General features: G+C 41.7%; 1 protein-coding gene and 1 non-coding gene across 4 annotated transcripts; one reads left to right on the forward strand and one right to left on the reverse strand.

The window, feature by feature from the left end:
- Positions 1–36,687: 36,687 nt before the first annotated feature.
- On the reverse strand, positions 36,688–103,682 carry LOC117448970 (synaptic vesicle glycoprotein 2B-like). 3 transcript variants are annotated; one of them, XM_034086263.1, is made up of 15 exons: positions 103,539–103,625; positions 90,243–90,860; positions 88,298–88,524; positions 65,133–65,313; positions 63,436–63,587; positions 62,614–62,747; positions 62,167–62,256; positions 59,223–59,336; positions 57,019–57,107; positions 56,666–56,741; positions 50,337–50,425; positions 47,744–47,877; positions 42,250–42,450; positions 39,470–39,629; positions 36,688–38,311 (listed from the first exon to the last, which is right to left on the reverse strand). In XM_034086263.1, exons 2-15 carry the CDS (start codon positions 90,476–90,478, stop codon positions 38,128–38,130), a joined length of 2,067 nt encoding a protein of 688 aa, XP_033942154.1. In that variant the 5' UTR covers positions 90,479–90,860; positions 103,539–103,625; the 3' UTR covers positions 36,688–38,127. The 3 variants fall into 3 exon arrangements, with proteins under 3 accessions (XP_033942154.1, XP_033942155.1, XP_033942156.1); XM_034086264.1 differs by lacking the exon at positions 59,223–59,336; XM_034086265.1 differs by lacking the exons at positions 88,298–88,524; positions 90,243–90,860 and having other exon boundaries at positions 103,539–103,682.
- On the forward strand, positions 87,577–87,649 carry trnaf-gaa (transfer RNA phenylalanine (anticodon GAA)). Its single transcript has one exon. It is a non-coding gene; the product is annotated as a tRNA-Phe (tRNA).
- Positions 103,683–114,172: the final 10,490 nt, after the last annotated feature.

Genomic DNA, 114,172 nt, shown 5'->3' on the forward strand with positions numbered 1-114,172 from the left:
TTTTGGGCCTAAACCATTCAGTGCTTTATATACCAGCAGCAGTATTTTGAAATCTATTCTTTGACACACAGGAAGCCAGTGTAAAGACTTCAGAACAGGAGTGATGTGATCCACTTTCTTAGTGTTAGTGAGGACTCGAGCAGCAGCGTTCTGAATCAGCTGCAGCGTTCTAATAGATGTTTTAGAGAGACCTGTGAAGACACCATTGCAGTAGTCGAGTCTACTGAAGATAAAAGCATGGACACGTTTTTCCAGATCCTGCTGTGACATTAGTCTTTTAATCCTAGATATGTTCTTTAGGTGATAGTAGGCTGATTTAGTAACTGTTTTAATGTGACTGTTGAAACTCAGGTCAGAGTCCATGACTACACCTAGATTTCTGGCTTTATCTGTTGGTTTGAACATTGCAGACTGAAGCTCAGCGCTAACTTTTATACGTTCTGACTTGGCTCCAAAGACCATTACCTCAGTTTTATTTTTGTTTAATTGGAGAAAGTTCTGACACATCCAGTCATTGATTTGTTCAATGCACTTACTCAGTGTTTGAATTGGAGCATAGTCTCCTGGTGAAATTGTTACTTAAATGTGTGTGTCATCCGCATAGCTATGGTAACTTATTTTGTTGTTTTTCATTATCTGAGCCAGTGGTTAACACACTCTCACTCCCTAAGCGTCCAATAGCGACGTTTGGTCAGTGTCCGTGGCGTCCAATTGTGACGCTCCTAGGCTCCTTCAGCGTCATAAAGGGACGCAAATAGCTTTCAACTGATTGCAATGTATTCCCGTCGGGATTTGACGCTCATGGAAGCACGGCATTCGTTTATGTCGGCTGCCCTTAAAGGTAATGTGAGCGTCCATTCCCAGGAGTAAAGGATGGCAGAAGACACTACACTACCCAGAATCCCCAGCTATCGTTTGGACTACACCATGTGCTCTGTTTGACAAACCCCGTGATAGTCCTCAAGCTCTGTGATTGGAGAGTGTGCTCCGAGGGTTAAGCCGATTCTCGAACAGCACTTGAAATGGGATGGAACCACGGCAGACTGTCCAAAACTGGATTTGAACGGTTCCACCGCGTCCCCCCTCCCCCACCCGGTCCCCAGAACTACACATGCTGGCTATTCTGTTTCGCAACATGTTCTCTATGGCATGTCTCTACTGGGAGTTGCAGTTTTAAAAGACGTTTTCGTATTTCCCATAATAAGAAGTTGCCAGTATTAAACTGTGTACATCCCTGGAGGTTTAGGGGATAGGAAACACTCACATTTAAAACATATAATTAATAAATGGGTGAACATTTCTTGTGCCCATTATGGGAAGTATTAATATATATACCCACATGCCAGCTAAGGTCAGAAGAGCTTTATTTAACAGCTGGTCTTATGTGTGTGACCCCTGTGATAACATTACATTACATTAACTGATAAGCCTGAAACATGCACTTGTCAAGGTTCAGAGGCACATTTTGCAAACATGGCAGTAGCCATCGATCAGCTTAAGATAAGATATACTTTATTGATCCCAAGTTGGAACATTTGCGTTACATCAGCATGTGTAACAGTTAAATATGCAGTTGTGTTTATTTGAAAATCATTTAGTATAATCACATAAATTCTGTGTTTTATATTCAACAATTCTGTGTTCTTTATTTATTGATTGTTCAATACCTGACAAGGCCGGAGATGAAATATCTACATACATCTTATAAGAGTATAATACATTATGTATAATATCAGTTAAAATAAGTGCTTCAACATAGTTAACATTGCTGGAGGTATGCACAAATATTGATAGATGTCTTGTAATGCACTATTGAGGAACCTGCAACCCAAGTTTTTCATTCAGTGCAGAACTACACCACAGTTGTGTAGGCCTATATGATATGTCAATCAACCTTAGAAAATCATGAAATCTTGAAAGGGATGTGCAAAATAGTCATTACATACAGTCTTTAATTAACTATTAGTAGAGAATAACGAGTAATGAATATACTTTATAGGGATCGTATTAATATCTAATAATAAAAATAATTAAATTCAATAACATGCTTTAACCACCAGGTGTCCCTTTATATCAGCTGTGCACCTTTATGGTGTAAATACAGCCTATCTACCAATTGGATCAAATATAAAAGTGAGCCGAATTAGTGTTGATACTGCAAGGAGATGTATTGTGTGAAAAGAAATGTAAGATGTTTAATGGCTGATATATTTATGATCCACGTCACGTTTTCAGTTCCTCATGTTTGTCTTCTCATCAGGGCTCTATAAATACAGAACTACGGCAGATATGTAATATGTAATGCAGCCGAACCGTGTATTACAATGCCGTTATGTGATGACTTTCAAAGAGAAAAGAAAGCACACTCGGAATAAAGTGTTTTCGGTCTGTTTCCGGTATTTGTTAATGACGATGTGCTGTGAGATGTGAGACTGGAATTGCACAGGGGGAAAATAACGTAGGCTATCTTTCGATGCGGATTTTGTTAAACTAATATGTTTGCGCTGTGGACCAACACTATACATTGACGGGGAAGGGGGTAGCAATAAAGATAACACCATTAAACAGTTACACAACATAACAGAAATAATATCGATAGCAGCGTCCCTAGCAACCACCTTGGTAACAATGAAAACGTCGCGATTTCCTGAAGTCATCTTCGTAATAACTAGCAAACTAAAGATCATGTACATCCACTGCACACATAATCTGAAATAACAACTCATATTTCTCGCATCAAATGACATCAAAACGCATTTTAATGGCCAAACTAACTTTAAAATAGGCATTTTCTACCGAGACTAAAACGAAGTTCGGCCATGTTTTCTTTTTCTGCAGGGAGAAATTTGAAGATCATGTGACATAGACGCCAGCCATCGGAATGAATGGTGAAAAAAACGGGGTTTGTCAAACAGAGCATATGGTGTAGTCCAAACGATAGCTGGGGATTCTGGGTAGTGTAGTGTCTTCTGCCATCCTTTACTCAGAAAAAATATTTGTTTCTCCGAATCGAAGGGGAAAAATAGAAAAGCATTGCACACAATTTAAACCAATCAATGTTGTGTAATTAACAAGGATAATCTGGTGTTATTTAGTCGATGAGTAGTGCAGATATCACTGTAAAATCAATCGACAGTAAGAGGAATACTTACTTCCGGGTGTACAATTCGCCGTTATCCAATGGGAATGGACGCTCACATTGCCTTTAAGGGCAGCCGGCATAAACGAATGCCGTGCTTCCATGAGCGTCAAATCCCGACGCAGATGGGAATACATTGCAATCAGTTGAAAGCTATTTGCGTCCCTTTATCACGCTGAAGGAGCCTCGGAGCGTCACAATTGGACGCCACGGACACTGACCAAATGTCGCTATTGGACGCTTAGGGAGTGAGAGTGTGTTGCAGTGGTAGCATGTAGATGTTAATGAGAAGAGGGCCCAAGATGGAGCCTCGAGGTACCCCACATGTCATATTTGTCAACTCAGATGTGTATTTACTAGGGCTTAATAATGCGTTAACGCAAACAAAAATTAACGCCACTAATTATTTTAACGCGATTAACGGAGGTGTATTTTCTTTCCTCGGCCGCCCCGTAGTTTCAGAGGGCATCGAGTTTAAAATACCATCAACAAGCTGATGCTGACAGCCCCGCTGATGCTGACAGCCCCGCTCCTGCCGCCCGCTTGTGACAGACCACACTTCCACGCTCACCGGCAGGCACCGACTGGCCATCGGGAGGACCGGGAGGGTTTGTGTGTGTGTGGCCCGAGCGAGCGAGAGAGAGACCTTACGTGCATTGTTGTTGTTAGCATCTGGTGCTAGCTAGCTGCGCTAACGGATACAAGGAGCTGTTTAAATGAAAACAGAGGAGCGCTCTATCCACACAACTGCACCGAGCACTTGACTTGATGCAGGAAGCCAGACAGTGGGACATTGTAGGAGAAGTCAGCACACTCATGATTGCAGCAACATGATTGCAGCAACATGATTGCAGCGTCCAGGCAGTTCCCGTTCGAGCATATGCCTTGAGTTGCACATAGCTCCAACGATCCAACACACACACACACACACACACACACACACACACACACACACACACACACACACACACACACACACACACACACACACACACACACACACACTTGAAGCTGGAGATATTGACCACACAACACCCTGTAATTGTCTTAATGAAAGGCAGATGACTACAGCTGTTGTGTGTCATAGGCTTTCAAAAACACACACACACACACACACACACACACACACACACACACACATACACACACACACACACACACACACACACACACACACACACACACACACACACACACACACACACACACACACACACACACACACACACACACACACACACACACACTGTATTGTATTATTGTATGAGAGGTTCCAGGTTGAATTGAGGCGAATATTTGTAATGTTCAGAGGTTGTTGTGTTTAATATTCATGAGAATATTTGTCATTGTTCAAATGATAATAAACATTAGCATAAAGCATATTTGTCCACTCATATGTTGATAAGAGTATTAAAAACTTGAAAAATATTCCTCTAAGGTACATTTAGAACAGATCAAAAATGTGAAATTAATTTGCGATTAACTATGGACAATCATGCGATTAATCGCGATTAAATATTTTAATCGACTGACAGCCCTAGTATTTACCTATAGAAACAAAGTTGTTTCTGTCCTTTAAGTAGGATTCAAACCAATTTAGAGCTGTTTCCGAAAGTCCCACCCAGTTTTCCAGTCGGTCTAGTAATATGCTGTGGTCAACAGTGTCAAACGCAGCACTGAGATCTAATAATACTAACACTGAAGTTCTGCCACTGTCTGTGTTTAAGTGGATGTCATTGAAGACCTTTACAAGAGCAGTCTCAGAGCTGTGGTTTGGACGAAAGCCTGACTGGAACACATCGAAACAGTTATTTAAATGCAAGAAATTACTCAACTGTTGAAAAACAACTTTTTCAATGATTTTACCTAGAAATGGCAGGTTTGATATGGGCCTGTAATTTTTCATTACTGAAGCATCTAGATTATTATTTTTTAAGAGCAGTTTAATGACTGCAGTTTTCAGGGCCTGTGGAAAAATACCTGAGTGAAGATATTTGTTTACCATATGAAGTAGATCTGAGGCCATGCAACGAAAAACATCTTTGAAAAATCCTGTTGAAATAATATCAAGGCAGCAGGAGGAGGATTTCAGAAGTTGTATAATGTCCTCTAGGTTTTTATCATTAATCTGATGGAATTGTGTCATGGTGTTTGAATTGATATTAGGTGGACATAGGGACAACACATTTGCTGTACCTGATGCAGAGGCACTGACTGCTCGTCTGATTTTCTGAATTTTGTCAGTGAAGAAGGAGGCAAAATCATTGCACGCCCTGGTGGATAGAAATTCAGAGGCTACTGACACTGGGGGGTTAGTTAGTCTGTCGACGGTAGAAAACAAGGCACGTGCATTGTTTTTGGTAATGATGTCAGAGAAGAAAGACTGTCGTGCGTTTTTCAATTTCAAATTATAAAGGCCAAGTCTCTCTTTATAGATTTCAAAGTGAACCTGGAGATTTGTTTTTCGCCACCTACATTCAGCTTTTCGACACTCTCTTTTTTCTGCTCTCACGGTCATGGCCTTTCTCCATGGAGATATTTTCTTCCCAGTCTATAACATTTTGAATTAAAATGATCTACTAGCTCATTTACTGAGATGTTAGCAGGGGCAAGTGTGGAAGAAACATTCTGAGTAAACATTTCCCTAGTATTTTCTGTTAAATATCGCTTTGTGGTTACCTCTTTTTGAACATTTATGTGAACAGAAATAGAGCTCTCAAAGAACACACAGGAATGGTCAGAGAGCGCAACATCAGTCACCACAACCTTAGAGATATTCAGACCCTTTGAGATACTTAAGTCCAGAGTGTGCTCCTTATTGTGCGTGGGCTCCGTCACATGCTGAGTCAGTCCATCGTTATCAAGAACACAAAACAGTTCTTTAGCCCCTCTGTCATGGGGGTTGTCAACATGGATTTTAAAATCATCAACAATGACTGTACTATCAAAGTCAATAGTACACACTATAGACAGCAGTTCAGTAAAGTCATCAAAAAAGCTTGCACAGTATTTGGGTGGTCTATAGATATTTAGGAACAGAGCTCGAGAGGAGTATTTCAGCTGAAGGGCCACATATTCAAAAGAAGCAAAGTTCCCATAAGATGTCTTCCTGCATTGAAGGGAATCATTGAACAGCATAGCAACTCCACCCCCTTTCTTATGCATTCTTTCTTGACTCATACAACTAAAGTTGGGAGGGGTTGATTCGATAAGAACAGCTGCACTGTTATTTTGTTCAATCCAAGTTTCCGTTAAAAACATAACATCAAGATTGTGCTCAGTGATAACATCATTGATTGAAAATGTTTTTCCTGCCAAAGACCTGACATTTAATAAAGCTAGTTTAAGTTTGTTAGATACACTATCAGTAAGATGTTTTGTGACAAGCTGTGGCTGACATGGAATCACTGCTAAATTAGATAAACTCACACAAACGTTTGAGCGCTTCCTGTTTCTAAGCTGATTCACCGCTCTTAATCTATTACCTATCAACACAGATATCGGCAAAGCTACTGGCAGGCAGGGCCCTGGCATGTCCTGGAAAGAGTTGAGAGTGCCATACGCCCTTGAGCCTGGACCCAGCACATATCAGTAAGAGTTTGTTGCGTTTTGTACACACACATCCTTATCAGGCTTCGGAGACTGCAGAAAGGTGGTGGCGTTGCCATTTATGTTAAGAATAATTTCAGTGTAACCACATTAGTTTCCAAATCTATCAGTAAGCTATTTGAATTTTTAGCCTTAAATATAGAAGTGGCAAAGGGTCAACAGGTCATGGTGGTGAGTTGTTACAGACCCCCCTCAGCTGTCAAAGACTCCTTGTCTTCGCTAGCAAATCTTTTATTGCAACTAGACTACAAGGAAATAGTGCTACTTGGAGATTTTAACTGGGACTGGTTAACTGCAGTGTCAGAGGATTTTAAAAACCTCTGTATCTCTTTAAATGTTACTCAGATTGTTGACAGTCCTACTCGCCCTAATATTAAGTCCCCAAATAAATCCTCCCTAATTGATCTCATTCTAACTAATGTTCCCCATAAATACTCAGCTGTGGGAGTATTTGCGAATGATCTGAGTGACCACTGTGTTGTAGCCACAATTAGGGACACAAAAGTCCAAAAGGTTAAACCACGTATTATCATCAAGAGAGACATAAAACATTTTGTGGAGCAGGGTTTTGTACATGATCTGTTTGGGTTTGATTGGGGTAAAATCGATCTGTGTGCTGATGTAGAAACTGCATGGTCTTATTTTTATCTTGGTTTTATGGAAATTATAGATAGACATGCACCCCTGCGTACATTTAGAGTAAAGGGACGAGACAATCCTTGGTTTTCTGCTGAACTGTCCAGTCTCCTTCATGAGAGAAACAAGGCCTGAGCAAAGGCTAGAAAATCAGGCTCAGAGGTAGAATGGCTGCGTTTTAGGCAGCTAAGAAATAGATTCACTTCACATGTCAAAAGTGCTAAATCTAAGTATTATCTATCAGTAACCACAAAGAACCTGAACAACCCTAGAAAATTCTGGAAAGCCATAAAATCGATATCCACCGGTGATATCTGTAATGAGCTACCTCCGTGCCTTACCACAGCATCTGGCTCTATATATCGGACAGGGCTACTATGCTAAATTGTTTTAATGAGTATTTTGTGTCCTGTGGCTCTCAATTTCATTCTGTTTCTAACTCTGCTTCTGTGAACACCACAGTCGGTGACACAGAACAATGTGGTCTGGAAAACCCTTTCAGTTTTACTCCTTTTACTGTTGATGTTGTTCGTGAAGTCTTAACCAAGCTAGATCCTAAAAAGCCGGCTGGTCCGGACAACGTAGAACCTTTCTTTTTATAGCTGCAGATTTTATTGCTCCACCTCTTACTACTCTTTTTAACCTCTCTCTCAGCACGAACAAAATCCCAAAAGTATGGAAGTCAGCGTATGTCCGGCCTCTACTAAAAGGAGGGGAGGCCACCTTATTAAACAATTATAGACCCATCTCTAAATTGTCAGTTCTGGCTAAGGTTCTTGAACGCCGAGTGAGTGAACAAGTAAAGGAGTTTTTATGTACAAATGACATCCTGTCTAAACATCAGTCAGGCTTCAGAAAGCAACACAGCACCATCACTGCCACAATGAAAGTGTTAAATGATATTACGAGTATTTTAGATAATAAGCAGAGTTGTGCAGCTCTATTTGTTGACCTGTCCAAAGCTTTTGATACCGTCGATCATCGCATTTTGAAGCAGAGGCTGGTCAGTATTGGCATATCCAGCCATGCAGTGGGTGGATTGTGAACTACCTCTCTGAAAGGTCCCAATGTGTTCAGTTTGATGGGCTGTCTTCTGAGTGGTTAAACATCACTAATGGTGTACCACAAGGTTCAGTTTTAGGTCCGCTATTATTCTCTATCTATATTAATAGTTTAGGTGAAAATGTCGAAGGAGCAACCTTACATTTGTATGCGGACGATACCGTTATGTACTGTGCAGGTCCCTCGATTAACGAGGCTGTTGTTAAATTACAGGCTGTTTTTAACATTATTCAGGCTCAGCTCTCTGAGCTTAAGCTTCTTTTAAATGTGGATAAAACCAAGGTAATGCTCTTTTCTAAAGCTAAAGCTAAAAATACACTGGAGACTGCTTTGGATATTGTAACTACGCAAGGAATACAACTTGAAGTGGTTACCTGTTACAAATACTTGAGTATCTGGCTTGATGATTGTCTCACTTTTAAATTTCATGTAAATAACCTGCTTAAAAAGCTGAGGGTTAGGCTAGGTTTCTTTTACAGAAATAAGTCCTGTTTCTCGCTTGAGGCCAGGAAAAGGCTAGTCACTCTGACCTTTTGACCTGTGCTGGACTATGGTGATTTGTTATATATGAATGCACCTGCCAATTACCTGAGCAAGTTAGATGCTGCGTATCACAGTGCACTGAGATTTTTGACAAACTGTAAAGCACTTACGCATCACTGTACCCTGTATACCAAGGCGGTTTTGCCATCACTTACTGTACGGAGGCTCAGTCACTGGTACTTTTTCATTTACAAAGCCATGTTGGATAAACTACCATCTTATATCTGCTCCCTGATCTCTCGGCGAATTGAAAGTACTTATTGCCTGAGATCGCATGCTGTGGTTTTATTAAATGTGCCAAGTGCTAGGACTGTCTTAGGGAAGAAAGCTTTTAGATGTGCAGCTCCACTAACATAACAGTCTGCAAAAATAATGGAAAATTACCAAGCTAGTACCACTACATGTTTTTAAAGCTCGGTTGGATGCTACACAATCAGATGCTGTTGGTACCTGTACATGTGGTTAGATATGTAAATTGTAATCCCTGTACATTTTGCTGTATGATGTCCTTTTGTTGTTCTGTTGTTTATGTTTTTATGTCTTCTTGTGGAACCTACTGCTGCAGGTCTCCCTTGAAAAAGAGATCATTGATCTCAATGGGATTTTACCTGCATAAATAAAGGTTTTGAATTGAATTGAGATGCTTTCTTGAAGGGAGGGGAGGTGGTTGACATAGGCACGGTGATGGAGACGGGGGAGATGGTGCGGGGGTAGAGGATATGCAGCCAGGGGGGGGAGGTGGTTGACGTAGGCACGGTGATGAAGACGGGGTAGATGGTGTGCGTCTCTGCAGTGATTTTGGTGGGCGTTGTTGAGGAGCGGGGGTAAAGGACATGCTGCCAACCCTGCGTATCGCCTTAGTTTGGTCTTTGAACTCCAGGAAGGAATCGGTGCCAACCCTCTGTATCTCCTTTGTGTGTTCAGCGATCTCCAGGAGGGTGGGCGAGGGTGAAAGGGTGAAAGGAGAGTAGAGAGAGCTGTGGGGTGAAGGAAGAGTATCCTCAGAGGTGATAGGGGGGGGTGAAGGGCGGTGGAGACTCCTCCATTTGTCTCCCATAATCAAGACATTCCTCAGGCGGGTGCAGTGATAGATTTTCAAGGTTTTCTGAGCGATGTGTTGTGTCTTTCTTTTGTTTTGATTCCTCTTGTTGACAGAATGGTCAAAACAGACAGTTGAAAGCCAGGTGTTCAGAGCAAACAATCTGCTGAATCTCTCCACTCTTCTTCTGACTGGCGGTAGAGGGCCACTGATGAACACATCCGCATTTAGAGAGCTGACCGTTTCCAACAAACATTTAAAGTCTTTTTTCAGCACTTCTGACTCTTGTTTCACAACATCATGTGTTCCAATGTGCAGTACCACATTCTTCACAGTCGGATGTTCAGCCCCAATATGCAGGATCTTCTCAGCCAAGTCAGAGACCATATCCTTGGGAAAACAGAGTACTTTGGTGTTGTTCTTACTACACAGTAGGGGTGTAACGGTACACGTACCCGTACCGAAATTATTCGGTACGGGCCCTTCGGTTCGGTACACATGTGTACCGAAGTGTACCGAACGAATATAACGTTAAACGTAAAAAATTGAGAACGTGAACAACTTCTTGGAAGTAATCTCAGGTGCTGCGTCGCAGCATTCAGAGTAATTTCCTCACATTGGGCTCATCGCGTCATAGAGCGAGCAAGTCATTCCATTGGATGAGAGGGCATGCTATGAGAGCTGGTCAGAGGGATGCGTTCAAATTTAGTCAGTAATTTGAGGAACTGTCGAAAATTAATGGCGAACGCAGATAAAGTTGAGCTCGAAAATCCTCCAGCATCATTGAAGTCTCCGGTTTGGGAACATTTTGGTTTCGCAGTTACATACAAGGATGACGGACAAACACAGGTGGACCAAACCAAAGCTGTTTGTCGGCATTGTTCAACTAACATTGGTTACGCGGCTGGCAATACATCAAACTTGCACACTCTTGAAAAGGCATCACCCGAACGTGAATATCACCGGTACCAAAAGAAAAAAGACTGAAGTGCAAACCCAACTCCCGCTAGCATTTGAGCCTCCACCACTCGCAAAAACTTCAGACCGAGCCAAAGCTATTACAAACGCCAAATATCCTTATGTTGCCATGTTAGCAAAGCGCTACCTGGCTGTATCTGCTACCTCTGTCCCTAGCGAGAGGGTTTTCTCCACAGCAGGATACATTGCTAGTGCCAGCAGATCTGCCCTTTCGGCAAGCAATGTGGAAAAGTTCATTTTTCTTTAAACAACATGAAAATACAATGACAAGCAAGTCCTAATGTCAAACTGGCTGCTTAGGTACTAGTACAGTACAGTTCAAATACAGATAATTTCAGTTCATCGAAATGCTGCACCTTAATGTTCATTTGATTATATTTTGTATTTATTTGAGTGAATATTCACAGTTTAATAATAATTAAAAACCCAAAACTAATAGTTTATGTTTTGTGAGTACTTGTACAGTAAAGTTCAAATACAGATTATTTCAGTTCATCGAAATGCTGCACCTTAATGTTTATTTTATTATATTTTGTATTTATTTGAGTGAATACATTACTCACAGTTTAATAATAATAAAAAAATATATATATATATGTTTTGTTTTGTGAAAAAAAATTCTGCTGAACCGAAAACGTACCGAACCGTGACCAAAAAACCGAGGTACGTACCGAACCGAAATGTTTGTGAACCGTTACACCCCTACTACACAGACTTTTTACATCTCTTACAGCAGAGTCACCCACAATCAGAGTTTCAGGCCCAGTCGTTAGCTTTCCTTCCATCCTTTTGCTTTTGGAGTAGCTATTGGTCCTTACCCTGCTGTGTAAAGAGGACGGGTTATCCAGGTCATTAGAAAGAGATCTCCGGTTCTCGGTCAGCGGAGCGTATCTGTTCTGGATTGGCACACTCGGTGGTTTAGGAGGATTTTTTGTAGTTCTCCCTTTAGCAGCTGTCCACGGCTGTTTCCTAGTAGGAACAGGGGTTGAAGAGGCACTCTTCCTGGGTGATAACAATGCAGGCCAGCCGGTCGCATCACAGATTTCAGAGCGCTGGGCTCTGCCTGTTGTTCGTCCTCCCATGGAAATGATTTACTCTTAGGCTTTGCACCCAGAGAGTTCGAGGGAGGATTACGACTTGTAGATTTATTACCCGGTACACAGCCCTCCTGTTCCTTGGAATCCTTGTAGCTGCTAACTAGCTTTGAGTTAGCATGCCTTTGTCCATTCTTTTGAAACACTGGTAAAGTGGTGTCATTCCAACCACTTCCACGTTAACTTCCAACCGTTGCATTTTCATTTCCAACACGGCCATCTTCTGTAGAAGTTTGTGGAAGTCATCTGTAGAGAACGGAGGCATTTTGCTGCTAACTAGCTTAAGCTAAATAGCATGCAGTACCAGGCTTTAGCTGTTGCTAGGCCACGCTACTGTAAGACTGAGGTCGTCGTAAAAATATTGAAATATGGCTGAAACTCTCCGTCTATTTACAAAGAATAACTGTCCCAGTGATAGGTTAATGTCCAGGAGCCGCTGCTGGAAGTTTTCAGAAAAGAAAAATAGAAAAAGAGCATAAAAAAGTAAGCAGAGGCAAGAGCAAGCAGAAAAGCGTCTGCACTGTAAGAAGGCAAGGTCACCTTTTTTAACACAATCAATATGTTGTATATCTACATTACACATGATTAAAACACGACTCTTTAGTCTGCATCATATTTTTTTAACTCTTTGTCACGCTCACAGGTACAGATTTGAACCGAGTAGCATGACACAGATACAACCAGTTTTCATAAGGTTTGTTTTTTTCAGGTCAGGGACAGGCAGGGTCAAAACCAGGAAATACAGCAGTCAGGCAAACAAATCCAATAAAGGGTGTTAGCAGATTTAGATGTATAGGTTGTGTCTCTCTGCAGCAGAAAGGTGACTATTCTCAGCAGTTCAAGTTTAGCCATTCATCACGGCGTTATTTATTAGATGCACACAGGTCAAGAGACTTGAGGACAGAGAGAGAAGGGGCGTGACTCCAACGGTCTTATACCCCAGGTAGTGACATCACAATCATGTGGTACAGCCCTAACCAATGAACACAGTTAGTAGTCGCAGCTACTTACATAAACAATATGGTACACAGTAATACATGGAGTCATACACTATACATGTCTGTATGTTAAACCTCAACACTCCCACTTATGAATTATGTGCTTACTGTATACCTGTTCATATTTAATTAACAAAGCAAAACGTGTTTTACTGTAACCCAATGCTCATCTGTCGGTCAGCAAAATATTGTGATAACTTGCTTACCACGAAACATAGGTCTGGACGTGTACAGGTAGTCAAATAAATTAGGCTGCCAACAGCCTCTCTGTATGTCTTCACATCCACCATTTTAGGTGCATCTTCAGTGTAGTAAAGTGCCGTAAATTGACTTCTCTAGCTTACACACTAGCATTCCTCCCTCCTTTACATAACCCACAGGTTGTTCCATGTAAATGTCGTGATCGATGGGTGCATGCAGGTAGGCTGTCTTTACATCCATCTGGTGTAAAATCAAATCCTCTTGGGCTGCCTTCTGCATTAATACAGGTACACTTGTCAGGTTGGCTGTAGGTGAGAACGTCTCCCCGTAATCTATCCCCGCCCTCTGACTGTATCCTTTCGCTACGAACCTAGCTTTGTACTTGTCGTGTCCGTCAACGTCTCCCTTAACTGAATAGACCCATTTACCTCCCACTGTTTTCCTGCCCTCTGGCAATTTTGTCAGGGTAAACGTCTGATTGTCTTCTAGAGACTTAATTTCCTCATCCATCGCTTTTCCCCAGTTTTCTGTCTCAGTCGATGTCATGGCCTCTTTAAAGGTCAGAGGTACACCGCAAACTGCTCTGTAACAATAATCTATACTAGTGAGTGTTTTATCCTCTTCATCACTATCTTCCTGAATATAATCTCTAAAGTACTCTGGGGGTTGGCGCTCCCTACTGGGATATCTCCCACTGTCTGAGGCATGTGACGCCACCCTAGTGTGCTGTTCATCATGACCCTCTGGTGCTGACTGGGGAGCGTTAGTCTGTGCATCTTTGCTCAGTACACTAGGCTGTGGGGCCTTTACTCCCTCTTCACAGTCTTCCTCCGAATCCTGTTCTAGCCTCTGTGTCTGAGTCTCGCTATCACCAGTTGTGCTGGTGATAAACTGTACTAGTCTGTGCTTCTGAACCTTCTCTTTGTCAGGGTAGTAAACTAGATAGGCGGGGCTTCCCTTGTCACGCCCTACAACACGTCCTTTCTCACACCTAGTATCTAATTTTCCCCTGTCCTGCTGGTACGCATAGCACTGTCAGTGCTGAATATGGCGTAGTATATGCTTTATTAAAACACCGGTTTCTAGTATGTGCTGCTTCCTGAATGGCATAGTGCCAAAGGTGTTTAGGCAGATCACTGTCAATAAGCATACATCTGGCCATTTCAAAAAGAGTGCGCCCTTCTCTGTCAGCTGTCCCGTTCTGATGTGGGGAATAAGGACAAGACGTCTCATGTCTGATCTTATTCTTCCTCAATAGTGTCTGAAAGTCCTAGTGAACTCAGTCCCGTTATCTGATCTAATGCATTTCACAGTCCCATAGGGAGCTACATCTGCCAGATACTTCTCAGTGGCTTGAACTACGTCACTCTTCGCTTTCAGGAAATAAACAAACACTGCCCCTGTACACACATCTGTAAATGACTGCAGTGCATATACATGAAGCAACAAGTCCTCCAACTCATACGACCAAATGGGCCGATTGTTCAGGCCCTTATTATGACCAAATATGTCGTTTGTTCAAGCGCTTAATACGTCCTATAATTACGTTTTAAAGTTTTCGCCCTCTAGTGCTCCCGTTGAATGCAAACGTTATAGATGGTCGTTTATTCACAAATAACCCTCTCTGTAAAATCCTAAATTGTAGAATAGTTTGGCCATTAAAACGCTTTTTGATTAGATTTCTAGTGAGAAGTGTATATTGTACTTTTAGAATCCACATCCAGTCGATATGTAGGATCTATAGTTTGATAGATATTACGAAGATGATTTGAGGTATTCTACAGCCTCCATGTAAAGTTACGGGTTGAAAACAATATTTCCGGTCTCGACGTTTTCATAATAAAACCAATGATCAAATGATTTAACAGTGATATCTGAAGTACTCATCAACTAAAAAACATCAGTTTATCCCAAGCGGCAAACTCTGGGGAAGAGCTGGGAGGCCAATACGGAATTGCCACACATTGCAGTGCATCCAGTGGCCAGTAGGAGCAGTCTGCAGAAGGGAGCAATTTCCAGAGACCCCCATGTTAAACATGTTTACATCGTGATTCAAAAAACCATATTCTCTGTATAGTTAGATCCCCCCTTCATGAATATGGATTGGGGGGGTGCATTTTTTCTCAACTCATCTGTTTAATTAATATTAAGCCTTAAAGTTATGCATAAATTAGGGCGTGGTCACATTGAGTGACGGCTCTGTCAAGTGACTGCTGCTGCTAGCTTCTTGTCTCTCTGCTAGCTGCTCCGTGAAGCTACAGGGACTCTGCCTGCTCAGCTCATCCAGGAAACACAACTTGAAGCCGGCCGTTGTTGTTTGTTCTTCATGCTTATATATCGGACTATTGTGACTCGCTCTGCGGTTAAAACAGACGGTGCATGAATGCGGTAAGTGAAATTCGAGTACTTTATTTATGTGTTAATGATTTGAATCAGCTACGTAATGAATGTTAAGGCTTGGGTTAGCGTGTAAGTGAGTGGTAGCTACATCGATGCTAACGTTGCTAATCGTAGCCTCCAAGTTAAAATCATAGACTGTATATATAAAGGTTAAAACGAAATAGACAAGTGTTAAGCGTTAAGTGGGATACTGTAGAACAAACGGCTTCTGTTTGAGGTTGATAAAATAAGGTTACATCCTTGTAACTTAGAGATATTTTATTATGTAGGTAGGAACTGTATGCATCGCTAAGGTTAATTTAAATTGGCTATGCTCAAGTATGTAGACAAGCTAATGTCGAAGTAGTGTATGTGAAATCAACCTCACAATAAGATGTGTGTATATTACAATTATTAATGTCATATTTCAAGATGATTACTTAGATATTACAATATGGTTGGTTGAGCTGGAGTTCATTATCGAGCTTACACGTTAACGTCACAGTCATCTGAAGAACAAACCCAAACCTTATTGTTTTTATTAATTGCATTACCAAATGGGTATCAAATAAACAGTAAGCATTGGTAACACAACTTCCAAAGTTACAGTCAAATAAAAAGGACCCTGACTCGGACAATACACAATCCAACATGTTCAACAGAAGAGAATCAGTTATATTGTTTGTACACATGGTACTTTACATATATATCTGTTTGTTTAAAGTGTCCAGGTGATGCAGACAGGCTGGACCAGAGAGTGAGAGACAGAACTGGACTCCTCACAGCAGTGAACTTCAGCACAGGTACAAAGACTCTTTTTTCATACTGTACAAAGAATCAAGAAAGATATTGGTTTAAAGGAATGAAGTATTGACTTTAATACACTGATATGTATTCCATTAAACAATACTAAATACTAGATCACCTACACATCAGTGAAGTTGAGGGTTTTCTACATGCAAAAAGTTACATTTAGATGTTAACAAGCAATATGACTTTGTCATCTTTCTAATTTAATGTATTGAAGGCAAAGCTATTTAACACATAGTGAGAACTGCTACTATTTATCTCTCAATATTGTCTGAAAAAACGTGGTAAAAGTTATTCTTTCAGTGAGACAACAGAGCAAGCTTCTACAGTTGCACTACGTTTTGATTCAATGTTGATGAGCTTCATACTGTTCATTCATAATCTGATTATTTTTATTTCAACAGTGAGCTACAAAGACAAACATTAAAATTACAAAATACTTATATCTACAGCCCCTAAACACACAAATACACTGCTTTTATAAATAACACACTTGTTCTGCAATAATATGTTTTATGTTTCCTGTCATTTTTGTTAGGAAAGGACATGCCTGAAAGACACAACATATTCTCCTTCTCTGAAGGTCAAGAAGAACATCCAAGAGGAACATTAAAAGCTGATGTTATGATATTTTAAGACCAGTACAGGACATTCACTAAGAAACTACTTTTATTGTAAAAACAGTCAGCTGATCGAATGCACCTATTTCCACATCTACACTCCATCAGCTGATTATTTCTATTTGCCTCACTTTATGAGCTTCACATCACTTGTGCCTTGTACCGCAGAGTTTGCAACATCACAAATAAATGGGGCCAATCTTCAGTCAGATGTGAATGTGTAATCTAACATTTTCAGTAAGAATAATGGACAAAAGGAGTGAAAATAAAAATACAATGTATTGAAATGTGAACCAAAAGTTAATCAAACATGTTTTAAATAAAAAGCACATATGGACAGAAGGTGTAAGCCTATTACCGTAATTTTCGGACTATAAGCTGCGCCTTTTTTCCCATTTTTCGACCCTGCGGCTTATATAACGGTGCGGCTAATCTATAGATTTTTACAGCTAACGGCCACTAGGGGACCTCCTAAATCTATGGATTTTACAGGTTACAGTCCACCACCTTTAACTCTATGGGCTCTATGGCCGGTCCGCGCCCCCCACCTTTAAGCGGCGGGCTCCAGCAGGAAAAGCTGGAGGCCGGAAAAGAGTGAGACAGGTAGCGCGCAAAAGTAAAAGTAGAACCGAGAGTGGTACGAGAGACAGAACGAGAGCAAGACAGACAGACATTACGAGAGCGAGACAGTTTGTGCAAAGAAAGTTTTCATGCACAAACCCTCATTATGGAAAACAAATGTAGAAATGCATATGATGCAGCTTTTAAGTTAAAGGCAGTCAATCTGGCAGTAAAAGAAGGAAATAGAGCTGCTGCACGTACCCTTGGCATCAATGAGTCAATGGTGAGACGTTGGAGACGCCAGCGGGAAGAACTGTCTCAATGCAAAAAGTCAAAAAAGGCTTTCAGAGGTAATAAAAGCAGATGGCCCGAACTTGAAGACTTTCTTGAGGATTGGGTGAACACACAGAGAGCAGACGGCCGAGGTGTTTCCACCGTGCAGATCCGACTGAAGGCCAAAACAGTCGCCACCGAAATGAAAATTGAAAAAAAATTTAGGTGGACCATCCTGGTGTTTCAGATTTATGAGACGAAAGGGACTGTCCATCAGGGCGCGGACGACTGTGTGTCAGCAACTCCCTCCCGACTACCAGGAAAAAATAACAAACTTCGGCGAATTCACACAAAGAAAGATAGAGGAGTATTCCATCGGACCGGACCAGATCCTAAATATGGATGAAGTGCCTTTGATGTTTGACCTGCCTCTCACTAGGACTGTTAACAAGAAAGGTGAATCGTCCATCACGTTGAGAACCACTGGCCACGAGAGAACGAATTTCACTTGTGTTCTTGGCTGCACAGCATCTGGATTAAAGCTTCCGCCAATGGTGATTTTTAAGCAGATTACAATGCTAAAGAAAAGATCCCGAACGGCATCTCCTTTAAAGTCAACAAGAAAGGGTGGATGATGGAAAGCGTAATGAAGGAGTGGCTGAATGAGTCCTACGTCAAGCGCCCTGGAGGATTCTTTCGCCAAAAAAAAGCTTTGCTTGTTTTGGACAGCATGAGGGCCCATATAACAGATTCTGTGAAAGCAGCCATCAAGAGCACAAACTCAATTCCAGCTGTGATTCCTGGGGGCACAACGAAGCATCTGCAGCCACTCGACATCAGTGTCAATCGTGCGTTCAAAGTGGCACTACACGTTCAGTGGGAGGCGTGGATGACTAGCGGCGATAAATCATTCACCAAAACTGGTCGCATGCGAAAAGCAACTTTCGCTCAAGTTTGCGAGTGGATCCTGACAGCGTGGAGGAGTGTCAAAACATCCACGATCACCAACGGGTTCGGAAAGGCTGGACTGCTGCGTGATGAAGAGCAGGACGACGCCACAGCTGAGGCCCTTCAGAGGCTGTTCGATTCCGACAGTTACGAAGAGGAGTTTGTTGGTTTTGAGAGCGACAACGAAGGAGAGAGGAGAGTGGCTGACGAAGCCACCCTGAGCCTGTTCGTTTCCGACACTGAAGATGACGACTTTGGTGGTTTTAGTACGCAGGAAGAAGACGAAGATGAGGATTAATGACTTGACTTTTCTGGTTACAGCCGTGTACTGCACCTTAGCCTAAAAGATGAAGACGAGGATTCATGACTTTTCTGGTAGGCTGATTACCGTATATTTTAAGCAGCCGTGTTACTGCAACTTTAGGCTTACGCGCTTACTGTCGTGTTACAGGCACTTTATTTTGCACTTTTAAAACACACATTTAATTTAGCCATTGATATTGCCTCGTCAAGCGCTGTAAGCTTTGTTTTTTGTTATGGTACTACTGTAGGCTATAATGTAGCAGAGATGTTCACAAGTCTTTTTTTGCAAGTCCAAGTCAAGTCTCAAGTCTTTGTGGGGTGAGACTTGATCAAGTCTCAAGTCTTTGGTCACGAGTCCAAGTCAAGTCTCAAGTCTCTAAAAAAATAAAAGTCTCATGTCTCTTCTGGTTGTAATAAGCCTTCTATTGTCTGCTGCTATCCAGTCTGTTAAGAATACTGCACAGCACCTTTTTTATGTCATGTCAAGAGTTGGATGTCAACGCCACTCAACTCAAACAAGTGTGACGAGCAATTCACTAATCTTTTCAAATATTCAGTTACAAAGCTAGTAGCAAGCTAAGTTAGCATTACATAGCTGATGCTGAGCTAAACATGTTTGCTAACCGTCCATATGCGTTAATGTGACTGACCTCTCCGGGTGAGTTTTCAAGTGCCTGATGAAATTCGACATTGTTGCGCCAGCATCCTTGATTTTGATATTGCAGACGTTGCAGTGTGCGCTCCTTTTGTTGGTGCCGCCGGCGTTTTGTTCGAAGTTTTTGTAGTTGAACCTAATTACAAGCGGTACAGCCGCAGGTGTGCCGCCGGTCGCCATTGTGTTACTACGAGGTAGTAACAGAGGCGCGCACGTCTGCGTAATGAGCCCGGCTAAAGTAACTGGATGGCCTACCTGCCTGTCAGCCTTCCATCTGGGCACAAACTTATCTCGTGCGCTCATTGGTCATGTGCGCATTCGTGTGTGTTGGAGGAGGCGGGCTCTGTAAGGAAGTAGCAGCCTCTAGCACAGGGGTCTTCAACTAAAATTCAACGAGGTCCAGTTAGAGAAAATCTCCCCATGCAAAGGTCCGGAACATCAAAATGTCTAAGTTGCTTCATGAATTAGTGTGATATATATTGAAGTGACCTGTAGCTTTATCAACGTCTGCATGTAATCAACAACTAACTGCCAATCAAATAAAGAAAGTACAATTCAAAAACAACAATATTTATTGTCAATTAAAATTACTTAAATACTGTGGATATGTGTATCAATCAATCAATCAATCAATCAATCAATCAATCAATCAATCAATCAATCAATCAATCAATCAATCAATCAATGTTTATTTATATAGCCCAATATCACAAATGTTACATTTATCTCAGTGGTCTTCACAGTGTGTACAGAATATCAGTATGACAATACGACACCCTCTGTCCTTAGACCCTCACATCGTACAAGGAAAAACTTCCAGAGAAAACCCAGTTTAAAGGGAAAAATGGGAGAAACCTCAGGGAGAGCAACAGAGGAGGGATCCCTCTCCCAGGACGGACAGACGTGCAATAGATGCCGTGTGTAAATTGAAAAGATAATACATTTGCAACATAGGTAGTCCAAATGTTTGGAAATGCATGTGTCTATAATAAGAAGATGAATCCACGAGGATATCCATCAAGGACCTATGATCCAGGACCACAGCCACGACTCAAGATCCAGCGCTCGCGATCCAGGACACAGGACCGCAGGATCATCCATGACTCCGGATCCCAGCGTATATAGACACCAAAAGGAAAGACATTTGGGGAAGCTGGGTTAATCGGAACATGAGTGTACACGGGTATAGACAGAGAGAAGGAAGAAGTAAGATGTCCCCCGACAAACTAAGCCTATATCAGCAAAACTAGGGGCTGAATCTAATCAGCCCTAACTATAAGCTTTATCAAAAAGGAAGGTCTTAAGCGCACTCTTAAAAACGGATAGGGTGTCTGCCGCCCGAACACAAACTGGAAGCTGATTCCACAAATGTGGAGCTTGATAAGAAAAGGCTCTGGCTCCCATTGTACTTTTAGAGATTCTAGGAACAACCAACAACCCTGCATTCTTGGAACGCAATGCCCTAGTAGGACAGTAGGGTATAATGAGTTCTTTAAGGTAAGATGGGCGCCTGCCCATTAAGGGCTTTGTAGGCGAGAAGAAGAATTTTAAATTCTATCCTGTGTTCTATAGGGAGCCAGTGTAAGGCAGCCAGAACAGGAGTAATGTGGTCCCTTTTCCTAACTCTGGTTAGTACACGAGCCGCAGCATTTGAATCAGCTGAAGCGACTTGATTGACTTCTTGGTACTCCCTGATAATAAAGAGTTACAATAATCCAGCCTAGAAGTAACAAATGCATGGACTAGTTTCTCTGCATCGTTTTGAGGCAAGATATGCCTGATTTTTGCAATGTTACGTAGATGGAAGTAGGCGGTCCTTGAAATTGATTTTATGTGGGCGTTAAAGGATAAATCCTGATCAAATATAACACCAAGATTCCTTACAGTCTCACTGGAGGCCAAATTAATGCCATCCATAGTTAGTATGTCTTTAGATAATTTGTTTCGTAGATTCTTCGGGCCAAGTACAATAACTTCAGTTTTGGTCGTGTTTAACATCAAAAAGTTTAAGGTCATCCACGTTTTTAAGTCCTTAAGGCAGTCTTGAATTTTATTTAGATGATTAATTTCATCAGGCTTGATTGATAAATATAGTTGAGTATCATCCGCATAACAATGAAAGTTTACAGAATGATTCCTTATAATATTGCCTAACGGAAGCATATATAATGTGAACAAAATAGGTCCGAGCACTGAGCCCTGTGGCACTCCATGGCTAACTTTGGTTTGCGTGGAAGATTCATCGCTAACACGTACAAACTGAGAGCGTTCAGATAGATAGGACCTAAACCAGCCTAAAGCAGTTCCCTGTATGCCAACTAAGTGCTCTAGTCTTTGCAATAGGATATCATGGTCGATAGTATCAAATGCAGCACTGAGATCGAGCAAAACAAGAATAGAGACAAGTCCCTTGTCTGAGGCTATTAGAATATCATTTGTGACTTTAACCAGAGCTGTCTCTGTGCTATGATGTGTTCTAAAGCCAGACTGAAAATCTTCAAATAAATCATTGTTTTTTAAGTAATCACACAACTGTTTTGCGACCGCTTTCTCAAGAATTTTTGAGAGGAACGGAAGATTAGAAATAGGTCTATAGTTGGCTAAAACCTCTGGATCGAGGTTGTGCTTTTTAAGAAGCGGTTTTATCACTGCTACTTTGAATGATTGTGGAACATAGCCTGATAATAAAGACATATTCATAATATTTAATAAAGAAGTGCTAATTAATGGAAAAACTTCCTTCAACAGCTTAGTTGGAATTGGGTCTAACATGCACGTTGATGGTTTAGAAGAGAGAATCATTGAATGTAATTGTTCAAGGTTAATGGCTGAAAAGCATTCTAGTTTACTATCTAGTGTAATATTAGAACTTACGATTCCGGGAGCTGTTGATAACACTATACTGGTCGAAGGCAAGAGGTCATTAATTTTGTTTCTAAGAGTAACAATTTTATCGTTAAAAAAGTACATAAAATCATTACTACTGAGTGCTATGGGAATAGAAGGCTCAATGGAGCTGTGGCTCTCTGTCAGCCTGGCTACAGTGCTGAAAAGAAATCTTGCATTATTCTTATTCTCATCTATTAATGAAGAGTAGTAGGCTGCTCTCGCTTTACGCAGTGCTTTCTTATATTCATTGAGAGTAATATGCCAAATTAAACGAGATTCTTCAAGTTTAGTGGAACGCCATATCCTTTCAAGTTGTCTAGACTTTTGCTTTATTTTGCGGGTTTCGGCATTATGCCATGGAGCTAATCTATGTTGTTTTATTTTCTTCTTTTTCAAAGGAGCAACAGAGTCTAATTTTATTCGCAGCGCATCTATAGCACTATCAACAACATGATCAATTTGGGGTGGTGTACATTTTGTATAAGTTTCCTCCCCTACATGCAGACATGCTATCGAGTTAAGTATTGGTGGAATCTCTTCCTTAAATGTGGCTATAGCACTAACAGATAGGTTTCTGCTGCAAGAGCTTTTGACTAATGCTTTGTAGTCTAGTAACAGTACTTCAAAAGTTACTAAGAAATGGTCGGATAAAGCAGGATTATGCGGTTCGACTAATAGTTGCTCAATTTCAATACCATAAGTCAGAACAAGGTCGAGAGTGTGATTATAACAGTGGGTTGGTTTATTTACACTCTGACAGAAACCAACAGAATCTAATATAGAGTTAAATGCAACAGTAAGGCTATTTTTATCATCGTCAACATGAATATTAAAGTCACCTACGATAATTACTTTGTCTGTTTTAAGAACCAAAGTTGATAAAAACTCAGAGAATTCTGATAAGAATTCTGAATAAGGACCTGGTGCACGATACACTGTAACAAATAAGATTGGCTGCAAAGTTTTCCAGATCGGATGCGTAAGACTAAAAACGAGGCTTTCAAAAGAGGTATAATTACATTTTGGTTTAGTATTGATAAGTAAACTTGAGTCAAAGATTGCTGCAACTCCACCTCCTCGGCCCGTGCCTCGAGCAATATGAGTGTTGACATGGCTGGGTGGAGTGGCCTCATTTATGCTGACATATTCTTCATGTCTCAACCAAGTTTCAGTGAGACAGCATATATCAATATTATAATCTGATATTAAATCATTTACCAATATTGCTTTAGATGCTAGAGATCTTATGTTTAAGAGACCACATTTAATCTTCCTGTTTTGTTGCACTGTAGTAGTTGTTACATTTACTTTTATTAGGTTATTATATATGACACCTCTATTAGGTTTTACCTTAAATTGTCCTTGGGCAGACACACACACCGCTAATATTGGTGTAATGTTTATATATTGAAGTTAAATGCATCAATGTGGTGCACTTTGAGAGCAACATTAAGAGATCTATGGATACATCTCTCAACACCCATATGAAACAGAACTGTAGCATATTTTCCTTTTTGAATATTTTACAAATCACTCGCCTTTTAAACTCTATTCTTGTTATTTTTAACAACTTTTTTGTTGCTGTCATATAGTATTTTATACCTGTTTTTCATTTAGTCTCATTAATAACTATAATGATCATATCAAGGTGTGCCTTAACCTCACTGAGCTGAGGTTATTTGAGCCTCTCAGGAGATAGCTCTCTTCCACCTGGTTGTAGAAAAGCTCTTTAAATTCGTTAGCATAGCTAGCTAACCAGATGCTAATAACAACAGATCGCCGCTGTGCTTACAACTAAAGACACAGCCACGCAAACACTGCGGCATGTGTACGGCTCCTTATGGGTATTGCAATATTTTAAGGGCTGGAGCGGCGTTCCGGTGCTCAGCACTCCTTTCAGACGAGACATATACCACGCGAATACACGTTAACGCCCGTGTTGTGTTCATGAACCTGTCCTTGGCCAGGAAAAACAGGTACTCGCTTGTTTAATTATTTTTGCGGTCTAGATTTCTTCTTCTTTTTTGAAGTGAGAAGTTGTCTGTCTGTCGGACTGACTCCCTCCCCCCCACCCCCAAAACGAAAACTCTTCGGTTCTCCACGAATAACACAAGTCACCCAAATCTGCGTTAAAAAAGCGGGAGGCGCCGAAAAATCCCCTATTAATGTATTGATTATAGCTCCGGGTCCATATAAGTCGGCGTCTGGGTCCGGATCCGGACCGCGGTCTGCCTGTTGCCGACCCCTGCTCTAGCAGATTATCTCCGGTTGTGTATTTTCAAATTCTGGCGATCTCGAGCCGGTTTCTCTCAAATGTACCTACCCCACATTTAATACGCCAAAAATAGAAAACACAATGATTGTTCACGAGTCCCAACACACGAGTCCAAGTCGAGTCTGAAGTCTTTTGGTCACGAGTCTAAGTCAAGTCTGAAGTCTCTGTGTGTGCGACTTAAGTGCGACTCGAGTCCGAGTCGCAGACTCGAGTCCCCATCTCTGTAATGTAGATCAGTGGTTTTCAACCTTTTTCATGCCAAGGACCCCTACATTTATACACATTTGGCTGTTTGAAAGTTGAAATGTTTGTGTGTCTGAAACGCTATGTGATACAGTATAGTTTACACAGCACAGTACATGTTCTGTAGCTACTATTGCACTAAATGGTAACACTTGAATACGTTCTGCAAATATGCAACTTGTTTGTTGAAATGTTAAGAATTCTTTTTTTTTAAGACATTTTTATTTTAATTTTTTTGGGTGGAATGAATACCTATAGTGATAATTCAATATAATACAATAATTTTTATAGTCTGGTACCTGAAAAAGGTCAAATGGCACTGATGGAACCAAATGTGCCCAAAGCTTATTCCGCCTGGACTTTATTTTCATAAACCTCTCTAAAAAGGTAAAATGTCACTTGTTTTGCCTCAATCTTGATACAGGGTACTTAGTATATATTATACTTTGCATTCCTAAAGCTTTTAGGCTACTAACCCATCATTCAAGGTTGGTCTTCACTATAAGTAATGGGTTTTCTTTAGGCGGAGACATGCATTTACATTTTTTTGCTATGTTCCATCTGAATTTACTCTGACACAGACAACTCTATATTGATTCTGACACTTCTACATCCAACTCACAGATGTAACCTTGCTTTGACAACAACAATTATTCATATAAACCTTTTACTGTAGAAGTGAAGTTATAGTCATTTGTTCTGGGAATGCCATTTTCGAGCCTGAAACCTGAAAAACAGGCTCGGGGTTTAACAGGTTAATGAGTGTTTGTGCAACTATAGAGTGACAGTGTACTGTAGATGAAATTAAGTGCAATTAACATGATCTATACAAATATTTTAAAATGAAATGCTTGAAACTATTGAAAAGCTTGTATTAATTTATATTATTTCCAGTCTGGTGGACCATGGTTTATGTCCATGGTAGACCATGGTGTATTGTGACCATGGTAGACCATGGTTTATATCAGTGCTCTACCATGGTTGACTGTGGTGCCATATCCCAACCATGGTTATACCATGGTTAAATGAACCATGTTCTACCATTGTAGACCATGGTCTACCATAGTTCATTTCGCAGAGGGGATCGGGTAGTGACACCGGTTGCGGTCGGATAGTTTAAAAATCAGCTCCTAAATTCTAACCCTATCTCCTATTCCTTGACCTCTGAGTGAAACGTCACGGGGTTAAGGGATAGTGGATAGGAGAATTCAAAAGGACTTAGGAGAAGAGACTGCGGTACTTTAGAGAATCCGGCGCCAGCGGACGTCATGAATGTGCGTCTGCTGCTGTGTCGAAATTATGGAAACTACAGTTTTCTATACAGCGGACTACAACATGGATGTTTAATAAGAACGAGGGACTACTGTGAACTCATCTAGAGACTCTGCACCGTGCTCTGATGCTGCTGCTTTGCTTTATGAACGTGGACAACAGAGAAACATATTCTTCATGACCAAAGTTGGAATTGAAAGAAAAAAGGAAAGTGAAACTTATGCTCGTCACCCTCTCCCTCCAGTCCACATTAATACCAATGATCCCAATACGTATGATTGTATGAAAATATCTTAAAATCAATACAGATGTATTTATTATAAACGTTAGTCCTTAACATCTATCACTGTGTACATCACCATTCAAACATCTTTTAAAAGTTGAACAAACCCCACACAGCTCAGTGAAGACTGTGAGATGTTGACTTTATTTGATAATTTCAGTAAAAACTAACGTTCATATTTCTCTCTTTGATTATAATACTGATAAACGTTCAGAACAAAGCACTTTGGCAACTTACCACATACGTTTTAAAATGCTTAATAAGCACCGTAACTTTGATATAATTTCTTCGTCATAATTGTTTTTTTCCGTGAACAGCCGACTGTTGTGTGACGCAAATGCTGCGGCTGCAAGGCATTGTGGGGCAGCACTTTCTCCTCTCCTTTCGGTGAGGGAGGTCCAATGGTTCCTAAGCTAAAGGAGGCTATAAAGGAAGTTTGAAACCGCCTTTCCTTTCATCTAGAGAATTGGAACGGCACTTATCATGGCTGCCTCTGAGGGACTTCCGGGTCATTTCACTCCGTTAGGAAGGTTCCTAAGCTAAACGGACTATTGGACTTCAGCCCGGAGTCACGCTGTGTGTCCGTCAGGAAACACGCTGTTTACAAGTAGTTCCAGCAAACATCCACTGATAAATTGCGATGTTAACAACCACATGATAACCTCATATGTTTTTAACTGTGTTTAGTCTAGAAAAAGGTAAATGTGTGCATTTTATTATAAAGTTGTGTATATTTACAGACCGTTGCAAAAACTAAGAAGCTTATAAACATCAGGTTTAAAACTAAAAGAGCTTTGAGAGACAATGAAAGATGTTTGGAGTTTTATTTGAGTTATTCATTATATCATCATGTATTCTTACATCAAAACCGTCTCTCCTGATTGAACTGTGGATGTTCTTTCCCTGCACTAAAGCAGGAGATCATTACAACTTTAGAGGAGAGGTGTTACCAATGCAGAACAAACAGAAAGAGGAGATGTTGGACACACATTTCACTGCCTCTCTATTTGTTTGAGTTCAAATCGCTGGAAACATGGTAACGCAAAAACCTATGATGCGCACCATCTCTCCCGGCTTCATCACCATGCCTACCACAATCATCCAAACCAAAACAATCTGCAAACTGATATCTGCTGGGTCCAGGCTCAAGGGCGTATGGCACTCTCAACTCTTTCCAGGACATGCCCGGGCCCTGCCTGCCAGTAGCTTTGCCGATATCTGTGTTGATAGGTAATAGATTAAGAGCGGTGAATCATCTTAGAAACAGGAAGCGCTCAAACGTTTGTGTGCGTTTATCTAATTTAGCAGTGATTCCATGTCAGCCACAGCTTGTTACAAAAAACATGACTGATAGTGTGTTTAACAAACTTAAACTAGCTTTATTAAATGTCAGGTCTTTGGCAGGAAAAACATTTTTAATCAATGATTTTATCACTGAGCACAATCTTGATTTTATGTTTTTAACAGAAACTTGGATTGAACAAAATAACAGTGCAGCTGTTCTTATCGAATCAACCCCTCCCAACTTTAGTTTTATGAGTCAGGAAAGAATGCATAAGAAAGGGGGTGGAGTTGCTATGCTGTTCAATGATTCCCTTCAATGCAGGAAGACATCTTATGGGAACTTTGCTTCTTTTGAATATGTGGCCCTTCAGCTGAAATGCTCCTCTCGAGCTCTGTTCCTAAATATCTATAGGCCACCCAAATACTGTGCAAGCTTTTTTGATGACTTTACTGAACTGCTGTCTATAGTGTGTATTGACTTTGACCGTCTAGTCATTGTTGGTGATTTTAACATCCATGTTGACAACCCCCAGGACAGAGGGGCTAAAGAACTGTTTTGTGTTCTTGATAGCTATGGACTGACTCAGCATGTGACGGAGCCCACGCACAATAAGGGGCACACTCTGGACTTAATTATCTCAAAGGGTCTGAATATCTCTAAGGTTGTGGTGACTGATGTTGCACTGTCTGACCATTCTTGTGTTTTCTTTGAGAGCTCTATTTCTGTTCACACAAGTGTTCAAAAAGAGGTAACCACAAAGCGATATTTAACTGAAAATACTAGGGAAATGTTTACTCAGAATTTTTCTTCCACACTTGCCCCTGCTAACATCTCAGTAGATGAGCTAGTAGATCATTTTAATTCAAAAATTAAAAATGTTATAGATGCCATTGCTCCAATTAAGGTAAAGGAAGTGACTGGGAAGAAAATATCTCCATGGAGAAAGGCCATGACCGTGAAAACAGAAAAAAGAGAATGTCGAAAAGCTGAACGCAGGTGGCGAAAAACAAATCTCCAGGTTCACTTTGAAATTTATAAAGAGAGACTTGGCCTTTATAATTTGGAATTGAAAAATGCACGACAATCATTCTTCTCTGACATCATTACCAAAAACAAAAACAACGCACGTGCCTTGTTTGCTACCGTCGACAGACTAACTAACCCCCCAGTGTCAGTAGTCTCTGAATTTCTATCCACCAGGGCGTGCAATGATTTTGCCTCCTTTTTCACTGACAACATTCAGAAAATCAGACAAGCAGTCAGTGCCTCTGCATCAGGAACAGCAAATGTGTTGTCTCTGTGTCCAACTAACATCAATTCAGACACCATGACACAATTCCATCAGATTAATGATAAAAACCTAGAGGACATTATACAACTTCTGAAGTCCTCCTCCTGCTGCCTTGATATTATTCCAACAGGATTTTTCAAAGATGTTTTGCCTTGCATGGCCTCAGAACTACTTCATATAGTAAACAAATCTCTTCACTCAGGTATTTTTCCACAGGCCCTGAAAACTGCAGTCATTAAACCGCTCTTAAAAAAGAATAATCTAGATGCTTCAGTAATGAACAATTACAGGCCCATATCAAACCTGCCATTTCAATCAATCAATCAATCAATCAATGTTTATTTATATAGCCCAATATCACAAATGTTACATTTGTCTCAGTGGTCTTCACAGTGTGTACAGAATATCAGTATGACAATACGACACCCTCTGTCCTTAGACCCTCACATCGTACAAGGAAAAACTTCCAAAGAAAACCCAGTTTAAAGGGAAAAATGGGAGAAACCTCAGGGAGAGCAACAGAGGAGGGATCCCTCTCCCAGGACGGACAGACGTGCAATAGATGCCGTGCGTAAATTGAAAAGATAATACATTTGCAACATAGGTAGTCCAAATGTTTGGAAATGCATGTGTGTATAATAGGAAGATGAATCCACGAGGATATCCATCCAGGACCGATGATCCAGGACCACAGCCACGACTCAAGATCCAGCGCTCGCGATCCAGGACACAGGACCGCAGGATCATCCATGACTCCGGATCCCAGCGTATATAGACACCAAAAAGAAAGACATTTGGGGAAGCTGGGTTAATCGGAACATGAGTGTACACGGGTATAGACAGAGAGAAGGAAGAAGTAAGATGTCCCCCGACAAACTAAGCCTATATCAGCAAAACTAGGGGCTGAATCTAATCAGCCCTAACTATAAGCTTTATCAAAAAGGAAGGTCTTAAGCGCACTCTTAAAAACGGATAGGGTGTCTGCCGCCCGAACACAAACTGGAAGCTGATTCCACAAATGTGGAGCTTGATAAGAAAAGGCTCTGGCTCCCATTGTACTTTTAAAGATTCTAGGAACAACCAACAACCCTGCATTCTTGGAACGCAATGCCCTAGTAGGACAGTAGGGTATAATGAGTTCTTTAAGGTAAGATGGCGCCTGCCCATTAAGGGCTTTGTAGGCGAGAAGAATAATTTTAAATTCTATCCTGTGTTCTATAGGGAGCCAGTGTAAGGCAGCCAGAACAGGAGTAATGTGGTCCCTTTTCCTAACTCTGGTTAGTACACGAGCCGCAGCATTTTGAATCAGCTGAAGCGACTTGATTGACTTCTTGGTACTCCCTGATAATAAAGAGTTACAATAATCCAGCCTAGAAGTAACAAATGCATGGACTAGTTTCTCTGCATCGTTTTGAGGCAAGATATGCCTGATTTTTGCAATGTTACGTAGATGGAAGTAGGCGGTCCTTGAAATTGATTTTATGTGGGCGTTAAAGGATAAATCCTGATCAAATATAACACCAAGATTCCTTACAGTCTCACTGGAGGCCAAATTAATGCCATCCATAGTTAGTATGTCTTTAGATAATTTGTTTCGTAGATTCTTCGGGCCAAGTACAATAACTTCAGTTTTGGTCGTGTTTAACATCAAAAAGTTTAAGGTCATCCACGTTTTTAAGTCCTTAAGGCAGTCTTGAATTTTATTTAGATGATTAATTTCATCAGGCTTGATTGATAAATATAGTTGAGTATCATCCGCATAACAATGAAAGTTTACAGAATGATTCCTTATAATATTGCCTAACGGAAGCATATATAATGTGAACAAAATAGGTCCGAGCACTGAGCCCTGTGGCACTCCATGGCTAACTTTGGTTTGCGTGGAAGATTCATCGTTAACACGTACAAACTGAGAGCGTTCAGATAGATAGGACCTAAACCAGCCTAAAGCAGTTCCCTGTATGCCAACTAAGTGCTCTAGTCTTTGCAATAGGATATCATGGTCGATAGCATCAAATGCAGCACTAAGATCGAGCAAAACAAGAATAGAGACAAGTCCCTTGTCTGAGGCTATTAGAATATCATTTGTGACTTTAACCAGAGCTGTCTCTGTGCTATGATGTGTTCTAAAGCCAGACTGAAAATCTTCAAATAAATCATTGTTTTTTAAGTAATCACACAACTGTTTTGCGACCGCTTTCTCAAGAATTTTTGAGAGGAACGGAAGATTAGAAATAGGTCTATAGTTGGCTAAAACCTCTGGATCGAGGTTGTGCTTTTTAAGAAGCGGTTTTATCACTGCTACTTTGAATGATTGTGGAACATAGCCTGATAATAAAGACATATTCATAATATTTAATAAAGAAGTGCTAATTAATGGAAAAACTTCCTTCAACAGCTTAGTTGGAATTGGGTCTAACATGCACGTTGATGGTTTAGAAGAGAGAATCATTGAATGTAATTGTTCAAGGTTAATGGCTGAAAAGCATTCTAGTTTACTATCTAGTGTAATATTAGAACTTACGATTCCGGGAGCTGTTGATAACACTATACTGGTCGAAGGCAAGAGGTCATTAATTTTGTTTCTAAGAGTAACAATTTTATCGTTAAAAAAGCACATAAAATCATTACTACTGAGTGCTAAGGGAATAGAAGGCTCAATCGAGCTGTGGCTCTCTGTCAGCCTGGCTACAGTGCTGAAAAGAAATCTTGCATTATTCTTATTCTCATCTATTAATGAAGAGTAGTAGGCTGCTCTCGCTTTACGCAGTGCTTTCTTATATTCATTGAGAGTAATATGCCAAATGAAACGAGATTCTTCAAGTTTAGTGGAACGCCATATCCTTTCAAGTTGTCTAGACTTTTGCTTTATTTTGCGGGTTTCGGCATTATGCCATGGAGCTAATCTATGTTGTTTTATTTTCTTCTTTTTCAAAGGAGCAACAGAGTCTAATTTTATTCGCAGCGCATCTATAGCACTATCAACAACATGATCAATTTGGGGTGGTGTACATTTTGTATAAGTTTCCTCCCCTACATGCAGACATGCTATCGAGTTAAGTATTGGTTGAATCTCTTCCTTAAATGTGGCTATAGCACTAACAGATAGGTTTCTGCTGCAAGAGCTTTTGACTAATGCTTTGTAGTCTAGTAACAGTACTTCAAAAGTTACTAAGAAATGGTCGGATAAAGCAGGATTATGCGGTTCGACTAATAGTTGCTCAATTTCAATACCATAAGTCAGAACAAGGTCGAGAGTGTGATTATAACAGTGGGTTGGTTTATTTACACTCTGACAGAAACCAACAGAATCTAATATAGAGTTAAATGCAACAGTAAGGCTATTTTTATCATCGTCAACATGAATATTAAAGTCACCTACGATAATTACTTTGTCTGTTTTAAGAACCAAAGTTGATAAAAACTCAGAGAATTCTGATAAGAATTCTGAATAAGGACCTGGTGCACGATACACTGTAACAAATAAGATTGGCTGCAAAGTTTTCCAGGTCGGATGCGTAAGACTAAAAACGAGGCTTTCAAAATAGGTATAATTACATTTTGGTTAGTATTGATAAGTAAACTTGAGTCAAAGATTGCTGCAACTCCACCTCCTCGGCCCGTGCCTCGAGCAATATGAGTGTTGACATGGCTGGGTGGAGTGGCCTCATTTATGCTGACATATTCTTCATGTCTCAACCAAGTTTCAGTGAGACAGCATATATCAATATTATAATCTGATATTAAATCATTTACCAATATTGCTTTAGATGCTAGAGATCTTATGTTTAAGAGACCACATTTAATCTTCCTGTTTTGTTGCACTGTAGTAGTTGTTACATTTACTTTTATTAGGTTATTATGTATGACACCTCTATTAGGTTTTACCTTAAATTGTCCTTGGGCAGACACACACACCGCTAATATTGGGTATTTTATTGGGTTCGGGATTCCTATGGGTGACTGCCTAGGAGAGAGCGCAGAGAAGCGTGTAAGACTGCGACTCTGCCTCCTGGTCTCAACTCCAGTTTGTCATGGATTAAGTCCACAAAGCCCTGAGATGTTTGCCGAAATGAGATCTGCACCTTTCAAAGTAGGATGAATGCCGTCTCTCTTAATCAGACCAGGTTTTCCCCAGAAGGCTGTCCAATTATTTACGAAGCCCACATTGTTTGCTGGGCACCACCAAGACAACCAGCGCTGAAATGATGACATGCGGCTATACATGTCATCATTGATCAGATTGGGGAGGGGACCAGAGAAGATTACGGTGTCCGACATTGTTTTAGCATAACTACACACCGACTCCACATTAAGTTTGGTGCATTCTGATTGGCGTAAACGAACATCATTACCACCGACGTGAATAACAATCCTACTGTATTTACGTTTATCTTTAGCCAGCAGTTTAAGATGCGCCTCAACGTCGCCCGCTCTGGCCCCCGGAATGCATGTGACTGTGGAGGCTTCGGTCTCTAAATTCACGTGTCTCATAATAGAGCTACCAATAACCAGAGTTGGCTTCTCAGCGGGTGTCTCGCTGAGTGGGGAATATCTGTTAGATACGTGAACGGGTTGGTGGGGACCTGCGGGTTTCGCGTTATGCCCCTTCTGAACAGTCACCCAGCCTCCCTGCTGCTCGGGAGTTGCCGGGGGACGGCTAAGAAAAGCTACATTTTGCCGGTCCGCACATGCTAACATGGGCTTTACTTTAGCTGAGTTACTTTCTAAGATGCGGAGCCGGGCTTCTATGGCTATGATTCCCGCCTCCAACCTAACAACTATACTACATTTAACACATGTATCCTTACCAGTAAGGGAGGCCGGGAAGTAACCAAACATGAGACAGGAAGAGCAGGAAATAGCACCAGAAGGTGGGGAAAGAGCCATGGCTAGCTATCAAGCTAAAGTAGCTACCGTTAGCAAACCCGAAAAGAGTGTAGGCAACTGTGGAGTTACAGTCGCTAAGAGAAGGAGAGTTGTGAGTGCTTAAGCTGTAGTAACGTGTGATTACAACGTCAGGCAGTTGCCGTGATCAAGAGTTTTAAAACGATCGATTAAGTTTAAGTTAATAAGCTATCAGCAACAGAACAGGCACACGGGATACCCGGAGATGACAACAACAACAACCGGAAGTTACAACGTGCAACGTGCTCACCGCAATAGGTTCCTCCTTACCATTTCTAGGTAAGATCATTGAAAAAGTTGTTTTTCAACAGTTGAGTAATTTCTTGCATTTAAATAACTGTTTCGATGTGTTCCAGTCAGGCTTTCGTCCAAACCACAGCACTGAGACTGCTCTTGTAAAGGTCTTTAACGACATCCACTTAAACACAGACAGTGGCAGAACTTCAGTGTTAGTATTATTAGATCTCAGTGCTGCGTTTGACACTGTTGACCACAGCATATTACTAGACCGACTGGAAAACTGGGTGGGACTTTCGGAAACAGCTCTAAATTGGTTTGAATCCTACTTAAAGGACAGAAACAACTTTGTTTCTAGAGGTAAATACACATCTGAGTTGACAAATATGACATGTGGGGTTCCTCAAGGCTCCATCTTGGGGCCTCTTTAACATCTACATGCTACCACTGGCTCAGATAATGAAGAACAACAAAATAAGTTACCATAGCTATGCAGATGACACACAAATTTACGTAACAATTTCACCAGGAGACTATGCTCCAATTCAAACACTGAGTAAGTGCATTGAACAAATCAATGACTGGATGTGTCAGAACTTTCTCCAATTAAACAAAGATAAAACTGAGGTAATGGTCTTTGGAGCCAAGGCAGAACGTTTAAAAGTTAGCGCTGAGCTTCAGTCTGCAATGTTCAAACCAACAGATAAAGCCAGAAATCTAGGTGTAGTCATGGACTCTGACCTGAGTTTCAACAGTCACATTAAAACAGTTACTAAATCAGCCTACTATCACCTAAAGAATATATCTAGGATTAAAAGACTAATGTCACAGCAGGATTTGGAAAAACTTGTCCATGCCTTTATCTTCAGTAGACTCGACTACTGCAATGGTGTCTTCACAGGTCTCACTAAAAAATCTATTAGAAAGCTGCAGCTGATTCAGAACGCCGCTGCTCGAGTCCTCACTAACACTAAGAAAGTGGACCACATCACTCCTGTTCTGAAGTCTTTACACTGGCTTCCTGTGTGTCAAAGAATAGATTTCAAAATATTGCTGCTGGTTTATAAAGCACTGAATGGTTTAGGCCCAAAATACATTACTGACCTCCTGCTAAACTATGAACCATCCAGATCTCTCAGGTCTTCAGGGACTGGTCAGCTTTCTGTCCCCAGAGTCAGAACTAAACATGGTAAAGCAGCGTTCAGTTATTATGCTCCAAATATCTGGAACAAACTCCCAGAAACCTGCAGGTCCGCTGCAACTCTTACTACTTTTAAATCCAGGCTGAAGACTTTTCTTTTTGTCGGTGCTTTTAATTGAACTTTTCATATCTTAAACTGCACTGTAACTTTTATCCATGTACTTTTTCTTGTAATGTTTAAACGTAATTAAACTCCATGACATTTATGAGAGGGACTGCTCGAAAGCAGAGATATTTGGAATATCTGGCATCGACGGATGAAAAATAGTGTTTTGGTAACACGGAGTGTTTTGGTAACACTTTAAAGACTTTGTTATGGAAGCAAAGCAGGGGAGGGGGTGTGTACAGCCTCCTGAGGGTCCGATTGTGGATGTCATGCGAGCAAAATATGGTGAAGAAAGTCTGTCTAAATTCATATTTTAGACTGCACTGTAACTTTTATCCATGTATTTTTCCTTAATGTTTATTTTATTAGCACTGTAACTTTTATCCATGTACTTTTTCTTGTAATGTTTAATTGAACTATTCATATTTTAGACTGCACTGTAACTTTTATCCATGTATTTTTCCTTAATGTTTATTTTATTAGCTTTTCTTTTTTAATGCTTAATGTCTTTAATTTCTTTTTTGTAAAGCACTTTGAATTACCCTGCGTCGAAAAGTGCTATATAAATAAACTTGCCTTGCCTTGCCTTGCCTTGCCATGATCCACCATCCAGCAGTAACCATAGGGGTTATGAATGGGAATGTTGGTTAATGCTGAGGTTGCCAGTTGTAGGAATCAATTTAAGATGTTCTTCTTTTTTTGTAATGTAATTTCTGTTTATTTTATTAGTGACTTCCCGAGTATGCGAGGTTGCTGTCGACTGTCATTTGATTGGTGGTTTATATGTATAAATAGAAAAAGAGTTTGTAATATCACTTTTAATTCCAACAGACACACGGATAGTCAACACACTCAGGAAGTAGTGATCTGTTGCACACCCACATTGGAATCATAGACATTGTAGTGAGGTAAGTTTAAGTGTTTAATGTGTACAATAGACAACATGTATGTGAGTATAGGATTAGGCAATACCGAGAAGACATCTGTGACAGAACAAGACATGTGTTGACAGCTTACAGTAGGACAAGCAAAATAAAATCTTGAAATGACACACATTGCAAAACTATCTTTCAAGTGTAAGAAGTGGACAGGAACTTTGACTTCTGAGTTGTCCAACTTCAACAAACATGTTAAAGGGTATCACTCAGGCAGTCATTTGCTAAATTGACGAGGAGCCTTTAAAAAGTGTCACAGAAAACATGTGGCCAGAATCAACATCAGTCCATATCATGCTTGGAACTACTGATAGACAAGTAGCAGAGGACAAGACAACCAATCAGATCATCTGATCTACAGAAAATACATTATTCTTCACTCACATATTCATTGTGTGCTCAGTAAAGCCAGTGTGTCTGAACGCATTCATTGCATTAGTAAATGATTACACTCTTAAACAGAAGTAAACATGTTCTCTTAGTTTCCAGTGTAACGCTGACGGTACACACAGACCCCTCATCTATTATCACACCCTCTTAGCCTAGTTACCAGCTCATAGAGTGCTTTTGTGAACCCGGAAATATTGAGTACTCCAAAGTTTTATGTTAGAAATGTATAGTAAGGTCCCCAGCACATAGAAACTGCCAGAGGCTAACTTGCATTAATTAACATGAATTAGCATATGAAGGCAATAGTTCAAAAATGGCTTGGCCGATTTGGAACATTTTGGAGTTGTTTTGGAGGGTATTTAGGACGCTGAGTACATTTCTGAAATGTTTAGGATACAAATGGCAGTTTTGAGTTGATTAAAACTATAATGTTGATCCAACATTCATCAAAATCAGTCCACACCTACAGAAATAACTGTGGCCACTTTCTGGTTGAATCTGCCATTTTTTATCCTGAGAATGTCAGAAATGGTTTCAATATCCTCAAACAACAATACAACCACACCAAAATTGTACAAATCAGCCAAGCAATTGTGCTGTTGTCTGCATATGCTAATTATTGCAAATTAATAAATTTTATGATAATTGCCCAAAATATGAAAGTTAGCATCCAGCACTGCAGTGTCTATGTGCTGGTGACCCGTACTATACATTTCTGACATAACACTTTGGGGTGCTCAACATTTCCAGTTTCACAAAAGGACTTTATGAGCTGGCAAACAGACTGTCTCTACAGCCTGAACAAAATGAAACTGGTTGATATGAAAAATATAGCATTTTACATTGAATAGGTATAAGCTTTTTCCAGTCGTGTTTTTTCATATGCAGAGGGAAGTCACATCCATTTCAAAAAGCTTCCCAAATTGACTCAGCTTTGACCCAATCCACCAGATCTTCTGTGACCTCACTGCAGGATTTTATCTCGCGTGTCGGGGAGTCTGAGGGCCACCAGGCCCCCGCACACCAGCGCAGCGAAGGACAGCAGGATGGGCACGGCCCTGGTGACACCCACAAAGCTGGGGAAGATGGAGCTGCCGAGCACTGCCGCCAGCTTGCACAGAGCGTTCAGCAACCCGAAGGCGGTGGCCCTGAGAGGGGAGAGATACTGTGAGGTACTCTTCTGTTAAACCTTCCACTGAAACACAACTGTATTACTGCATCTACATCCAGTGGGGGAAAGTACAGTTACTTTACCTTATTCAGAGTATTTCTATTTTATGCTACTTTATACTTCTACTCCTCTACATTTAAAAGGGAAATCATATGATTTTACTGCATTACATTTATTTAAAAGTTTTAGCTATTTTAACAAACTCTAAAAATTAAACTAATGGACTCTTTAAGTCACAAAAGAGAACAAATATTTAAATATTCGACGACAAGTCAATCAGCACTTTGTTTGTCTACAACAGTAAAATGCTACTTGATGCAACCATTTTTATCTAGAAATGTTACATACTGTATCACAATTATATACACACTAACAAGCCATTTTTTTCAGAATGAATACTTTTAATCATTATACTTTAAGTACATTTAGCTGGTAATACTTTTGTACTTTTACTGAAGTAGGATGCAGGACTTTTACTTGTAATGGAATATTTTGCCAATAATGTATTGGTACTTTTACTCAAGTAAAGCATATGAATACCTCTTCCACAAGATTTACTTGAGTATTTCCATTTATTGTTACTTTATACTTCTATTTCAATACATTTCAGAGGCAAATATCATACTTGTTACTCCACCGCATGTATTTTTACATTCTCAGTTACTAGTTACTATGTACATATAAATAAATACACATGCAGATATGGTATAATGCCGTATTGTACTGCTAATCTAGACAGTATTTCAAGTATCTAAATTGCTCCACATTGACAAATTACAATACTAACATTCTCTTATATGTATAATATAGGATAACATAATAAATATAATAATATAAAACTGTGAAAAGATCCTTTCTGCAACAAGTACTTGAAGTACTCTACATGTGGCTGATACAGTAATGCTTCTTTACTTTATATTATTCTGAAATGGGACATTGTGCAGAATGAGTAGTTTTACTTTTTGTAAGGACATTTTAATTGGTACTTTTACAATCACATTTTTGTATTAGGAGTTTCACTTGTAATGGAGTACTTTACCACCATCGTATTTGTACTTTTACCAAAGTAAAGGATCTGAGTACCTTTCCCAACACATCTGACATACACATTGTATACAACAACAGAGTGTGGTACCTCTTGGAAGTGGGGAACAGCTCCACGGTCACCACCTGGATGCCGTTCCATGCCGCGACACTGACGCCGCAGAACAGACACTGCAGGGCGATGATCGCTGATTGGCTGAAGCTCAGGAACAGCAGGAAGGTGCAGCCAGCTGAAATGAGCATGGAGCCACCTGAGGAGAACACACACGCTCTATATGAATCTTGACATAGAGTCTCAATGTGGGTTTTCTATTCTGTTCATTTTTCTGGAGTGATTGAAAAGATAAGAAGAATTAAAGCAGCAACAACTACCAAAACTGAAAGGATAATGAAGCCCAACTCGAGATGACTAGTTATGTCTGTAACCTGACCAAGTCCTCACAGCTGCTCTCTGTAACTCAACTCTTCACCGATGAGGAACACCTACAGAAATAACTCCACCACAAGGCACAATCAGAGCACACTTTAGGGATGATGATAACTAACACTAACTATTTTACATTTACTCATCAATGTTGGAGTTGTGCTGTAAATGCATTCTTTTGATGTGTATGATTAACTTTAGTTCCTACATGTCATCAATAGTTGTTTCCTTGTTGTGGTGATAATGGCTGATACAACGGTTTGTAGTGTGAGGATGTTGCTACTCATTGTTGAGTCAGCAGTCAACGTTTGGCCGACTTCACACTTGAGCCGCAATCCAAAGGTGGGCTGATCTTGTACCGTTGGTTGAAATCTGATTATTTCTTTTTATTTCACTTACCATCTAAATAAGGCCACTTCAAAATATGATACGATGGAGGGTTCGAGTTCCTATGTGGTTGAAATGTGGTCCAGCGTCATTCATTCCATCACTAGAATGAGGCGGAATCATGTCACCAGCTAACAGAATACAAACACATTTAAATAGTTTGAGTTGATAGAAAGATTTTGCTCCAAATGTTTAGCAGAAAGTGGGAATGTATTCCTAACCATCCTAGCTATCCCTGCTTGACCAACTCCAAGGTGGGATTTGGTCACAGCTCATTGAACATCTAAACCCAACTAACCCCAGCATTCAACCTATCACAATCAATGTAGCCGCCATTTCTTTATGTGACCACCTAGCTGCTGTGCAGTTTTAAAAGGTGAGCATTTTTTCAGCGATATAAAACATGTTGAGTCTGCAGCCAATCTTCTGTCGCCTACACACTTGAGCCACAATGCCTTGCCTTTAAATTCGCATAGCAGCTGAAAAACGACACTTCAGAATATGAAAATTGTTGTTTTTTTTGTGACTGCATGGACTTATAGAAAAAGCGTCTTTCAATCAGAAGATTGAGGGTTCGAGTCCCTACGTGGTTGAGAGGTCCAGCATCATTAGAATACAAAAAGCGGAATTCTGTCTCCTGCCAACTCGAGCAGAATACAAACATTTGAAACGTTAGAGTGGATTCTGCTAACTTTCCGTTGTGAAGTCGGCAATCTACCTTTCAAGCTATCCCTGCTTCACCAGCCCCAAGCTGGGATTTGGTCCCACTTTATTAATACTGTGAACATATATAATTCTATTGTCTAAAAAAAACAACATCTAAATACAGCAGAGGAGCCCGGAGAGCACAGACCTCGGCCAAGGCCAACCCCAATATCACAACGTAACAATGATTTGTGTATCTGTCCGTGGTTCTGATGGAGAATAAAACTGGACAGGCAAGCACCCTCATTCCAAGATCAGGTTACCCCTCCCTCTGGACATTATGTGTTCTGTCTTCTCACAAGCGTTGTTTGGTGTTCCAAAATGTACCGTCATATTTATGTGTATCTACACAGAGAGATATATACAGGTTTGGACATGTCACGCATGGATAGTGCTGCGTACCTGGACTCACATTCAGGTTCAAGTCCGGACTCAAGTCCAGAGGTTCAGGTTCAGGTCCGGACTTATAAGTCCGGACCTGAACCCATGGCTTGTGTCAAGTTGTGTGAGTAACTAAAGTGAACTTATTGTGAGCTAATTATCAATTGAAAATTAACTCATAATCAACTCAAATTCAAACTCATCAGGTTTATTGTGCTCCCTTCCAACTTGTGTCTACATTTCTCTACAAAGTACAAATGTAAAAAAAACACTTTTTGCCACTTAGTCTACAAATGACTTATGACAGCAACTACAGTGAACTACTACAAAGTTCAAACATGTATTTCATTTACCAAACTAAAGTAACCAAACAGTCCCTGAGCTGACTGAGCCTATATCCCTAAAGCTTTGCTGAAAGGTAGAGTAGAGTAGACTATACGCATTACACTGTTACACACCTACTATACAGTATATAGGCTACACTGTAGTGACTACAGTCAGAGTGTACTGTACTGTCTGTACACCATGTATTTTCTACAACTCTACATGTGTACATTATACAGTACATACATACAAAATATCCAATATGGCGACCAGCAGCCCACGCTGTCCACTATGTCTAAGCCAATCACATCGCTAGCTTCCCTTGACGTCACACAGATCTCGCGAGCAGTTGCGATATTTTGCGAGAATTCGTGAGTTCAGTAATGGCCGCCATATTAGAAGCCGACATGATGTTTTTCGTCTTTTCTCAGCGCAAATTTGTCGATCTATGGAAGGTTTTAGATGGTTTAGAACAAAAAGGAGAATGTACGTAAGTGCTACTTTTTATGCGAGTCCAAGTACCAGTTCCCAACGTTCCGGTTTTAACCAGACTTGAACCGAAACTTTTTACAAGTCCAGTACCGGTTCGGCGTACCGGTACGCAGCACTACACATGGATAAGTAAAAGGTAAGACATTTCCAAAACTCACCTATGATCTTGACCCTGCCAATCTTCTCCATAAAGAGGGCAGAGATGATGTTGCCCGGCAACACAGCCAGACTTCCCAGGAAGCTGACCAGGTAGATGAGCACGTCGTTCTCCTCCACGGTGTCCAGGTGGCAGCCCTGTTTGTTGTGCTCGAAGGTGGTGTTCTCTATCCTACAGTCAATGAACTTCTCCTCCCACAGGTCTACAAAGAAACAACAGCATGACGAGGAAGATGAAGCTCATGAAAGATTCAGGGAAACGTATGGTGGGGTTTGTTTAATTAAAAATGTAATGCACTTTTTTACTTAGCCTTCACTGTTTTGGATATGTTGTACTCTATGCCTGAATGATCTTGTTATTGAGTTGTATGCTTATATCATTGTATGTAAATTGTTTGTCTAGTTTTGTGTGACTCAAAGATCTATAGGGACAACAATGAAAATGTCATTTCACTACTATCTGTATCCGTGTCCTACACAAATATATTCCGATCTGTACTTGGATTATTTTGGAAGTGAACAACAAATTAACTGTGTAGTGTACTATCATTGTTTGCATTCGATTTTCCCCTTTTTTTCGTGTTGCACAGCACGATTTTAAAAGCAATGTATTTCTACTGGTAATGTGTTTCGTGCCTGCAGCACGTCTTTTTCTCCGGTCGGGTCGTGGAAGACCGGAAGCTGTGTGGTTCATAAAAACATGTTCTTACTCAATATCAAGCCACAATTATTGCTTTTATTTTAAATCGTATAATTTTGGACTTTTGTTGCCATCTGTGAGGAAAATAAATGGGGCTCAGAGCCTCAGGATACTGAAATCTGTATTTTTTAAATCTTTTTTTCCTTCTAATTTGTTATTCTTTTCAAAATAACACACTGTTATTTACTCACCAATAACACACAATTATCCTTGCTTTTATTTATTGGTTTAATTCCATAATCTCGGACTTTTTTGGCGTCCGTCAGGAACTGAATTTCAAAATAAAAATAACCGGAAACAGACGTAGGCCTCTCAGAGTTTAGGATGGCCGAAGACACTACACTACCCATAATCCCCAGCTATCGTTTAGGACTACAGTCCCTGTGATTAATCTTCAAGCTCTGGGATTGAATGTTGGAGTGGCAGTGCGCCAAGGTTACGCAGAGCGTCAAACAGCTGTTTGAAATGGAACGAAACCACGCCAGACTATCCAAAACTGGAATCGAACGCCCCCCCAGAACTACACATGCTGGCTATTGTGTTTCGCAAAATGTTCTATGGGACGTCTCTACTGAACGTTTTCGTTTTTCCCACAATTAGAAGTTGCCAGTATTAAACACATTGGTGTTATCAAATGTAAAACATATAATTAATAAATGGGTGAAAATCGCTTGTGTCCATAATGCGCAGCATTAATATATAGCATTAATATATACCCACATGACAGCTCTTTGTTACTTGGTAATTCTACTCCACTACAATTCAGAGGTTAACCTGGTATTTTTACTCCACTGCATTTATTTGAGTTACTTTGCAGATTCTGATTAATGATGTGAAATATAAACAACCCTTAAATCAGACTTTAGTTACACCTGAGTAAAATTCAGGTAAGGTGATTGTCAAGTGCCAACAATCAGGAGAGATATTTGATAGTTGGTGCTTGAGAAGACTAAACATTTATCTGCAATTGACATGAATGGAAACGAGTAATAAAGTATATTCATTACTCGTTATTCTCTACTAGTAGTTAATTAAAGACTGTATATTATGGCTATTTTGCACATCCCTTTCAAGATTTCAAGATTTTCAAAGGTTTATTGACATATCATATATCATATACACGGTGTATGCAATGAATGAAAATATTGGGTCACAGGTTCCTCAACAGCGCATTACAAGACATCTATCAATATGTGTGTATACCTCCACCATTAAACTGTCATATTCTGCACATTTCTTATACTATCTGCATACATAAGAGTATAATTCATATGTATAATATCAGTTAAAATAAGTGCTTCAACATAGTTAACATTGCAGGAAAGCAATATGTTAGACGTTAAGTACTTTGTCAGGCTTAATATTTATCTGTAGATAGATACCCCCAAAGTTTTTTTCTTATTTAAAAGAAGACCTTAATCTAAAGTATTATTTAATGTTTAAATAAAGGTTAATTAGTTTGTCTGTTTTGCACATCCTCCTATTAATAACTGTGTACATCCTGCACTAAACTGTTTTATTGTAGAGATCACTTATAGTATCTTCTTGATTTTTTATATTCTATATTTATATCACAGACCTTCTACTTTCCCCCTCTGAAAGTATGTACTCTTAATATTTTTTTAATCAAATATAACACATAAAAACAATAATTCAATAACGTGCTTTAACCACTAGGCGGTGCACACAAGGTACACACAGCCATAATAACTTTGTATTATTAGTGTAGGACACTTATGTATAGAGTATGTACAACATCTGAAGATGTGTAGTTTTATTCATGCTTTCACATCATTTTACAGCATATTGCTATACTATTCCAGACTCAGTATTTACATTCTTATATTCAAAGAAAATCAGTAATATCTTTAAAAACTACAGTCCTTTTATATCAGCTGTGCACTGTTATGGTGTAAATATAACCTATGAATGAATGAATCTATGAATTAGATCAAATGTAAAAGTCAGCCGAATTAGTGTTGATACTGCAAGGAGACGTATTGTGTGAAGAGAAATTGAAGATGTTGTTTAATTGTTGATATATTTATGATCCACGTCAAGTATTCAGTTTCGGCTCAGTTACAGCCAATCCGTGTATTACAATGCCGTTATGTGATGACTTTCAAAGAGAAAAGCAAGAGCACTCGGAATTAAGTATTATTTTATTCTTTTAAAATGTTTTCCGGATTTCATATCATATAAACACCAAATCCCAGCATGCATTGCGGCTAAAACATCCAATCAGCGAGCTTAAACCATAGCTGAGGATCTTGGGTAATCGCTCGAAATGCCTACGTCTGTTTCCGGTTATTTTTATTTTGAAATTCAGTTCCTGACGGACGCCAAAAAAGCCCGAGATTATGGAATTAAACCAATAAATAAAAGCAAGGATAATTGAGTGTTATTGGTGAGTAAATAACAGTGTGTTATTTTGAAAAGAATAACAAATTAGAAGGAAAAAAAGATTTAAAAAATACAAATTTCAGTATTCTGACGCTCTGAGCCCCATTTATTTTCCTCACAGATGGCAACAAAAGTCCTAAATTATACGATTTAAAATAAAAGCAATAACTGTGGCTTGATATTGAGTAAGAACATGTTTTTATGAACCACACAACTTCCGGTCTTCCACGACCCGACCGGAGAAAAAGACGTGCTGCAGCCTGCAGGCACGAAACACGTTACCTGTAGAAATCAGTAGAAATACATTGCTTTTAAAATCGTGCTCTGCAACACGAAAAAAAGGGGGAAATCGTGTTGGTGAACACGAAATGCCACGAGACTGGGTTGTATATATAGCTGTTGGGGTCTGGATTAAATTAAATCGAGGAAATAGAATATTAAAGGCAAAAAAAGAGGAAAGACTAAAATTAGTGGGCAATATTGTATGATGTTCCTTTGTACTGGTAGGAGGTTCAGATGGAGCTTGAACCTGCTGTTATGTCTAGAATAGAAAATGAGGCCCTACTGGTACAATGGGTCAGAACCAGGTAAAACTAATTTCAAGTTACTCAACATATACTGTATTTCGCTGTCTAACCACTTCTTAATTTCTAAAGTATAATGATGTATGGTATCTAATACATTTAAATGATCAGTAAGGGAGAGAGGGGTAAGATGACCACAGCAACCTTTACTTCAGGACGTCTTCTGTCAATCACAATTATAATAATGCATCAAAGAAATGTGGTCTTGTGGCTTAACTTGCCACACTAAGGCGTACATTGATCCCAGTCGAGGGGTAAATTGAGCCATCTGGGGGTAAAATGACCAGTTGACTTTTCAAGTTTAAACCTGAGTTGTGTGATACAGGAATACTGTTTCTGTCAGTAATTCAGAGCATTTCTTTGGAGTAAGGCCAAGGAACTGGTCAGCAGTTTTTTTGATCTGGTCTGAAGCCCCTTCTCTCTCCTGTGTGAAGACCCTCTTTCCTCTGCTGTTCCTCTGTACCTCCTGTTTTCACTTCTCTACGCAGGGTTGACCTGTCAATATTTCTATCTTTTGCCACTGCCACAGCCTCTCCACCAGTGGCTGCTTTCTTCATCTCCTCAGTCTTTCTCTTGGGCTTTCTTGGCATGATGGCTTTACTACAATGTTTAAAACATCACAAACACATCAGTTGTGTACAACTATATTGAAAGAGCATTTTACACCACTTAACTCCAGTGCCTCATGGGGGGTTAAGATGAACTTTGCCTCACAGCCACTTTTTGGAAAAAACTTTGTAACTTAGTCCTTCATGCTAATCTTTAGCTAAATGATTCACATGGTGTTACACCTTGCTACATAACTGTAAACTGTAAATAACCAACCTGTGTGATATATATTTTCAGACCTGGATATATTTGCTTTGACAGAACAGTAATATAGCTGACATGTTGAAACCTGGAGAAGACATTTTTGTTAGGAAGTTTCGCAACAGAGTGAAGTGATCTGGAAGTTCTTTAAGAGCAGCCATGAAAAGAGCTGTTCAGAGTCTCTCGATGATGGAAAGGAGCTTCAACATTTCCTTTATAACCTCCTTTACCTGAGGATACACTGGACCATCCTTTACAAAGGGGAGGAGAAAATGTTGTCCCACAATTCATTGCAAACGATTGTGACGGAGAAACGAGCTAATATAAATTACGGTGCTTATTACGCATTTTAAAACTAATGCAATAACTTGCCAAATTGTTTAACCCCACGACGTGAGTCACAGAGGTTAAGCAATGGTGGTTAGGAAAAGACGGCCTGATGTGTGACAACTCTACCACAACCCTGGTCGGTAACAGAGTCTGTGAAATACAAGATTTTATTGTCAGCTTAAAAATTGACATCATAAAGATTCATAGTAAAATGTCATTTATTTAGAGTAATTATTAGGGGACGCAATATAAATAATTGTGCGACACATTTATCAACCACAAAAACACTTGAATTAATGAAACCATGGCCAAAACTCTCAAACTGTACCAGCTTCATTTCTTAAACTACCGTTCTTAATACATGTATTATGGACTAGAACTACATTATTGTTTAGGCAGCCTTTAATCTGTATACGTTTGGGATAACAAGTATTTAGGTTTTGTAATGCAGTGATGACAATTTAAGATGTCAAATAGTGAACCATTGTGTGATTTTTAATATTAAGTGTGAGCACTGCAAATACTTGTTTAAAGTATCTGGTTTTGAGAGGTGCCTGAAAATGATGGAATGCAGCAACGAGTACACATTTAGATGTAACCCTCTGAACCGTAACTGCTGCATCACTCTTGTTTTTTGAAATGGCCCCCTCCTGCTCCAGCTGAACCTACCTGTGTCAGAGAAGCGGGTGGAGCGGATGGTGCAGTTCTCAAACACAGTGTCTGTGGACCTGATGTCTTCAAAGCGACAGCCTTCAAACAGTGAGCCCTCAAACCTCACTGACTTCATCTCTATTTTGATGAACCTACGGGGGTGGGGTGGGACACACACACAAGCCAACAGACAAAAAAAACATGGACTCACTTCTATTGCTATGGCAGCTCAGAATTACACTGAACAAAAATATAAACGCAACACTTTTGTTTTTGCTCCCATTTTTCATGAGATGAACTCACAGATCTAAAACATTTTTTATATACACAAAATAACCATTTCTCTCAAATATTGTTCACAAATCTGGAAAAATCTGTGATAGTGAGCACTTCTCCTTTGCCGAGATAATCCATCCCACCTCACAGGTGTGGCATATCAAGATGCTGATTAGACAGCATGATTATTGCACAGGTGTGCCTTAGGCTGGCCACAATAAAAGGCCACTCTGAAACGTGCATTTTTGCTTTATTGGGGGGGTCTGGGGGGGTCAGAAAACCAGTATCTGGTTTTGAGGGGTAGGGGTAGGGGTAGGGTTAGGGTTAGGGTAATGTTGTGAATCGAGTGGCCCATGGTGGTGGTGGGGTTATGGTATGGGCAGGCATATGTAATGGACGACGAACACAGGCCACTCGATTCACAACATTACCCTAACCCTACCTCTACCCCTACCCCTCACACCAGATAATGCCTGGTTTTCGGACGTTTCAGAGTGGCCTTTTATTGTGGCCAGCCTAAGGCACACCTGTGCAATAATCATGCTGTCTAATCAGCATCTTGATATGCCACACCTGTGAGGTGGGATGGATTATCTCGGCAAAGGAGAAGTGCTCACTATCACAGATTTTTTCAGATTTGTGAACAATATTTGAGAGAAATGGTTATTTTGTGTAAATAGAACATGTTTTAGTTCTTTGAGTTCATCTCATAAAAAATGGGAGCAAAAACAAAAGTGTTGCGTTTATATTTTTGTTCAGTGTAGAAAGGTAAGAATGGGTTTGACTGGTTAATTCAACATGGCCGTCTCTGATATTACTGCCATGGAGTTCAAAGGGTGGAATGATCATCTCCATGGAAACATGATATAGTGTACTCCATTGGCAGCCTTGTTTATTATACCATCAATGCCGTATAATAAGTTAAAGCCCATTCTGTATTTTTCAATTCTGCAAAATGCATAGAAGTTAAATAATATACAATAGTACACCATACTGTATATCTGCAATGAACATGTCCTCGTGCAGAGTGTAACCCTAACCCTTGGGTTCTCTCGCTCATGTTGTTACAAAACCACACAGCAACACCAAGTCCAGCTCATGGTTTTAAAATTAAACTGTGGGAAACTTGGATGATACTTTAGAGGTGGTGCAAAGTTTGTTTAAAAGCTAGACTCAGATTGAAAGGAATAAAGAGATACAAATAGGTGCACATCAATTCAAAGAATATTATAGTGGCAAAATAGAAAAAACAAGTATGAAAGGTATCTTATTTGTTGTGGAATTAAAGATTACACAAAGGTCAAACTGAATTTACTCAGCACAGCGGTGAGACGTGAAGCCTGAGTAGCGTTGATGGGTTCTCTCAACCCTTTTTCGAAGGAAAACAGAACAGCAGACACTCGATATGACTTCATGTTGCTCTAACAAAATCAGGGGCTATATATTTACTGACTTGATAGTGTACCTGGCATATGCATGCATACACAGTGTATACCTTGTAAGGTGCAACGCCTTCATAAACCTGTAAGGATATTTACGGTGCACTTCTGTCATTTCTCTTCTGAACATTAACATATACAGTAAGAGATAATCTGCGCTCTTATTGCCAATGTTTTATGAGTTCCAGGGCATCGCATACATCAAAACACAGCATGCTAAACAGTTTCTGCTAACAACATAACTGAGAATGAAATGAATGATATTGTAGACCTCATCATAATCTTGTTCTTGTTCTTCATAATCTGCACTTTATTCCTTATTCCTAAGTATGTATGCTGCGTGTATTTTGTTGTCTTATGTTGTGATGTTTTGTTTTTGTTTTGATGGCACCCTTGAAAGGGAGAAGCATTTATTATTATCTCATTGTACATGTATAATGACATTAAACGATTATATTCTATTCTGTTATGTTCACGGGGATGAGGTGTTGATGAACCTTTTCTGGACAGTAAATTGAAAGTAGCTGTCTTTGGATAATGCTATTATGGTCTGAGGGTGATCTGATCCATCGGCCACCAATAATTACCGGCTCATTGTAGGTGGTCTCTACAAAGGCCTATCAGAAGAGCCGACGACATTCTAAATTCTAACGTTTTCAATACTCATTTGTACGATATATGGCCTGCTCTTCATTAGGATATCTCAGTGCCCTTAGTCTGTATTGCCTTCACACTCCTGACTACTTCCAAAGACTCATTACTCAGTTGTGAATACGTATTAAAGCTGAGCATCTCTTAGCACACATGTTCCAACTCAACCTCAAGACTCTACCTGCTGTGTGCGGACAATATCACTGCATAGCTTTGTGTTATGAAGATGATGCAGCGGTACATACGAGTCATTGATGTATTCCCCTTCTTTATGGATCTGGTTTTCTAAAGAAAAGTTGAAATGGAAGTTCTCCACTCGTTCTCCATGGAACACCTAAAGGAGGACAAAAAACATAAATACATTTTTTTAAACCAAGCAATGCCCTTTCAAACCATGATGATGTTTATTTATGAAGGTAGATATGGTGCAAAATGCGAGAGCTTGTAAAACCTGATGTGAGCACTTGCAGATGAATGTGTCGCTAAAGTAATTTTCACCTGTAGATGTGGGGGGAGGGAGGGGGGTAAGGGGCGGAGCTATCAGAACGACGAGGCGCAAACTCGGGTCACCAGTTTTTCCTGTTCACGCCGCAGCGTGACACACAAAACATCACACACAGCGAAAAAAAATTCGGTCAAGAAGCAAGAACTGCATACGTCACGCTTACGTCGGAGGGGGGCGAAATTAACCTGAACTAACAGTTTATGGAGAGTACGGCAAATACAAGTTGAAACAAGCAGTAGCGCTGAGCAAAGTGACTAGAACGCAACCACACACTTTATAAAGTCAGGCAACACTAACCAGGCTTCGTGTGATTCTGTTTATTTGTACCTTACTTTGACCATCCGTTCGCTGTCATTGATCATTGTGGAGAGCAGGCAGACGTTTTGTATTGTAGCAGCTATCAGATTAAATCAATACATGGGCTGCACAGGTTGTCATGTCCGACTATCACAAGTAGGGATGGGTACCGAGCCCCGGCATTAAACGGGCCCCAGGGCTGAATTATTAAAGACCGTGGTACCATTAAGCTCCGACATTTTTGGTCTTTTTATCGGTACTGGAGACATGTAAAAAATATATGTCATATGTATTATTGCTACACAAACATTATATTGCAGTTTTAGTGTCGCCAACTCCGTTTCTAACACGCAAAAAGACTGCAAAATGCGTATGATTTATTTGTTGTATTTTTGATCTTTCCAATCCAGACGAGAGATCTCTCTCTTCCCCGTCTGTGTGCGAGGGGGCGGAGCAGTTTACACACACGCAGACAAAGTTTACGTTACATGCATGCAACCAGGGGCGGACTGGCCATCGGGACGTTCGGGACGAATCCCGATGGGCCGGTAGCCCGGTACCGAAGTGGGCCGGTCGGACCACTCGACGCGGCCCACTGCCCCACTCCGATCGGCCCACTTCGGTACAGGTGAAATTGTAATCAGCTTAATGCTTGGCCCATGTATACGAGTGAACGTGGATCGCTTTATTTAGTGATCGGATACGATCGGAAAAGCATTCCATGTAAAGGGAATATTGCTAGGTTGTCAAACTTGTCAATCTTATGTTTTCGAAAGTAGGCTAATAGATGAACTGAAGGGGTTGGGCCGGGAGAGATGAGTCGTCTCTTCCAATTGGAAAGAGGGCGAGGCCCGCGTCAGAGGACAGTAAAAAAAGAAAGGGTGGGGCTGAAAAAGCCAGAATGAAAAAACAAAAATTGCTACATGAAGATGCTGGAACATTTTCGAAAATCACAGAGCTGTTTAGTATGATGAACCACAGACCCGGCATATAATGACAGCAGGTGCAGTGTGCAGGGCTGTGTTAATTTATGTTACTGTTAGCAATAGCATTAGTTGACTGAGAAAACCGTCATGGAAAAAGTTTAGTAATGTTACGACTAGTATAATATGCCCACGGCTGTGATTGACAACCTGGACAGCCAGTCAGAAGCTATAATGCCAATCAGAACCTAGAACGGGCTGCAGGGCTGGCCAGACTATTATATTGTGCATACAGTTAGATGCATTAGGATAGAGTCATATGCTCATGATATTACAAGTTAAATTATATAATATTAATATTATAATATTAAATAATTATATTAAATAATATTAATATTCAATAATATTAATATTGAATAATAAGGACAGAGAGATGTGTGGCCAATTCACTATTGTATTCATTTTAGTGATTGACATTACTGTGCATGATATTGTATTCCTTGAAGTTGGTTATTTAATACTGGACAAGTGCTCTCATAATGACTATTAGAATCATTTGTTGGTTAGACCACATGGCATTGATTAAATATCTGAGCTGCATGTGCATTGGCACTTCTTTTTGTTTACAGCCAGGCACAGGCAACCATTTTTGACTATACCCATTTGCTGTACTTTGTCCTTATTCCCAATTGTACATTCACGTTACTGACTCCTAGAGTCAGCCACTTTGACACACTTCACACATGACACGGACATTTTTAAGAAACATTAACTAAAGGAAGGTTTCATTTTGCACCTTACTCCTGTTGTCCATCTCTTTTATGTTATGGCTTGACTCTGGGGTTTTTTGTTTGCATATTTCTATGCCGTAACTCATACTGGTCCTCTCACGCACATACATTCTCCTTACAGTATACATACATAGGCTATATGAGTCCGTGTATCTACGGACCATTTGTTTTTCTTTATCAATCAATCAATCAATGTTTATTTATATAGCCCAATATCACAAATGTTACATTTGTCTCAGTGGTCTTCACAGTGTGTACAGAATATCAGTATGACAATACGACACCCTCTGTCCTTAGACCCTCACATCGTACAAGGAAAAACTTCCAAAGAAAACCCAGTTTAAAGGGAAAAATGGGAGAAACCTCAGGGAGAGCAACAGAGGAGGGATCCCTCTCCCAGGACGGACAGACGTGCAATAGATGCCGTGTGTAAATTATTAAAAAAGTAAACGGAAGAGCGTCTGAGAGGCGTTTTTGTCCTTTTGCTTTTTACCTTACTAAATGGTCTAATGGTCAGTGGAGCGAGGGGGGGGGGCCGTGAAACGCGCGGAAGTGATTTCAAAACAAAAAGCACTCGTTTGCTTGGAACAAAGAAAACGGCCAAGACACACATTGAGTCCAGAAAATGAATGTTATTAAGGGCTGTAAATATAATAAGCCTGTGTCTAAAATTGACAACAGGCTTATTATATTTACAGCCCTTGAGATACACTTTTGTGTTTAACAGCTGACCACCATGACATACTTTGTTTTAGTAGATTTCGCATGAGAGCAAAATGTATAAATATGAGTATTAAATTATATGAATATGAGAACAAAATGCATGAATGTGTGAGTGACAATATATGAATGTGTGCATTGACATATGATAATATGAGAGCAAAATGTATGAATGTGTGAGTGTAAATATATATGTGTGTGAGAGTGAAAATGTATGTATGTAAAAGGAGAATATATGTGTGTAAGAGTGAAAATGTATGTATGTAAAAGGAGCATATGTGTGTAAGAGTGAAAATATGCTGCATTTTGAATGTCCGATAGTCCACCATTTCCACCGGAAATATCAAACATTTAATAAAAGTGAAAAACAATGAACAAGACTTAACGTATTCATCATAATTAATTATATTTATTTCGTATGGATGTAGGATTTTTGACTTTGTTTAGAGCAGTGATCTTCTACTATATGAACATTTTGGACCCAAAATCACACAAAAAACGTAAAAACAGATTTGTTTCATATAGGTAACACAGACATACACAACGAAACCATTTAAAAGCTGGAAATATATACATGGGATGTCACTATGATAATGTGAAAGTTTGTTTGAGGTAGCATGGGATTTCATTCTGATAAGGCAAAAGTGTTATTATAAATATAATACAAATATATATATATACACATTATGTACAAAAATCAGTTTTTTCTGTCTTTATCTGTGCCACGCTTCAAAGCGGTTTCTGTCAACTACGACACAGAGGGCAACATCACAGGTTCCTCCTCCTCCATGTCAAAAAACAAGCTTAAAGCTTGACTCACGTTCAGAGTTCTCTTCATCATAGTTGAGTCTTCAAAACTCTAAATCTATCTAACTATATCTAAATTCTCAATGTTTGTCTGTCACTTTACTTCAATCGCAGTCTCCTGCAGCCTCTCTTCGTCTCCCGCCGCCTGTCTTCGTATATCTTCGTCTCTCTCCATTTCCCGCCGTCTCTCTTCGGTTCCCGCCGTCCCTCTTCGTCTCTTTTCGTCTCGTTTCGTATCACTCCGTTTACCTAATTACCTCACCCCCTCCCTGGTAAATACATCCTGTTGAGCAGGATCTACAGTTTACAGTATTTTCCGTTTCGTAAAATGATCAAATACGGTGAAGATATTCAAAAATGTGCTTCCATTTTTCATACTTTTGAAATGTATTAACTTTATATCATCGTATCTCCGTGTTTACTGGGTCTTTTTGCATGAAACAAAGACTGGGATATAGTTTCAAGCCAGTACTTTCGACAGAAACACACGGCAATGTTGTCCGGACTGTTGTTTTTATGCATGTGATCTGATCACGCCGGCGTGACGGTTGACTCCAAAGGGTTCATATTAAATACATATAAGTATTTTTACAAATTGTATTTAGAAATACTCTGTTGTAATTATTGATGCATACATGTGTTCATCCATTCAATGTGGCATCTGCTATAATGGGGTAAATGTATGATATTACTTAATAATACAATACATTATAATATATGATATGATAGTTTTATTAATTTCTTATTTCATAGTTTCTCATTATTATTATTTGTATCGCTCATCTTATTTTTGATTGTATTAATCTGTGTGAATCTTTGCTGTCCTGTTTTTCACTCTCACCCTGTTGCTGTTTGAACTACTGAATTTCCCCACGGGATTAATAAAGGTCCATCTTATCTCATCTTAATGTATAAATTGATTTACTTTAATCTACTGTACTGTGTAAAAACACCCCAACAATATTACAAGAAATATACTGCATAAAGCAAAGTATATACTTTATTTGACCTAAAATATTGATGTTTCTACAACACCCAGTTGTCTTTGTGTATTTTGTGAATGAAGCGCCATCTCATGGTTAAATCCTGTAATTGAACAAATGGGGAAATTGGGCAACGCCCTCTAGCAATTTGGCAACACCCCCAGCCACTGGCATCCGCTGGGCTTTTGACTGGGACACACCCATTTGAGTCTGATTTGGAGTGCTACATCTGTATGGGTGTTGAAAGATGTATCCATAGATCTCTTAATGTTTCTCTCAAAGTGCACCAGATTGATGCTTTTAACTTCAACATTTAAAAAGAAAATCTTCCCGGGGGACCATCCCCCCGGACCCCCCTAGAGGAGGTTAGGTCCCCCCCCACTTAAATCATGTCCACATGGATAGGAAACTAAATACATTTGCACACATTTTGTGTCCATATCTTTCTGTTTTGGTGGTCATGCCACAACCCTGCACGTGCATGCATACGCGAGTCATGGTGAGATATCTGGATTAAGAGGTTGCTTTTTCTTTGCACAGCATGGAAAAAAGGCCAAATGAATGGGCTGTGATTTTAGTATTTTTAAGCAGAGGTCAATAATTTGTACGGCTATCGGAGGATGTTGGAAAACTTGAAAAGGCCCTTGAGAGGAAAAAGGTTCCCCACCCCTGGTTTAAGGTTTGTGGCACAAGCAAACGACCAGCTTGTAGAACAGTATGGATAGAATCAAACAGTGGAGGTATGACTTCCAGCATTGACAGTTAAGAAGGGTCTAATTTGTTTAAAATGTTGCAAGTTGAATTTAATAGTATTTGATACTTTCTTAATGTGTTTCTTAAAAGTCAAGTTTGAGTCCAGTATGACTCCAAGATACTTGAAGTGGGAGACTAGTTCTGTTTCTGCTCCGTTTAAAAACACGTTGGATCCTTCGATTTTGACTGGTCGTTTACTGAACATCATGCATACTGTTTTTTTTTGCGCCGTTGGGGAGAAAATCAGCGACAGACAATGGCTGTGACTTGTGTGTGACTGACCCGAGCTTGCGCCTCGTCGTTCTGATAGCTCCGCCCCTTCACTCCCTCCCTCCACATCTACAGGTGAAAATTACTTTCATCACACATTCATCGCAAGAAGTGTAGCAAAAGTCAAGGCTGCAGATTTGTCGGTTTATACTGCCACAGAGCAGATTCGTGAAGTTGTAATGACTAATTTGAGTTGTAGTTGTAATGGAAAATATATTTTAAAAATATAAATGTGTCTGCAAGTTTCATCACTAAGTTGATTTTTTTTCTACAAGCTAGAATTTTTTTCTTCTGTGACTTCAAATTTGGTTCACAGATACGTGGATATGTTATACAAGTGTAAATGTATGCACACAAGCTCAGATTTTTTTTTCTGCAAGTGCTCACATCAGGTTTTACAAACTCTCGCATTTTGCACCATATCTACCTTCATATTTATTAGTGTAGATGTATATATTGCCGTCACAAAAGCAGGACAAAACGATCTGTTTTGTCATGAGTTCCATGAGCTGTTGTTGACCTTACCTTGACCTTGGACTCGTACTCCTCATACTGAAGGTGTTTGATCATGTCAGGGAACCAAACAGACAGGCCATAGTAACTGTGACAAAATGCAGAATGTAAAACACTGAATCAATAACAGGAGCAAACAACAACCAGAATGAAGCTGCACTCTGTATCACATAGTTATAAGACAGATAATCCTCTGCTTAATAAATGTTTTTGAGTTATTATATTAATGATTATTTAAAAATTATAATTTGTCATAGCCTTACTCTTCGAGTTATTCTACCATGTAAGTGTGACTCGTTTTAAATCTGTTAAATCTGTTTCTTATAGACTGGGTGATGATGTAATGCATGACATGGTTAACTTACCTGAAAGCCATACAGAACCAGATGATGGCCATGAAGAGCGTAGCAAACCTCAGCTCTGCAGACAGGAGTGATGCCACGTTCTTCAACACCTGGGACAAACATCCACACACAGCCGTGAACAACGCTACATCACAGTAAGCACACTGCAAAATGATCATCACAATATGATATCAGAGAGCGTTTCTGTTTTAGAGATAGTAGGGGGAAACCCATTTGTATTGGTTTCAGGATAGAACAATGGCCTAAAGCTATTTGAAGTTGTGTTGCATTTTGACCGTTAGAAGTTGCAGAATTACAATACTTAATTGAAATATAAAATGTACCAATAGCATTTTAGACAAAAGTCTAAGGCGGTGTTTACCCGAGAACGAAACGGGTTGTATCTGCTACTTTTCTCTCGCGTATAGCCCGTTCGTTCACACGAGGCCGTAACGGAACCGCAGAAACGGACCCCGCAAACGATAACCGGTCCCCAGGTGGATAGATCTGCGGACGGAACGCTCTGGGGGGCCAAACCATGGATGTATAATAAGAACTGGATACAGCGTGGGAGGCGGGGCCTCATTCATTCCTATGAGAGTTGCTCATTAGCGCATGATGATAAAACGGCCCAACTTTTGAGAGAGTGAAACGTCACCGATTACCCAGCATGCCTGAGAAGTACCCGTATGTGCGCTCATAGCGCATGCGCAACTTTAACCAACATGCTCGTTCACATCAAGCATGTCAATTTGCGTACACTTAACAGCACCGTGCGTTCATGACAGCATGGTAATGGCTTGTTATTATGCAGTTAGCAGCTAGCGGCTAGCTAGTAATTATGCTAATGTACACATTAATCGTTATGTACTTATATTACGCTGTAACAGGATCTAGTGATATCCAACAGAGCTCCATTTAGCATGAAATAATTATTGCACAAGCTTATTGCACTGTGTGTGTATATATATATATATATATATATATACACACAGTGCAATAAGCTTGTTAGTGCAATAAGAAGCTACAGGAACGTTAATCTACGTCGGTAATATTAACTTTATTTAATACAACATTTACGGTACAAGATTTACATCATACAGCCCATGTAGTATAATATTTTACAAATGATGAATTACAGCAAACATGTGCAATATATCCATTATTACAGCTCCGTGGGCTGGCAGTAAGGCGATATGGGTCCGTTGTTATTGTGCATCCATGGGTAAAGAGAAACTCATGTAGTACTGAACACGTAACATGAACGTGCCGGGCAGCGCGGTCCCGTGGGTTAGATGCGCGTTCATAATGCCGAGGGAAATAACTCTCAGAATAACGTTATTAGCACATTTTTACAACTTGAGGAACGAATGTTTTTAATAAGAGCTATACAAACGTTCATACTGGGTGGTTTATTTAGTTTAAAAAAAATTATCCAACGAGTTACAGACCACTCTTTCCCCATGTAAGTCAATGGGAAAAAGTGTTTCCGGGCCTGGCAACCAAGCGGATGTGCAGTACCGCCGTTTGGCCAGCACGAATATTTCCATCTGAGTCCGGCGCATTTCCTGGGGGCTTGGGCCAAACGGCTCAGTGTGTACGCCCAATACGATAATTTCCTGATAAGGATGAAGCCTTAGCCCCGCCTCTCCCCACCTCTGCTGCTCACTGCTGTAGCATGGTCAGTAGCTACTGCTACTGCTACTGACCATGCTACAGATGTTAGTGCACAATCTACAGCTCCTCTAACACAACCATCAGCAACAAGTGGACATGGAGAACTACATGAACTACATGTTGCTAAATCCACAACGGAGAATAAACAGAAGGGCAACCATGGCAACCATGCTCGGGGATCTTCTTCGCTGCTTTTGGTGTATTTTGTGGCAGAAGTCCAGCGCCACTTACAGGCCCGGCATATGTACTACAGCGTTTCCAGTAGTCTTGTGTGAACGGACACGTTAAATGAGCCGAATGCGTGTGAACGGAAGACTTTTTTGATAACAAATTCGGTCCGTTTGCGCTCCCGTGTAAATGGGGTCAAATAGGAAGGAGGCTATCATAGCTTATCTACTGTGGTCAACAGTCTAGAGAGAATGTACATGCATCACAGCTGTCAAGCTACAGCTAGTGGAGGACTGTATGTACTCTGCACATACTTAACCTAACGCTGGACCAACATGTTTCAGATCTTATCTCTACACTATTGTGTGTGCAGTACTTACCAGTTTACAGAGTGTGAGTGAGCGTACAGCCCATCGCTGTAAAGCTGTTCCTGTAGCGCTCTGAATCTCAATAAACTCATCCTCTGCTGTCTTAGGTGCCTTGATATGAGTCACCTGAAAATATATAAATTAATGAGAGTTAAAAAGAACCTATTTGTCAAAGAGGCTTCTCCTGGTGGACCTGCTGCCTTTTTGGGCTTCAATTCAACACAACTCAAGCTCCCTTCATTAACCACGAGACTACAAACATCTCTAGGATGTGGAATGTTTGACTTACCCTTTATCAACCTCAACATTTTGGAAGAAACCATGTACCAGAACACTCATATTGTTATAGACTCATAATGTCAGAAATGTTGATACGCCTAATTGTAGAACAAGCTACTTCCAATCATTAGCTTACTGTCAGCTTGAATCCTACTTAAGGCCCTTTTACGGGTGCACACAATTGGACACTATTGGATTGACCACCTCTCAATTAATCTCAATTTGAAAAAATGATGTGAATAATGACTGGAAATGACCAGATACAGTGCCTATACTGTGTCTGTGGGTAGCAGCAGTGTAACACTATTATCTGTACCTGTTTATATGCATGTTTTAAATGTCACCAGAAGATGAAGAAAGTGTTCTACACTGCTTCATTTGCTGTGCTGAATTTCCATAGCAGACACTTTCACATGAATACCACCAATGCTACCACTAATTTGAACAATGTGTATATTCAGGTGTCCGAGTTAGCCCTGACAGTGCCACATTGAGAAAGTTTGCACACTGCCATGACCTTGAAACTGAAAGAGCTAAATGGAATTCAGCTATCATTTATTCCTTCTAGTCTAACCTCTTAAAAATGTGACTGGCCATCGTGCAGGCAACCACCTCTCTTTTAGAGCCTTTAGTGGGCTCATTCTAAAGCAGGAATACATTTTTGACCTGGGATGATATGAAACTAGAAAACATGAGGAATATAATGCTGCAAAATGTCCTGCTAGCTTATTCGGGGGTAGACTAAATAACGCTTTAAGCTAATGCTTTGGATAAACGCGTCAGCTAACTGTAATGTAAAGTAATGCCATCCAGTTTGAAAAATAATCATGCAGTGTTTTGCAGGCAGAATACATGTGTTATTATCACCTATTTTAAAGGGTTGATATAAATATATCTCCATGCTAGACTCTAAACAGACTTAGAATTGCATAAAAATAACCGGCTGTCAAAAATTACTTGCAGATGTGAGGGGGAGGGGTTAGAGTGTAGTTGTCGAGAGTGAGGTTGAAGTTCTGGGATGTGGGGCCAAAGATGATGATGTCTGATTTGTCGCTGTTCAGTCGAAGGTAGTTTGTTTGCATCCAGGATTTGATTTCTAAGAGACGGTTGGTGAGTCTGGAGTTGGGTTGCGATGTCTTTTTGGAGATGTGAAGTTGGATGTCATCAGCATAGCAGTGGAAGTGAAGGCTTTGTCGACGGATTATTTTTACCAAGGGGGAGCATGTAGAGGAGGAACAGGAGGGGACCAAGCACCAAACCCTGGGGGACGCCTTGGGACAGAGCGGTGGTGGAGGAAGTGCAGATATTGATATGGATGAACTGTGGCCTGTACTACGAAGCAGGATTTGCGATTAGCGAGGTAACTTCAGGGTTAACTCTGAGTTTTCAGTCCTACGACGCTGGTTCACTTCTTACCGGGATAGATCTCCATGGTAACTGATGCTGAACACTTAATCTAACCGGAGCTCAGTGAAAGCACCGCCTGCTGACCAATCAGAGCTCTGTTTGCGGAGTTTAAAGCTATCAAGTCATATTACAGGATAAAGAAAAATACAGTTTAAACTGACGTTGCAGGAAAGACGGCCGGCAAAAATCAACTGACTGTGTGAACGTGAACATTAATAGAATATCACCTTCCATCTTCAGAGCAATCTGACTATTATTACATTAGCGTTAAGAAAGCTTTCTTAAATATCTGCCACAACATAAGTAACCGGATCAAAGTAACATTACGTACAGTCCACGGCACTGTGAGTGCAGACGTGTCCCATTATCATTCATATCACATCATAATATATATAATATATTTCCTTATCTGAGTCAGCTGAGCCGTATCTGGCCGTGCAACACTTACTGTACAGTGTCACATACTGTATGCAGAAGTATTATTTTAAGCAACACATTAAGTTGACGAAACACTCGAGTCAAATGTAATTAAAGTCAGATCCACTCGTTTCTTAGATGGGGCAGTGATATCATAAACCTGTTATTGTGCGAATTCAAACACTTAATTCAGCTGTTCTGTATTCACCTTGCAGGTGCAACTATGTTGCTTTTATCCTGGATAAAGTGTTTAAGTCATGGATGTTTAAAGTTTAACTTCTTCATATTTGTCTAACATGATAGTTTACTTTTCATTAATGAAGTATGACGCTGCCTCAGTACGCTTGTCCCTGTTTGTGATTGGTCAAATGTTGCTAACCCCGCCCCTTTCACGTGAACGTGCTCTCAGCTGGACAGAGAAACCCTGGGTTGAGTGACTGAGTTGATAACCAGCGTCGTAGGGCCGCTTAGCGAGAGCGCGTTTGTTAGGGTTAGTTAAGCCAGGTAACTCAAACATATCCAGGGTCTGTTGAACTGGCTTCGTCGTACATGGCACTGGTGTTTGTTGGTGAGGTAGGATTTCAGCCAGGATAGAGCACTCTCGGTAATTGTCAATTAAGCACGTTTTATTTCAGATGTATTGCCAGGACAAACATAAAGAGTGCAGGGCCGCATCGCAAATGAATCTTCACGTTCCCTCCTTTGAGACGATGTACACTAGCTTGGTAACATATCAATATCAATAGGGAAGAGCAGGAGAAGTATAACTGCAAAGATTTGGAATGCTAAACATTTTCTCATATCAAAATAATATATTAGCAGCTTGTTAAATGCATATTCAATGTGTACTCACAGTAAATACTTTTTCTGGCTGTCCCTTGGCCCTCCAGTTGGTGTCATGGACCTGCTTCAGGATCATCCAAGCCTCATCGTGCTTGGCTGTCTGCTCAACACAAACACAAACACACACACACACACACGCACGCACGCACGCACGCACGCACGCACGCACGCACGCACGCACGCACGCACGCACGCACGCACGCACGCACACACACACACACACACACACACACACACACACACACACACACACACACACACACACACACACACACACACACAGCAATGAGAACACTCGCTGAACCGAGGTTACTGCAAGTATGCCTTGCCACCGTGGTATAACCAAATATCAAGCAATGCACAATCAAGTATAAATGTGTAACACATTGTTTGTTTGACATCATATGGGTGTTGCTGGTCCTGTGTTAGAGTAGAATGAAGATGTGTGCAGTCTCACCTCCAGCAGGAAGCGGGGGCTCTCAGGCATGAAGGTGAGACCGACCAGGGAGGAGATAGCAGGAAGAGCTGCAACCAGGACAAACACCCTCCAGCTGTGGAACTGGAACTCTGTGCCCATACTGAACCCCCAGCCTACACACACACACACACACACACACACACACACACACACACACACACACACACACACACACACACACACACACACACACACACACACACACACACACACACACACACACACACACACACACACACACACACACACACACACACACACACTAGTTGGGGAGCAGTGCATGTCCAACAACATGTTTTCCTGAAGAATGTTGTCCACAGACTTTCCAGACTGGCAGTTTGTCAGGAGGAGAACTCCATGTTTAAATGGCCACACAAACCCCAAAAGGCTGCCCAGTGAGTAGCCATGGCAACGTTCAAGTGGTTATAGCATACAGAAAGGATGTATTGTTTGAGATTAGAGAAATCATCCATTGTCTGTATTCCTTTTTCTTTCCTTTAGGTGTTGAAACGTTAAGTAAATAACTGCATAACTCAGACACTTTAAAGTCACTAGTCTTTGACTAAACTATTTCTCAACCTGTCTGCTTCCTGAGAATATGTTGCAAGAGATACTGAATGTTGTCCATTTTACATTGAGAAAAGAACAGTGAACACCTCCTTCACTCTGTCTATGAAATGACTCATGTTGGGGTGGAACCCAAGTATTAGGAAAGTATCCATGAAGCTGCAACGAGCTGCTTTCCTATCCAGCAGCATTACTATGCTGTCTATTGAGCTGACTAAGCTCTTTAGATCTTACCATATCTGGGGATGATTCCCCAGGCGGTGAAGGAAGCGTAGATGCCTCCGATCATCCAGAACATACACAACCAGGACAGATGCTCGCCTCTCTTATCCATCTGGAGGAACTCGGAGAAGTACGAGTACACGATGGGCACTGTGCCACCAATACTGAGAGAACAGAGGAATAATGACAGAGAAAGAGTAATAATTACAACTAATACCTTAAGATGTATTAGCTGACCACTGAACTATAAACAACATACAAATGTTTCATTGTAAAAGTATTTCCACTTATTCAAATGTTGCAATGACAGAACAGATCCTATTTCAAGCATTACGAGAAGTGCCAAAAGTCATGTTGTAGCAAACAGAAAGTGCTTTAGTCGTCACATTCTGACTCTCTTCGTCTTCAGGCACACTCCCACACCTTGAACCCTATCATTGTCATTCCCTAACTGTCCACCAGAGGCCCTCAGACTTCTCCCCCAGGTCTCCTTCAGCTGCTGCACCATGACCTGGATTGTGTCACCCATAGCCTGCCTTCCTGTACCTGCCTGTAACATCCTGTATGTACATCTTTGCTTCTCTAGGAGGAAATAAGAGATTTCTAGTGTGAACTCAGCTTGAATAACGTGCCAGAATCACTCACTGAAAAGCGTTAATATGATGACATGTGGGTGCAGTTGTGTGGCACACACATGCAGGACACATGACATCTGCTGATAAGGCGAGCTGTTCTGCATCACATCCTCTGCTGAGCTCATGATGTGACCTCATTGCTCAGCCCGAGTGTCCCTGTGGACTACAGTGCGTCTGAGTGAGAACACTCTGCTGTGTAACTGCAATAACACCCTAACACACTCTGCATGCACGGTGTGGAGGTGATGATGTATCTATTAAAAAGCCTTTGAAAGACGTTGCAATAGGACATGTTACACATCTGGGGCTCTGGTTGAGCAAAGGGGAACTCCAACACCAGGACATGCTTAAGGTGAATGCGTTCTGGAGACAAAGGAGAGCCTGTCTACATGTAGGACACCCAGCTGATGTGCTCTGCACCTCTTTATGAAAGGTTTGGGTTGAGGAGAAAACCCACATGCTTTTACGCTGATTATCACATTTTTAGGGATTACAAATATTGAACTTATTTGGGAAAAATTGATTTAAACAAATGTAAACTGTGCTGAAGTATAGATGTTGGTTGCATTGGGGGATGTTAATACTTTGATGGATTTAAAATCCCGCCCACAGCCCTCTCTAAAGATCGAAACTCTGTTTTTTAGGGAACAGTGTTTCAACAACAGGCTTGACATATGTATGTCTCTGGAAGAGAACATACTATTCTTTCACAATGATTTTGTGATTTAGAATGATTACAAATGTTTATGTTCAAATGAAAACCTTACACAATACAGCCTGGTTGTTAAGTTAACAATAAGCATTAGCTTCTACAAACATTACATATTAAGTATGTATTATTAAGACCATCTTAAGACTACGCGGGTCCTGCTTGGAGTGGAAACATAAAACGTTCAACTCAGTAAGAGAAGGAGTGTGTGTGTGTGTGTGTGTGTGTGTGTGTGTGTGTGTGTGTGTGTGTGTGTGTGTGTGTGTGTGTGTGTGTGTGTGTGTGTGTGTGTGTGTGTGTGTGTGTGTGTGTGTGTGTGTGTGTGTGTGTGTGTGTGTGTGTGTGTGTGTGTGTGTGTGTATTACCCAACACCAGACAGCACCCTGAAGAAGAGGAAGAAGCCATATCCCTGGGCGAAGGCGGACAGGAAGGCAAAGACACAGTTTATAGCTAACGCAACGATCAGACAGCGCCGCCGGCCCACTTTGTCTGCTAGACCCCCCCACAGGAACGCTCCCACCATCATGCTCAGGAAGACGGTCAGACCTGCACAGAGAACAAGAAAAGTGGAATTGTATAAAGATATGACAAATCTGAAAAAACTATAGTGTCAGCTGCATGATAACTTTTGTTAGATGGTAATTAGCTTAGCTAGCTTCTGTTGCCCCTTTAATCAGACAGAACTCTGTCTCCAGTTTGGCAACTTTATTCTTCCAGATGGAACATTTATTACATTTGAGCAGACAGCTGCCATCAGGAGACAGCTGTTCAACTCTCATTTTCAACCAGCAGTCCATGTGTTGTTTTTGAAAGCATGGCCATGGTTGCTCTCTAACCTCAACCATATTATATATACTGTAACACATTAATGTGTTAGTGATTCATTTTGTCTTACTCCTAGGAATCTAACCTTTTCTGTGTGGGGACGTTTACGACCAACCCTGAGTCTGTTATCCGTCTTAAGGAATGGGAGGCGTCAGCTATTGTTGATATTATCAGGTCAACTATCGGGCACGGAGGGTTTTTATGACTGTGTGAGTGCTGGTTTCTAAGCACCACAGACAGGTGATCCAGTGTTTCCAGATGTGGGGCTATCTCCAAGTGTTCCCAGAATGTTTACGTCAGCCCCCCAATATGTAAGCTAGTTAAAAGGTCTATCGAGAGAGAGGATTCAGATTTGACATGGCAACCCACCGGTGCAGTCAGAACCTCTGGCTGTTGTGCGGCAGGGCTAAATTTCTCCGGCCGATACTTGTAATAAGCATCAGTGTTTGACATCAAAGCTCCAACTCTCCCGTGTCTCTCTGAGTCCTGACTCTCCATTGCTGCAGAAGTTTCCCTTACAGTATGTTCATGTCCCATTACATGACTTAGTTAATTTAGATGTTCGCTAAACTATCAAAGTACTGAGTTTGCCTTAAATTCGTTTTTTAACCTTAAACCTATCAAAGTTATGTTTGGGTCTGAATGGTCTGAATCCAACCAAATTAACCATAGCAGGAAGATTGAAAAATATGTATTTTTCCAAATTATTTTTAGGCTAATTTCAGGGGGAACAGACAAATGATGTCCTGCTAGTGTTTAAACATGATTAACCTTTCCACCTGCTGAATAATAATAATAATAATAATAATAATGCATTTATTTCATGTGACAGTCTTTACTGAAAGCTTTGTGTTGCCTCATTTAGAAGCTTGAACTGAATAGGGACACATTGCTGACATTTATAACAGGGATGAATAAAGGTGTATCTAATCTTACTGCAAAGTAAACCCCCTCTAGGTACTCAAATAAACACCAGGGTTGTGGTCAAATCATCCATTTTGGTTACGAAGGTCCCTAACAGAGTGAAGTGACTGGAAAGTTGTTCAGTGTCAGCCGTGAAATGAACTGTTAGGATTCTGGAGACGATAGGAAAGGAGCTTCAACGCTTCCCTTATAACTTCCTTTATCTTGGGATACACTGGACCTTCCTTACAAAAGAAAGGAGAAAATGCTGTCCCAGAATACCTTGCATCCGCAATATTTACCGGGACACAACATTCAGGAAAAACAACCGATCGTGACTGAGAAATGCGTATCATGTGAGTTACTGTGCTAATTGAACATTTTCCATCTAATGCCATAACTTCCCAAAGTGTTTATATATTTGAACATTAACAAGATTTTAAAGATAAAGGCAACCTATTAAGGAATACTATTATGGAATACGCTGCAAGTAAAACTTTGTCTAGAGGCACTTCCTACTGTAAATGCTTTTAAAGGTATGCTACGATTAGCCCTTCATGAAACATGTAACTGTTTTACCTGATGCTATTGCTGATGTGATTATGCTTCTTGCCACTGCACAAATGGCCTTCTGTATTTATATTTGAATTGTATGTTTTTTTTGTTTAATGCCTTTGTTTTATGTTGAAACTTGTTGTGTGCCGTGTTGGTCAGGACTCCCTGGAAGAAGAGATCTTGTATCTCAATGGGACATTCCTGGATAAATAAAGGATAAATAAAATAAAATTAACGTTACGCTAATTACTGTAAAATGAATCAAGTCTATATTTCATTTTATTTTACTCAGTTTACTGATTTTTGTGGGGTTTCTTAAACTCTTTCAACATGTTTGAATTGTGATATGCATAGGGATCGATGTGTACACCTAGCAAGTGATGTTTATATTGCAGAACGTTTTATTTAATTGAAATAAATAGATAAAACAAAAGGGTGATCGTGAGTGTGAGCAACCATTTGGTTTCACTTTCATTTTTTACTTCAATATACTTTTCAATGTTGTGAACGTTCATACAGTGCGCATCAAAAATCAAACAAAGCGCATTGGGCAACATATCTAGATGTGCTTTGTATAGGCAACCCTATGGACAACTGTTATTTTCCCATGGCAGACGCACATCAATAAGATCCACTCACGCATCATAATCACGTTGCCTGTAAGTAGTGCAGTCACCTTCTCTTAGCACTGCTTTTGTCTTTTCATAAATCCTGATACATTCTCCTTCACATCTTTCCTTAACCCCATGCAGTTTCTCATCGAGGTTAAGGGACAGTAGTCAGGAAAGATGATCTGATATTTTGTTAATTCAACCGCAACCCTGCCTGTATTTGCCATTTTTTCATCCTCTCATTTTCTTTCCAAAAGTCGGGTTAACTAACATACACGGAGGTCTTAGACTTAGACCATACCGCCGTATGATGTCAGCACTCTTTTTGCCTTAACATTTCAAGTACTTGAGGAGCAGCTTGCTTCTGAATATCCCCCCCACTGCTGCCAGAGACGGCGAGCATGTAACACTACACCTCAGTGTGCAGATGGCCATGCAGCAGGGAACAGCTGACTCTGTGACTCATCATATCGGGTCGGAAATTATAAAAACCATTAACATAAACTTTTTGAAACACATGAAAACCTTCAAAATGCACACCCTTGATACCAGTCCTAGCAGGGACGGCTGTAACCAACAGGCTGATATCTACTGTCGCTGAAACGCTGCACAGCTCTCTCCAAGGTCAGGATCGATCGCTCCGGCTGCATGCTGACTCAAAGTGTTTTTGAAAATACAGCGCTGTATCAAACTGAGGGGGGTGGAGTAGAAGAGTGAGCAGGAGTGATTTTGTTTCTCTGCCCATCTGCTGCTGAGTCTGGTGGTGGTGGGGGGGGGGTTGGATATAATGCTGATGATAGTCACAAAGAAGAAGAACTGCCCAGAGCACTTTCTTCTCTAACGGCCCGTCCACACAGCGGCGTGCGTTGACGCTCCCCCATTCACTTTGAATGGGGTGACGTCACTTTTAGCCGAAATGCATCGTGGGAAGCGACGTGGAGCGTAGCTGGCGTGGCTCGCTGCAAAAGTTGAGCAATGTTCAACTTTTGACGCCTCGGGAGAGGCGTCAGCCAATCGAATCATATGCCAGTACAAGCTCTAGCCAATCAAACCGCTGCTTGTGTGTCAGGGGCGGGAGATTCATGTGATTGGTTGTTGGTCGAGTTTCAGACACGCCCGCCGGCAAGCGTCAGTGCACGCCGCTGTGTGGACGGGCCGTAATCTCCTCTCCACTTGTCTACTACTTTATATCTCTTAAAGGGCCCATGTCATGCTTTTCCGGTTATTACCCGACCCCTTGTGTGTTATGAACAACCTGATCTCACCAGAAAGCGTGACTCCACCACGACTCCTTAACCGTTTCACATCATGACTTAACTGTTTCAGACGGTTATAGAACAATATCAGTCTTTACACATCATAACAATTGAACAGTTTTAAAGTTTCTCTTTCTTTCCCTCTTATATTGCAGTCCCTCACTCACTTTTTTTAAATTCAGTGTGAGAATTGAGCTGGAGCTTGTCCTGCCAGGAGTTTGTAAATCTGGGCTGACATGGAGTCAGGGCCATTCTCACACACATGCAGGTGCTCATTGGTTACAGTGATGCAAACACAGGTATGGGGAAAAAAGAGAGAACTATTCGAAGCAGAAAAAAAACAGCGTAATATACCATCTGACAAAGTCCTGTGCTATAATGCTCCAATTAACTGGCTATTCTATTCAGATCAATAGGAGACAGAGATGTTATAAATCAAGGGTTTTTATTATTATTTACAGCAGGGGTGGGGAACCTTTTTCCTTTCAATTTTTACAACATCCTCCAAGGGCCGTACAAATGATTGAACTCAACCTCTGCTTAAAAAAACTAAAATCACAGCCCATTAATTTGGCCTTTCTTTCATGCTGTGCAAATAAAAAGCAACCTCTTAATCCAGATATCTCACCATGACTCACGCATGCATGCACGTGCACGGTGTGGCATGACCACCAAAACAGAAAGATATGGACACAAGATGTGTGCAAATGTATTTAGTATCCTATCCATGTGAACATGATTTAAGTGGGGGGGGGGGGGGGGGGCCTAACCTCCTCTAGGGGGGTCCGGGGCATGCTCCCCCGGGAAGATTTTTTTTTTTTTAAATATTGAAGTTAAAGCATCAATCTGGTACACTTTGAGAGCAACATTAAGAGATCTATGGATACATCTCTCAACACCCATATGAAACAGAACTGTAAGCATATTTTTCTTTTTGGATATTTTACAAATCACTCCCCTTTAAAACTCTATTCTTGTTATTTTTAACAACTTTTTTGTTACTGTCATATAGTATTTTATACCTGTTTTTCATTTAGTCTCATTAATAACTATAATGATCATATCAAGGTGTGCCTTAACCTCACTGAGCTGAGGTTATTTGAGTCTCTCAGGAGAGAGCTCTCTTCCACCTGGTTGTAGAAAAGCGTTTTAAATTCGTTAGCATAGCTAGCTAACCAGATGCTAATAACAACAGATCGCCACTGTGCTTACAACTAAAGACACAGCCACGCAAACACTGCGGCATGTATACGGCTCCTTATGGGTACTACAATATTTTAAGGGCTGGAGCGGCGTTCCGGTGCTCTCTGTCAGCACTCCTTTCAGACGAGACATATACCACGTGAAGACACATTACGCTCGTGTTGTGTTCAAGGAACCTGTCCTTGGCCAGGAAAAACAGGTCCTCGCTTGTTTAATTATTTTTGCGGTCTAGATTTCACCCAAATCAGCGTTAAAAAAGCGGGAGGCGCCGAAAAATCCCCTATTAATGTATTGATTATAGCTCCGGGTCCGTATAGGTCGGCGTCCGGATCCGGACCGCGGTCCGCCTGTTGCCGACCCCTGCTGTAGGGAGTAAAACACTAACACAGAAAAGACCTGTCTATGCTGCCCCAGAACGCCTCGTTGGGGATTTCTCATTTTCCATTGTTTTCTTCCTGGGTTCTGTGACGTGTGAATACCCAAATCAACAACAAACGACCGTATTGGCCCAAATGGACCAATCCGCGGAGCACCTCACACTAGGGGTTTCACAACTACCAATATTTACTAGTCGACTATTTTTCAAAATAGCAGTCGACTAGTCGACTAGTCGTTGCGTCATAATAAAGACACACAAAGAGAGGTGTTCAACTGTATTTTATTTTAAATTTGTGTGACATGGCTGAGTAAATAACAAACAGTGCCTTAGTACATAACAAACAGTGACTTCGTAAATAATAAACGGTAACTGGACTCACCAAAATGTACAGCAAAAAACTTGCAAACTTAAATGCCACGTAAATCCATTGCGCAAAACACATTATTCGCTGTCCTCCGCGAACTTCGCAGCACTCTGGATTTTATCTCCCAGGTGTCTGTGATGTAGTGGGCAGTTATGGTGATGTATGGATCCATGGTGCAAGATGTCCACAGATCAGTTGTTAGTGAGACACTTTTATCTTTCATCTCATTGGCAATCCTCGCTTTCACAGTGTTGTACTGTAGCATGATGTTGCTCCAAAGTGTAGCATGTGACGGGATCTTATAGCCTGGCTCGAAAAACTTCATAATGTCCCTGAAGCCTTCTCCGGAAAGGGCAGAAAGTGGTCGAACATCCTTGACGACAAAGTTGATAAGCAAGTCTGTTATCTGCGGTCTTCTTTTGTCCGTAACGGGGCGCTTGGAAAAATCAATAATGCTCGTCTGTCTCTGTCCTGTGCTGACGGCGGTCCGTTGCTCACTGGTGCTGCTAGCATTACTGCTAGTGCTAGCTGTCGGCAGCGGGTGTTTCATTTTTAGGTGGTTGCGCATAGCAGAAGTATTTTTGTTGTACTTTAGTACAGATGTACACAACTGACACTTAACTGTGGAGTTGGTTACGTCTTCTTTGAAGTACTGCCATACATATGAATGTCGGACGTTTTTTGGAGCATTTTGCGGCACCTCGTTCACCTCCATTTTGTTCACGACTAGTTGACTAGGGCCTACAGCGCCGACTAGTGGTAAAGGTAGTCGACTAGTCGACTAGTCGATTAGTTGGTGAAACCCCTACCTCACACACCAGGATCCCACTAACAGGGAGTCCCCATTGACTTGCATAGAGCTCCCTGAACGCTGGTAATAGACAAGTTGGGATGGCGGAGAAATGCTCTCCGCAGACCCATTCTCACAGCGCTATAAACCTTTTTCTTACTCAATATCAAGCCACACTTATTGTTTTTACTGCGGCTGTGAGTGTTTGTGTGTGCTCAGGATGAGTTTAGCTTGTTCTCGCTGTATCGCCGACCCAGAAACCTGTTCGCTCCGTGCGGCAGCTGCGAGCAGCAACAATCAGAGCACACTGGGCTCACAGGGAGGGGGGGGGCAGGAGCTCCAACAAGCCTTGTAGGACAGAGAGTGAATACACATGCTATACAGAGATGCTGTGTGAGAAACCAATGCGATTTTGGAAAATTGCACAATATACATCTATTCTAGTAGACCTCAACAATGGAAATATGATCAGTAGAAATGGCCATGACATGTGACCTTTGATATTTCCTCCCTACTTCTTACTATCTCCCGCACCTTCCTTGTTTATCCTGCTGTTTATCCTGATTTCCTCTCTTGTACTCCCCCCCCCTTCTTCTGCTCTGTTTTTTTTCTCTCCTGTTCTCTGTTATCTTTGTCTTTGTCTTTATATTAATGGGGGAAGTAAATGGGGGCAGTGTTTCACACCATCAGTTGACAATCTCTCACACAAACGTATGCAGTTTAATTCAAGTTCTATACACACTGATGAGAGGCGTCAATGCAGCAGAGTGAGACTGTTCAATGTGAACATGTTAAAAAGTTAAATAGTAAAGTTTTGGAAGCAATGCGTGGGTTTGGGAGAGACTGGAGTCGTGTAAGAGTCTGTACAATTTGTATTCATCCACAATGGAGGCCAACATTTTCTTTTAGTATGTAAGGAACACATGGTGAGTGATGGAGATAGAAACGGATCATTTTGTTGGACAATGTGTTTAATCTCCTCACCCTTCCCTCTTTACTCCTCCCCCTCTTTGGATCTGTGTTCTCCTCTCAACTCCAAATATTGTTCCCTCACTTGCTCTACTCAAAGACCCCATAGACTGCAAACCTTGAGATGTGACTCTCTCACACCCTGCACATAACAGATCCTTCAAACAGCTACAGTTGGCAGTACACACAGATTTATAGCATCCTCACTGCCCATTAGCTAATTACTGCAGCAGTTAACTGGAAATCATTCACTCTCCCTTGACTGCCAGAGTGTGTGTGTGTGTGTGTGTGTGCGTGCGTGCGTGCGTGCGTGCGCATAGAGCTCAGTTTATAACTCGAACCCTGATTACAGGTATAAGAATGTCATTCATTATTACGTTACTTATTTGCTATCATGGCTGAAAATAAAAATGTCATTGAGCACCTCGAGGGCTCCCGAGGGGTGTGTGTGCTCTCCCCTATGTAGTATATAGTGCCGCGCACATATACTATCAGGACGTTACTGATGTGGTGCGGCCGCGGAGTGATACTGTATGTATGCAAGCCCGCATCTATGTACTCATGGAAAGGTCTACGGATACCTTTATTACTCTCCATGACCTGCGGTCGACTATATAGCATAAAGGACAATTACACCTTAAAACAACAGATACAGGAAAAGTTTCTTCCTTCAGTAGTCAGCAGTCACCTTTATAAATAAAGTGTTAGGTAGTAACCCTCCAACATTAAGCACCCTCTTCACCACTTCAAGTCATAGGTATATACCGTTTTATAGATTCAATAAACAGCGGTTCTTTACATGTACGGTACCGTAACCAGTGGCACACTAGGAATAAGGTTGCAAAATATGTTACCAATTGCCAGAGTGCATCACCCGTTACCTGCAGAAGGAAGCCATGCACGCATCGCAGCGCTGAAGGATAATATAGGGTCCGCTCTCTTTAACTCCAGTCGACTTTCTGCTGCTTTCCTACGTGGTGAAACGAAGACCAGCCGCTGTGTTCAGTGGCGTTTTTATATGTACAAAAGTGTTGGGGCACTTAGGGCCCATTCCAACACACTCTCACTCCCTAAGCGTCCAATAGCGACGTTTGGTCAGTGTCCGTGGCGTCCAATTGTGACGCTCCTAGGCTCCTTCAGCGTCATAAAGGGACGCAAATAGCTTTCAACTGATTGCAATGTATTCCCATCTGCGTCGGGATTTGACGCTCATGGAAGCACGGCATTCGTTTATGTCGGCTGCCCTTAAAGGCAATGTGAGCGTCCATTCCCATTGGATAACGGAGAATTGTACACCCGGAAGTAAGTATTCCCCTTACTGTCGATTGATTTTACAGTGATATCTGCACTACTTATCGACTAAAAAACACCAGATTATCCTTGTTAATTACACAATATTGATTGGTTTAAATTGTGTGCAATGCTTTTGTATTTTTCCCCTTCGATTCGGAGAAACAAATATTTTTTCTGAGTAAAGGATGGCAGAAGACACTACACTACCCAGAATCTCCAGCTATCGTTTGGACTACACCATGTGCTCTGTTTGACAAACCCCGTGATAGTCCTCAAGCTCTGTGATTGGAGAGTGTGCTCCGGGTTAAGCCGATTCTCGAACAGCACTTGAAATGGGATGGAACCATGGCAGACTGTCCAAAACTGGATTTGAACGGGTCCACCTCGTCCCCCACTTCCCCACCCCGTCCCCAGAACTACACATGCTGGCTATTCTGTTTCGCAACATGTTCTCTATGGCACGTCTCTACTGGGAGTTGTAGTTTTAAAAGACGTTTTCGTATTTCCCATAATAAGAAGTTGCCAGTATTAAACTGTGTACATCCCTGGAGGTTTAGGGGACAGGAAACACTCACATTTAAAACATATAATTAATAAATGGGTGAAAATTGCTTGTGCTCATAATGGGCAGTATTAATATATATACACACATGCCAGCTAAGGTCAGAAGAGCTTTATTTAACAGCTGGTCTTATGTTTGTGACCCCTGGGATAACATTACATTACATTAATTGATAAACCTGAAACATGTACTTGTCAAGGTTCAGAGGCACATTTTGCAAATATGGCAGTAGCCATCGATCAGCTTAAGATAAGATATACTTTATTGATCCCAAGTTGGAACATTTGCGTTACATCAGCATGTGTAACAGTTAAATAAGCAGTTGTGTTTATTTGAAAATCATTTAGTATAATCACACAAATTCTGTGTTTTATATTCAACAATTCTGTGTTCTTTATTTATTGATTGTTCAATACCTGACAAGGCCGGAGATGAAATATCTACATACATCTTATAAGAGTATAATACATTATGTATAACATCAGTTAAAATAAGTGCTTCAACATAGTTAACATTGCTGGAGGTATGCACACATATTGATAGATGTCTTGTAATGCACTATTGAGGAACCTGCAACCCAAGTTTTTCATTTAATGCAGAACTACACCATAGTTGTGTAGGCCTATATGTCAATAAACCTTAGAAAATCTTGAAATCTTGAAAGGGATGTGCAAAATAGTCATTATATACAGTCTTTAATTAACTATTAGTAGAGAATAACGAGTAATGAATATACTTTATAGGGATCCTATTAATATCTAATAATAAAAATAATTAAATTCAATAACATGCTTTAACCACCAGGTGTCCCTTCATATCAGCTGTGCACCTGTATGATGTAAATACAGCCTATCTACCAATTGGATCAAATATAAAAGTGAGCCGAATTAGTGTTGATACTGCAAGGAGACGTATTGTGTGAAAATAAATGTAAGATGTTGTTTAATGGCTGATATATTTATGATCCACGTCACGTTTTCAGTTCCTCATGTTTGTCGAGAGGTCTTCTCACCAGGGCTCTATAAATACAGAACTACGGCAGATATGTAATATGTAATGCAGCCGAACCGTGTATTACAATGCCGTTATGTGATGACTTTCAAAGAGAAAAGCAAGCACACTCGGAATAAAATATTATTATTTTTTTTTTTAAATGTTTTCGGGCTGTTTCCGCTATTTGTTAATGACGATGTGCTGTGAGATGTGAGACTGGAATTGCACAGGGGAAAATAACGTAGGCTATCTTTAGATGCGGATTTTGTTAAATGAATATGTTTAGGCTGTGGACCAACACTATACATTGACGGGGAAAGGGGTAGCAATAAAGATAACACCATTAAACAGTTACACAACATAACAGAAATAATATCGATAGCAGTGTCCCTAGCATCCACCTTGGTAACAATGAAAACGTCGCGATTTCCTGAAGTAATCTTCGTAATAACTAGCAAACTAAAGATCATGTACATCCACTGCACACATAATCTGAAATAACAACTCATATTTCTCGCATCAAATGACATCAAAACGCATTTTAATGGCCAAACTAACTTTAAAATAGACATTTTCCACCGAGAATAAAACGAAGTTCGGCCATGTTTTCTTTTTCTGCAGGGAGAAATGTGAAGATCATGTGACATAGACGCCAGCCATCGGAATGAATGGTGAAAAAAACGGGGTTTGTCAAACAGAGCACATGGTGTAGTCCAAACGATAGCTGGGGATTCTGGGTAGTGTAGTGTCTTCTGCCATCCTTTACTCAGAAAAAATATTTGTTTCTCCGAATCGAAGGGGAAAAATACAAAAGCATTGCACACAATTTAAACCAATCAATGTTGTGTAATTAACAAGGACAATCTGGTGTTTTTTAGTCGATGAGTAGTGCAGATATCACTGTAAAATCAATCGACAGTAAGAGGAATACTTACTTCCGGGTGTACAATTCTCCGTTATCTAATGGGAATGGACGCTCACATTGCCTTTAAGGGCAGCCGACATAAACGAATGCCGTGCTTCCATGAGCGTCAAATCCTGACGCAGATGGGAATACATTGCAATCAGTTGAAAGCTATTTGCGTCCCTTTATGACGCTGAAGGAGCCTAGGAGCGTCACAATTGGACGCCACGGACACTGACCAAACGTCGCTATTGGACGCTTAGGGAGTGAGAGTGTGTTGGAATAACACATTTATATACAGTGTAATTCAAATATTTCACTGCTTTTGTGATCCTAAAACTTTGGTAACCAAATCTAAAACACCAAAACAATTCGATCACATGAGTACATTTGTGTTTTCACAAGAGTTTTGAAGATTTTCGGAAAATCGGATGTCAAATTTTAAGCTTTTGAGCTACTTATCTCATCAAAGAGTGCTCTAAGGTGAGTAATTTGCATATATAGCAATACCAGAGATTGTCCTGAACATTTTGATATGCAACACATGGGGTGCCATGTTAGAACATTTAAAAAGGTGATTTAAGAAAACATCTACAAATCGAGAAAATACCCTTAGACTCCAGAGGTTACGCATCTGCAGTGAGGTTCATGGCTGGTGAGGCACTGGCACTGACTCTTCAGGTTTACAAATACAGATCTTACTTCGAGCTATTTACGAAAATCCTATGGAGAAATCTCATTGCTTTTTTCTCGAGGGAAGCCATGCGCAGCTTACTTCCGGGTTTTAGGACGCGTCACTGCAGCTCTCTCATCTCCTCTTCACACACCACACTTTTCTCGGCACACATACTTAAAGCCAATCAGCTCTGAATTATGTGAGATGACGTTTGGTGGGTATGTCAGCACAGTGCCCCTATGGTGATTAATTTGTTGCCGCACACATTGAATAGAAAAAGACTCTGAGCATGCACAGTGTAGTTTTTACAGCACCCATTCACTTAGACAGTGAGAGACAGGGGCTTGATGGGGCTTGACCCACATCGCTCAAAACGGCTCAATAGGCAAACTGTAGACACTAATTAGAAGAACTTACTTGCTCCTACTTGGAGCTAGAAGTTGAGCTTGGTGGAAAAGTAATGTCAAGCTGTGCTGTGTTGGTGGTAAAGGACTGGTCAAGGCTGGTGTCTCTTTGGCAGTCCCTGGTATTTTGGGGATGAAAATAATATGCAGATGTTACAAAGAGCTCTTTGGCCAGCATGATTTGGCCTTTGTTATGCATCAGAGGCCCCAGAGTCATTCAATCAGGCTTTGCAAAAGTGCCATCAGGCCCGTGTGCAGGCGCCTCCTTACGCCTCAGGAAAGGTCAAAGTGTGTGGAAGGAAGGCTTGTCGTGTTCCCGGTGGAGTGAGGAAGATTGTTGCTGCCACACAGGTGTGTGTTCCAAGATGGCAGGACGTTGATTTGTTTCTGTCTCTGTTAGTGTTTGTCTCATTCTCGTTCTTCTTGTGCATACTGACATTTTAGAATTTTTAATTAGCCTTTTAGACCCGTTTTTAAATTGGTCTGCTGCGCTTTTAAAAACGTTTTAAAAGCGTAAGTGTTTGGGCTGTTTTGTGCCGGTGCCTCGCTGTGACTGGATTGTTTGCTCTCTGCCTGAGCTGTCGCTCTTTCGGACTCTGGATTGTTGTCTGTCCTGCCGTGCTGTCGGGGGCTGGTTGACCTGAGCTGCGGATCCTGAATTGGGTGTGTTAAGGCACAATGTTGCCTAAAGCTACACTTGTGTTCCCTTTTTTCCTGGGATTAATTGTCAGCCCGCATGTCGGCAAAACTGACTGATTGCCTCCCAGCAATATCTCTGTTCACTTCGGACATTCGGATGGTGGAACCTCTGGAGCGCTGACTCTATCGGATAGTTTTTACCAAAAGCTGACGTTTCATGGCACGAAATGCGCTCTCCCGTATGCCCTTTTTACTCTGGACTCGCTAATTTCGAAGGATCGGAGCAGCCCCGCCCCCCTGAGGAGCGACGCGTCCAGAGCCCATGTGAAAAAATCATCTTCCAGACTGTTAATATTGTTACTGCTTTTACTCTCTGGTAACGTTAACATGAACCCTGGTCCTGAGTGTTTCTCTGCTTCCCTGCATCATTTGCCAACTCCGAATGAGTTTAGCTGTAGGCAAGGATTGGGTTTTCTGCATGTTAATGCTAGAAGCCTAGTGTCCAAATTAGATGTTTTCAAGACCTGGTTTTTAGTTGCTAAGCCTGATATTGTTGTAGTTTCTGAAACCTGGTTAAAACCGTCTGTCACTGACACTGTTATTCACATTGATGGATATAATGTATTCAGAGCAGATCGTAAGGGCAGAGCTGGTGGTGTTGCAATATACACTGCTGAGAAACTACAGTGCTCAGTCCTTCACTCAATTTAAATTCCAAGGCAATTTGAGTTTCTAGCAGTCCAAATAACTATAGCAAATGCTCCCCTCACTGTTATTGGCCTCCATCGGCCATCATGGATGCATCTACTAGCCTTACTGAATTGTTGTCTACGTTTTCTTCTGAAATCATATTATTGGGTGATTTAAATTGGGACTGGTTGAGTGATAAATCTTCACAGTTTAAGCAGGTTTGTGATTCTTTGAACTTAACTCAGCTTATTGATAGTCCCACTAGAATAAACCCTGCCAAACCCAATAACGATACCCTTATAGATGTCATTCTAACAAATGCAGCTCATAAGTATGTGTCTGTTGGTGTTTTTCCTAATGATATCAGCGACCATTGCACTATTGCATGCGTTAGGAGCACTAAGTTGCCCAAAGCCAAAAGCCTTATTGTGCTCAGGCGCTGCTTCAAACACTTCTCTGAGCAGGCTTTCCTACACGATCTGGCAGAGGTTAAATGGCACTTCATAGCGTTAATTCCATCTGTCGATGTTGCCGTCCAATTTGTCATTGATCACTTTTTATCGATTATTAATTGACATGCCCCCCTTAGAAAATTCAGAGTTAAGAATAGGAACACTCCATGGTTTACTAGAGAACTATCGGATCTAATTCATGATCGAAATAAGCAATGGTCCTTAGCTAGAAAGTCTAACACTAGTGATGACTGGCTTCTTTTTCGTGTCCTCAGAAATAAATGTTCAGCCCTTATTAAAAAAGCTAAAGCTGATTACTATCTGAGCTTAACCACTGATTGTTTTAATGACCATTCTAAGTTCTGGAAAACAATTAAATCACTTCAGAACAAGAAGGTTTCTAGTTTCCCAAAAAAACTGAAGGTCAGTGATTCTTTTATTTCAGATTCAGATGGTATGGCTAATGCTTTCAATGCTCACCTCAAAAAGGCTGGTCACATTTTTGATGAGCAAAGTCATGACTCTCTAAATGGTCGTACTCACAGCCCTAATCAAGAGATGAACTCCCCTGTTTTTGATTTAGCTTATTTCTCGGTCTCTGAAGTCTTACAGGGTTTGCAATCAATTGATCATAAAAAGTCTGCCGGGCCTGACGGCCTCGACCCGTTCTTTTTCAAAATTGCAGCTCAGATTATAGCACAACCAGTAACTGATATTTGTAATCTCTCCTGGTCCACTCACACACTGCCAGCTGTGTGGAAGCAAGCTCTGGTATCGCCCCTCTTGAAAGCTGGTGATCCCACAGAGTTAAATAACTATCGTCCTATCTCAAATCTTTCTGCGTTATCAAAGATTCTTGAGTCCCTAGTTTCCACTCAGCTAAAACCTTTTTTAAATTCACACAACATCCTTAACCCTATGCAATCTGTATTCAGATCAAAGCACAGTACTGTGACTGCCGGTCTGAAAGTCTTAGACGATATTAAGGCTGCTTTGGATAACAAATCTGTATGTGTTGCATTGTTTATTGACCTAGCCAAAGCATTTGACACTGTAGATCACCACATTATGTCTAATGTTATGTTGGTGTCTCGTTTCGGTCATAATGCCATTTGCTGGTTTCAGAGTTATCTAACCGACCGTACTCAATGCGTCAGGTTGGGTAGTACTGTCTCTGACCCTGTCACCTTGAAGAATGGAGTTCCACAGGGCTCTATTTTGGGGCCTTTACTCTTTTTATTATATGTAAACAATATTTGTAATCAGATGCAATGTTCTACCTATCATATGTATGCTGATGACACAATTGTATACTCATATGCTCCTTCTCTGGATATGGCCGTTTCCAATTTAAAATCTGATTTTATCACGCTGCAGCATGCACTTCTTGATTCCAAACTGCTTTTGAACAGTAAGAAAACCAAAGCAATGCTTTTTGCTCCCAAGTCAGCGTCCTCTTGCCTCTCCATTGACACCCTTGATGGCGTCTCTGTTGAGTTTGTCGATACCTACACATATCTGGGCTTTTGGTTGGACAGTAATCTCAACTTCAAACACCATATTAAAGTTCTAACTAAGAAATTGAAATTCACTCTTGGCTTCCTTTACAGACTTAAATGTTGTTTTTCAACTTCATCCCGTAAAAGGTTGGTCTCTGGCTTATTCCTGTCCCAGCTGGACTACGGTGATACCATTTATAGATTTGCCTGTCCCACTGTTTTGGCCAAACTTGACCCACTCTACCATGCTGCACTGCGTTATATATCAGATGCACCCTATAGGACTCATCATTGCACACTGTATAGCCTAACTGGATGGTCCTCACTTACTATGCGTAGGATGCAGCATTGATTTTTAATGTATAAAGCCATTTTAGGAAAGCTTCCACTGTACATATGTGCCAGATTTGCTCCAGTTTGTGACTCTTACAACCTCAGATCCAGTGCCTGGATACGGTTCCAGGTACCTGCTGAGGCTGAGGACTGAGGCTGGGAAAAGGAGTCTTTTTTATTATGGTCCTTGGTCTTGGAATGACCTTCAATCACGCCTCAAACTGAGGGCACTTGTCTCAATAGCATGTTTTAGATTGAAGTTGTCTGAAGTCCTTACCACCAGCTGCTCTTGCATTAATAAGTAGTGCACCTTTCTTACTGTTCTAATGTGCAAAATGTAGTGACTGCTTTTTTGTCTTTTGTTTTCTTAGTTATGTTCTCTGTATTTTATATGTTTGTGTTATGTGTAACGGTGCTGCCTTCTTGGCCAGGTCAGCATTGCAAATGAGATTCTATCTCAATGCTTTTATCTGGTTAAATAAAAGTTAAATACAAATAAAAAAACTTGCTCAGATCAGTATTCAAGTGGCACTGTAATGTTTGAGCCCTTGGTTTCTTGGTTGCAGTCGAAGTGTCAGTTCATTCTAGGAAGGTTCCTAACAGATTTAAATGACCCAGAAGTACCTCAGTGGCAGCCATGATAAGAGCTGTTGGCATTCTCTATATCAGGGGTGGCGAACCTTTTTCCTCTCAAGGGCCATTTCAATTTTTTCAACATCCTCCGAGGGCCGTACAAATTATTGACCTCTGCTTAAAAATACTAAAACACAGCAGATTTCGCCTTTCTTTCATGCTGTGCAAAGAAAAAGGAACCTCTTAATCCAGATATCTTACCATGACTCGCGTATGCATTCACGTGCACGGTTGTGGCAGGACCACCAAAACAGAAAGATATGGACACAAGATGTGTGCAAATGTATTTAGTTTCCTATCCATGTGGACATGATTTAAGTGACATTCTTTTTTTTTTGTTTGTTTAAATGTTGAAGTTAAAAGCATCAATCTGGTGCACTTTGAGGGCAACATTAGGAGATCTATGGATACATCTCGCCTCCCTACGCCTGCGGGTTATGGGTGGGAAAACTCTGACTGTTGTGTGTGCTTATGCACCAAACAGCAGTTCGGAGTATACAGCCTTCTTGGAGACCCTGGAAAGAGTCCTGTTTGGGGCTCCTGAAGGGGACTCTTTAATCTTGCTGGGAGACTTCAAGGCACATGTGGGCAATGATGGAGACACTTGGAGGGGCGTGATTGGGAGGAACGGCCCCCCTGATCTGAACTGGAGTGGTGGTTTGTTACTGGACTTCTGTGCTAGTCATGGATTGGCCATAACAAACACCATGTTCGAACATAAGGATGCTCATAAGTGTACGTGGTACCAGAGCACCCTAGGCAGAAGGTCCATGATCGATTTCGTTATCGTATCATTGGACCTGAGGCCGTATGTTTTGGATACTCGGGTAAAGAGAGGGGCGGAGTTGTCAACTGATCACCATCTGGTGGTGAGTTGGGTCGAGTGGCGGGGGAAGCCTCTGGATAGACCTGGTAAGCCCAAACGTGTAGTTCGGGTGAACTGGGAACGTCTGGAGGAGGCCCAGGTTCAGGAGGCCTTCAACTCACACCTCCGGCGGAGCTTGGGGACATTGAACCAGAGTGGTCGGTGTACAAAGCCTCTATTGCCGAAGCCGCGGCGGGGAGCTGTGGCCTCAAGGTCTTAGGTGCCTCAAGGGGCGGTAACCCTCGAACCTCCTGGTGGACACCGGTGGTCAGGGAAGCCGTCCGACTGAAGAAGGAGGCCTTCAGGGATTTGTTATCCCGGGGGACTCCCGAGGCAGTTGCAAGGTACCGACAGGCCCGAAGGGCAGCAGCCTCAGCCGTGGCCGAGGCAAAGCAGCGGGTGTGGGAGAAGTTCGGAGAAGACATGGAGAAGGACTTTCGGGCGGCACCAAAGTTGTTCTGGAAAACTGTCCGACACCTCAGGAGGGAGAAGCAGGGGCCATCCAAGCTGTGTACAGTAGGGGTGTTGAAAATAATCGTTTCTACGATGCATTGCGATGCGGACGTGGACGATTCGGTCTCGATGCAGTGACGGAAGATAATCGGTTATAGAGTAGTAACGTTGCTTCCTGATTTTCCGGCCGCGGCTTTACTATAACATTTTTTCTGTCACTTTAATATCAAATCGGTCGGTGACGCAGAGATCAGGGAACAGACGTGACAGCGGCACAGCAACACGGCAACAAGTCTGCTTTATCCACCAACACAAGAACACCAGTCCAGAACCGACAGCAGAAGGACCCGCTCTCAATCACTCCGTGTCAGAGACACAGGGTCCCTGTGTCTCTGAGCCGCAGCAACACGGAGTGTGTGACAGGGATTTATGTTTTTCAAAAATAATCGCGTTACAATCATGTCAGATTTTTGGTGGATTTAATTAAGTCTTGGATTGCAAAGTATGAATGTCCTCTACCAATTTTCAGACGATATATACGTGTGTAAAGTTTGTGAAGGCAGGAGGAAAAAAGCTTCCGCGATCACCGTCTCCCCTCCGTTCCTCCAAGCCCCGCCCCCTCCCTGAAAAATAATGAGTGACAGGCTGATAGTGACCCGATAGAAACTTTATTATTCACTTAATCACTGAGATATAATGCAGCTAATTTAATCTCAAACATTCATGGGATTTATGTAACAGTAAGACAGAGAATGTAAGTGTGCACCCACATGCACTATTTTTGTTTGTATATGCTGTTGTAAATACTCCTGTTGTCTGCTGTGTTCAGACTCAAGTCATGTATGTGATGCCTCATTCAGGACATTCAGTGTCCTTTCTTAACAGAAGACTGTTGCTAGAAGCTGCAGCTAGACTGCAGAAGCATTAGCTTTTTGTTTTTGAGGATGGAACAACTTCACACACGGAGGCTAGACCTATACAATTCATTTATTTTGGTTTATAAATTAATGTCAAGACATTTATGTTATTGATTTCTGAAGCACTTTCTAATTAATAAAAAGAGAGTTCATATGTATTTACTGCATGTATGCATTGATGAAAAATAAGCCATGTGCAGTAATATAGAAAATTGAGGATGCAACGCATTGGTATGAATCGTGATGCACCGTGATGCACCGGGATATCGAACCGAATCGAATCGTTGACAGGATAATCGTAATCGAATCGAATCGTGAGACCAGTGAAGATGCACAGCCCTAGTGTACAGTAAGGATGGGACGTTGTTGACCTCAACTGGTGCAGTGTTAGGGCGTTGGAAGGACCACTTTGAGGAACTCCTGAACCCGACAACTCCGCCCTCTATGTTAGAGGCAGAGCTGGAGTATGACGGGGGATCAACACCAATCTCCCGGGGGGAGGTCTCTGAGGTCGTCAAACAACTCCACAGTGGCAAAGCCCCGGGGGTGGATGATATCCGCCCAGAAATGCTGAAGGCTCTGGGTGTTGAGGGACTGTCATGGTTGACACGTCTCATCAACGTTGCGTGGAAGTCGGAAACAGTACTGGCAGACCGGGGTGGTGGTTCCCCTTTTCAAAAAGGGGGATCAGAGGGTGTGTGCCAATTACAGAGGCATCACACTACTAAGCCGGGAAAGTTTAGTACTTTAAGGTACTCGAAAGGAGAGTCAGGCTGATTGTCGAACCTCAGATTGAGGAGGAACAATGCGGATTCCGTCCAGGTCGTGGAACGACGGATCAGCTTTATACTCTCGCAAGGATCCTGGAGGGGGCCTGGGAGTACGCTTATCTGGTCTACATGTGTTTTGTAGACTTGGAGAAGGCGTATGACCGAGTTCCCAGGGAGTTACTGTGGGAGGTGCTGCGGGAGTATGGGGTGAGGGGGTCTCTACTCAGGGCCATCCGATCTCTGTACTCCCAAAGCGAGAGCTGTGTCCGGGTCTTCGGCAGTAAGTCGGACCCATGTCTGGTGAGGGTTGGCCTTCACCAGGGCTGCGCTTTGTCACCAATCCTGTTTGTAATATACATGGATCGGATTTCGAGGCGTAGTCGTGGGGGAGGGGGTCTGCAGTTTGGTGGACTAAGGATTGCACCACTGCTTTTTGCAGATGATGTGGTTCTAATGGCTTCATCGGTCTGCGATCTTCAGCACTCACTGGATCGGTTCGCAACCGAGTGTGAAGCGGCTGGGATGAGGATCAGCACCTCCAAATCTGAGGCCATGGTTCTCAGCAGGAAACCGATGGACTGTCCACTCCAAGTAGGGAATGAGTCCTTACCCTCACCTATGGTCATGAAGGATGGGTCATGACCGAAAGAATGAGATCGCGGATACAAGCGGCCGAGATGGGTTTTCTCCGCAGGGTGGCTGGTGTCTCCCTTAGGGATAAGGTGAGAAGTTCAGTCATCCGGGAGGGACTCGGAGTTGAACCACTCCTCCTTCGCGTCGAAAGGAGCCAGTTGAGGTGGTTCGGGCACCTAGTTAGGATGCCACCTGGGCACCTCCCTAGGGAGGTGTTCCAGGGACGTCCAGCTGGGAAGAGACCAAGGGGTAGACCTAGGACCAGGTGGAGGGATTATATCTCTTCGCTGGCCTGGGAGCACCTTGGGATCTCCCAGTCAGAGCTGGTTGATGTGGCCAGGGAAAAGAAAGTTTGGGGCTCTCTGCTGGAACTGCTGGAACTGCTACCCCCGCGACCCGACCACGGATAAGCGGGAGAAGATGGATGGATGGATACATCTCTCAACACCCATATGAAACAGACCTGTAAGCAGGTTTTCTTTTTGGATATTTTACAAATCACTCCCGTTTCAAATGGTATTCTTGTTTATTAATAAACAACTTTTATAACTGTCATATAGTCAGGGGTGCAAATAACTTGTTTGCCCTGGTTCTCAAAGGAGCACCTGGAGATGTTGCTTGGTGTGCATCCTTAAAATGAAATAAACCGGACCTTTTGAGGGGTACTTGACTTCATGAACGGGTGGGGGGAGGTGCACGTGGTTACTGTGCGGAGCGCATCAAGCAGGCCCTTCACGCGATAGCGAGGGGTAGAACGAGGGATCGCAGATGCCGTTTTCCTCGTCGACGGATTAAAAAAATTAAACCTAAATGGCTCGCGAATTATACTTTGGCGGCCGTTAATATACCTGGGCGGCCCGCCCAAGTAAAGTCTGTGTGGGAAACTGAGGTTCTTCCTGTTGACGACCTTCATTGCTTCTGTGAGATAATGACTCTCTCCCCTCTTGGCGTCTTTCGAAGAGCAGCCTGATCCGTATGAACACCGTACAGAGCTTGATTAATTCATTCTACTATGACTTTTTAATATTAATTCTGTCTATTATTGTGTATTTTTAAAACCTAGGGCCAATTCTCCGAGTACTAGCGCTCGTAGAGACCCTGCTGTTTTGCTCTACCTCAAAAAGTGTTTTGCTGGACCTGCCTCACATGCTGTGCTTCGCCAGCTTGCGTGTGCCCAAATGCTGCTATAGCTACATGCATCCTTGTTGTTTTGCTTGGGCCAGATTAATTTAAATTAATGAACTGTGGGGTTAACTCCCTTTTTATAGTTTCATCGTTAATTTATCCACTTGAGTTAACTTTTGTTTATTTTGGTTATCATATTTTGTTAATTTAAATCTGTTTTGGTTTATTTTGTTAAGTGATTATTGCATTTCTTTCTTCTTGCCGCTTGGAGTGCCTATTGTATAGCTGCGGCTTATTTTGGTTTATTTTGATATTGTGTTTGTTTCTTGGACCCCATTAATTGTTTCCCTCTTTGTCCCCCTTTTTAGTTACTGAAACTTACGGTGGTGGTTTCCCCATTTTTGAGTTTTAATTTCTTCCAGTGTGAGAGTGTTGGACACTTGTGACTGGGGTTACTTCAGTTTTGTTTGGGATCCCTCTCCTCACTCGTTGACCCTGTCCCCTCACTGGTCCCCTCAAGGTGCCGTTGTCGGACTAGTGTGAAGTTCATTATCAAATGAACTTCAACAAAATACTTTCACCTGCACCGTATCATCTGCGGCTGCTGCCACATATGTATAAATGTCGTTTCTACCTATAGTCAGGGGTTTAATTGGGCACATAGGACGATGCTCTGACTTCATCACCCTCGCACATTTGTCATACGTTTACAAAAAACGATATATATGTTAAAACTTTTCTCGTTCTTAATATAGACTATATTGAGGGTCGATATGTGTTGACTTTACTTTAAAATAGCAGATCACTGGGACCGGATATAGTTTTTTCGGCTTATTGAACGTGTGTCTCTTCCTTGGAGGAGCAGCATCGTCGGACTCCGGTCCTCCGCGGCTCTTCCGTGCAGAGAATTTGCAGGGTTGTGTGTCAGTGACGTGCAGTCAGGGGAGGTACGGATCGGCCATCGTGAGAGTCGGGACTGATCCTGGTGGGCCGCTGGCCAGCTGTGTGTTCTGGAGAATCACAGGACGGCCGGACGTCAACGGCCTGGTTTGCTGACGGCAGACAACACCCCCCCCCTTGACAATTCACGAGCGTCGTATTTTGGGTTTTTGTGCCGAAATAGCTCAGTTGGGAGAGAGATACACTGAAGATCTAAAGGTCCCTGGTTCAATCCCGGGTTTCGGCAGAAGGTAGATTTCTTTAGGGGACAAGTTGCTCAATGGTTATACCTGATGTACCCTAGGTTGTGAGTTGGGTGAGCGTTAGACCAAATATCTGAAGGTCCCTGGTAAATATTGTGAAAGTGTTTACTTTGCATGAACGGGAGCAGCAATAAGAGCTTGTATTGTTCAGATAATTTATGAAAAAGAGCAGAAAATGTACTTTCCATGATTTTCTTTGATTAGATATAACATAAACAAAGCCTACAACTATAGGCATATTTGATTAAACATTGCTGTAGTTAAGGTTAAGTAAAGCCAATATATGAGAAAGTATGGTACTTAGCCATGCATTTGGGAAAAAAGCTGAGAATGTCACCAATTTTGATTTATGAGTCATAAACCAAGGGTAATACATATTAAACCACTTGAATATAATCCCCCTCTGGTAAATGTCATACTAACCCTGGCTCCACCTGATCATGATTAGTTTTAGTTCTTGCTCGTATCCCTTGGCTGATGAATTCTTGAACAGAGAAACTCTTTATAACCAGTGGGAATCAACACATCAATACATAACTATAGCGGTCAACTCGGTCGCTTGCAGAACAGACTAAAACAATTCCCACACAGAAGCCACACTGTAAGCAGAAGTAAATCATGAAAGCCCCTACCCAGCATCCCTTTCTCTGCATTGGAAAGACACAGATCCTTTTCTGCAGAGGGTAGAACGAACGCTACCACAAAACACTCAACTCCATCCGCCATCAGAGCCAGGCCCAGCACTACAAACAGCGTCCACTGGAACTTCCCGTGGCCACAGTCCTCCATGATGTCTTCGTATTGTTCAGATAACTCTTCTAGTTCAGACACCGCACTGCCAGCTGCTCTAGTTTTAGCCCTGGGACACAGAAAGAGAACAAGAAGAAGTCTTAAAGATGAATGAAGATGGGTTTTTTGACAGATCTAGGGATTTCAAACCCTTAAAGGGATCGTTCATACTGAAGTGGGTTTTTATTTGATTTTACCAAGCAGAACACAGGAGATGCTGGTCTACTGCTACCTCTATTCACAAAATAATACTGATTAACAGAGCATCAGTGCTTTGGTGGAGTAGATATAACAGTTGCCTGCTTTAAATGTCTTTCAGAAGACTTTTTTTAAAGATAGCGTCGACTCAAACAGATTTTACAGATTTTTTAGGCAGGCCGTTCTTTTAGGTGATAGGTAAGATACATTTAGCTGTTGCCCCCTTCCACAGCAATACAATGCTTCACTTCCATTTCGTAACTCCTGTCTGCTACTTCCAGCCCAGTCTCACGGTGTCATGCTGACCGCCACCTACTGTACACTATGGATAAGAATCTCATACAACCAAGATTAAACCATACCACGTTATACTTTTAACTGTTTGTGTTTGATCACAATTATAAAAAACTATAGAATTTGTGTTGTTACATTTGTATCGATTGTGCAAAAATCTTTGTGCAATGCCAAGTCATGGTTAAAATGACAGAGGAAGTGATAGTGAAACCCAGTTATTCTATATATTGTTGCTGTTCTATCAACTCGTTTTATTGATAATTTTAAGAATCACAATGTCTTCAGACAGAAACCATTCAAAATAATATATTCATTTCATAGACAGGAGACCTATATAGACCCATATGCTTCTATACTCAAATTAATATCTATATAAGGTGCCAATCCTCTCACTTCCTGAATGTGTGTTTTGGCATCTTAGAAAGTCCTCATGTAATACCTCTGATAAACTATGATATGCTGTTACGACCCTGGGTCGTTATGTATATTGTGTGCAGATATTTCTTCCTCCTCCTGGTGCCCGGTAGCTGATTGGCTGCCCTCGACAGGCTGATTGGTCGACCTGAGGAGACGGGAGCATATTAAGCTGCAGCCGTGCAGTTCCTCGGCCACTCTCTCTGACTTGACTTCTCCTACCCTCAACACAAATTGCGTTAAGATATCTGTCCTGTTGTGCTGTGTAGCTATTTATACCGTAGACCGGTCCTTCTCTTCTGTTGTGAGACTGTAGAAAGAAAAGCTACTTTACCTGTCTTTGTAGACAAGCTTTATTTTGAGTGCAAAACCCTTTTCTTTTGGATAATTCGTTTTCTCCTGTTTTTACGTTCGAGTAGGTAAGAAGCCTGTACGTTTATTTTTCTTATTCGTTAGGTAAAATGTTTGTGTTAAAAGGTTTGTTTGTTTTGTGGTTTTGTTACTCCTCTTTGTAATAATTTTGGTAATTACATTTACCAAACGACATTCTCTGTCTCGGCGTCCATGTTCTTGGGAGTGGGAAAAGTTGGGAGAGTGCAACTTGATGCTGCGCCTATGTTCCCCTAGACCTGGGCGTAACAATGCTTACAGTATATGGTTAGGGTGTTACCATAAATATGTCAAAAGTAGTAACCTCACTACTTAGGGATTAGGACCAATGCAGTGGCTGTCCCCGCCTCCATGTTATTTTAGCAATGGTCAGTTATCTTGACTTATTAGGTATGCTAGGCTAGTTTAAGTAGAATGCTTGGAATCATTAAGACTTCTGCTAATGCTGCACATTTTCTCAAGAACACATAAAACCAGCGTGCTGGGCCTCACCGTGCTGCTCTCTGTGCAGCCTTCACCTCGTCAGGGTGGGGTATCCCTTGATATTCTCCTTCGTACATCTGATCCTCTTCATCATGTCCTTCTGTCGCATCGCTCGCTGCATCCTCTTCCTGGGTAGGGTCGTCTGCCTGGTAACCATATCCATCATGGCCTCCACCTTCTCCGTAACTCCCATAGCTGTCACCTCCTCCTTGGTGGTATACGTTGTTTTGGTATGGGTCAGCCATCTTGGTTTACTAGACTCACTATGCTAATGGGTAACTTTACTGCAAGTACAAGGTCACTGGTTGGCTTGCTAGTTATGTATAGTCTGCTGGTAGTTAATAACTGGTGAGATAAACTTGCAGTTTGACCCTTTAGTTCAGCATGATGAGGTTATTAGCTATATGAATATAATGCAGAATAACTACAGTAAAAGTCATTAGTTACAGTGACCGTGTGCTTTTTACAGCAAAGATTGCTAGATTAAAGTAGATCTTCTAAACATGAAGGTGCTCTCCTTGAATGTATCTCTGTAATAATGTGTGATGTCTCTGTCCCTGGTGTTAGTTGTGATGCTGCTGTGAGTTATTCCAGAGTCCTGTCGGATATTGTCTTTAGTTTTCACTCCTGAAAACAAAGAAACTCAGGTTGATTCATCTTCATGGCAAAATGCTGTAAAGACACTTACAGTACTGCCGACTTAATGCTAACCTATTATGCTATATTTTAACAATATATTATAGGGCCATATCTTTACAAAACATGTCTCTGAAGTGTTTTGCTCAAAATACCAAACAGATCACCCATTGTAGCATGCCTCATATCCCTCTATTTCAGCCCTGTTACTAAAGTGCTGATTCTGGGTCTGGCCCTTTAAATGAAACTGAGCTGCTGCTGGCCACGCCCCTTTGGAGCTGCTGCTGGTTACGCCCCTTTGGAGCTGCTGCTGCTGGCCACGCCCCGTTGGAGCATCCACATGCAAGCAGTGAGCTCTGTGAAGAGAAGGCTGTCTACCAGGAGAAACTCAGCTAAACGCTGCCGTGATTAAACGCCATATTATGTTCCAAACCTCATCAAGCATTATTTCTGAAACAGTACGGAGCTCAAACGCTTTCTCTCTCACGGGTTTACCACAAGGTGAGTACCATTTATATCCGGCTTCTTTACACATATTCTCTCCAGTATAGAGATGCTTGCTAATGTAAACACAGACCACATTACTTCCAAACCACGTCATGCATTGTTTCTGATACAGCGACGTTTGTGATAGGGCCGTGGGCGTAAAGCCAGCCCACATTTCAGTAATGTCGTCATGACGGCAACAAATCTGGATCAGCTCCGTTTTTAAAGATGTCGGTAAGGAGGAAAAGAGACAGGGTTTTATTTTCTGACACTTTGTGAGTCTCCTTACACACCGGGGCCACATATTCATGTATAAAATACATCAAAAAGTGCATTTTGCATGATAGGAGACCTTTAAAAGAACAACTGACATTTATGTCCACATAGTTTCGGTGACATAAAGTGGTGACATTTATTTACTTCCTTGCTGAGAGTGAGTCTCATCAGTCTCATGCTTCAAGTCTCTGACCCAGCTGATTAGCTTAGCCTCACATACAGAATGGAATCAGGGAAACAGCCGGCCTGCCTCTGTGTCTCCATTCTGTTTTTAAAAAACGTATAATATTCACTAATGAACACATACGTGTTCAGGGCTGTTAGTCACCATAAATTACTCACAGCATATAACTCTGTAAAACAACACATAGTTTTGTTTACATTTCTGTAACACATGAGATACAACTGCAATCCATCTGATTGAAGAAAACACCGGGAAAGGTTATCCGAACTTCCTCTGTCCTGATACAGTAGTGTGTCCAGTACCATATTGTGCAATGATGACCCACAAAGACTCCCTAGTTAAAAACTATATCAGTTTCTCTGTTATGGATGCAGTAAAGCATTGGGACCTTCGTTGCATGTCAAACCAGTCCCTCTATCCTTGGGGGACTGTCATCTGCCAAATAAAGGCAACACATTCCCCAAAGATAATATTGTACAAAACAAAACACACAGCTGAACCACGAATGAGTCGATATTTCAGTTTGATACACATTTTTACCAAGAGTCTAAGACTCAGCAAAAGACTCCTCTTCAGGATCCCAACAAGCAAACTAGTAAGATCTAACATCTTCTAAAACCCTGCAACATTAACGATAAACCATTCAGAAATACTCAACAAAAGCCCATATCTTAGAAGAAGGCTCAGTTACATGCCTTCTGCTCAACATGTTCCTGGGACCATGTGAAGTATGAAGTAGCCCATTTCACCTACGTTTATGTGCAGAGAAGCTCAGCTGATATTTTCACACAATTAGTTATGTCCTCATTTTAAACTCAGGTTTGCAAAAATGTTCAATGTCAGACTGATCAGTTTGCCAGATGTCCTTATGACCAAGTTTACCGTGTAGTATTAGAACAATTGAACGGCTTGATTGCTCAAATGATATGGACAATTTCCATATATGTGTAATACCATAGAAGGATCTTACAATTATCTGCTGATATTTCCAATATGAGCAACACAGTAAACCATTAGTGGACAATGTATGTATTGCTCCACTGTGTTCTACACAGGTCCCTGAATGTCCCCTTGCTATTCAACTGCTGTTTAGTCAATCCTATCTGTTCTACCCTGCTCTCATTCTACTGCAGGTTACTTTCTCAGCTGATATATTTAAGATATGCACTGTTATATAACAGATCATGAAGTCACAGATTATTGTGATTCAGTTCACATGTTGTGTATACTCTTCATCTTCTTCATCATCTTGCTACCTGAAGACAACAACATTTGGGAGAGATTTGTTTTTAGTTTTTCCTATACAATTATTCAAAAACAAGCAGTGTTGAATGCACCCACCAAGGCTCCGAGAAGCTTTACAATAAATCCATGATCTGATGGTGGTTATTATCCAGCAGGCTAGTCTGGGCTGGAGAAACTGTTGGACTGCAGTAACAACGCAAATGTCCTTTTACGAGGGAAGCAGGAGAATAGCATGAAGCTGCAGCATCGGAGACTGCAGTTTCAGGACTGCAGTCCCGGGACCGCACTCCTGGGACCCGCAGTCCTGGGACCCGCAGTCCTGGGACCCGCAGTCCCGGGACCGCACTCCCGGGACCGCACTCCCGGGACCGCACTCCTGGGACCCTAGTTTTTCGTGACACTGCCACCTAGCGAGTAGGAGACATGCATATGAACGACAACGCACAGAGTGTGAGTAATGTGAAGTGCTTTTAAAGTTTTATTTGTTTAACATTAATAACAATGCCGGTGTCTTGAAATTAAGTGTGATTAGCTAACGTTAACTTTAATAGTCTAAAGGCAATATAAACAATCACCTTAGGATAGCTTCTAACCGTATTAAAGGCACTAAAAACAATTATTCGTTAGCTATAGGCAAAATAAACTGTTAGCATATTTGATTATTTGTTTAATGAAACCGGGTGCTTTCAATGCGACCATCTTTATAAGGACGTTGGCACAGGCTACCGGGGAAGTGGACGATGAGGAATCTTGGAGGGGTTTTACTCCGAAGAGGGCTTCCCGGGGTACTGCAGCTGGAGCTGTGTTCTGGTGGCTGAGGGAACAACAGACCCCGCCCTCACCCCAGTGAAGAATCCTCAGTGTGGAAATTGTGCCGTCTTCTAAATAAATAAAAATGGATTCTGCACTGAAATGGCTCTCGGTCAAACTGCATGTTTATCTTTTGCAGCCAGGTGCATAAACACTAACAGTTTCTCCACCTCCACAGTCCCTTTAGCTTTTCCATTATAGGCGAAGTTGCTAAAAGTTCAGTATCCTCCATGTACCCTACATTTCATTTACACTGCTTCCCTGCTGGACTAAGAACAATGAATGGTTTGTTAAAGCTCCCCTAACCCATGGTTTGTTTATGGTGATACAGCTGATACAGCATTCCCACTATATGTTATACTACGCACAACACGTTTATTATTCCACCAGTTTATTTTGCCGCGCTTCTCCTCCCACATCGCAGAAACTCCGTTCGAACATCAAAACTTTCTGCTTGGTCGGGAATCGATTGCTCTTACTTTTCTCATTCATAACTTTCATAATTCCCGAGATATATCCCATAATTCATCACATTTTTAACATTGAAGTCAATGGAGAAACTCTTCAGACTTGACAAATCTTCATGTAAATGCAACTGCTAACTGATCCTTCATACTTTCACTCAGAAACCTCATTCCAACTTTAAAATGTTACACATCTTTCTGACATTATTCTTATTAAACAACTTTTAAATCAGATTCTTACTTGTAGAGATATTAAACATTGTTCAGACCTTGGTAAAGAGGCTTTCTTCAGATTTTAACATTAACTAGAGTGTGTGATGTCACAGCTAGAGGGTAAGAAATCTTGAAATGTACCTTCATATTTTTTTTTTAAACTGCCATAATTCCCAAACCCTACATTCCTGAGACATGACAAACATAGGAAAACATCTCGTAGCTTGAAAAATGACAAATAATTCAACAAAATGCCTCTTGAGGGCATGAAGTGACAAAAACGTTCAACATTCCTCCATTAAAGCCCATCGTAATTTCAGGCAGATATTTCCTCACGGTAGCAGCCGCACACCTTTAGTTAAACTGCCAAAAAGGCCACATTATTGACCCGAAAGTACACAAAAATTACACTTCAGATACTCAACTTCCTTGAAATGCTTCAAGTTTTGAAATTTCACAGATATCTCTTACAGTTCTTCCACAAAACGTTCACATGTAAGAGGTGTATCTCTCATTCAGAACAATGGAAACCTCTGATTTCTGCACACCTCGTTAGCTCAAATAGAAACACCTGTGTCATGGAACACGATGATGTCATCACACACAGGTGTCGTGTTTGAGCTAACGACGTGGTCACTGGACTTTAACAGACTGTCTGAGCCTAGTCTTTTCTGTCTGATGGAGACTTCATACTGACTTCAACATGTTCCACCTATTTTATACATTATTGGTGACACACAGCTGTCGTCGTTAGCTCAAATATAAACACCTGTGTCATGGAACACGATGATGTCACATTGACAGGTTTGGTAACTTCGCTTGAATATCACCGGTCCAGCCCTCAACAGCTCTGTCAATTTTGGAGTTTCTTCAAATGCCGTTGCCAAGGCAACACAATGCTCGCCATGAAACACGGTTTTCTCATAACTTCAGTGAAAATGCTCCAAACAGCCCAAAACTTCACAGGTTTGGTAACGATGCAGCCATCAACGCATCTAAGCGTATTAAGGGATGTCATCAAATGCCGTTGGCATGGCGACAGATCATTCACCATCAAGTTAGTTAGTTTGCAGTTCAAATATTCTGCTGCTTTTCCAAGCCTTTTTACTTTCATTTCTTCTCTCATCACACATTCAAGCCCCCAGTGTTCATGAATCATTTCAATCTCAATTCTTCACTTGCTTCTTACACAGTACATTTCAGCATAGCAGTTTAGCGTCAGCTTTTCAGCATAAAGCATTCCCACTAGCAATTTCTTCAGGAATTGCATTCTCTAGTTATTGAATAATATTCCTCAACGCTGTTCAGTTGTGATTTAAAAAGTCTGCTTTCACATGTGTCTCAGTGCTGATATTCATACATCCTGTCATTGTATCCTGCTTTGTGTCAAAGTGAATGTCTTAAAGAGCCTGTGACACGGTTTTCCCCCATCATCCAAACCCATCAATTTGAGTACATATTGTCCCTTTGAAAACCGTTACTGAACTGATTTTGGATATTTGTACTTTGATAACCGTTAATCTGCCTTCAATGTTGACAATTTTCTGGATCTTCTCGCGGATTCTTCAAGTCCCGCCAAATGATGGGTGACGTCATTGCGGGCACAGCGCTCCAGCTGCACCGTCCAGGATCCCAGCTTCTGCATGTAAACCTTTATATATATACAGTCAGATGTAAACGCACGACGGCGCACACAGCAGCAAGCTCAGACAGCGATGACAGGTTAATGTTGAACGTGTCTGAGAGCTCATATGAGGCTGAAGGATCGGTTTATGTTGTATCTGTTAGAAGTTTAGGAATGAGGTGCGTCAATATGGGCGATCATATGGTCATGTAGCCAGTGGTGGAATGGGACTAAAAATCATCCCGGGACTCTCGACCGGCCCACTTCGGTACCGCTAGTAAATTGTCAACGGGGGGAGCGGGGGATGTAAAATACAAATATAATGTATAATGTCTGTGTCTTTGACATTAGCGCTGCTAGCCACCTGTGCCCTGTACTACGAAGCCAGTTCAACAGACCCTGGATATGTTTGAGTAACAAACAAACTAACAACAAACTAACAAACGAGATCTCGCTAAGCGGTCCTACGACGCTGGTTATCAACTCGGTAAATCAAGCCAGGGTTTCTCTCTCCAGCTGAGAGCGCGTTCACGTCTAAAACACGAGTGGATCTGACTTTAATTACATTTGTCTCGAGTGTTTCGTCAACATAATGTGTTAAATAATACTTCTGCATCCAGTCTGTGACACTGTGAGTGTTGCACGGCCAGATGAGGCTGGAGAAGCTGACTCAGATAAGGAAATATATGATATATTATGATATTATATGATCGATGATCTGATTGATGATGTAATATGAATGATAAGTGCGACACGTCGGCGTCTTCTCTGCATACGGCAGTTTAAACTGTATTTCCTTTATCCTGTAATATGACTTGAGAGATTTAAACTCCGCACACTGAGTTGATCTCTTTTCTATAGACGCCGGAGGCGGGCAGCGTCAGGTAAAATAAGTTATTTAGCCTTCTCAAACCTGAGCCTCACGCGCCGCCTATGGGGGATGTGCTAGTGACTTATCCGACCGGCCCACTTCGGTACCGGCCCATCGGGATTCGTCCCGATGGCCAGTCCGCCACTGCACCCAGCCCACGTAAACTGTCAACGGGGGGAGCCTCGCTGCGGGGAAACGGTGGACCTAGTGTCCCGATCGGAGTGGGAATAATAATAATAATCCGTGCATTTTATCCATTAATTTCCCCAACATTGTGGTAAAAAACCACACGTTTAATCCATGTTGTTGGTGTACTACAACTACAAAAAGCATCGGTTTGTTTTCTCATCAGTAAATGCAGACCGGCTCAAACAAGCGATTTGTAATCATCATCCTCACTCATCATTTAATGTATCATATGTTCGCCGAATTGACATGAAAGCACTGATAAATGTAGTTTCATCCACTTGAGTTTATAACCACAAAAATAATCGATTTGTTTTTATATCACATCCGACGGGAGGAAATTCAGCAGCTCTCACTCCCGATTTTTAATCCTCATGTAATCATCATCTTCACCACGATCATTATGTTTATGTCGCCGAATTGACATGAAAGCACTCACAAATATGAATATACTGTAGTCAACTTCATTAAAACGTTATTAACGTGCCTAAACTCAGTAATTTACCATTTCTACGCATGACACAACACACTTTGTCCGTGTTTGGCTCTCGAAGCGTTCCCGCATTGACGTCACTTCCGGCTTCCCCCAAAACTTCAAAATGAGTGAAGGAATTTCCCCGCGATGTTCGAAAGTATTGATATTTAACGAAACGGTATCGCTTTTTCTTTTTTAAACTGACGGTTCGAGATTACTAGTAGCCCAATATTTCATTGCACAACAGTTGTTGGGATGGTGTCACAGGCTCTTTAAATCATACCTGTTTACTGTTACCTGCCAATAGGTGTGGATAAGAAAAGGGAGAAGAGAGATGCTAAAAGACAGCAACAGCTGACATCAAATCTTTGCTGAGCCTAAGGATAATCATAAATAAATAACATAGTGAAAATAAATGTATTGCAATGCTCAAAACAGCAGCATCCAACCGTCTCTAATCCTTGGATATTACATGCATGCATGTACAGAGCAGCTGTAGCGTGGAGATCATCATCATCATTCTGTCTTGTATTACTTAACAAAACAAAAACAAAAAACGGCTCGTTCGCGGGCGCGAGCCGGCTCCCGTCGTTCACTTAAAAGAGCCGGCTCGTTTGCGACCGACACATCACTAGTTGACAGTTCAGAGTTCATCTCCAATAACATGGCATCTTGCCGTTGGTCATGCAATAATCTCGAATCATAAATTATTACTTTTGCTTAATTATGAAGGTAGTTAGTTTGAGGATATTTTGCCCACCGCTATTTTGCTACCACTACTACTGTGATTAGAACGTTGATTTTGCCCACCAGTGGTCTGCGGGCGAACACTTGTTTACCAACACCGATTACTCCTATGGCTAACGTTAGCAAAGTTACCTTATGATCCTACTCATCCTAGGTAATCTATTAGCATTAATTAGCTTACTTGTTCGCAAACGCTAGTATTAAATGCCACGCATAATAGATCAATACACAACAGTAATGAAGCAACCATTTATAGCTTAAACATACTTAATTATGAATGCCAATATACTTCTACTTGAGGCGATAGACCCTGTCAAACTGTTATTTTCAATAACGTCAACTTCATGTAACCTCAACCTGTTAAGCCCCTTATTTGTCACGACACTGGGGGATCTTAATATTTAAGAACCTATTGATGTATTATACCAGATTAACGGGAATAATCTCAGCTAACTGACGATACAAACCATTTTTACCAAAACAAAACACAAGTCTCATAAGAAGCATCTAAATGACCCCTGAGCGAAAAATGCTAACGCACTTTGGCACAGAACTCAAGATACAAGATACCCTTATTACTTATCGTAGCACATACAAGATATCCGATTAAAGCTGAGGTTCCACAGATTATTTAGGTATATAGTATCATCACTGAGTGATCCGGACTCGCGACAGGGGAAGCAAACACAGACATCACAACACGTACCTTTACGTAGCTTACGTAGGAGATCGTCTCACCGTAGCTGTCAATCTGATCAAAAGACTTGTTCAATGGCATTAAAACGAGAAAAAAACGAGGCTGAATCGGTTAATCCATAGATTGATAATGTTTCTGTGGAATATTTTTTTTTTAATTTATAATCCATAATTCAATTTTTATGTAAAAATCGGAGAGTAAAAGTTATCTGCTAATGGTAGCCACCAGAGTTATCGCAGCTTCCGGTTTTGGCTATGTGTCAGTCTCACACACACATTACCAAATAAGGAGTATGTGGGAGTTCCCCTCGATGCCATTGGCGCTGACGGTTAGAAAAATATGTCAATCAGCAAAATTGAGCAAGGGGGGCCAGAGATAGGTCAAATCCACCCAAATGACCCCAGAAGTGGGTTTTGTGTGCTAAATATCTCTGAAAAGGTCACATTTCACTTGTTTTGCATCAATCTTGATACAGGGTACTTATTATATGTTGTAGTTTGGATTCCTAAAGCTTTTAGTCTACCATCCCATCATCCAAGGGTGGTTTTCACTATAAGTAATCTTTTTTGGACGGACACAATAATTTACATCTTTTTACTGTGTTCAATCTGAATTTACTTTAAAATAAAAACATCTATATTGATTCTGACACTTCTACATCCAACTCACAGGTGTAACCTTGCTTTCAGAAGAAAGATTATTAATGTAACCCTTTTAGAAGGGAAGATATGGTCATTTGTTCTGGGAATGTCATTTTCGAGCCTGAGACCTGAAAAACAGGCTCGGGGCTTATTGAGCCTTTGAGAAACCAATGTGAGTTTGGAAAATTGCACAATGTAAATCTATTTTAGTATACCTCAACAACGGAATTATGATCAGTAGAACTGGCCATGACATGGGATCTTTAAAGTGAATTGTATATCCTGCTATGATATATCAAAGATAAAGTTCAACCAGGCTAACCAAACTGTGTATCAAAACATAGTTTAATAAACTGTAGTCTTAATGATAGAAAGAACAGGAGTGAACAGACGTTTATCGTGCTGAAACTTTATCTCACTTTATTTAGCTGTTCCTCTACATAGTGAATGTGATCATCTGTTCCAAATGTCATGCCAATGCATCAGATAGTTATTTAAATATTTCACTTTGAACCACAGTTGCCAACCATAAATAAAAAAGGAAGGGGATCATCTGAATCAGTAAGGTTCATCCTCTCATGAATGTCCACACACAATATGAGGGTAATGTATCCAATAGAGTTATATCAGGCTGGATCAAGGTGATGGAGCGACAAACCAAGAGCCATGCTGTTCACAGGGCTAAACATGAAAAAACTCACAATTTGCCATGGGGGATTTAATTTCACGATTGCAGAAAGAAAGCATTTTACCCAGCAGTCCGCTCAGCTTACGTTCACTGTGTGCAGCTTTTTTTTTTACTACTACTGTTTTCTTTATATGACATTATTCTGACATGCAATAGGAGGTCCCAGCTAACCTTTAAAGCACAGTATCTCCTGAGCCTGCCGCACAGAGGAGCAACATCCTGGAGCTGCACTCTACTGTATTATTTAAGAGCTCATGCATGTCACACTATGTGTTGCTTGGCAAATAAAAAACTCTCGATCACGGCAACTGCCTGACGTTGTAATCACACGTTACTACAGCTTAAGCACTCACAACTCTCCTTCTCTTAGCGACTGTAACTCCACAGTTGCCTACACTCTTTTCGGGTTTGCTAACGGTAGCTACTTTAGCTTGATAGCTAGCCATGGCTCTTTCCCCACCCTCTGGTGCTATTTCCTGCTCTTCCTGTCTCATGTTTGGTTACTTCCCGGCCTCCTTTACTGGTAAGGATACATGTGTTAAATGTAGTATAGTTGTTAGGTTGGAGGCGGGAATCATAGCCATAGAAGCCCGGCTCCGCATCTTAGAAAGTAACTCAGCTACAGTAAAGCCCATGTTAGCATGTGCGGACCGGCCAAAGGTAGCTCCTCTTAGCCGTCCCCCGGCAACTCCCGAGTAGCAGGGAGACTGGGTGACTGTTCAGAAGGGGCATAACGCGAAACCCGCAGGTCCCCACCAACCCGTTCACGTATCTAACAGATATTCCCCACTCAGCGAGACACCCGCTGAGAAGCCAACTCTGGTTATTGGTAGCTCTATTATGAGACACGTGAATTTAGAGGCCGAAGCCTCCACAGTCACATGCATTCCGGGGGCCAGAGCGGGCGACGTTGAGGCGCATCTTAAACTGCTAGCTAAAGATAAACGTAAATACGGTAGGATTGTTATTCACGTCGGTGGTAATGATGTTCGTTTACGCCAATCAGAATGCACCAAACTTAATGCACCAAACTTAATGTGGAGTCGGTGTGTAGTTATGCTAAAACAATGTCGGACACCGTAATCTTCTCTGGTCCCCTCCCCAATCTGATCAATGATGACATGTATAGCCGCATGTCATCATTTCAGCGCTGGTTGTCTTGGTGGTGCCCAGCAAACAATGTGGGCTTCGTAAATAATTGGACAGCCTTTTGGGGAAAACCTGGTCTGATTAAGAGAGACGGCATTCATCCTACTTTGGAAGGTGCAGATCTAATTTCGGCAAACATTTCAGGGCTTTGTGGACTTAATCCATGACAAACTGGAGTTGAGACCAGGAGGCGGAGTCGCAGTCTTGCACGCTTCTCTGCACTCTCTCCTAGGCAGTCATCCATAGGAATCCCGAACCCAATAAAATACCCAATATTAACGGTGTGTGTGTCTGCCCAAGGACAATTTAAGGTAAAACCTAATAGAGGTGTCATACATAATAACCTAATAAAAGTAAATGTAACAACTACTACAGTGCAACAAAGAAGAAAGAAAGACATGTGATACACTGTGATGGCACAGAAACCCTGCTCAGACCCAGGATGGATGTGAGGAGATGAAGATGGAGAGAGAGCTAAGAGTCCGCCCCGTCATGTAGACATCATTAATAATGCATTACGTTCCTATCTACAGCAGGATAAGACCTCATACACACACTCTGTGCACGGTGCAGTCTGCTGTTTGAAATTGCAGCAGAAGTGAGCGATCCGCTCCAGGTCGAACAGGACAGTGAGTCTGCAGTTATGGGCCCCCGTAGCTCAAGTGAAGCACAATCCTTCAGACTGACTCTTTGCAGGTCGCTGCACCTCCTTCCCTGTCTGTTGTTTTCACTGGGACAGTCTTATGACAAGGCAGAGCAGCCAGGATCTACGAGTCAGCGGAACACAACGCAGCTTCCTTCTGATGGTTCCAGCAGAGAAACATAGGTATCTCTTCATCACTTTAAGGGAACTGGTTCTACTATTGATATTTTATTTAACTACAAAGCCTAGTGAAACGCAATTCTGTAGCAAATTCCGATATGGGTTTGGAATGATTAAAAAAAAAAGATGCTGATGTTTAAAGAATTGGACAGACAGAATGTTGTCCTGATGATGGCACTGAAGAAATATCACCAAATTCTCGAGAGGAACATTAATACAAGATAGAAGGTCAAAACATTTCCACCGGAGGCAAAACTGGCAATGTGTTAGTGAGAGGACGTCAGGGGTCCCAAAGACAAACATGTACAAAAAGGTCCACACTGAAATGAGAGGTGAATTAGTCTATAGGGGGTGGCCGATTTCTGGTCCTCTAATTTATATTTAAATATTCTATATATCAACTATTTTTGAAGTTCATGATGTGGAGCGTTTGATCCAAAACTTTCCCAGAGGAAGCTGAGGGGACAGATGACCCGGACAGATGAACACGGAATAAAGCCCAGCTTGTTTTATGTTCAAACCGAATTAGTAAACAACAGAGGAACAATACAACGTTTTTTACCCAACATGCTCATGCTAAATGGAGTTTAGATATTGTACATGCAAGATTGTAATATGAGCTGTGTGTGTGTGTGTTTGCGTGCATCGACGACATAATGCTATTGGCAAGCAATCCCTGCTAAGTAGGAGTTTTTGTGCTTCCTTTTTGTTCGAATAGATTCATGTTCCCATTTACTCTGCACCTTGTTAAGGACTCTAAATGGTCCTCAGTGTTTCCTCTGAGCTACACACGGAATCTGTGTACACACAGCTGCTCTTCTGTCAGAGCACACAGATCAGCAGAGTATCTTCTCTGATCAGATCATTTCATTTGATTTACAAATACATCCAACATGGCAATACTGTATTTATCTGAGAATACCATTTATTTAAGCCACAGAACAAAATAAAAACTCCATATTAACTTTAAACATCTGGTGATGTTTGAAGATCTAAAATTAAATAAAATCCCTGGATAATTCTTCCATGGAAACTCAATTTCCTTATACGACAAAAACAAATCAAACTGAATAGAAAATCACTTTCTTACCAGCACAGATCAAACTGAAGTTTACATCCAATTGATGGTTTCCAGACCTGACAACAAATCTGCTGAAAATCGTCCGTAGCCTTAAAATTGAACACAAAAGTTGTTTTGCTGTATCTGCAAAGAGCATCAACACAACAGACCGGACTGAGGGATTAGAGGAGAGTGCCAGCCTCCCTCTCTCCCCCCTCTGTCTCTCTTTGTAGTACTCCTCCCTGCTGCCACCCCCCACCACAGCCACAATGGTACAGTCCACTCCTGTACTGCAGTACGTACGAGGACATGCCATTTGGCCCGCTGTTCGGGGGAGAAGGGGTCAGGTGGGGGTGGCGGTGGAATTAGAGAGACATATGGGAGGCTGGTGGGGGGGGATGGATAGATTAAAGGCAGCAGGGAGGAGGGATGAGGAGCTGGACCAGGGGAGTGACAGATGTGTGAGAGCGGAGATGCTGTGATGGAAAAGTCCTGCAGCTACACACACACTCTGACCCTGTGTCGAATCAGTGTGTTACATTTACATCCTTTATCTTTCACCACATTCTTACTTTAGCTTCTCCTCTAATATACATCCTGACCAGCTGTAATACATCCTGACCAGCTGTAATACATCCTGACCAGGTGTAATACATCCTGACCAGGTGTAATACATCCTGACCAGCTGTAATACATCCTGACCAGCTGTAATGCATCCTGACCAGCTGTAATGCATCCTGACCAGCTGTAATGCATCCTGACCAGCTGTAATGCATCCTGACCAGCTGTAATGCATCCTGAGAAGATTTTACTGGCAGGTTTTTCTCACTAAGACCTTTTTCTTGTTATCACTTCTACTTTTACTACAGTTGCTTGTCCCTTTGACTCAGCATTAAATAGGTGCTCTTTTTTGTGTGTCTTCTTTGCTTCCTGGATTGTCCAGGTGTTTCTACTGCTTGTGCACAATCTTTACCTGCATTTCTGCAAACAGGGTCAAAAACACTACCAAATGAATTAAACGTCAGCGATGGAAGAAAGTGAGAGATGGTGTTCTATATAATTTAAAGACAATCTATCACTCAGGAACTGATACACTTACAGTATAGTCTGTATTTAACTTGAAGTCAGTTTGCAATAGTAAATGCATTGAATTGTAAAACTGAAGTATTGATTGAACGACGTCTAAATAATGGAACATTTGCACTCACTGATCGTTATATTCAATATCAAACTTTAAGCTCTTATGTAATAGTTTATTCTAGTTGAGGTCCAGTGTGTGTGTGTGTGTGTGTGTGTGTGGGGGGGGGGGGGGTGCGTGTGCGTGCGTGTGTGTGCGTGCGTGTGTGTGCGTGTGTGTGTACAGCACCAAAGGCACACCATATGGAGCACCTATCTTGTGCTCATTAGTAGTGTAGGCTGGGAGGGGTAACCTGTTCATGCACACACACACACACACACACACACACACACACACACACACACACACACACACACACACACACACACACACACACACACACACACACACACACAGATGCTGCCTGATGTTCCTGGTGTTTAATTTGCCCTCTGCCTAGTTATTGGGCCAAACTAAGTCGTTTTGAACTTGAATTGACTGAATTTATTTGAAAATGTGATTATTAACACATACTGTACATACTATAATGTGTAATATATGTTTACATGTATATTTAAGAAGTACAATATAAGAGACATGTTTCAGGTGTGGGCCATATTCCATTATGCTTTTTGAATTTGCTGCGGGCCAATTCAAAATGGACCACAGGCCTCAGTTGGGCCTCGCCCACATAAAATCAATTTCAAGGACCGCCTACTTCCATCTACGTAACATTGCAAAAATCAGGCATATCTTGCCTCAAAACGATGCAGAGAAACTAGTCCATGCATTTGTTACTTCAAGGCTGGATTATTGTAACTCTTTATTATCAGGGAGTACCAAGAAGTCAGTCAAGTCGCTTCAGCTGATTCAAAATGCTGCAGCTCGTGTACTAACCAGAGTTAGGAAAAGGGACCACATTACTCCTGTTCTGGCTGCCTTACACTGGCTCCCTATAGAACACAGGATAGAATTTAAAGTTCTTCTTCTCGCCTACAAAGCCCTTAATGGGCAGGCACCATCTTACCTTAAAGAACTCATTATACCCTACTGTCCTACTAGGGCATTGCGTTCCAAGAATGCAGGGTTGTTGGTTGTTCCTAGAGTCTCTAAAAGTACAAAGGGAGCCAGAGCCTTTTCTTATCAGAGCAAACTAGGGTACTGCAAGACAAGAGAGCTTAAACTACTGGATAGAAATATTTACATTGAATCGCGAGTGTGGTGTGGGTAGATCGCGGACCGTTAAAAAAACCAAAACAAATACAAATAAAAATAATAATGTTTGAAAAATACGTTTTTAGATGTAAACCTATCATCCACCAGCCCGTTAGCAGGTGCCACTTGATTGACGTATATTTGAGACACCTCAATAATGTAATATATTAACCGTGCTTTACATGAACCTCATCATGACACAAGATAGGACGGCAGGACTGCAATTTCCCGTGTTCAGTGAATGAAACAGAGGCAAGTCACCAGACCAATCAGAGAGTTGCATGGAAATACACGTGTGCTTGTGTCATTCAAGCTCGGGTCTGTGTGTGTGTGGCAATAGTGCATTTAGTGTGAGACAGAGCCCTAGAGAGATAAGGGCTCTGGTGTGAGGGAGAGAGGGAGAGAGAGGGACCGGTGCTAGCGGGGACCGTCATGTTAGCATCTGGTTAGCTAGCTGCATTAACGGACATAAGGAGCTGTTTCCACAACAAGCTGGAGGAGGGTCCTCCCCTGTCAGACTGAGGGGCTCAGGTGAGCTAAAGGACTCTCTGAGTGTTTAGAACGGTTTTGTCACAAATTATTCAAAAGATTATTTCCGCGGCACACCTTCATATGATCATTATAGTTATACAATCAATAAGAGAATACATGAAAAACAGGTATGAAATACTATATGGCAGTATAAGAATACAGTTTGAAAGGGGAGTGATTTGTAAAATATCCATAAAGAAAAAGAAAATCTGTTTACAGTTCTGTGTCATATGGGTGTTGAGAGAGGTATCCATAGATCTCTTCATGTTGCTCTCAAAGTGCACCAGATTGATGCTTTCAACTTCAATATTTAAAAAATAGATGAGCACCTCAAGCGACTGGAACTGGTTCTAGGACATTTCAAACAAGAGGGGTTGAAGGCAAAGCTGGAGAAATGCCATTTCTTCCAACAAGAGGTGCAGTACTTGGGACATGTTATATCTGCAGCAGGTGTTTACCGACCCAAAGAAAATTGCGGCTGTGGCTGAGTGGCCCAAACCAGGTACTGTGTCACAGCTAAGGTCTTCCCTCGGGTTTTCCAGCTATTATAGTCGCTTTGTTGAGGGGTTTGCCAAGTTGGCTGCACCTCTCCACAATTTAGTGGCGGAGCTGACCGGGAAGAGGAAGAAGAATTCCAGCGGTCGGGATGTTGATCTGAGTGATGCATGGACAGCTCAGTGTGAAAACGGCTTTAAGGACCTCAAGGCAATGCTGGTATCCTCACCTGTACTCACCTATGCTGACTTTAAACTTCCATTCATTTTAGAGGTGGAAGCCAGCCATGACAGATTGGGAGCTGTCTTATCCCAGGAGCAGGAAGGGAAGGTCAAACCCATTGCATACGCCAGCCGCAGTCTACACCCAGCTGAGAAGAACTATAGCTCCATGAAATTGGAGTTTTTGGGCATGAAGTGGGCCATGATACAACAGTTCCGTGAGTACCTGCTGGGTCATAAATGCGTAGTTTGGACTGATAATAACCCCCTCAGCCATTTAGGGACTGCACAATTGGGGGCCACAGAGCATCACTGGGTAGCTGAGCTGGCGGTATTTGATTACACCGTGCGGTACCGCCCAGGACGCACCAACCAAAACGCTGATGCCTTGTCCAGGCAATGCCCCTCAAATTACATAGTGGTAGTCGGACCAGGAACCCCAGTTCCAAAGGCTGTGCAACAAGCAGCTGTGAATGACCCTGTGCTTGCAGCCCAGTCCACTATCTCTGCCGTTCCTGAGAGGTCAACTGCTGACTTGGTTGCACTGCAGGGTGCTGATCCCACCATATGCACAGTCCTTCCTTTCTGGAGACAGCAGCGGATGCCAGGGCGGATGGAAAAGATGAGTCTTCCCCCTGCAGCCCTTGGGTTGTTGTGCCAGTGGGACCGCCTCATGATGAAACAGGACCTCTTGTATAGGACATACCAGCGGCCTGATGGGGGAGAGCGTGTTGACCAGCTGGTTCTTCCCGAGTGCTTGAGGGAGGAAGTGTTTCAGCAGCTGCACAACCACCATGACCATCAAGGTATCGAGCGCACTACTGAGCTGATCCGACAGAGATGCTACTGGCCAGGTATGAGACGAACAATCAAAGACTGGTGTCAACTGTGTGAGAGATGCAGTGTTGCTAAGAATACACAGCCACAAGTCAAAGCCCCCATGGGCCATTTGCTAGCCTCAAGACCTAACGAAATACTGGCTATAGATTTCTCTTTCTTAGAGCCTGCTAGGGATGGGAGAGAACAAGTCTTGGTAATGACTGATGTGTTCTCTAAATTTACCCAGGTCATCCCTACTCGTGACCAGCGAGCTGCTACAGTGGCGGAGGTGCTTGTTAAGGAGTGGTTCTACAAGTATGGTGTCCCAGCTCGACTGCACTCTGACCAGGGTCGCAGTTTTGAGAGCACAGTCATCCAGCAACGGTGTGATCTTTATGGCATTAAAAAGTCGAGAACCACCCCCTACCATCCACAAGGTAATGGACCATGTGAACGTTTTAATAGAACTCTGCACAACCTTCTACGCACCCTGACCATTGAACAGAAGAGCCGATGGCCAGAATATCTCCAACAGGTCGTGTTTAGCTATAATACTACTCCACATCAAACCACAGGTAAATCCCCCTTCTTTTTGATGTTTGGCCAGGAACCCCAGCTTCCAGTAGATTTCCTATTAGGTCGTGTGGAAGAGCCTACGGCAGGAGAGGTCTGTGACTGGGTCCGGGAGCATCAACGACGGCTCCAGGTAGCAGGTAGCGATGGTGTCCGTGACAGGATGAGACATGCAGCAGCCCAGCGAAAGGAGAGAGCAGATAAACAAGCCCAGGAGGATTTGTTGCCAGCAGGACAGCCTGTCTACCTGCGGGATCATTCCCATAGAGGAAGGAACAAAATCCAAGATGCTTGGACCCCTCGAGTCTTTCAGGTGGTGAGACCTCCTGAGCCAGGAGGTGCAGTGTATGCTGTTGCACCACAAGAGAGGCCAACCGAGGTACATCGAGTTCATCGCTCAATGCTTAAGCCCGTTCCTGGTTGTCATCCTGCTGTGGAGGAAAGAGCCCCTAGTTCACGGACAAGGAGTATCAAGGATGAAGAGGAAGGAGACCTGGTGGTTGTGGTTCATCCTGCTGTTGAGGAAAGAGCCCCTCATCCTCTTAGAAGGCATACCCTGCCCAGGGTTGCCTCAATGGCTCGTCCTTCAACACTGATGGCAACTCCTGCAGAGTTTCCCCATGTGACAATGGCTGGCCCAGCCCCCAGTCCTGATGTGGCAAGGAGATCTGCACGTGATACGGCTGTTAGACACTCTAACCCTCACCATTTGCCAGTGGCAGTAGGGAATAGAGCAAGTGGGGCTACAGCTTCCCAGTTACCTAGCACTAGCAGTTCTACCTTAGCCTACTTTTGACCTTGGTTTTAGTCAATTGTCGGGTCGCCAATTTAAGAACCTGGGGTAGAATGTAGCCGACCATAGAGGTAAAACACTTTTCGGCGACCGTAGTATTGCGCCACAGAGGTACCGCCCACTTCCGCATTCCCTTCCCTTAGTAAACAATATTTATACAGCTGATAACCGATAGTTCTTTCCCGTTCGACCGAGACGTTTCCGGTAAGTCTCCACAATTATCGAGTTAGTGGCATGTTAGGCTCTGGGTGTTTAACTTTTACACATTACTCCAGCAGACTGTAGCTTTGCCTGTGACGGTGATATGACCGGCGGTATTGTGTGTGTGAGGGGCTGCGCCATCCGAGGGACATAAGGTATGCACGATCATGGCTTTTTACAAAGACTATGATCATGGCAGCATTTCTGTAACATGTGCTTTGTTCTTTTATAGATTGTCCGCCACTGCTGTTTTGTTTTACCGTTCTGTTTCCCTTATTTTGGTTTGTTATAGTTGTTCGTTTTGATGCTTTTGTTTACATTGTTGCTCCAATTCCTAATCTCCCAAGAGTATTAGTGTTTTTACTATCTCAATGAATTGATGTACTTTTGTGTCTTTTGTTGAGGGATCCAGCACCCCTGACGTGAGCGGCAGCCTTGGGAGTTGGGATTCAGCGGTGTAAGGCCCTCACGTGCACTTCACTGCCCTTTAAATGTGTGTGTGTTTAGTTAATTTTGCACTTTTCTTAATTTATCACTTTCTTTTCAGTTGCTGTGTCTGTACTGGGCACGTGTGAGTGGCGGTGAGTAGTATTCAGATTTGACCTGCTTGTTTCCCCCTCCCAACAGTAACTGTCTGTGCCCATTTAGTAGTTTTTTATACGCTGGATACCATTTTAAATAGCATAGTAGATGAATTCCTAATAAATTGTTGTTGTTTTTACTGGTTAAAATATTGTTTGTAAATGTGTCTATTTGATAATAAATGTCATACTCTTGGGAGAAAATCCTTGTCTTAAGCCTTTTTGTTGACTGCCAACTGTATCGTGTTTTCTTTAAATTGAATCTGTGGAGTTTTTGCTGTTTGATCAAGTTGAGTCAGAGGGCAACTTTGATCAGTAGAACAGCTAAACTTTAGGCCGTGTGCGCGGCCGCGGTTACACAACCTTCCCATGTGAATCCTGCGCACAGCGTTATAAATTAGGCCCCTGGTCACAGACCCCCCCCCTTAAGGCCGCTACACACCAACCTGAGACCAAAGAACGCGTACCGAAGGCGTCCCGACTTTTACGTCCGCCTACGCCGCCCGCCTACGAACACACCGCAAAGACTTCAGTTGACGAGTAGCAATAACTGTCCTTACCAGCAGGCAGCGGTAGTGTGTATTCGTCATTCAAAAGAGGAAACAACGGGAAGACAGACTATACACAGAGAGAAGAAGAACAGGCTGCGTGATATAAACAAACAACAAATAGCGTCTGGGTTCCATTTTCACTCTCTCTCGTCGATCGAAAACATGTAAACATAAAAAAGAAACTCGTGCGTCCAGGTGAGATGAAAATGAAAAAGATTAACCGTCTGCGTGTGCCTTCTTAATCGTTTGTTTTGGTCCCTCACTTCCGCTTTGCTTCTCATGCACTGACTCGCTAAGCTGAACAGCCAATCAGAGTGATTTATTTGTCCCAACTTTCTTTGGCCTCCCGCGGGAGGTGTGAAAATGTGCCGTAAAGCAACGACGGTGCGGGACACACCAACCTGAGTAGGGCGCCGCGAATGCCCGACTGCCTCTGTCGGCCTCTAACGGCCTCTGACGGCCTCTGACTCCCATAATCGGGGAGGTGTGTCAGGGCCTTTAAATATACAGTCTGTATATGGTTGGAACCAACCGGCCTTAATCCTTTCATTCCCATCAAAGCCACACCAGTAGATTTGATCTAGATCGGGAGTAGGAAGTCATATATGTCCTCAAACACCCACACCCCACACACACAGACACACACACACACTCCCTTAATCCAGTGGTAATGGATGACGGAGGATTACATGGGGCGTAATCTGTCAGCCTGAGAAGAGGCAGACATACTTCTTAATATCCTGACTTCTGAGTTATAAAGAGTCTACAGTCATCAACAGCGTATCGCAGGCTAACAAGGATGTGGCGTGTTATCAGACAGTGTCAACACTTTAGGATTCAATTGTCCGTCTCTTCATGTGTCATGTTGTTCTCATCAGAACACACTGCAGTTGGACAGCCTGTATGCTACTCACACACACCACATCTGAAAGTATATCTAACCTTGGTACTTCACTTCATTTCTTAATGGATCTTAAACTGCTGATTCATTCTCCTGACGGTGGCTCTTTCAGTTGCTCTTAAATTACTTTAACCAATCAGTTTAATTCTCCCTGCCTGAAACAGAGCAGCTCTGTTCACTTCTCTTTGGGGGCTGAGAGACTCAGTTTGGAACTGTTCTGGACCACGGTGGCAGGACACGATGTGCATGCTTTAGTACTGTCTCATCTACCAATTCAATATTCTTGTATTTTATATGGAATGTTGGATATTTAACTTTTCCCCAAAAAATTACAAATAACACAGTCCTTTACAAATAAATAGCGGTAAAATTAAAGAACGAATAAACTCAAGCACTGTAAATGACTGACAACTATGGGCTCAGAACAGTCTCATAATACACACATGCACACAAAAGGATTCACACTTGTATTTCATGATCCGATAAAGGAGTCACACTTGTGTTTTTCAATGCACACACAAATGTGTTCCGTTTCAAATACATGTAATTAAATTCAAGTTTTACATATGTATTTTTGATCCACACATATGTGTTTCCCGCTTTCTGTGCATGGATCGCTGTGCATTCGTGTGTGGGTTTTTTGAGACTCCCCTGACGGTCACCTGATTCATACGTGTAATCAAAGAACATCTTTGAGAAATGACCCCTTACATTATTACTTCTGGTGATGTTAGAGGGGGGGGGGACAACTTGAGGCTTAAAAATATGAGATAATCCATAATCTTCAGTGTGGTTAGCTATGCATCTTCCAAAACTTCCAATGACCTTGTCCTGGACATAGTTTCTACAGTATAAACTGTGCAACAGTACAGTAGGCCCACACAAACTGATGCAGAACACTGGTGCTTTGGGAACACTCAAATGATTGAATTTCCATTTAAAATCAGGAGATTAAATACGAACATTATGATTGTGTGTGTGTGTGTGTGTGTGTGTGTGTGTGTGTGTGTGTGTGTGTGTGTGTGTGTGTGTGTGTGTGTGTGTGTGTGTGTGTGTGTGTGTGTGTGTGTGTGTGTGTGTGTGTGTGTGTGTGTGTGTGTGTGTGTGTGTGTGTCATACTTGCCAACCCTCCCGATTTTCGCTCGCCCGGTTTCCTCCCGGGGTCATATTTCTCCTGCATTTCTCCCGATTTCTGACAAAATCAGATTTACTCACAACTGTTTCCACTCGGACTTGAATACAGCTACACCATTGTTTGGTTTCCATGGTAGCGCGTCTCTTTAGCAGCGCGCATAACTCAAAGTCTGAGAGGGGGAGGAGTCACAGAAAACTGAACAAGAATCGACAACCCGACCCTCTGCTCACTCCTTTCCTGTAAAATACAGGTCCAGCCCACACATGCTCCATGGTGCTACAGGCATTTCCCTTACAACTACAATAAGCATGTACATGTTAATCTACAGCTCCGGCGATCCACCCGGAGTCTCCACCTGCAGACGCAGCCATCCTCATCAACTACTGACTGTAGCGTCACCTTGGATACGAGTCCAAACAACTCACAGACTGCATCGGGCGCTGAAATTGCCGCCCTGTGACCATCAGATCTGACGACGCTGATTGGCTGAAATTATGTTTTGGTGGCATAGTTTGCAGATAGCAACAGTCAGCAATGTGTTGGCTGCTGCTGCTCTGGCTGAGGGCTCCTTTCTTAGCGCCCAGACGAGAGAGGGCGCTAAGAAAATATAATGTACTGACTCGCTAAGCTGAACAGCCAATCAGAGTGATTTAGTTGTCCCGACTTTCTTTGGCCTCCCGCGGGAGGTGTGAAAATGTGCCGTAAAGCAACGACGGTGCGGGACACACCAACCTGAGTAGGGCGCCGCGAATGCCCGACTGCCTCTGACGGCCTCTGACTCCCAAAATCGGGAAGGTGTGTCAGGGCCTTTAAATATACAGTCTGTATATGGTTGGAACCAACTGGCCTTAATCCTTTCATTCCCATCAAAGCCACACCAGTAGATTTGATCTAGATCGGGAGTAGAAAGTAATATATGTCCTCAAACACCCACACCCCACGCACACCCACACACACACACACACACACACACACACACACACACACACACACACACACACACACACACACACACACACACACACACACACACACACACACACACACACACACACACTCCCTTAATCCAGTGGTACTGTGACAGTGCAGTACAAAACTGATGACGGAGGATTACATGGGGCGTAATCTGTCAGCCTGAGAAGAGGCAGACATACTTCTTAATATCCTGACTTCTGAGTTATAAAGAGTCTACAGTCATCAACAGCGTATCGCAGGCTAACAAGGATGTGGCGTGTTATCAGACAGTGTCAACACTTTAGGATTCAATTGTCCGTCTCTTCATGTGTCATGTTGTTCTCATCAGAACACACTGCAGTTGGACAGAAAGTATATCTAACCTTGGTACTTCACTTCATTTCTTAATGGATCTTAAACTGCTGATTCATTCTCCTGACGGTGGCTCTTTCAGTTGCTCTTAAATTACTTTAACCAATCAGTTTAATTCTCCCTGCCTGAAACAGAGCAGCTCTGTTCACTTCTCTTTGGGGGCTGAGAGACTCAGTTTGGAACTGTTCTGGACCACGGTGGCAGG

Source organism: Pseudochaenichthys georgianus, chromosome 7 (assembly GCF_902827115.2).
Source record: "Pseudochaenichthys georgianus chromosome 7, fPseGeo1.2, whole genome shotgun sequence".
Lineage (NCBI taxonomy): Eukaryota > Metazoa > Chordata > Actinopteri > Perciformes > Channichthyidae > Pseudochaenichthys > Pseudochaenichthys georgianus.

What these genes read in the sequence shown, in the direction of transcription:
- LOC117448970 (XM_034086263.1), bottom strand. Translation starts at nt 90,478, where the DNA reads ATGGCTGACCCATACCAAAACAACGTATACCACCAAGGAGGAGGTGAC. An exon ending in GGGGAATACATCAATGACTC is followed by an intron (nt 47,878 to 50,336) that starts GTATGTACCGCT and finishes CCACCCCCGTAG; the next exon opens with GTTCATCAAAATAGAGATGA. An exon ending in CACCCGCTTCTCTGACACAG is followed by an intron (nt 42,451 to 47,743) that starts GTAGGTTCAGCT and finishes GTTTCTTTGTAG; the next exon opens with ACCTGTGGGAGGAGAAGTTC.